General features: G+C 46.7%; 1 protein-coding gene across 1 annotated transcript; it reads left to right on the top strand.

Moving 5' to 3' along the window:
• Positions 1 to 28,864: 28,864 nt before the first annotated feature.
• On the top strand, positions 28,865 to 133,337 carry ASAP3 (ArfGAP with SH3 domain, ankyrin repeat and PH domain 3). The gene is made up of 26 exons (XM_063140235.1): positions 28,865 to 29,085; positions 60,488 to 60,560; positions 64,212 to 64,357; positions 76,727 to 76,801; positions 81,881 to 81,930; positions 83,633 to 83,759; positions 98,382 to 98,467; positions 98,710 to 98,785; positions 100,689 to 100,775; positions 103,417 to 103,526; positions 104,684 to 104,753; positions 107,888 to 107,975; positions 110,346 to 110,394; positions 114,090 to 114,277; positions 115,992 to 116,125; positions 117,076 to 117,170; positions 118,867 to 119,047; positions 120,884 to 120,969; positions 123,558 to 123,673; positions 124,234 to 124,301; positions 126,757 to 126,864; positions 127,611 to 127,839; positions 128,363 to 128,678; positions 131,496 to 131,667; positions 132,360 to 132,482; positions 133,201 to 133,337. The coding sequence occupies exons 1-26, from the start codon at positions 28,876 to 28,878 to the stop codon at positions 133,273 to 133,275; spliced, it is 3,138 nt and encodes a 1,045-aa protein (XP_062996305.1). The 5' UTR covers positions 28,865 to 28,875; the 3' UTR covers positions 133,276 to 133,337.
• Positions 133,338 to 144,179: the final 10,842 nt, after the last annotated feature.

The raw sequence follows: 144,179 nt of genomic DNA, 5'->3' as shown, positions 1-144,179 counted from the left end.
TCGTTGGGAGCCATTTCAGGTCAAACAGCCCCGTTCCTTGCTTCTGACTGGTGCCTGGAGTGGGCAAAACGTCCTTCCCTCCACCAGCGTCCTTCATTCCAAGTTTAGTTGCACCAGCATGTAACCCCTTTTTGTTCACAATTGCCTGATGCAGTGGCTTCCCCCTACAAGGATTTGAAGGAGCATGGTCTTTCTTATATATCTCCTTGAAAGGCTATTACATCAGTCTCCCCTGACCTGGCGCCTTACAAACATGTCGTACTTTTCTCAGACACATCTGAAGGGCACCGGCTTGTGAAAGGGTGCCTTAGAACATGGAATTTCCATTTTTATTCTTCAAATGGTGGATCCCAAATGTTTTCCATCTCCCATTCCAACACTCGTGCCCTCGAGTAAGACGTTTTGTTGATCTTTTAGTTATCACGGTTGTGTAACTGATCGGTTCCTTAATTTGGTACAGTAAGCTAGAGAAGAAGGCCTTTTCCCACTCCTCGGGGTGACCAAGAAATAGGGAAGGGGAAAAGATGTTTTGGTTGGGCCAACATCCGCTGCCGTAGGAACATATGCAGAATTCTTGATGGATTCCATACAACTTGAAAGCTTATAGGTTCTTACTGCTATATTCCTCCTCCTCCTCCTCCTCCAGAAACTGATGCTGCTGTCCTATCTAGGTTTATATAAATATTGATCTGTTTAACATCAATGCAGAGGGAGGATATTCTGGAAGACACGGGCCTGCCGTTGAAAACAGCAACTAGTTCCAGCAGTGTTTTTTTTTAAAGCTTGTCAAGCATAGGTGTGCTGTGAACAGAGCATAGTGGCAGAGGTGGTGATGGTCATGGGATCACTGTGTGATAGCCTTGAGTTTTCCATAGATGGGATGGGAGAGAATAGTGGGGGAAATCTGGACGCAGGGATGCCGTTTTTAGTGGCAGCCCTGCGACTTGTGTAAGTGTGGCACCAGGCGTCTATAGAGGATTTGTACTTTCTCAGGGAACAACAATTTCTCGTATTCTGCTGCTCCTAACCAAATATTGTACTGGGCAATTCTGCCCAGAAGTGCGTGCTCTCTCTCTCTCTCTCTCTCTCTCTTGTGCGTCCACACGGCCCTTGCGCAGTAAATCTCAATCAATTCAGCTCTCGTGCCTTGAATCTAAACTCTCACTTGGATTTTCTTCTAAATAGCCATTCCTGACCCTGGAAATTTGGAGCGCCCTCCATGCAGCCTCATTTCCTGTGGAGTAAGCCTCCCTGGCTTTGCAGCTGTAGTACTCCCATTGCAAGTCTCCTGACAGAGGGGTCATTCATGCTGGGGTGTGAGAGAAGCACAGTTCAGAGGGAACTGGGATGCTCCCATTTCCAGCAGAGAGGGCCTCTCTGTCCATCATCCTGCTGCAAAGATGGGCTTGTAGCCAATGGGTTGTATCCAGTGTTAGTCTAGCTCATCTTTCCCCAACCCGGAGTTCTCCAGATGTTTGGACTACTATTCCCATCAGCCCCAGGCAGCATGGCCAATGGTCTGCAATGCTGGAAGTTGTGGCTCAAAACATCTGGAGAGCACCAGATTGGGGAAAGCTGGTCTAACTTAAGTCCCTTTCATTTCAATGGGTCTATTCTTAGTAGGACTAATTCTTAGTAGGACTAATGTTGGATAGAAGCCATGGCTTTCCCCAATGGCTGGTGCTATCCTGATCTTTAAACCACAAACCCTGCACCGATCTGACTGGATTCTTCATTTCCTTTCCCCACATTGCACATGGCACTGAATTCCATGAGTTAAGTTACGCACATCTTTAAATCTTCAAAGGGTTTGAGCCATAGATCTCATCCCAGAACAGCTTTCCTTCCATAGCTGATTTAGGCTTAGTTCTCATTGCATCTGATCTGTACCACTTCAGGCTGTGGGCGGGACATTCATGATAAAACACACCTCTGTGTTTGCTTGTTTCTTTAAAAAAAAAAAGTTCCTTGCACATGGACAACTAGGTATCAAGCAGAAGGGTTTGAGTGTTCCTTTTCTCTGGGTACACTAGTTTTTCTGCATGCAAGGATATGTTCTTGGGTTGGGATGGCAGGTGCAGGAAGGGGGAACATGCCCAATTGGATGGCTGAAGAAAGGTTTCGTTCAGCCTTTCCTCATCCCCATGCCTTTCCAGATGTTTTAGACCTTGGGACCCATCAGGCTCCAGCCAGGATGGCCAACATTCATGGCCAACATTTGTGAACCGCCCAGAGAGCTTCGGCTATTGGGCGGTATAGAAATGTAATAAATAAATAAATAAATGCTGGAAGTTGTAGCCCAAAGCTTCTAGAAAGACATCAGGATGAGCAAGGCTGATTTACTTGGGTGTGTGTGTGTGCTGCTGCCCGTTTTAACGAAAAACCCCTCGCATTGTGTGATGGTGCTTCTTCTCAGCAATGCTGCAAAAGTGGGGGAGGGCTGTTGTGCACTTGAGTGGCAGGGGAGGGCTGTGCTGATTTGAGAGACGTGTTCTTCTTGCAAGCAGGGCTGGGGAAGTGCAGGGTGAGGCTTTGCCTTCCAGCTGCAAAGGGGGCAGTGAATTCTCCGAATCAAGCTCAATTCACCCTTTGAACATCCTGTCCAGAGCAAACCCTGTCAATAGTCACATGTAATATGAAGATAACAAGTATTTTTTTTAAAAAAAACTTTAATATACTGAGCAAAATAGCTACTCTCTATAGTTCAAGTATATATAAAAACTATATGGTATTAAAATAAAACAATAGAAGCAATAAAGAACAAAGAGACAATGAAAAACCAAATGCGTTTCGACCATGCAAGGTCTTCTTCAGTGGTCTGATAAAACATACATATAGTGTAGAGAGTTATTTTTGAATTGTCATAGCCACTTCACACTCCAGTCTGTCTTTTAAAGGCTCAACATGGCTCTAGCTGTTATCAAGCTTATAGCTTTTGGATAAGCTCTCGTCCCAACTGATGGGGTAGTTTTTAAATGGCAAGGAGCTCTTTTATATAGCGAATCCAGCACAAAATGTTGCAGTATTCCAGCGTGTTCAAGCTGCTAGCAGGAACAAAACAGACTAGAGTGTGAAGTGGCTACGACAATTCAAAAATAACTCTCTACACTTTATGTATATGTATATTTTATTAGACCACTGAAGAAGACCTTGCATGGTCGAAACACGTTTGGTTTTTCATTGTCTCTTCGTTCTTTTTCGCTTCTATTGATGTTTTAGTGTAATACCATATAGTTTTTATATATACTTGAACTATACAGAGTAGCTATTTTGCTCAGTATATTCAAGGTTTTTTTAAATACTTGAGTTATTTTCATATTACAGGTGACTATTGACAGTGATATGGTCACCAGTACATCCACCCCTTTCTCCCATCTCGTCGTCTTAATTGAAAGGGGTCAGGATAAGTTTTTTAAACTTATATGCAGAGCAAACCCTTCCCAGCTGAGGATGCTACGCAGCTGAAAGGCCTTGGGACCATGAGAGGCCAACTTCCATCGTTCGATGGGCAGCTCATAAAAGAGTTTCTCTTTGCCCTGTATTCCAGAGCTCTGGGTTGTACCAAATCTATCCTTCCTTCCCTGCTACAAAGAGATCCAGCTATACCAGCCACCTCCTTCTTCCCTTCCTCCCCGACAAGGTATGGAGTGTGAAGTTGGAGCCCATGCTCGAGGCGCACTCCCACTTTGCACAAAGCTGCACGAGCACCCTGGCTTCTGATGCAGCTGGATGCCTCGTATAATGTTGGCGTGCACAGATTTCTCATACTTCACTCCCTTCGAGGTGCCGCGTGTTTCCCCATTCACGGCACACCGCCGCAGCTCAAAGAGGGAAGTGGCAGCTGTGCATCTTGGCAAGCACTGGAGGGCCAAATGTCACAAAGGGGCTGGAGTGCGCTCCAGGGCAGCCAGTTGCTAACCACACCGCAGAAGTTTGCTGCTCCTTGATTTGTATCCTCTTGATTTTTGTGTGTGGAAAATGAGTAAGTCCTAAGAAAAAATGCCACAATGCTGTGTGTGTGTGTGTTTTTTTTTGCTTGGGAGCATTCCTTCCTTCCTTGCGACAAAGAGATACTTAAGGGCTATGTGTTTTGTACCAGTTTGAAAATAAGCATTTTGAATAGACTTGTCTGAATTGATTTCTTTGTATAGATGAAGTTCCTTACTTTGTACATAGGCGTCATCAGTTGTTTCTTAATATCAAACCTTGGCAGCGTTCTGCCGGTTGTAACTGTTTTGGAACTTGGCTTGTAGAATAATTCGTTGCCCAGGTTCCTGTGTTGCCGATTTTTATGGGTGGGGAGGTTGAGCCAGCTTCCTAAGCTAGATTTTAATACGGGCTGAGCATGCGTTAACAATGAATTGCAGTTCAGCTTTAGTCTTAATTCAGTATGCGCTCACCAAAACCATGCGCGGACGGGGCACTCCTTTGAATAAGCTCAGTGCTTCCTCCTTTTTGTACCAGGTATCTTTCGAATTCCTTCCAAATGTATTTGGCCCGGCCGTACAGCCGTGCCTCTTGTCTTAATATTGTAAAAGTTGTACATAATTCTTGCACTGTATTTATAATAGAAACTATCCTCGACACTGTTCTGCTGTGTAGTTTTTGTTTCGTTTTGTTTTTGAAACTATTTAAAAACCTTTCTAGGGCTTTTCTGTGTCCTTTGGCTTGGCCTTTGGGCTGGAGAGAACGCGCGAGGTTTTTTGTTCGTTTTGTTTTAAACTTGAGGCACTTGATGATGTGTGTTTTTGTGAACAACAACAACAAAAAAGAAATAAATTCTTTGAACCAAAAGGGGGATTATTTTAAGCTCTTGTGCACAGTCATTAGTGGGAGTCGGGTGGGTTGTATTTTTAAAATGTTCATCCATTCATTTCATGCATTTATTATATTTCTATGCTGCCCCATAGGCGAAGCTTTCTGGCCGGTTCACAAAAATTAAAAACCCTGAAACTGCTTTATATGAAGTATAAAAGACATGTACGTAAGGTCATATCACAGATTGCACACACAACAGCAACATATATCTAAAACAATTAAAACCATCGGACAGAGACAATCCAGGACCTGATCAAAAAAGCTCAGTATAGACTGCCAAATGCCTGGCGCTGCAAAGATGATATATTGGCCCCAGGCAGGCCTAGTCAAGGAGATCATTCCATAAATACGGGGGCCACCACTGAGAAGCCCCTCTTTTGAGTGCTTTTTTTTAAAGACGTTAAATGCATGTTTAATGCTCCTGTTGAAACAAATAAGGTTTCATTTTGTTTGGATCGTACCCTGATTTCACTTAAGCTTTTAAGAACGTAAGAGCTATGCTGCGTTAAACAAAATCCCTATCTAGTCCAGCATTTTGGTTCCCCGAAGTAGTCAGTCTGATGTCTTCGAAAAGGTCTGCAGTAGGACATGAGCATATTAGCACTCTCCCGGCCATGTTCCTCAGCAACTGGGAGTACAATTTCCTTTGTTAATTCCTCCCCCGACCCTCAAAACGTCAAGGAAAGGAAAGGAACCTCTCGTGCAAGCATTGAGTCATTACTGACTCTTGGAGGCTTTCGCTGATGTTTTCTTGGCAGGCCTTATAGCGGGGTGGTTTGCCGTTGCCTTCCCCAGCCGTTATTACCTTTCCCCCAGCTAACTGGGTACTCATTTTACCAACCTTGGGAGGATGGAAGGCTGAGTCGACCCGAGCCAGCTGCCTGAAACCAGCTTCTGCTGGGATCGAACTCAGGCCATGGGAAGAGTTTCGGCTGCAGAAACTGCTGCTTTACCACTCTGCACCACACAAGGCTTCTCCAAAACGTCAAAGGTAGCCATAAATGACTTTATTGGGTCAACCAAAAGATCATAACAATTACACAAGCTTTCCAGATCTCTTCATTGGGTGAAATAATACAAAAAGCAGGTGTGGATGGACTGGGGAGAAAAGCTTGCATAATGGGATCTTGGGGTTGACTTAATAAAAAAACCCACCATATACACAGGAAAAAAAATAGAATAAAAAAGACTCATTCCTTGCTAGTTTCAGTTTAGGCTCAGGTCTTAGACCCTAGGGAGGAACCCATTAAATATAGCAAGTTTAAGAAATCAACTTATCCCTTGGTTTTCATCTTTGGTTTAAAGAAAACCCCATACTCAGATGGAAATAAGACTCACTCTTTGCTAGTTTCATTTTAGGCTCAGCAGGGCAAGGAAGCTAGGGCAGTAAACTCTTCCCTTCCGTACTCAGAGTAAGTAAGTTTAAATTAAAACCAACGAACAAAAACTAAACTCTAAATAAACTCCCTACCTTCTCCCAGTAACAGAGTTCTAATAAACAAACCCTGTAACAGCAGTAATAACAACAATAATAATTGAAAAATCCCAATTATGAAGGTAGAATGCCTGCAGGGGCTTGGGGGCTTCCCAGTGTATTGCAATGAGTGCCAAATGTATGATAGTCTCCCTGGTGGACAGAAATCATGGGTGTCTGCTCAGTGTAATGAGCTGGCTCTCAATGTAAGCAAGTGTAAGGTGATGCACGTTGTGGCAAAAATAACCAACTTCAAGTATAACCTAATGGGATCTGAGCTGGCGGTGACCAAACAAGAATGAGATCTTGGGATTGAGGTGTGTGGCCGCTGTAAAGAAGGCAAACTCCATATTAGGCATTATAAGAAAAGGATTTGAGAATAAATCAGCCAGTATCATACTGCCCTTATACAAATTGATGATGCGACCACACTTAGAATACTGCGTACAGTTCTGGTCATCACACCTAAAAAAGGATGTTATAGAGCTGGAAAAAGTGCAGAAAGGGGCAACTAAAATGATGAAGGGGCTGGAGCATCTCCCCTATGAGGGAAGGTTACATCAACTTGGATTGTTTAGCTTGGAAAAAAGGAGGCTAAGGGGAGACATGATAGAGGTGTACAAAATTATGCATGGTGTGGAGAATGTGGATAGGGAGACATTTTCCTTCCTCTCTCAAAATACTAGAACCCGGGGTCATCCCATGAAGCTGATTGGTGGGAGATCCAGGACAAATAAAAGGAAGTACTTCTTCACACAGCGCATAGTTATTTTATGGAATGCACTACCACAAGACGTAGTGATGGCCACCAATTTGGATGGCTTTAAAAGGGGTTTGGATGAATTCCTGGAGGCAAAGGCTATCAATGGCTACCAGCCCTGATGGTTGTGTGCTATCTCCAGTATTCGAGGCAGTAAGCCGGTGTGCACCAGTTGCTGGGGAACATGGGCGGGAGGGTGCTGTTGCACCATGTGCTGCTTGTTCATCCCTGGCCAATGGCTGGTTGGTCACTGTGTGAACAGAGTGCTGGACTTAGATGGACTCAGCGTGGAACTTCTTATGTTCTTAATAAAGGTATTATAGTAATATGGATTCTGGAATTTTTCTAGTGATTAACACAGCTACCTTTGGTATGTCAGTCTTTTTTGGGTGGCAGCGGGGTATTGTGACTTGAAAAATACCAAATTTAGCCATTCTACAATGGTACCTATAATGAAGGAAGAGGATTTTACATCACCCGAAGGGTTCACCCCCTCCAACTACTAAGTCAAGCAACCCAATTTGGCTTCAGTTGACATTTTCTTTTCTTTCATTCATTTTTAACCTAATGCAACATAATAAAACTATCTCCAGCTTGGTTGAATATAAAGACTGCCCCCTTTCTCTCTGTGATCCACTGGTTAAAGGTGCCAGTGTGCTTTGCCCGGAATGGAAACACATATGACTAACGCTGGATTTTATATTTTTAAAGTGGAGATCCAACTTTCTTTTTCCCTTTCTGTTTCCCAGCAAACCTAAGAGTAGGTGCAGGTCCAACCATCGCATGCCGTAGTGAGTGTAGGGTGGGGGGAGGAGGGAGTAAGGAAAGCAGTCTGTAACTGAATGTGAACAATCGCTTGAAATAAACCACTACTGTCGGACCAGCTCAACATGACTAAACAGATAGACAACGTGATTTCAGCATTGTCAGGGTTTCCCCTGCTCCCATCTCCTACTCCCCTTCTTACCTCCTTTTTGGGGGTGGGGGTGGGGGGGGGTAACATTGCATTCAAGAGGCAGCTGGACAGCCATCTGTCAGGTGTGCTTTAAGGTGGGTTCCTGCATTGAGCAGGGGGTTAGACTCGATGGCCTTATAGGCCCCTTCCAACTCTACTATTCTGTGATTCTATTAACTTGTCTGATAGACAGGAGGTCTCGAAAGCTTGCATAATTCTTGTGATCTTTCAGTTGGCTTTATAAAGGAATTATACCACTATGGAATGTGTTAGGTTTATCACATACATTTCCCTCCATCATGGAATCCAAAGTGATTGTCATAGAGTTCTGAAAGAGATTTCCATAGGATTCTCACCCTACATACACATGCACAAGCTTCAGGAAGGATGCTGCATTGCAAATCACTGTTTACACTTGGCGGGAGGGGGTGAGAGAATAAATAAAGTATAGAAGGACTCTTAAAAGAGTACAGTTCCAGAGGACCTATGGAACCATTACCCAAGTAGCGGCTTCACCCTTTCCCAAAATGACCAGTATAGTAAACTGCTTCCTCTTTAGAAGTAGGGTGGGGGAGTGAATGTACAAATATAGTGATACCAGTTAAGGGAAAACAAGTTAGCGCTGCAACAAAATCTTGCAGGATGAAGTGCTCCTGGTCCAGGTATTCCATTTTGTTCCCTCTCTTGCCCAGCTTTCCATCCCACCCAGGAACAATAGCCAGCATTTCATAACCACTGAGCTCTCTCAACTTTCAACAACCTGGGTTTGGGGGCTGTTCCTCCCCTCCACACCACCTACCCTTTCCTAAAGATTTTTTGTACTTCGGAAAATCTCAGGATTTCACCCAAGTCTGCTGCTACTTTCCTCTTGTGCCTGGATGGTGCCATTTTGCCCACATAAGGATCGACACTCAGAGAATAGAGATCAATCTATCTCTGGGGGGGGTATCTTGGGGCTCTCCAGATGTTGTATTACAACTCCCACCATCCCCGACTATTGGCTGGGGCTGCTGCAAGCTGGGGTTCAACAACATCTGGAGGACCACTGGTTCCCCACCCCTGATATATGATGATGCGACACAAGAGATTTCTCTGACTGCCGAACATCTATGTTGTGGGGTGGTTAGGTATGCAAAGCGACACTTGTATTTATATTTTGTACAAAAAGATATATTTATACCCATCACAGTTCTCTTACAAGGGGACTGTAGGTTACAAGGTCCATATTCTTGGCTTGGGACTCAGTTAATTTCAGAAATCTTTAATAAATCCCTCAAATACAAACCTTGGATTTCCTCTCCCACCCAGTTTTCCATCCCCTCCACCCCCAACCATGGCCAACCTTCCATAACCACTGAGCTCTGTCAGCTTTCACTGAGCTGGATTTGAGTGGGTGGGTTGTTCCTCTCCTCTACACCATCTACCTTTAGAGCGTTTCCTAAAGATTTTGTCCACGTTTGAGATGCGTTAACATAGACCGCCACCATGTGGCTATCTGTTAAAATAGAAAGGAAGGAAGGAAGGAAGGATAGATAGATAGATATCCGGCATCAAGGATAGGCATGGTCAGGCACCAGACAAGAACCCACTCCTCAGCAGGGTCCCAGTGACAAGAGTCCCCTTAAGATGATGCTCCTCTCCTCCATGGCAACCTGCTTGTTCACCTACCTCTCACTCTGGCCCAGACAGTGGTGGTGGTAAGAAGGAGGAGCAGGAGATGCCACGGCCTGCTTGCTGACTGGCTCTGCATCTATCAAGCCAGCAAGTGGCAGCAATGATGATGATGATGATGATGATGATGATGATGATGATGATGTTGAGGAGAAGAAGGAGCAATCGCAGCTGGTGACAAGGGTGGTGAGAAGGTGGACTTACCTAGGGAGGAGGGTCATTGAAGGTGTCTTGCCCAAGAGCCTCAAAACCCGGAGCTGGTACTGAAGTGAGGCGACAAGTTTCACAGCTGCCATGCGAAGGCTGTTTCATTTCCTCCGTAAGGCGGCTAAGTTGTTCGGGTGCAGCCGTTCGGCCCCAAATGCAGATCTTTTTTCATGCAAACCACATAGTGCAGCAGGTAGGGTGTTGGGCCTGTCCAAGGGAGCCGCCCAGGAGCTTCGGCGATTGGGTGGTATAAAAATGCAATAACTAAATAAATGGCTTGAACTGCTGATATCCAGGGGATCACCCCGGGATCATCCCTGTGCATTCACATGATGCACAGGGGATCCCAGGAACAGGGAGGGGTGATCCTTCCCTTTCCACAGGATATCGGCATAGCCTTTCCCCCTGCTTTTTCCGTGGTCTCCGTGGAACATGTAAACTTATGTCGTGGGTTGTCCTGGCTCCTCGCGAGTAATCTTTGGGGGTGGGGTGGGGGTAGGGTGAGGTGGGGTTTTTTTTTAGGAAAAAACCAACCTTACAGTTTTCGGACAAGTCCTTTAAAAAAAAAAATCCAAAATGGCGGCCACGATGTCGCACGCTGCATGTAGACGAGGGCAATGATCTCGCAATTATGACCCCTGTCAAATCTGACCCCCTCGTCTAGCCATGGACACAGATTCCAAATTCCTACACAGCCCTGAAGTGTGGTTTGTCCCGCGTGGCCACTTTGGAATTGCCAAAAAAGAGGAAATGCATCATCGAAAACCAGAGGACACAAGAGGGCAGCAATTTGTTCGTGCTCGTGTGAATATGCCCAGGCTTTAGAAATTATAGTTTGAATAGAAATGCAGGATCTCTCCCTGAAGTGTGGAAGACTGTGACCAGGAGACCTGTGTGCCTGCCTATTCAGTCTGTTGTTCATTACTCATGGTAGATTGGCAACCGTTCTTATGGGTCTTTATCTTTAAACCGGACTTGGAGAAGACAGCCTTCAAACAGAGGATGGCCCTCTGGGACTCTTTCAAATAAAGGACCATCCTTTGTAAAATAGGACCCATGGCCACTCTGTGATGTGCTCAGCCTCTCCTACCTCGCAGGGTGGCTGTTGAGCTCAAACTCTGCTCTGAGCTCCTGGTCCTTAAAGAGGTCTAATGCGGATTAGAGACCTTCCTTGTTAAGAAAGAGCAGAGTCACCATCAACTGTGCCTCCAAAAACCACAACCTGAGTGGTGCAGAGGACAGGACTGCTCAGAGGAGCCATTTACCCAGAGCCTCCTCAACACCCCCTGCCCCCAGCCCTGCCTCATGGTTCACCAGATCCCCACTCATGGGTCTTTTATAGGGGGCAGTAGCAGGGCCCCCAACATCACATCTGTCCTTGGCCTGGCAAACCAGGGATGGGAAATGTGATCTTTCAAATGTTATAGGGCCACTACTCCAATCATCCCTCACTGTTGGCTATGCTTGCTAGGGCTGATGGAAACTGTAGTCCAACAACTTCTGGAGGGCCACAAGTTGCACACCTTTGCCATAAACCCTCCTGGCAGCCCTGCCAGAAGAATACTGTGGCTGATCATCTCGAAAGCCACAGAGTAGTCCAGTATCGCCAACAGGGATGTGCTGGTCCTGTCCAGATCCTGGTGTTGGTCGTTCACCGAACCGTGCCCATTTTATAACCACGCCTGAAGCCAGATTGAAATCGATCTAGATCAGCCTTTGTCCACCTGGGGCCCTCCAGATGTTTTGGATTCCAGCTCCCATCAGCCTCAGCCAGCAGGGCCAATGTTCATGGATGATGGGAGGTGGAGTCCAAAACCTTGGAGACCAGGCTGGGGGAAATCTATCTAGCTAACCTGCCCCATCCAGGAGCTGAATTAGGTATTCCATCTAAACCGATGCCACCATCGGCTCGAAAGAGTTTTCAAAGTCAAGATGGCAGAGGAAATTCCCTAATCAGGCCTGAGCCCCTCTGAGAAGTGTCCTTTTCGGAGCTGAAAAAGAGGATTGACAAATGCAGCTTCTGGGCCAAACTGCAGCGAGCAGGGGAAATCCCCACCCCCTGCCCCGAAAACCTGAAGATAAGGAAGGCTTGTCTCACTGCGTTTTTATGCTTCAGGCCAGCAGTTTTACAGCCCTGAGCTTCAGTAGCCATACATGCTGCTTTCAGATAGTACTGGGTTGCTGACTATATTCCAATCTCAAGGTTTCGGGACTGAGCGAACCTGAAAAGCAAGCGAAGTCATCATAACGCTTAAACATTTGTATGGCACTTTCGGACATTCAACGATCTTCACATCTGCAACCACTTGGTTGTAATTCTCACAACAACCATGTGTCGGTATTACCACCCATAATGCAGATGAGGAGACAAAAGCTGAGGGGGGGGAGGGGGAGGGCTTGTTTAAGTATACCACCTGTCAGAGATGCTTTAGGGTGGATTCCTGCATTGAGCCGGGGGTTGGACTCGATGGCCTTGTATAGTCCCCTTCCAACTCTGCTATTCTGAGTCTATGAGTCTATACCTATTGAGTTCATGACCAAGATGTGATTCGAACTGCAGACTTCCTGATTCACAGCTCAGCCTGTTAGCATTATGCTACACTAACTGTCTAAATGCCTGAGCCAATATACTTTTACGTTTTACTCTCTTCTCCTTTCTCCCCCCACCCCCAACCCATATACACTTTCATGATGGTTTGAGGTTTGGTTTTGGAGTGGGGGCGGGGCAAAGCACACACAAATATTATTGATCTATAACACCCTGTCCCAACCTACAGTCCTCCAGATGTGTTGAACTACTGGGAGTTGTAGTGCAACACATCTGGAGGACACCCGGATGAGGAAGGCTGATCTTTAATGATGAAAGAGGATGTCTGTCTGTCTGTCTGTCTGTCTGCACTACAGCCCCAAGTCTATGAAAAACACATAAACTAATGTGTTACAAAACACATGAACTGATTTAAATTAATCTAAATGGCTCCATATATTTGAAGTGTCTAGACCGCTTTATAGTCAATACAGTTTGAAGCCAGAGTATTCTAGACTGAGTTATACAGCTGCCCTCTTCCCCTTGCTGTGGGGCAGCCCCATCTCAGGGGAATGGAGAGGACATAGCCCATCATGGGGCTATAGGACTGCACTAGGGATGTGCTCCGCTTCTAATCGGACCGGCGAATTAGAAGTGGAGCGGGGGGCTTCGCCTGCCCTTAAGGTGGAGGCGAAGAGGATTGGGGGGCCGGCGGAGCGTGGCGAAGAGGATCAAGGTGAAGGTGGATCCTTCGCCTCGATCCGGAGCTCCGCCGGAAAGGTAAGTGGGGTTTACCGGGCCCTGCCGCTGTGGCTGTCGCCCATGCGGCGACAGCGGCAGGGCCCAGTAACCCCCCCGCCCTCCTCTCCCTTACCTGCCTCCGTCCGCGGTCCGTCGGCGTCTTCAATTGAGCCCACGGTTCAACCAGGAAGTCTGGGCCGCTTGCGGCCCAGACTTCCTGGTTGAACTGTGGGCTCAATTGAAGACGCCGACGGACCGCGGACGGAGGCAGGTAAGGCCCCCCCTCCCCCTTGGTCCCTTACCGTGCTCTGCCGCCGTCGCCGCATGGGCGGCGATGTCGGCAGGGCCCGGTAAACCTCCCGCCCTCCTCTCCCGGCCTTACCTGGCACCACTCCCCTCCACTGCGGAGCTCCGATTCGGAGCCGGAGCTCCGCGGCAAAGAGGAGCGGAGTATGGGTGGAGCGGTGCGGAGCGGAGCAGGCCGATCCGAAATTTTCGGATCGGCCCGCGGGGTGGAGCGGGGGGTCCGTGCACACCCCTAGAGTGCACCATAGCAAGAGATGTACTTAAGGGTGCTAGCAGGTGTGACTTCCATAGATGGGGTGGGCACAGTATGTACAGCTCTGACAGCTGCATAACTTTGCTTGAAAGCTTCAGTAACCTGGTTCACATGTAATGGCAGCAAATCAATGATTAATTAACCCACAATTTGCTCTGGCATGTGCTGGACATGTTCTGTGGCCATTTTAAATACCCAATCCCTGATGTCCAAACTCAGATGCTATATGTGACGTCCAAACTCAGATGCTATAATTGATTGTGTGTCTACCTACAACTCACAAATAACTGTGCGTAGTTTAACCCACGATTAACTTATAGTGTCCAGGTTTCGACACCATGTAGTAACCCCCCCAATCAACCCAATCAGGGGTTCAACATTAAAAATGGCTACCTGGCACACTCCACCATTATTATTATTATTATTATTATTATTATTATTATTATTATTATTATTATTTTATATAGCACCATCAATGTACATGGTGCTGTACAGAGTAAAACAGTAAATAGCAAGACCCTGCCGCATAGGCTTACATTCTAATAAAATCATAATAAAACAATAAGGAGAAGAGAATGCACCAAACAGGCACAGGGTAGGGTAATTAAGCCTTGATTTACTGCCGTTACGCGCAAATAGCCCCACTGTATCAAACTAAGGGCTAATCCAATATGTGCAAACTAACAAATAAGAGGTCCTACACATTGGAGCATCTCAACCGTTTCTATGGGGCAGCATCTGATGGAGGTGTCCAGGAGCGAGGAAAGCAAAATTCAGCGCAGAGTGAAATGGGTGCTGGTTCTAGGGTTTTGGGCGACTCTTGGGCAAGATGCATTCAGCAGGCACCCCCTCCCTAAGCACAGCTACCTTCTCCTTGCCAGCTGTTGAGACCTGCAAAGTTTCAAAACTAACTACAGGAACTAGAGAGCAATGATGATGAAAAAAAGTTTAAGGCATCTCTCTCTCTCTTTCTCTTTCTGTAGTGAAGGTGTTGGAAGAAAGGTTGTTTCATGGTCCCATCCTTGCTCTCTCGGAGCACAGTGCTTAATACATTCCAACTACAGAATGTTGTGTTTTATTGTTTTATTTTTTTTGGGGGGGTGTCTTCTACATTAAGGGGAAATCACATTGCTTACCTGGGGTGTTTGTGCTTCATTTTGGTGCGATTGTTATGGGCTGCATTACACAGACGGAGAGGGGCGACCATGTAGTTTGAACTTGGATACTTCTCCTCCAAGCATGCTCCATTCACTTCCATGAAGCACCATTTAGTGGCAGAAGATCCCACTTTTTCTGGGACATTACTTCAAAAGTGGTTCTTTTCATGGCAGTATTTCCAGCAGTTGCCATGAGAGACATCCTAGTTGTCCACAATTAGTGTAAAAGACCTGCAAACTTTCGTGAGTGGCCAATCACAAGCAGGCAATAATTCGCTTGTTTAGAGGTGCCCTTAGGACAGAATCCCAGGTACACAACTGCATTTTGAGTCTGGTTTGAGAATGAGCAGACTCAAGCTGGAGTCATGGGCTGCATTCAAACAACGCATTAGTCAATGGTGTGTGTGGAGTAGTCAACTCATGGTTGGGTTTTTTGTGGGTACTCCCCACATAGCATGGTGCCACTCTCCTGTGGAGCAGTTCAGGCTCACATTGAGTGGATTAATAGTCAATGCAGCATTTGATTGACACAACCTCCATCCCTCTCCCCGCCCTCAATCAGTCCTCCAGGTGCTGTCCCAGCAGCCTCTGCAAGTTGTGCCGGCTGTAGCAGAGCAGCCAGTGTGGTTTTGGCCACTCTGGCCTGGGAACTCTGTAGCCAGCCGAGATAGTCAACTCAACCTGCAAAATAGTTCAGACAACACATTAACCACTGGTTGAGTGACTAGTCAATTCTGCAGCCCGGTGTGTTTTTCCAGTGGTTTTTTGATGAAAAAGCCAACTGTGGGGAGTTTTTTGCCCAACAATTACCAACAGTTGACCACTCCACTGACAGTTGACTACTAAAACCACCAGTGGTTATTATGTTGTCCGAACTGAGCCCATGGTGAACTCAAAGCGAAGTGAACTCCCTTACACTGCCGGGTGGGTGTCAGCAAATTAATATTCCCCCTCAATATAAACGTCTCCATCAAACTCCTAGCATCCCAACAGCTGATCCCACAGGGAATCTATGACCCTCCAGATGTTGTGGATTTCAACTCTCATCAGTCCCAGTCAGCTGAATCAATGGTAAGGATGGAAGCTGTCTCCTAGTAACATCTGGAGGGACATATGTTTTCCTCATCCCTGCTATAGGCTGAGGAGTTAAAACTTAAAATGTTCCCTATAAAAGAGGCACATATGGGACCAGGAGCTTTGAGAGAGAGAGAGAGAGAGAGAGAGAGAGAGAAATCACCACTCCCCCAGTCTCTCCATTTGGAGGGGTTTTCCCCTCCAGCTGTTTTCATTTTTTCCTCCTTCCAGAAAAATGTGATGAATTCGGGGTTTTGTGCTGTAATTGCTGCAAAACCCAGGTTGGCTGCCCTGTCAGTTTCCCATAATTCAGATTTCCCCTCCTCATCTCTCCAAACAGGAATTGCCATCTGCAATAAATTAGTAGCGGTTGGGTTTTCGACAGAGAGCCTTTGCTGGGAAGCAGCAGAGACCAAGGAGAAGAATCTACTCTATAATCTGGGTGCAACCACAGAAAAAGCAAAGACTAATCTGCCCTATTTATCTCTCCCTTCCAACCCCCGAATTGTTGAGCTTTGGGAGGCTGGGGGGAATCCCACCATCTTCTGCAACCTTCAGGACTCTTCTCAAAAACCACACCCTGGTGATTCCTGGCTAGGGAAGGAGGAAAGAACCATTTTCTATTCATACAACATGTCCTCAGCCTAAGAATACCAGGTGATGTCTCTAAGTTGAGGAGAACATTGTGTGTAGAGTATTAAAGGGGTGACTGGTCTTGTGTCCATTCCACAGTTGTTCTCAGTCCAGAATAAGCTCAAATTTAGTAATGGCTTAGCATCCAGAACGTATCAGTTAGTTTGTAAAATAAAAATAAAAACATCAAAGTTCTAGACCTCAAGACCATCTCCAGGGTTGGACAGTCTGACCAATCAAGGAAGTCTCTAATGTAGCTAAGCCCTGGATTCAAAACACATCTCTGAGTTTTCATTCATGGTGCAGTCAACTCCAGAGGATGCTCTTCCTTCAACACTGTCCCCTCCCATTAATTTAGGGTTTCAGCCACTGCCCAGTTAACCACTGCTCACCCTTGTAACTGCAAATGTAGGCTTGTGGAAGTGTTTGGCAGGTGATGTCTCAAATTGGAAGGGTGGGACTTCAATGGCTCACAAAACTCCTTGCCTCTCAGAATGACTGGTTCCAACCACCTAAGGAGAACAGGAGAACTTTTCAGTTTTAAATGTTGTATGCTCCCTTGGGTAGTTTAGAGGGAGGCCATGTTCTCTCTTTGATGGGCTGCAAGAGGACTGTTCTGTATTTTGAAGATTTTTTTTTTCTAATTGAAGGGCTTCCCAGTCCAAGTCCAGATTAAAGATAACCTTCAGAAGGAAGAGTTGGGCTTTGAAGTTGCCCATCAAAAGCACCTTTGTAGCAGACTGAGCAAGGCATACAGACCACCTGCTCATGGTCTTCCACACAATGATGAGATCAAGTGCATCTCTGTTAAATTAAAATAACCGTTTCTAAGTTTGCATCTATACATTCAAATTAGCATGTGCACATTTTATGCAAATCATGGCCTTCTTTTCTGGTGAAGCATATTTTTTTCCTCCTGGATCAGACCAAAGGCCCATTGCATCCACCATCCTGTCGCCCACAGTGGCCAGCCATATGTATCTAGGTAGTCCAGGAATGCAGCAGATCTTTCCCCTCTGCAATTCACCCCCCCGACCACCACCACCCTTGCCGCCATAATCCCAACAGCTAGTATTTGTTCAGCTGCCAGTTTGTCCAGGGGTGCTGTCCAGCTGTTTTGGGCTACAACTCCTGTAATCCCCAATCACTTGCCATGCTGTCCGGAAATTGTAGTCCAAGACCTCCAGAGGGCATCAGATTGCATGGCCTTTCTGATGGATGCATTTTTAAAAGTGTTATGATGCACACTAGATATTTATTTATTTATTGCATTTCTATACTGCCCAATAGCCAAAGCTCTCTGGGCGGTTTACAAAATTAAGACAATTCAAAGTATAAAACAACAGTATAAAACCATAATATAAAATACAATATAAAAGCACAACCAAGATAAAAACAGCAGCAATTCAAAAATACAAATTTAAAATACAAAATACAAATGCAGATTACCTTCCATTAAAAAAATGTATGTGTGGGGGTGGTCTGTTATGAACCCACTCCACTTCAGAAAAGCCAGCACAGAGCAGGCTGAGTAAATCAAGAGTGGGGAACCTGTGGCCCTCCAGATGTTGTTAGACTACAACTCCCATCATCCCCAGCTAATATTTCCAAGAGGTTGATAATGATGGGGAGTTGTCATTCAGCAACAGCTTCCCCCTCCCTGGGGTAAATGAGCACCTAGGGGACTGCAACTCCCATCAATGGCCCTGTGGGCTGGGTATGATGGGGGTTGTAGTCTTGTGACACATCTGGAGGGGCACCAGGTTGGGGAAGGCTGATGGGTACGTGCTCCCAGACCACCACATAAGGAGAGGAGAGCAGTAACAACCCCTCTGTGGAATTCTGGAGACTGCTAAGCCAGGAAGTGAAAGGGGAACTCCTGGCAGACCAGTTTTGCACCCTTAGGAATAGACAGCTGCTGACCAGTAACCACCGACCAATATACAGAGTAAGATGACTCATCTTCTATAGAGGGGGAGGAGGAAGATTGAAAGTAGATAAGCCCGGGCTTGTGGACTAAGACGATGTAGAACCGGAGGGGCGTCTTTGCAATGGATAACAAAAGAGAAAGTGTTCAGGGAGGAAGTCAAGCAGTGGCTAGGACAAGGGGTGGGGAAACTGTGGCCCGCCTGATGGGGTTGGACTCCAACTCCCATCAGCCCCAGTTAGGAACTGACCTCTGTTTGAATGGCTACCCTGTCCAATGCCGGTTTAAAGATAATGAACTATCTGAACTGTCGCCCGCCTACAGTGCGCACCTGGACAGCGGACTGAGCAGGCAGGTACATGGTTTACCTGGTCATGACATCTCCCAGAATTGCTAGGGATAACCACCTGAGAAACACAGCACATGACTCGCATTTCTCTTCACACACCCCACTCCAACTTCCACACTGTGCTTTAAAGCTGATTCTGCATTCCGGATAAGTTAGAACAGCAACAATAAAACTCTTTGCCAAGCTGGATTTTAAAATAATAATAATAATAATAATAATAATAATAATAATAATAATAATAATAATAATAGTAATACACTGAGCACAAGCAGTTCTGCATTTTAAACTCACTGAAATCTTAGCATCAGTTTGACTACAGGAATAAAATGGAGTTTGCTTCTGTACCTGCTGTTCTCTGGGTGGTCATTGGGAACCCACTGAGTGTGGGTTCCTGGATGTTGGAACCAAATCCAGCTCTAGGTACACCACTGGGGGGGGTGTCACCCAATGAAATGGCATAGTAGTAGATGATTTAGGACAGGCAAAAGAGATGACAGGGCCAGCCCTTCCATGAAACAACATGAGCGTCTTGACTCAGGCAGCAGACTGGGATATGTGGGGGAAATCAAACACAAACACCCACCATCCACCGCTGCTCTCAGCTTTCTGAAGGGCCAGCTGCTCCTGCCAGTCTCCCCCCGCCCTAGAGTGACCATATGAAAAGGAGGACAGGGATCCTGTATCTTTAACAGTTGTATAGAAAAGGGAATTTCAGCAGGTGTCATTTCTATGCATGCAGCACCTGGTGAAACTCCTTCATCACAACAGTTAAAGCTGCAGGAGCCCTGTCCTAGAGTGTCCAATACAAAAGACTTTAAAAAAAAATGTCCGTCACTGGGGAAGCCAGTTGTTCTTTTTACTTCATGGACTTATGTGGTGTAAATGCTCAATTTCTGTTTGCGAGCCGAGCTGTGGGCTTTTCCCCAAACTCTGGGAACTTTTTACACTTTTTTTTTTTTTTTGCAGGTTTCACAATTTGCGCAAATTTTTGAGCAATATGCACAAATTTTTGAGCAACTTGAGCGGGAAAAAAAAAGCCAAATTTGCACAAATTGCAGAACTTTCAGGAGGAAATGGGCAAAATGCACAAACTGGACTGACTTGTTACAGATTGAGTCAGGCACTGCCCAAGGAATCAAAATGAAATCCTGGGCGGGGGGCGAACCTAGGGAATATTTATTTATTTATTTATTTATTTATTTATTTATTTAAAATATTTGCATCCCATCCCATATCACTAGGCTCTCAGGATGGCGTACAGAAATAATAATAATAATAATAATAATAATAATAATAATAATAATAATAATAATAATAATAATTTCTTACCTGCCTCTCCATTTTGATCAAGGCGGGGAACAGTAAATATAAAATACATAAAACTGAATTAAGAACATAATATACATTGTTAAAACATCCTAAAAACATTCTAAAAACATCCTAAAATTCCCCTGGATGGGCCTGCCGGAAGATTTTCAATATCATTAAATACACCCCTCAAACAGATTTCTCCTAAACAACGTAAAGTAAGCACATACTATTGGGTAGTATCCAGTGCTACCACTCCACTTATGCCAGCAATGTAGCGCTAATGTAAGCAACCTCTGGCCCAGTGCCAGCAGGGTATACTGGTATGACAGGTTTCCCTGGAAAACCTGTCGCACCAGCATACATCATTGGCATTGCAGCAGAGGTCGCTTAAGCTAGCAGCCTGGCAATGGTGAAAGAGGAGCAGCGGCGTATACTACAGCTCAGACGTAATCACGATTTCTAAATTTGTTTCCAGACGTATAGATTAGCATCTGCAAGCGTTATGCAAAACTGGCTCCTCTTTTGTCCTCCCTTTTGGCCCACGGAATGTATTGCTCTTGAGCCTGTTGGCGGCATTCTCCTCCGGGGAGCCTTTCTGGGAAAGGACTGGGGTGAGGTGGGGGTGAGGGATGCAGGATTGTGCAAGCAGCAGGAGCCAGGAAGCAGTACCAGTAACCCAGGCAGATGTCGCAAGCGATGGGAAGGTTTGGAAAGCATCAATGCAGAGCGGAGCGTGGACTTCACTTTGCAGGTCCGGGCCTCTCCTCTTGTTCCCAGAAACTGAAGCCAGGGAGGAGGAGGAGGAGGAGATGTTTATACAGAAGGAAAGAGAACTGATTGGCATCCATTCTTTGCAGTTTCTTTACTTCAATGGAACGGGTTGCCTTTATTTGGAAAGATTCATTGCTCTCTCCACCCCTCCGGTCTATACTCCCCTGCCTCTTACTTTCTCTCTCCTGTACCAAGATTTCCTGTTAACTCTTCTGCTATCACTTTTGCCTCCCAGCTGCCGTGTTTTCCCCTCGTTTTGCAACACAGCAATGACACGGTACTCTTGCGACAGCATCAGCCAGCCAAGGTCGGCTCCGTGTGACTAAGCAAAAGCACCTGTCACTGTAACAACTGCATACATCCTGCAGCCTTTGCCACCAGGAGGGTTTGGACAAAAGCTCCCATCATCCCCAGGCAGGCCACCCATGGCCTGCTGGTTGGGGATGATGGGAGTTGTTGTCCAGCCTGGGTTGCAGAAGCCAGGCCTAACACTTCCCTGTTTACCATTGCCTCTGTTAAGGTGAGACCCATCCTGCTTAATGCTGGGAAGCCCCATGATGGAGCTGTGTAAACGGGAAATCTTATTCAGCCCAAGAGCTGACTTCAGTTTTGGAGGAGCTCTCGGGGGCCGCATTCCAGTGGTAGGCAGGGCTAATGGCAAAATGGGTGGGGCCAAAAATACCCACAAAATCCCAGCATATTTTAGCTTAAAGCTCTCGCTTCTGGTAACTGAAGCCTTATGAGAGGCATTTCAACTTTTTAGAATGGGGAAAAAATGCAAAAGTAAACAAAACAAAAGAAAAACCCCAACAGTGGGTGTTTGCAAGAAAGAGGGTGGGGCCTGGGTAAGGGGGCATGGTGGTCTAGGGAACAAGGAGGCCAGACTGGGCCCACGAGCCCAAGGTTCCCCACCCTGTTCTACATAAATGTCAACAATCATTCCTTCTGTTTCCGGTCTTCATGCTAGGAGTGTCATTGTTACGTAGCCAAAATAGCACCACAGATGCACAAGAAGTAAGGAGCCAACAATCCCGATGCTGGCTGGAAATGATGGGAGTTGCAGTTCAACACATCTGTTGGGAGTTGCAGTTCAACATGCCTCCGGGCCGGGGAAGGGATCTTTGCCAAGGAAAGGACTACTCGGTGATAAGAGTGCATGCTTTGATACGTGCAAAAGGGCAGTTAAGCCACCTTCAACTGCCTGGTGCCCTGCAGATGTTTTGGCCATCAGCCCCTGCCGGCATGTCTGAGGACTGGAGATTATGGGAGTTGTAATTCAAGACTAAACCACAGTGGTTAAGCATTTTGAGCTAAACATTATGGCTTAGTGTGTCATGTGAACCACTCCTGACCATATAACTATGGTTATATGGCACTGCATTGCAGTGGTTCCGCGCCTACTTAGCAGGACGGCTCCAGGAGGTGGTGCTTGGGGGACATTGCTCGGCCCCGTGGACTCTCCGGTATGGAGTTCCTCAGGGGTCGGTCTTGTCCCCCATGCTGTTTAACATGTACATGAAACCGTTGGGTGCGGTCATCCGGAGTTTTGGACTGCGCTGTCATCAGTACGCTGACGACACACAGCTCTACTGCTCCTTTTCATCCTCATCAGGTGTGGCTGTGGATGTGCTGAACCGGTGCTTGGCTGCGACAATGGACTGGATGAGGGCTAATAAACTGAAGCTCAATCCAGACAAGACTGAGTTGCTGCTGGTGGGTGGTTCCTCTGATCGGATGGGGGGTGTTCAACCGGTTCTGGATGGGGTTGCACTCCCCCTGAAGGAGCAGGTTCATAGCTTGGGGGTTCTCCTAGAACCGTCTTTGTCACTTGAGGCTCAGGTGGCCTCGGTGGCACGGAGTGCTTTCTACCAACTTTGGTTGGTGGCCCAGCTACGCCCCTATCTGGACAGGGATAACCAAGCTTCAGTTGTCCATACTTTGGTAACTTCCAAATTAGATTACTGCAATGCCCTCTACATGGGGCAGCCTTTGAAGACGGTCCGGAAGCTGCAGCTTGTGCAAAATGCGGCGGCCAGATTGATAGCTGGAACAAGGAGGTTTGAGCATATAACACCGATTCTGGCCCGCTTGCATTGGCTGCCTATATGTTTCCGAGCCCAATTCAAGGTGCTGGTCTTAACCTATAAAGCCCTACATGGCTTGGGACCACAATACCTGATGGAACGCCTCTCCCGACATGAACCTACCCGTACACTGCACTCAACATCTAAGGTCCTCCTCCAAGTGCCTCCTCCGAGGGAAGCTTGGAGGATGGCAACAAGGGAGAGAGGGCTTTTTTAGTGGTGGCCCCCCGACTGTGGAATGATCTTCCCGATGAGGCTCGCCTGGCGTCAACGTCGTTATCTTTTCAGAGCCAGGTCAAGACTTTTCTCTTCTCCCAGGCATTTTAACAGCATTTAACAACGTTAAGTTTGTTTTTAACGGACCCCAGAATTGTTGTTTTTAAATGGATACTGTTGTTTTTATACTGTTTTTATTATTTTTTTAATTTTTGTATACTTTTAATGTTTACTATTTTTAATTGTTGTAAATCGCCCAGAGAGCTTCGGCTGTGAGGTGGTATATAAATGTAATTAAATAAATAAATAAATAAATAAACTATGGTTTAAACATGCTCACTAACCATTTGCTGCAAAAGGGTTAGCAGACTAACCATGGCTTAATGTGTTGTCTGAACAGGCCCTTTGGTAGCAAAGCTAATGTACAAAGTCTTAATTCTCAGTTCTGAACACAGGGCCCCTTGCCTCCGACTTATAGGGAAATCACAGGCCTCCCTGTGCCAGTAGGGAATTTCCCTGGCTGGAACATAAAGGTCAAATGGACAATCCAAGTCATCAGTAATATATTTTATCTGGGGAATGGCACAGGGCTATGCCAATCGCTGCCTTGTTGCTATCACGGCTCTTGCTCCAGCTCTTTCCTCTCTTTCCGTTTTGTAATTCTCCCGAGATCTGTGTTTGCCATTAAGAAAACAATCTGGCCCTTCCAACAACTGCACCTCTTAAGTAGTCACTTCCCCCTCCCCTTTTTCGAACATCCTCTCCATCGTTTTACAAAGTGGTCTGAAACGACTTATCTGCTCTGCTCCAGAGATGGGCTGAATATCATTCAGCGATGGGAAAGGGCTTTCCATCATGCTAAACTGCTTTAGGGCAGGAAATGAACTGTGTTTTATGGTAGCTTTTATGGCTGGGTATGATTTCTTGGTAATATTAACTGTGGGGCTGTTTTTAAAGAAGCTGTTGTTCAGATGGGTATGGTCTGCTGCTGGTTTATTAGAAGTAGGATTGCCAAGTTTTCAACTGGGCTTTGCTACTATGCCCTTAACAGCTGCTTGATGGGCAGATGTTAGAGGTGGGACAGTGGCATAATGTTTTTTCAGCTCAGGACTGCGATATCTGATGGAATGCCTCTCCTGACCTGAACATACCTGGACACTATTTTTATTATTTATTTATTACATTTCTATACCGCCCAATAGCCGGAGCTCTCTGGGCGGTTCACAAAAATTAAAAACAATAGACTATGTAATACTATATAATAAACTATATAATAAACTATAGACTATATAATAAACTATGATCAATAGAGCCAGTGTGGTGTAGTGGTTAAAGTGTTGGACTGGGTTCTAGTCCCCACTCGGCCATGGAAACCCACTGGGTGACTTTGGGCCAATCAATGACTCCCAACCCAGCCTACCTCACAGGGATGTTGTTGTGAGGATAAAATGGAGAGGAGGAGGATTCTGTACATCACCTTGGATTCCTTGGAGGAAATAAGGTGGGATATAAATGTAATAAATAAATAAATAAAACATCTGCCCACCCCCACCCCTGTCTGAGTGCCACCTCCCAGAGAAGCTCAGAGGGTGGCAACAAGGGAGAGGGTCTTGTCAGTACTGGCCCCTCGATTATGGAATAAGCTCCCACAGAGGCCCGCTTGGTGCAACATTGTTATCCTTTCTGCACCAGGTTTTCTACTCCAAGGCATTTAATGGCGTCTGATGGGGCATTTATGACAATTGTCTAAACAGGTTTAGTATTTTATTGAAACTGTTTTATGCTGTATTTTTAATGCGGGGTCTTATTGTCTTATGAATTGTTATAAACCGCCCAGACAGCTTCAGCAATTGGGCGATATAGAAATGAAATAAATTAATATTAATATTATTAATAGTCATGTGGTAAAAAGCTTCACCTTGCTGATTTCTGTGTATCAAGCTGTTGCCAAAGAGTAAATGGCTGTGCTGTGCTCCCCCCACAAAAAATCTGGTCAGTTGGCACTCCTAATTTTACACCACCTCAAAGCTTACAAGGTAGGGTGACCATATGAAAAGGAAGACTGGGCTCCTGTATCTTTAACAGTTGCATAGAAAAGGGAATTTCAGCAGGTGTCATTTGTATATATGGAGAACCTGGTGAAATTCCCTCTTCATCGCAACAGTTAAAGCTGCAGGAGCTATACTAGAGTGACCAGATTTAAAAGAGGGCAGGGCACCTGCAGTTTTAACTGTTGTGATGAAGAGGAATTTCACCAGGTTCTCCAGATATACAATGACACCTGCTGAAATTCCTTTTTCTGTGCAACTGTTAAAGATACAGGAGCCCGGTCCTCCTTTTCATATGGCCACCCTAGGTTAAGCCTCATTCGATTCAGTGACAGCCAGCAAATGCATCATCTGGCATTCCAAATGGATGAATCCATCCATTTCAGTTTTCTCTCCTTCCCTCATTTTTCCAGTCTTAACAGTTTGGTTCCTTCCAATCTTTAAGGATCCCCCCTGATCTTAAATCTGGCTCACCCTGAACTTTGAGAAGAAAAGTCCTTATGAACATTTGTGCACACATTTCTGCACCTCTCTCCAAATCCGCACATTTTTTCTAGACAATTTTGCCTAATACATGCATTTGGGGCAGGATTCTGCACCTGACAACCTGGGCTCTGGCTGGAAAACTGAGGACTTTTGTTCCAATAAATATATCATGGTCTTGTTCTAAACTGCTGTTTTTAATCTTGTTGTGTTTATTGTTACTTTTTGAAATTTGCACAGCAAACTACCCAGGAAGTGTATTTTTATATTATACATTGAATAATATAATAATAATTCTTACCCACCTCTCCCTCTGGATCGAGGCGGGGAACAACATTAAATGCAAAAATAAAATAAAATTAAATTAAATGAACTAATTAAATACATTATGAATGATAATTATTGAATTAATTAAATTGATTAAGGGTGAAATCCTATGCATGTTTAGTCAGCAAAAAGTCATATAACGCCCAGCATGCCCTACCGAGCACGGCTGGCTTGGGAATACTGAGAGTTGTAGGACTTTTTGCTGTCTAAACATGGCAGACTAGGGAATGCTGGGAGTTGTAGGACTATTTTTCTGTCTAAGCATGGTTGTTTGGGGATGCTGGAAGCTTTTGCTAGCCAGTCCTCTTCCATGTTACTCCATTCCATTCCCCCTCTCTTGTTTTTACCTTTCCACTCCCACTCTCAAGAGTAAATTGGCATTCTGCAACCACTCAATGTGCTCAGACCACATCAGGGCTAATAATAATAATAGTAATAATAATAATAATAATAATAATAATAATATTTCTTACCCGCCTCTCCATTCTGATTGAGGCGGGGAACAACAATAAATGATAAAATACATAAAACTGAATTAAAACATAATATACATTGTTAAAAACATCCTAAAAACATTATAAAAAAACCTTTAAAATTCCACTGGATAGGCCTGCCGGAAGAGATCAGTCTTTATAGCTAATAATATAGCTCCCCTAATTGTTTTTCCTAAATATTTTTTTGTACTCCTGCAAAGCCTGGGGTTCCCCCAAGCCTGCCAATATAACTTTCCACTTGTGGAGGGACAGTGCCTATATGAAGAGACGTAAGGACCAGGACTCAGAGAACAAGTTAGCACATAGGATATTCATTAAAGATCAGGCTGCAACCAGCACTTAACCGAGAAGAAATTCCACTGAATGCAGGTAGATTTTCTTTGGAGAAAAGAGACACTGCTGCTTGAAGTTAAAAATAGTCTGAGCTTGAACTCCACAGTGCGCTTCTCTGATCTGAGTGTACAAGTGCAGCCTCTGTGATGCGTAACAGTCGTTATAAGTCCATTTAGGGCACAATCCTATGCATCTTCAGAAAGAAAACAACTCATACAACTCCCAGCGTTCCTCAGCCAGCCCTACTGGGTGGGGTATGCTGGGAGTTGTAGTGCTTTTCTCTGTGTGTCTAAACGTGCCTACTTTTGTGCCATTAATGAATCAAGGAAAGTGATTTAAGGCGACATAGATCCCTTTTGGGGGGGTATTGTTTAAATATATTATTATGCCTTGCACTCTGCATGAATAAAAGTTAAACATAAAAAAGGAGAAAGAAAAATATATATAGTACTGTGCTGAGTGGGGTCTATTCCAAAGAAAATATGCAAGAGGGGGAAAGATACCCTTCTCGAGTGTCATGTTGCAGAACTTGAAAAAGTCTCCGTATCACTAAGAGTTAAATTTCATTGCGATAAGAGCTTTGCCAGGTGTATTTATCCCAATCACAATATCGCGGTGCTGGAATAAGCCACGCCCAGCAAGCTTTTCTCCTTGTCTGTACAGTTCTTAAAGGGACAGGAATCCTTCAGGGGATCCTGATCTCGAAAACTCTTAACTTTGTCCTGCGGTCGGGCTTTATCGAACTCTGCAGATTTGAAAGGCTTCCCAAGTATGCACATCTACTTGGGAGTAAGCCTAACCGAAGTGTTGGATTGACTTCTCTGTAAACACGCTCAGGATCAGATCCTTATACTCACGTACCTGGGGAGTAACTCCCACTGAACCCAATGGGACTTATTTCAGAGTAGACACGTACAGGCTCGCGGTTTGAAAGGCGGATCATCCCAAGCACACATACAGCGGCTGAGTTCGGACGACACGCTAATCAACGGGGGGAGGAGGGTAATAGGAACAGACTGGGAAACAACCGTTGATTAGTGTGTCGTCCGAACTCAGCCAGTATGATCCTGTATGTATCTTTACTGTGAAGTAAATCTCACTGTGTTCGGTGTGGAAACTCCCAGGTAATTATGCATTCGATCGTGGTCTTTTTTCACGGAACAGATTTGTCCTGCAAAATCTTCCGGCGCTTTAAAAAAACACACACCACACACAGCCTCTGAAAGGAAGAGTAAAACCACCTCTACGTCCGATAAAAGAAAACAGCAACAACAAGAAATACTTTTAGGATCCTGAACCCATCGGAGAGTAAAATGATCCCTAGGAAAACGAGACTTACTTCTGAGTAAGCATGCTTAAACTGGTGTGGGGAAGGGGTGCTGCTTGCAAAGCTGTGCAAACTTATTTGGGGGTAAGGTGCTCCATTGAACTCAATGGGGCTTGCTCCTGAGTAAAACACGCACTGGATCGGGCAGCGCCGTCTTGCAGACCTCGCTTTAAGGCCGGATTCCACGGCGCCGGGGAGCAGAGAAGGGGTTTGGGTGCGCGTTGCCTTTAACAGGCACCGGGCCAAAAAAAATCCTCGCTCGTAGGCTCCGAGGCAGTGGCGGCGTAACCATATCCCCACGTGACTGCCATGAAAGTCTCTGTTCCAAGCAGCCAGCCGCGGAGGGAAGGAAAGAAACTTACAAGAGGTCGGGTGGGGGGGTGGAGAAAGAGAGGCGCCTCTAGTCAATTACGCACCGGAGAACAGCCAAGCCGCGGCGATGTGATACGAAATTGACCAGCAGAAAGGACAGGGGAAATCAACGGGAGTTTTGCTACGCGCTCTTCCTCGTCTTCACGCCAACTTTATTATTATTATTTTATATGTATTTTTGGTTCGGCGCAATGCGTGCGCGTGCTTTTAAAATTTAAACCGATGCCCTCTTTCCTTCGTCTCCTTCCCACTTTTGGATGACTTTCCTCCCCCATCCCGCCACCTCTTTTCTCTTGCTGCCGCATTTCGCCGATCGCCAACGGAACGACGTCTTCTCCAACATGCCCGAGCAGCTCAGCGTCTCGGAGTTCGTGGCCGTGACTTCGGAGGATCTCAGCTCGCCGACGGCTTCGAGCTTCACTTCCAAAATGCATAAGTGCCGCGGGGCGGTGGTGGCCCTGGAGGAGGTGAGTGGCGGGGCGAGTTTGGGGCTGGTGCCCGGGTGGTGGTGGTGGAGGACGGGAGGTTAAGAAGAGTAGAGGCAGAGAGAGAGAATCCGGCTTGTTTGAACTGGATCGAGACGAGGGAAGCATCAAGAATGCCTTACCTCCACTCCCCGTTTAGAAAACCTTTGCTGTTTTTTGCCTGTGAAAGTGGGCGCGGTTGTCTCTTTGTTTTGCATGGCGGACGGCACCGCACCTGATCGGCGTGTTTGCTCCTAAACGTTTTTATTCAGAGGTAAACCCCGCCTGTGGTCAGTAGGGCTTACTCGAGGGTAAGTGTGCTCAGGATCACAGTCTTCGCTAGTTCCGCGTTCCTAGCCCTTGGCCATCTTTCCCCGTAAATCAAGTTTGATAACTCCAGCCTCACCGGGTCTGCTCAGAAGTAAGGCCCGCTGTATCCAGCAAGAGTTAAGTTCCTAGAAAGAGTTCTCCTTTTTGTGACTTTGTGTGTCTATAATCGTGGTTTCATCTTTTCACGTTTTCTGTCGTATATTTAAAACAAAAACAAACAGACGAGGAAAGCGAGTGAGGTGGATTCTCAGGTTACATCTCAGGCCAACAGGGTCAATTCACACGTGATGCAGAACGAACCCGGGTTCGTGCGTTAGGCGTGCCCTGGAGGGAGAGCTGCAAGCCGCCAGGGCTCCGGGATGGGTGTACCTGCAGGATGATCGTATTAGTCGCGTCGAGGTCTGTAGTGTTCCCTTAGGCACGTGGGAATCCAAAAGGACACGTTATTCAGGAAGAGATGCATGCAGCAGGGGGCGGGGGTAGTGGTGCTTATTCCTAGCACCTGGGCAGTTCTTCCTAGCATCTTAACTTGATTTTTAGATGTATCCCTAGGGGAGGGTGGGGGACCCAGCATGTGAAGAGATGCAAAGTAGAATAGACTCGAAGACTATGTTAAATGTGTGGATGCATCTGATGTGTCTGCGTTTTTTCTCTCTTCCCCTTTATTCCCCCCCCCCCCATTTCTATACCGCCCAATAGCCGGAGCTCCTAAACGTTTTAGGAGACAAAAATTATCTTTATTTCCTTTTTAAAATAGAAGCTGGTGGGGTGTAATTTCCCCTCCCTTTGCTGCTGTTCCACCAACCTACCTGCTGGACAAATAGCAGCGGCAGTAGGGCTTTTATTGGAACCGGGTCTTTGGGGAGCTGGGCAAATACCTCTCCATGCTCTGTCCCACAGCCCTGAAGCTGCTTTTTTAAAAGATAAAACCCAGACCCATGTCTCACTAGGACTGCGGAGACCCAGTTTCAAATCTCTCAGCAGAGCCTACCGCACAGGGTTGTTGTGAGGATAAAATGGGGGGGGGGCAGGGCAGAAGAAACATGTATAGACCCGGGTCAGCTCCTGAGAGGAAAGGTAGGCTAGACATGTAGTAATAAATATATTAAATGCATTTGTTTGTTTTATCATATAGATTGGTTGTCGCTTATTTGTTTTGGCATCTTCTGCATCCATCTCTGTGGCATTTCCCCGCCTTCTCCCCCTAAAAGTAATTGAATACTGGATATCTAGTATGTTTGGGACTGTAATTGCAGTTTAATTGCAATTGCGTTCTTATTTCAAGCTTTTGGTCTTTAAGTTCTGTGCTTCGAGTTCCTATTTTTGAATAAGCTAGTGGCTGATGTTAGAACTGGCTCATTAATTACTGCTGATGCTGGAAAGAATTGCTGTTGTTGTGGCTCTTAGTGGCCCCTGGAGCAGGGATATCTTAGAGTTATGTGCATAGGATCTATTTATTTGTAAAAGTTGTTGGCTTGCACCCCATGGAATAAGGAGGAACGGTACAGTTTTGTCCTGTTCGCACAAAGCAATATAACCCAGCTCTGGATTAGGATTTAAAGCAGCCCTCCAGATGTTTGCAACTACAATTCCCATTCCCCCCAGCCAGCATGGCCCTTAGTTTAGGGGTTGGTGTAAAAAAGAAAAGAAAAGCAGACACACCCCACAGCATATTAGAAACAACAGCAACAACAATTAAGGCCATTTTTTCAAGTCATGCTTTTCTTTGTATTATAACACAAAAGGCAAACCTACTTTGGACAGAAGATCAAAATTGGTTGTCTTTTGTGCTGAGTAATGCATTTCAGATTAAACAGTAGATTTCTTAACCTAATTTGTTTAAAAATGCTTTCCTTTCTCCCCTGTCACCCCCAAATCCCCTAAGAGTTGCAGTTTTGCAGCATAGTGAGAATTGCCTATTGCACATCCTTAACCTACAACTGCAGAGATCTGTTTGCTTTCCAAGTGTTTTGCAGTCCTTTTGAGTGACTCTGGGAATCCTAAATATTAGAGCCAGTATGGTGTGGTGTTTAGCTTTGGCCAAAGAGAACAGGATTCAGCTCTCATTGCACCACTTAGCCATGAAGCTCTTGGGCCACTCCCCATATCTCAGCCTAATGCAGGTCTGTTGTTAAGATAAATTGCGGCAGAGTAAGGGAACCATATATGCAATCCTGAGCTCCTCTGAGCTCAGGATTTATAAAAAGCTAATAAATTGAATAGACACTCATAAATTACACCTATGTGCTACACAGGGACTTTGGTACAATACGTATCTAATGAGTTCTGTGAAAGTGGAAGGCTTGCAAGCTTGCAATATACTTGATCAAGGTTTTTCTCACCTGTAAACACCTGGCTGTATCTGAAGAGACTCTCTACCCACCCTCCACCCACTTTCAAGTTACATTTGTCATGTTGTCCTCTGCCATGTTTGCTGCTCCCTGCACCAGTTGCTGGGGAACATGGGTGGGAGGGTGCTGTTGCACCATGTCCTGCTTGTTCATCCCTGGCCAATGGCTGGTTGGCCACTGTGTGAACAGAGTGCTGGACTAGATGGATCCTTGGTCTGATGCAGCATGGCACTTATGTTCTTGTTAATCCTCTCCAGTCTTCTGGGACTTCCTTTAAAATGTCATCTTGTTTACCAGTATTTTAGCAGTCTCAAGGCATAATCCCGCCAAGACCCTGATCATAAAAGCTAGTGTGAAAACTCCCTGTATGTCAGGGAGAAAGAGATATGTATATTGACCGAGTTGTTGAATTACTATACATGTGAATCCTCAATGTTCTGAACTTATACAAGCTCAGGAGGGTTCTATTGTGGGTATTATGTGTGGATGTACCCTTCAAGAGCACGAATGGAAATTTAAAGTTACAGGATCTGCAGCTCACTTGGGTGGCATGCTGACAAGAGCTGATTCTTGAACAATTAAGGTTGCAGTCCCTGAGCACACTTATGAGGGAGTAAATTCCATGTCATTAAGTGAGCTGTATTCCTGAGAGTGAATGCTTTTCAAAATTGAAAAGCTAGTTTTGTTGTCACTTTACTATTTATTACTATTTCCAATAATAATAATAATAATAATAATAATAAATGCCTTTCAAGGCACAGTGCCCTCTCAAGGTGGCTTTTAATATTATAAAAAAAACACCCATGAACATATAAATTGCTATTAATCACACACACACAACACACACAAAGCAATAACAGTAGCTAATGGTTTTTACGCACCAAATGCAGACCGGCATGATTGTGTCTTCAGGGTTTTTGTTTGTGTGTGTGTTTTTATGCCTGCAATGATAAGGTTGTCCATATCTCCTTGGGAGGGGATTCCACTAAGAAAGCCCTGTCCCCAGTACTCTTGCTGATGGGATGGAGAGTAGATGCTTAACATAATTCTGGAGAAAAGTTTATACAAGTGTAGGTGGTCCATCAAATAATGGTCCATCAATTAACTTTTAGGGCATGGCTTCCCAGGGGCTGGGGCTGGCCCTCTCGGAGTCACAACCCAGTCCTTTGGGGTTCTCCAGAAGGCCATGCCCCTTCAATGGCTCCATCCTCCATCCCAAACACAAGATTATTCTGTGGTTTCCTGCCTTTCGTACAGTTTCCTCCTCATTCTAAACAGTTGAAAACACTCTACTAAACCTCAGCTATTGGCACCCACTTCTAGAATATGGCCCACAGAGCTTGGAATTTGGCCTGTAGGACAAAAGAGTGTCTACACCTGCTGATTTAGGTCTTTCAACGCCCTAAAACTGCACTTTAAATTTGACCCAGTTTACAGTATGATTGTAAACTACTCCACAGGTAAAAAAAATTTTTGGGGGGGAGGGAAGTCTCACCCCATAGAAAACAATGCTGCTGGGTTGTACCCTTGATGGGCACAGACTCCTTCAAGGACAGATTCAGTGCCCATTGGGCTCCAGACTTATTCCACAACCTCCTTCCTTGTTCTCTTCGTTGTGCTGAACACCTGGTGATCAAAGGGCAGGCGGATGTTCTCCTGGCTCTTTTGTATACTTATGCCACTCATTAGCTTGTCAGGTGTAATTGGGTTTGCTATTGCTTCACTTTTTTTTTTTTTTTACGTGGTGTGGAAGAAAGTGTCAAACGTTTAGATAATGCTTTTTTTCTTCTTCCTTGTTTTCTTGGCCCTTAAGGCCTTCATAGCAGCCTGTAATGAGCAGAAAAATGAGAACTCCCCTGGGGGAGACCTCGTCAGCTACGCCATCCAGATTTCAGAGTATCAGAAGCGGAGATGAAATGTGCCACAACTAGATGACAACTTTGCTTTTTTAAAAATGTTAAGAGAGCTGCAAAAAAAAATTGGAAAGAAAAAAAATGTTCTCCGGGAAATGCTTCTACTTTGTGTTTTGCTTGACCAAAATAATAATAATAATACACATGTATATATACCAGCTTGAACTTTTTCTACATCCCTACTTAAGAAATTAGAACATAAGGGCTGGGCAAAGCTAGTAATAGGCCCGGGCCAGATGGGAAATGTAGGCCCCGTTTCAAACTGCTCATTAAGCATTTTTTTAATCAGTTCTAAATACATATGAACTAGAACAATTTATAAAAAAGGTTAATGGCAAGCACTGTATATAAGACATCACTTCTTCACATTCAGAAATGCTTTACGTGCTTTTCTTGGGGCAAATTCATCAACAACAACAGAAAAAAGGCTTGAGATGGGGGGGAGAAGACACCTTATTTATTTATTTATTTATTTATTTATTTAAGCATTTTTATCCCGCCCTTCAGCCAAAAAAGGCTCTCACGGCGGCTTACAAAAGTATTTCTTGACAGTCCCTGCCCACAGGCTTACAATCTAAAAGACATGACATAAAAGGAAAGGGGATTGGGAGGGAGGAGGAGGAGGGGGAAAAGGAAAGCAAATTCAGGCACTATAATCTTAGTTGCAAAGTTCAGCAGTTACAGTTGACAGCAGGAGGAAGGGGGCTCTGAGCTGGACCCAGGCACGATGGAGAGGTGCCTGGCTGCTGCTTCCTCCCTCACTGGTGGCCTCTTCAGAGACAGTAGGTAGCAGGAGGGAGGGGGCTCTCAGCTGGAGCTGGACCCAGGCACGGTGGAGAGGTGCCTGGCTGCGGCTTCCTCCCTCACTGGTGGCCTCTCAAAATGGAGTCCGTACTGCTCAGTCACAGGAGAGCTACTTCGTAACAAATCTTTACCAAAGCGTCCCCCTTTGCTTCTACCAGGGGGACTCGGAGTAGGCCCCCTCAAAACCGTAGGCCCATGTCAACTGGCCCCACTGCCCTCCCCTCTGCCCAGCCCTGCATAAGAACATAAGTGCCATGCTGGATCAGACCAAGGCTCCATCTAGTCCCGCACTCTGTTCACGTGGTGCCCAACCAGCCATCGGCCAGGGATGAGCAAGCAGGACGTGGTGCAACAGCACCCTCCCACCCGTGTTCCCCAGCAACTGGTGCACACAGGCTTACTGCCTCAAATACTGGAGATGCTGTTGGATTTTGAGTTTCTGTGTTGGATCCAGGATCTGCCTTCCATGAACAGATTGAATCCAATCATGAAAGTTTTCACCTCTTGATTTTTAGGGTCTCCCCCTCACTTCACTGACCGCAATGTGGCTCTGATATCAGTGGGGTGTTGAATCCACTCCAGGTTTCAGTCAGAGTCAGTCATAACTCTAAAGCAGCTGTCCAAGGTGCTCCACACCTGACTGAAACCCAGAGCAGATTCACAGCCCCACTGGCATTGGAGCCACCAGCCTCCACTGACTGCAACTCCCCATAACCCACTGTAGAACATTGGGGCAGTGGGGGCTGAAGTGGGGAGGAGGGAGCATGTAAATCCGCTTCAGCTGCATATTTCTAAATCTGGATCCAACCTACTAATTTTTATTTAGTATCTCACTTTCTAAAGCGTTCAGCTGATCACAAGCTGAATATGAGCTCTACAATTCAGCTTGTAGATCGTAAGCTGAATATGAGCCAACAGTGCGATATGGCTGCAAGAAAGGCAAATGCTATTTTGGGCTGCATTAATAGAAGTATAGCTTCAAATCACGTGAGGTACTGGTTCCTCTCTATTCGGCCCTGGTTAGGCCTCATCTAGAGTATCGCGTCCAGTTCTGGGCTCCACAATTCAAGAAGGACGCAGAAAAGCTGGAGCGTGTTTAGAGGAGGGCAACCAGGATGATCAGGGGTCTGGAAACAAAGCCCTATGAAGAGAGACTAAAAGAACTGGGCATGTTTAGCCTGGAGAAGAGAAGATTGAGGGGAGACATGACAGCACTCTTCAAATACTTAAAAGGTTGTCACACAGAGGAGGGCCAGGATCTCTTCTTGATCCTCCCAGAGTGCAGGACACGGAATAACGGGCTCAAGTTAAAGGAAGCCAGATTCCAGCTGGACATCAGGAAAAACTTCCTGACTGTTAGAGCAGTACGACAATGGAATCAGTTACCTAGGGAGGTTGTGGGCTCTCCCACACTAGAGGCCTTCAAGAGGCAGCTGGACAACCATCTGTCAGGGATGCTTTAGGGTGGATTCCTGCATTGAGCAGGGGGTTGGACTCGATGGCCTTGTAGGCCTGTTCCAACTCTGCTATCCCATGATTCTATTATTCTATGAGTTTTTCATCTTCTTAGTGCTTCAACGTCTCTTACTGGGTTGTGTGGCTGGATATATATATATATATATATATATATATATATATATATATATATAGTTTGTCTTTAACTTGGATGTTATTAATAGTTGTATTTTGTGGTACTGAGTTCTTTTTCGGTTGGGCCAGTTGGGGAGATAAGTTGCCTTTAAGGGCTGATGATATGGGGAGAGAGAGAGAGAGAGATCACCAGCAAGCCAATCCTTTGCCAATTGTTTAAACTTCCTTTCATTCATTTATCAAGTCTCTACATATGAAGCTGGCATATACTGAGTTGGACTATTGGTCCATCACCTATTAGTTGGATCCTTGGTTCTTTTATTGGTCCATCTATGGCTAATCAGGCCATCTATTGTCTGGCAGCAGTACTCCAGGTTCCCAAGCAGAAGTCTTTCTTAGCATCTGCTCCGTGATCGTTCTAACGATTTCAAATGATGCAGTCCATCTCACCACAGGTGGAAGATGCTGTCCAGGTGAGGTGTGTGCCTGCCTGTTCAGTCGGCTGTCCAGGTGTTCACTGAAGATGGGCAACTTCAAAGCCCCTGATCTGCTCTCTGTTCTTGTGGTTCCTTATCTTTAAATGGCACTTATTTATTTATTTATTTATTTAGAATATTTTTATCCCGCACCTCATCCCAAAAGGCTCCCGGAGAGGCCTACAATTATCAGTAAAGAAGACAGTCCCTGCCCTCAGGCTTACATTCTAAAAAAGACATGGCACACAAGGAAAAGAGGATGGGGAGGGAAGAGGGAGAAAAGAAAAAAGAAATTAATGAGGCTGTTCAGGCTGGTGGGAAGGCCCTGCTCCGCCCTCTCATCTCCCAATGGAGGGGCAGACCAACAGCTCCTTCTTCCCCACAGGGTCAAGATACTGGTTCCCTCTGGGGGGGTTGGGTTCCAACTGAAGCAGGCTCTGATGGTCTGTGCCTGGACTGTGCCTTTGTAAATTAGGATACATGGCTAACCCGAGCAGGTAGGCACAGGAATGCACACGCACACACATCATGTAGGCACAGCTTTATGGGGAAGGTGTATTTTACACCTTTATGGGGAAGGTGTATTTTATTTCTGTTGTGAACTACCGTAGTCCCCCTCCCCACCCCCAATTGAGCATCTAGAAAAAAAATGCGCACATGTAAATGCTATGCCAAACTGTGTTCCCTTTCCTTTTCGTTTTGGTGGTGCATCATTGGCTACCCTACCCTTAACTGAACAAACCTGAACCATGTCAGGTTGTTCGTTCCTGCAATTCTTGAGCTCTTTTGCAATTCCTCCTTAATTTTTTTTACAAATCATGTTGTAAAAAACAAAACGAGAACCAGTACGGCAAGCCAACCCCAACAACGCGTTTATACAGCACTGCTGTGTTTTTATTTCAGACATCCTTTATCTCAACTCTTCCCTCAAAGGACTTGGAGATGTGTGTGGTTTACCCCTCCTTTTTATCTTCACGACAACCTTGCGAAGTAGATTAGGCCGAGAGGTGGTGGATGGCTCAAGGTCACTGGATGAGCTTCGTGGCTGAGTGGACATTTGAGCTCGTGTCTCCCCAAACTTTCGCCATGGCTTTGTCATGTGATCGGGATGCCACTAGGCTAAATGTCCACAAACTTTCCTAGCTACCAGACTGAAGTTGGTTATGTTAACCTATATGTAGCATCACATGTGCAGTACAGTGTGAGGCTGCTGTGCCACCGCTGATCGTTTCTGCCCTGCGTTGGCTAATGCAACCAAAGTGTCAGTCAGAGAGCTTCATCCCGCATACCTGTTTCCCTTGAATTATCCCCTACAGTGCTAAGCTGTCGGCGTTGATGTTGCTACCGGGCGGTGAGATCCTTTGCATACCAGGAAATGGATTTAAGGGGGGAAATGTAAAACAAAACATAAAAAATCAACGAATGGCCCAATCTGATTCGAATTTGGTATGCTTAAAGCTCTCCTTAGTATCTATTACTGTGCCAATTTTGATGTCTTTATCTTTAAAGCTTACGCAGATGTAAGCATTTGTTTACTTTTTCTTCAAATCCTGCTCCTGTGCCCCAGTGGCCGCTCGGATGATACGCTTGAAAACTAGTATCAAAATACGGAAAGTCTTTTGCTTTTATAGCACAATTAAAGCAGGATGCATGGGAGTACTTCCCAATAAAAGCAGATTATAAACTGGAAAACTTTGGAGTCCTTTGCATGCAATTCGCAGTGATTGCACAGTATAACACTGGTGTGATAAAGCTCTAATGGAACTCCTTGCAGTGGCATTGCATGGAATGAGCACTCTGCTCCAAGTGGCTGTAGAGTAGCGATGCAGAACTTCAGGGCTGGGGGCTGAATCCACCCTTCTGGGGGTCCCAATCCAGCCTCTGAGGTTCCCCAGAAGGCCATGTCTTCTTTTCCCTGGCCCCACCCTTTTCAAACAACCACCAATCATTAGGTGGTTTCCCCACTTTTCTGCAGTTCCTTCCCCCATTCTAAGAGGCCGAAGTGCCTTTCTTAGCTGTAAGAGCTTTGAGTTAAAATGTCCTGGTATCTCTGTCATTTTGGCCACATCTCTTTTTCCTTTAGCCCCACCCAGCCCTATAATGCCCCCAGAATGTCTCCAAAATGGATTTCTGTCCTCCAGCTGAAAAAGGTTCTGCACCCCTGCTGAATATATAAGATACCCCAGCCTCGCCCAACCTGTATGCTCCAACACATCGGGGGGGGGGGGGTCACCAGATTGAGGAAGGCTGGTGCATATACCATCTGGCCCTTTATTATTTATTCATTGCATTTATACCCCATCTTTTTTTTCCCCTCCAGGGAACCCAAGGCAGCATACATAATCCTCCTCCTCTCCATTTTATCCTCACAACAACAACCCTGTGAGGTAGGCTGGGCTGAGAGTCTGTGACTGGCCCAAAGTCACCCAGTGGGCTTCCATGGCCGAGTGGGGACTAGAACCTGGATCTCCCGACTCCCAGTCCAACACTTTAGCCACTACGCCACTCTGGCCCTTGCTGTTGTGTTGCAGCTTTTCCTTAAGCGGATGTGGCTGATGTTTTAATATGTTTGCCAACGTTCTCCGGGCACAGTTTGGAGTGGAAGTGAAGCAATGAGGCCATGCTGGGCAGGCAGATTTCAATGTGTCGGAAGTTCAATTGCCCAGAGGAAGTTGTGGGCCAAAAAACCCTGCATGATGCACAGCGCGGTCCCCAGCTCTGCAAGGAAGTTGTGTGTCATCAGCAAAGCATACATAGAGCCTCCATCTTGCATGGTGTTTGGTACACATTTGATATGGCTCATCAGCATCTCAGCTGTATACTATGCTGTATAACTGTCTGACCTCACGACAGCCTTTTGGAGTAGGCCACTTTGGCCTTTATTTTAGAGAGGAAAAACAGGCTTAAGGGATCGTAGCTGCCCTATGGTTTCATGGCTAGAGTTTTGCTCCCAGGCCATTGTGTTGACCTACTTCTTAGATCACCGCTGGAATTCTCTCTTGGCCTAATGACCTTGTGCAGTTTCCAGGTCAGGGATTGAGAACAAAGGGCTCCACCTTCTCTTGGCTTCACAGTGCTGCTGTGTGGTTGATATTTGTTTCTAGGAACCCGTTTATGGCCACTTACAAATTGCCAAAAAGGAGGTAATGCAACACTAAAAGAAGGGGGCACCAATTTGCACATGCTAATTTATAGGTACAGAGGCAGTTTGAACAGAAGCACAGTACTTCTCACCATAGTGTGGGAAGTTGTGCTCTGTACCTGCTCTCTCAATTTGTGGTCCAGGATGGGCAATTTCAAGTCTCCCTTCTTAGGGCTCTTTATCTTTAAACCAGAATTGAACAGGGCAGCCCTCCAAACAGAGGACCCCTGTGAATAAAAGATGGATCTTTGAAAGCCCTTCAAATAAAGAATTGTCCTCTGTTAAAGGGGACACGTGCCCAATCCTGCTGGCACCCTATCTATGAAATCCATTTGATCTAGAAATCTACATGATTAGAGAATTTCTTCTCTGCTGTTGTGATCTTTGATGTTTCTAAATGTCCAGTGGGTCTGATTTGTAGTAAAAGGTTTCTTTCTGCCTTGCTCTTCTTTTGATAGAAACCAGAGCGACTTAGAGCATCACATAACAGTGATAAAATGAAACTGCAGAAGATGATGATGATAAAAACTGCATTTCGAATTCCTTATAATAAAATTAATGTATCGGCAAAACCTCAGAGGGGAACACATTCCTTTATACCCATTTTACAGATGGGGAAAATGGAGGCACAGTAAGCAGCTTCAAGTCCATGCCTGAAGTTGGAATCACAAGCCCAGACCTAAGTTAAATCCTGAGTTGATTTGTGTCCTGGGCAAGGTGCTGTCTTGGATTTTTGTTGTCTAAAATACATGGGCCCTGAGGCTGTTTGCTGATATTCCAAGACTGAAGAGCATTTATGTCATTTATTGCTTGTTCTTCTGCTCCCAGCTGCAGCATCGGATGACTTTGTGTCCTCCTGGGGCAGTGAGGTTTTACTGGCTATCCCCTGAGTCACCTCCAAACACCCTTGCTTTTTTCTTTAGGCCCGCTACCTCCACCCTTGTTTTCCCAGTGAAGTCGAATGCTAAGACTTTTATTTAGATCCAGTTCCTCTATAAAGACAGAACTTAAAGGACTCTCCACCAGCACCGCTCCTTCCACAACAAAGAGATCCTCAGAAACTGTTCTGACAGGCTCCTGCCAGATGTACTTTTGCTTTTCTGTTTTTGGTTAAGATTTATGGCTAAAGGAACAGAATATGTGAAGGAACAGATTATAACACGGCTTCCTAAAATGGAGGGATTCTCATCTGCATGTGCGGAGAGCCTGCTGTTAAATGTAGTGTATATGTTTACTGCTCAGGGGGTTCCATTTGGTTGGCTGGATGGAAAGCAGGAAAGGAGATAAACAGCAACATATGTCGGGCCTAGGAATGGGAGGGGGGGGGAAAGCAATTCACATTTTAAGGTGAACTCTACCTAATTGTGCACTTTTGAACCAATAAGTGAACTTAGTTACTTACCTGAAATTCGCACATATCCCAGTATTAGGGCAATGCAGTTCTCCAATCACAAAATGCGTACCACAATGTGTACAGTAGGGAAAAGTACACACAAAAGAGCATATACTAGTGAAAATAATCCAAAATGCATCATATTAGGAATTGTACCTGCAAATAAAATAAATGTGTTGATCAGGCAAAATTTGCATGCCACAACACATGTATTAGGAGAAGTGCACACGGAAAATCTGTGCGAATTTTCATGCTGACTTTACATTTTGGGACAAACCAAATGGAAGTCTGGAAACATCCATCTATCATCATCATCATCATTGTTACCTGCCTCTCCCTCTGGATCGAGGTGGGATGCAACACAAATGCAAACACCATAAAATACATATAACTAATTAAAACATTTAAAACTAATACATTATTAAAAGCAGCAAATTATTAAGAAGGCATTAATCATTAGCCATTATTAGTAGGGCTAAATCCATTTAGGGCTTTGGAAAGTAATGATGGATCTAAAGGCTGTAGAACAGTGGTTCTCAACCTTCCTAATGCCGCGACCCTTTAATACAGTTCCTCATGTTGTGGTGACCCCCAATTATAAAATTATTTTCGTTCTTCTCTACACGATCCATTGTCATGGGATGGTTTGCTAATAATGAAAATAATACATAACGATAGCTTTAATAATACAAAAGATGATACATGACATAGTTCAGTCAATACAGTTTCCTAAGGCCATCGGAAATATGTGTTTTCCGATGGTCTTAGGCGACCCCTGTGAAAGGGTCATTCGACCCCCAAAGGGGTCCCGACCCACAGGTTGAGAACTGCTGCTGTAGAAACAAAGCCAATGCAAACCCTGCACCACAGTCCTAGTGATTTCCCTCAGGAGCTGAGACGCTATCAGCAGGGCTGGGTGGGGTCGGGTGGGGGGCCAGTGGGGCCAGTTGGCATGGGCCTATGATTTTGAGGGGGGCTACTCTGAGTCCCCCTGGGCAAAGTTGCTTGATTTTTCTCTTGTTGTTGATGAATTTGCCCAAAGAAAAGCACGTAAAGCATTTCTGAATGTGAAAAAGTGATGTCTTATATACATCTTGAATAAAAGTGCTTGCCATGACCTTTTTAATAAATCGTTCTTGTTCATATGTATTTAGAACTGGTTAAAAATACTTAATGAGCAGTTTGAAATGGGGCCTACATTTCCTATCTGGCCCGGGCCTATTACCAGCTTTGCCCGGCCCTGGCTATCAGTGCAGCAGCTGCCAAGCAATCTCTAAAAGGGTTGTATCCCATAGAACAGAGTAAGCAGAAAGCAAATTGGGGTCTACTACTGGATGATTTGTAGTACACCAGCAAGATGTTCCCAACTCTCCCAATTTGTTTCAATTGCCACAATGGAAAGGAACTCCCCATCCCCGTTTTTAAATTGTGCTGTTGGAATTCAGGTCTCTGCTTCTATTTTGCTGAAAGAGAGGAACTGAACCACCACCCCAGTAAGAGACAAATTTGCGCACACTGATTTAGATGCACATTTAGAAGTAGTTATCGTTTAAATAGGCATACAATGCATCTCGCCATCGTTGCATTGCTGCCAAGTTTTATTTTGGGTTTTACTTTTATTCTGTGGTTTTCAAAACTTTGAATTTAGTATTGTGTTTTATGCTGCATTTTGTGGTTTTCGTTGTTGTGAACCACCCAGAGAGCTTCGGCTATTGGGCGGTATAGAGATGTAATGAATGAATAAGTAAATAATAATGGGGAAATCTGTGGCCAGATAGCTTGAGTGCCTGCCCAATCTGCCCTCCAGGGCAACTTTGAGGTCTCTGCTCCCCCTTCTTAGGATTCTTTAGCTTTAAACCAGACTTGGACTGGGCAGTCCTATAGTACAGAGGATGTCCTTGCTGACTGCCCCATTGTGTAGAGATCAGAAGGTGTGTGTGCACGCTGATGTGCACTGATTCCCCAACCCCCTTCTAAATGTTTGATCCTCACCCTGTTCGGAATGTCTGAATACAGCTACAGAGCAGTGGAGGCTGGTGGCTCCAATGTCAGTGGAGCGGTGAATCTGCTCCAGGTTTCATTCAAAACTCTAAAGGCTGCCCAAGGTAGAATCCATGATCTGTACTTAGATGTAGATTTGTATGTGCAGGTCATGGCAATGGATGCTCATGGGGTGGGGGGGTGGGGCAGTTGGTCATTGGCTCCACCCCCTCAGGCCCAATTCTGGATTTAGCTCCGCCCCCCACAAGTCACTCGTTTGCTCTTGGCTCTCGTGGCCTTAATAACAAGCAAAGTATGACTTGCATGCCTTAATTCAACTCATGCTTGCCATAGGGTATGGAATACTTTGCCTGTGAGGTTGCAAGCTGACTTCGGATGTCCTGCATAGGGGCGAAATCAATGGATGGAGGGGGGGATTAGGATCACAGCAGCAGTGTGTTGCTGTCGTCCACCACCAACCACCCATGTGTCAGATCTACTCTGTATGGGCAATCTAGCACCCTGTTTGTGTAGGGGACATCTGTGCACCTCTGACTTTGCAGTTGTGTGGTCTCAGTGCCCACAGAATATGATCAATGTGTGGAGATCAGAATGTGTTCTGCGCTGATGCCCCAACTCCAATTCCCTTCAAATGTGTAATCTTGCCCCTGTTCGGAATGTCTGAATAGAAGTACAGAGCAGTGGAGGCTGGTGGCTCTGATGTCAGTGGAGCAGTAAATCTGTTCCAGGTTTCAGTCAGATCTCTAAAAGAGCTATCCAAGGTGCTTCCGCACCTTGGATAGCTCATTTAGAGTTTTGACTGGTTCTGGCTGAAACCTGTAGCAGATTTATCACCCCAGTGACATTAGAGCCACAAGCCTTCACTGCTACAGGGGTACACTTTACTGTTGTCCTGTTCAAGTATGATAAGCGGCTTTTCATAAACTCTGAGGCAGCACAGCAACCTGGCATTCTTGGCAGAATGGCGTGTTTGGCAAAAACCCAAGATCATGAGCTTGGCATAATTTAAGGCTGACTGCCAGAGACAAAAAGATGGTTGATCCTGCCAAAGTTCACCACCCACCCCGACCCAGTTCAGTTCCCTGTTTCTCCTGCACTCCATTCCTTCCACCTGGTTTGTCTCTTTTGCTGAGGGGGAAGGATACTTGAGAGAGCACCTTCTCCCCTATCAACCTGCCCGGTCACTGAGGTCATCCGAGGGCAGGCTCCTGGGGGTTCCACATAGACCCCTCCTCCGATTGAAGTCTACCAGGGGAAGAGCCTTCAGTGTGGTGGCCCCCCTCCTATGGAATTCCCTGCTTCCAGAGGTCAGGCAGGCACCAACTTTGTATTCCTTTTGGCGTCTCCTGAAAACATGTTCCAGGAAGCCTCCCCTTAACAACCAGTGGTGGTTTATTTTGCACTTTGTTTCTTTCAAAATGTACTTTTAATGTGTTTTTATTCTATTTTATTTTGTCCACCGCTCCAAAATTCTGAATGGGGAGCGGTATATAAATATTGTAAAGAAAGAAAGAAAGAAGTGGAGAACTGCTGCAAATATTATAAGCTGATTCAGTAACAGTTTGAAATGTGGAACAACTGAAATTTATGTAAAACTGCCGTTCTTGTGGCACAGTGGATCCTAGAAGGGCTGTTGCCCTCGGTTTCAAATCTCTGCTGGTGTTCCCTAGAATGGCTTCCCTACATACAACCAGTCACAAAGCATTTTGATTCCTACTATTCTTATAAGAAAGGAAAGGAAAGGAACCTCTCGTGCAAGCACTGAGTCATTGCTGACTCTTGGAGGGACGCCAGCTTTCGCTGACGTTTTCTTGGCAGGCCTTATAGCGGGGTGGTTTGCCGTTGCCTTCCCAGCTGTTATTACCTTTCCCCCAGCTAGCTGGGTACTCATTTTACCAACCTCGGGAGGATGGAAGGCTGAGTCGACCCGAGCCGGCTGCCTGAAACCAGCTTCCGCTGGGATCGAACTCAGGCCGTGGGGAGAGTTTCAGCTGCAGAAACTGCTGCTTTACCGCTCTGCGCCACATGAGGCTCTATATTCTTATAAGAACAGGCCCGCAGACTTTGTAGAACAGGGGAAGGCAGCTTGGTGCCCTCCAGATGTTTTGGGTGAGAACTCCCATAATCTCTGTGCATTGTCAATCCTGCTAGGACATGGGAGTTGTAATTCCAAACATCTGGAGGGCACTAGGTTGCCTAGCCCATGTAGGACAAGAGTCAAGATGGCCTATGATGACACTCTGGCTGTGTTCATCAGAATGGTTTCCCTACCTGCATCCACTCCCAGAGCCTTTGGTTCCTATTTAGGGAGATAGGAATGCCTCTAAAACATTGGTGGTCATGGTCATTGCATGCAGTTTTTTGAGGCCCTTTGGGCAAGATGCCTTGAACATGACTTCTCACTCAGTGAGTTTGCCTTCTCTTTACCATCGTCACCCACTGTTCATGCTCCTCATCCTCTTTCACATCATTGCTACTACTTGCGTGCTTGGCAGAAGGAAAACCAATAAGCATGTTGTTAGTGGTATCTTCTGCTCCTCCTTCTCACAACCACCATTGTTTGGGGCAGAGTGAGAAGCAGGTGAGCAAGCAGGTTGCAATGGGGAAGAGGAGGATCAAGTCCAGGGAGCTGTTGTTGGTGCCCCCCCCCCCTAAGGTGTGGGGTCTCAGCTGGGGCCCATCCATTTCTGCCCTTCATGCCAGCCATGGTGGATCTAATTGGGAGTTGTGAAATACTTTAAAATGTACTCGATACACACGTGTTTCTTTACACGTCTCCCTAGCTCATTCTACTGGGCCCATAAAGTGTTGAATCTGTGGGTAAGTTATACATAGTTAAGAGTCTCCCAGACTTTAAAAACCCACTGTTATTTCATTGCTTTGGAGTCTTCTAGTTATGTGCTAGACAGGACTCTGCTACTATACATAAATATAATTAGGAGTGTGCATGGACCCCACCCCCCCAATCAGCTTCGTGGCCCAATCTGGAAAATCCGGATCGGGCTGGAACCTCTTCGCGCCACTCCGCCCGTCTCCCGCTTCGCCACCATTGCTACATGGACAGCGGCAGCAGCACAAGGCAAGCCAACACCCCCCCCGTCCCCTTACCTGCATCTGTCATGGGCTTCAATTGAGGCCCAGGTTGAAGCCGGAAGAGGCCTCGGACTTCACTTCCGCCTTCAACCGGGACCTCAATTGAAGCCCACAACAGAGGCAGGTAAGTGTCCCTCCTCCCTGCTCCCTTACCTGGCGCCGCCGCCGCATGGATGGCAGCGCCGGCAGCACCAGATGAGTCCCCCTCTCCCCCACTTACCTGCAGGTGAAGCTCTGGATCGAGGTTATCCTCTTCGCCTCGATCTGCATCCCCCCTGACTCTCTTCGCCTCCGCCTTTCCCGGAGGCGAATTAGGCCGCCTCGCTCCTGCTTCTCTGAACCAAAGAGAAGTGGAGCACATCCCTAAATATAATTGCCTAAGAAGGTCTTTATGCAGGAATCCCGGTTCATTAGGTTCAAAAGGCTGATGAAACCCGGCTGTGGGATTACCACCGTTCTAACCTGTGGAGAGATTCCTGATAGTCATGAGCAACCTTGCTCCAAAGCCCTTGTACTGTTGAACACTCCCACCAGAAATGAAAGTATGAACCAATCTGACCACACTTCCTTTTACAACGTTGGCTATAGTTTGGCTATGTTAGGTGAATCAGCCTTGCCAGGGTAAGGTTATTCTTGACTCCCAGGCATTTGATGGCATATAATGGGGCATTTCTATCAGTTGTTTCTATCAGTTTCTTACTGTAAATGTTTTAGCTGTTTAATTTGTTTTTAATTTTGTATATTAGGAATGTTTTATTATGTTTTTATTACGTTGTATTACGATGTGTATTTTTTTGTGAACAGCTCAGATTGTTCACAAAACAGCTATTGGATGGTATAGAAATGATATCATTGTTAATAATAATGATGATGATGATGAAAACAATAAACTTAATCCATTTATTATTGTTACTATTTGTGCACAGACAAGAGTCCTGTTTGAGCAGCACATGGTTGGATCTGAATGCATCGTGAGAGGACAAGGAATCACATCATTCAGCCTGGCCCTGAATATCTGTGTATTTCATGGAAGGTCTGAACCAGTCATGTCCACCTTCCCCCTGACCTGGATGCCGTTCATATGGGTTGGACTACAACTCCCATCACCCCAGACAGCATGGGCAGGAGCAGGGCTGGTTGGTGATGATGGGGGTTGTAGTCCAACCACCTGGGGAGGTCACCTGAATGGGGAAGGCTGGCATAATTTTTGCCAGTGCAGTCAGCAACCCTGCAAAACACACGATTCTCCACTCATGCCTACGATTGTGTGCATAGAATGATTCTGTTTGGTTCTTCTCCTGAATCGGCTGAGCTCAGGGCAGGACCAACAGGCATGATCCCATCCCCTTCTCAAGCATTTATAACTGCTGATAGGTCACATGGGCAAGAACAAGGCTAGTGTGTGTTTCTTTTTTTGTGGAGAGATCTGGATTCGAATTCCTGTTTGGCTGTAAATTTGGCTAAGTAGCCTCACACCCAGGGCTAACACAAGATATTTTGCTGCTTGAGGCAAAGGGCAAGATGGAAAAGCTGATTGGACTGGTAGTTTAATCTTACTTCAACACTGGCAATGGGACAACTTCCCCTGCCACACCTGAAAGCAGCAGGCAACCTTAAGGGGCTCAGGTTAGGCTGTGTGGCTCACAACTCTCTCCTCCAAGACCTTGCTGATGCCTCCCAGCATTTGCTGCCTGAGGCAACTGCCTCACTCTGCCTTAAAGTAGGGCTGGCCCTACTCAAACCAGCATGGTTTTGCATTGTTTCCGGGAATGGTGGGATGCCATGTGGTTTATTCTGGCCTGTGCATTAGCCTGTGATTAACTGCTAGGTTTCGGGACCGTATTGGCAATCTCAAATGCATTGGAGCTGGCTGCAATGATTGGGGAAGTGGGGGAACATGTGGCATTGGCTCAAAAGCACTCTGTCCTTTCTTACTTCTCATATGGAAGAGCTGAGCATTGAAAAGTGACAAGGATGGTGTGTAGAGAAATGGAGGGAGCTGCCTTAGGCTGAGCCAGACCATTGGTTCATCTTGCTTGATAACACACACTGACCGGCAGGGTCTTTCCAGGGTTCCAGGTAGGATTCTTTCCTAGCCCTACGTAGGGATGCTGGGGATCTTACCTGCGACCTTCTTAAATGCAAAGCATAATGAAAGTTGGCAGCTCTGATGGCAGTGGGGCAGTGAATCTGCTCTGGCTTTCAGTCAGAACCAGTTGGAACTCTAATGGAGCCATCCGAGGTGCAGCGCATCAGAGCCACCAGCCTGCAGTGCAAAGCCTATGCTCTACCACTGAGCTATGGACACTCCCTGCGCATGATTCTTGAAACGCAACTGGCTTGGAAAAGGGGTAGTGCGTGGCTGTGGCATGCCTTGTAAACCCAGGTTGACCTTGTGTCCATAGGGAGATCCTTTGCCCTCTTTGGCAGGGCAGCTGCAGAGATCACCACCACCACCCCGCCGAAATGTGTGCCAGTCTCTGTCTTGCACTCTGAGGACCTCTTTCTCTTTTTAAATTGCTCTCCTCCTAATTTTAGATTTCGTTGCTGTCCTTCTTGCAGTGGGATTGCTTGCCAGTTGGCTGCATTTGCACCGTACCAGCTGGTTCCTACTTCATTGAGCCCCGGAAGGTGGAGAATGGCTCTCATTGACTTACTGATGCCCAGCATGTAATAGAGAAGGAGATTTCCAAAGGAGCCCTCATCTTGACAGCCGGCACGGATTCGATGTGGCTCGCAGGGTGCATTTGGAAGGAATTCAGGGCTAGCTTTGGTGTGCCAAGTGTAACTGAGATCCTTGCACAAAGGGGCTCTGCGTGGACTAACACAGCCACAAATGGGGGCTCTGTGAAGACTCCACCAGCTGCAGGGGCAGAGCTGTCCCCTCTTTCTATTGGGGTGCTGTCTTTCTGGAGGAAAACTAACTTCCCCCTTTTATTTTACATCTCGGCACCTCTGGCTGAGCTGATTGTCCCAGAGGAGGGGTGCGTGCCAGCGATGCTGAACTGCAGCTGGATGTATCTGATGGGGTTTGCACAGCTGCCTGGTTTCACTTCTGCTTCGCCCGGTCCTGAGGCGGAGGAGATCTAAAATGAAATATAAGCCTGTGTCTGAAAGGTTGAGGAATACAGTCCTTAAATGCCTCTTCGCATGCTGGTGAGACTCCTTTTGAGCCAAGGCTTGCCCTAACTTTAGGCAAAGGGAAGTAGTCACCTCAGGCAGTAGATGCTGGGAGGGGGCAGCAAGGTGCTAGAAGAGATTGCTGTGCATCCCACCACCGCCTCGAATCAGCCTGAGGCATTTTGGAACCAATCTGCTTTGCCTTGGGGTGCCTCGAGCCGTTCTGGTACTGCTTCATGTTCAGGCGTTTGGCCCAAGGTGGTGCATAACCCTAGTTAATACTACTAATTAATATCTTTAGGAAATATTAATAATGATATAAATAAAATGTTTTGAACAATTGATGATGATGGATTGTTGGACATTATTATTATTATTATTATTATTATTATTATTATTATTATTATTATTATACTGCCCCATAGCTGAAGCTCTCTAGAAGGTTTACAAAGATTAAAAACAGTGAACATTAAAAACAAATATACAACATTTAAAACCATAAAAAGCATAAAAACAGCTATTCTGGGATCAGTTAAGGAAAAAGAAAAAAAACTAAGCTTATGCTGTTAGATGCCTGGGAGAAGAGAAAAGTCTTGACCTGGTGCTGAAAAAGTAACAATGTTGGTGCCAGGCGAGCCTCGTCGGGGAGATCGTTCCATAATTGGGGGGCCACCGCTGAAAAGGCCCTCTCTCTTGTTGCCATTTACATTTCCCCTACTCTTTAAACATAGATTGTGTGGCTTTTGAAACTTTACAGGAGAAGTTACTGCTGAGGGAGTGAATACAACAGGCAGGTTTCAGCATGGGAGTGCTGAAACAGGGGAGTGCGCCTGACTTGAGAATAAGGGTGATACAAGTGCCTCTCTAGCCGCCCCCCCCCCCCCCGCATCTGTGCAACGTTGGGGAAGGTTTGCAAGCTATTCAGGATTTCTGGAAGTGGAAAGGTGACAGAGGGTATGACACTCCCAAGGCTGGCCACAAAACAAGTGGCGTTGCCTCCGCCTCCTCTCTTCCTCATTCCCATTGCAAGCCCTTGATTTCATGCTGCCGAATTCAGTCACCCACAAACCCTCTGCCTTCCATCTTGCATCTGATTGGAGAGGCGTCCACGTAGTTCCTCCTGCAAGTCTTCCGACAGGTTCAGGCCTGGCGAGGCCTGCGCTTGTGCTGATTCAGAAGGCTTGCCTCCTTGCCCAGGCGAACGAACCCTTGGCAAGCAAGGTTAATGCTGCTTGCAGGGAGAAATCGGAGGGCTGCCTTGGGCAGCGCAGGGACAAAGGGAAGCATCTCTGTGACCTTCGCATGCCCAAAGTCCCAGGTCCGAGTTTGGGTATCTCCAGTTAGAAAAGGATCAGTGATGCGACTAAGGCTGGACCTTGGGGCCAGAGCCTAGCAGTCTAGCTCCCCCGCCTGCCCCGAATTGTCCACCCAGAGGCGAACACATGATGAGGACAGTAGGGCAGCAGAAGCAAACTCCCCTATATGTTTGTAGTCAGGATGATTTAAGTGAGTTTAAAATGGGAAACTGCACATGCTCAGTTTTCCTTTTTAAAAGAAATCTTGGAAGACTGTCTTTTGTGTATGGGGCTAATATAGGAATGTAGAAGCAGTTGTAAATCATGCAATGGTGGATGGGGGCAAAGAGGAATGTTAGTTATGTGGCTCACAACTGAAGTCACACAACATGGCTATCTGAAGGAGCAGGGGGAGGTCCATGGGACCATTAAGTCCAGGGTTTAAAATAACCTAGCTGCATCACTGCTGGTCACAGGTGAGGAGGAAAGACCTGATGCAGAAAAGAACAACTAAAATGATGAAGGGGCTGTCGCAACTCCCCTGTGAGGGAAGGTTACAACAACGGATTGTTTAGCTTGGAGAAAAAGCAAGTAAGTGGGGGGCCGGACACATAAGAGAGGTGTACCTGGTGCGGAGAAAGTGGATAGGGAGACATTTTTCTCTGACGCTTATAATACTAGTCTCTCATCCCTTGAAGGTGATTGGTGGGAGATTCAGGACAGATAAAAGGAAGGACGTCTTCACGCAGCGCATAGTTAAACTCTGGAATTTGCGACCACAAGACATAGTGATGGCCACCCATTTGGATGGCTTCGTGGACAAATTCATGGAGAAGAAGGCTATCAATGGCTACTAATCCTGGTGGTTATATGTTACCTCCAGTATCAGAGGCAGTATCCTTATGTAAACCAGGAGGTTTCCATAGGCAGGAGGGTGCTGTTGCACTCATGACCTGCTTCTGGGTTCTCTGTGGGCAGCTGGTTGGCCACTGTGTGACCAGAATGCTGGACTAGATAGACCCTTGGTCTGGTCCAGTAGGGCTCTTCTTATGGTCTCCATCTGAGAACCTCCTGGAAAGTCACCATCAGAATAGATGATGCTAGGCTTAGAGGGCAAAGAGACTCACCTCCTAGAAGGCTGCTTCTTTAAGTAGGATGCCCACTTATGAATCACCAAAAAAGAAGACAGTGGTTTGCATAAAACCAATGTCTGTTAATTAATATGTGTAGCTGGAAATTTAGAATGAATTAGAATTTAAATAGAAATAAAGTACATTTCTCCATAGTAAGGGGGACAAGGGGACAGGAGCAGGCAGAAGAAACATCATGGCCTGCTCCTGTTGGACTCTTCCCCCACCCCCACAGGGCAAACTGTCATCTTGGCCCTGTGGGGAAGAAGAAAGAACAAGGGGACAGGAGCAGCCAGAAGAAACATCGGGGCCTGCTCCTGTTGGACTCCCCTCCTTCGGGAGCAGGACAATCCCATCAGCCCTTTTCCCAGTCCACTTAATTTCTCTCTCTCTTTACCTCTTCCCTCCTGAACTCCTTTTCCTTGTGTGTCATGTCTTTATTAGACTGTAAACCTGAGGGCAGGGACTGTCTTTTTTGCTAAGTGTAAGCCGCTCTGAGAGCCTTTCTTGGCTGAGGAGCGGGCTATAAATAGGATAAATAAATAAATAAATGTGACCAGGTGTCCTTTGTACCTGCCTGCTCAGTCTGCAGTTCAGGTGCTAATTCTTGAACAGATAACAGTTCTTGCAGTTTTTTAAAATCTTTTGAACCAGATTTGGTCTGGACAACACCTCAAATAGAAGACTGCTCATTGTAAAAAATGGCACAGGGTCACCCTTTTGCCACCTGTTGCCAGTGCTCTGATACCAGCCAGTTTTAACAAAACCAGGTCTAGTAATTTTCTAAGCACTGGAGCAACGGTGGCTGTCATACACAGTCAGGGTGCTCTCTCTCCCCCCCCCCCCCCCCGGTAATCTGAGCACTACTGAAACTCTTCTTCTCAAGCCCCCTTCTCCCAGCCAAGGTCAACCCCCCCCCCAACATTTTCTATGATTTCATCCCATTGTTATACATGCTATCCCTTGTTTGACCCTAAATAATGACTCTCCCCTTCTTGGTGATTACACCCTTGGAGTATTTTCCAGCACTGTTGTTATGGCTGATGCTTAGCCAAGCTATAGTTAACTCTTTGCTAATCTGTCTTTTTCTGCAGCCTTTCTAATCACTTGTTCAGCAACGAGAGTTGGGTGTACGAAACTCGTTCGGTTTGCACTTCAATGTGGATTTACCGAATTCGCAATTCCCAAATCTAAACACAAACAGTAATGCAGTTTGCTGCCGGTATCTGTAGTTTTCTGATGCAATTAACAACAACAATAACAACAAAATGTGTACAAAAGATGTACTCATTGAACTAAATGGATTCCCCCCCCCAAAAAATATTTAGTTCAAACATGTGCATGAGAAATCAAATATTTGCAAAACTGCACAAACGTGTGTTGTTCAGTGGCGGTGGTGGAATGGGATGTCTTCATTTGCAAAAGTGCACACAAATGGGTACATTTGGGGGGGGAAATGCATACAAGAAGGTGAATTTCTTTAAAACCCTGGGTACACAAATGCAAACAACTTTTTTTGTGTAGACTAAAATTGTGTGTGTGGCATGTGTGTGTTTTCAATCCAATGCAGAATCAGGACAGAAATAGCTTCACATTGGAAAAAAAATGAGAATCTGGGTGAAATCGAACTTGAAGGATTCACTTGTCCTTCTTGGCAATGTACTTGGCAAACTGCCATCTTGGCCCTGTGGGGAAGAAGAAGGACCGAGGGGACAGGAGCAGGCAGAAGTAACATCGGGGCCTGCTCCTGCTGGACTCTTCGCCCCCCCCACAGGGCAAACTGCCATCTTGGCCCTGTGGGGAAGAAGAAGGACCGAGGGGACAGGAGCAGGCAGAAGTAACATCGGGGCCTGCTCCTGCTGGACTCTTCCCCCACACACACAGGGCAAACTGCCATCTTGGCCCTGTGGGGAAGAAGAAGGACCGAGGGGACAGGAGCAGGCAGAAGTAACATCGGGGCCTGCTCCTGCTGGACTCTTCCCCCCCCCCCCCAGGGCAAACTGCCATCTTGGCCCTGTGGGGAAGAAGAAGGACCGAGGGGACAGGAGCAGGCAGAAGTAACATCGGGGCCTGCTCCTGCTGGACTCTTCCCCCCCCCCACAGGGCAAACTGCCATCTTGGCCCTGTGGGGAAGAAGAAGGACCGAGGGGACAGAAGCAGGCAGAAGTAACATCGGGGCCTGCTCCTGCTGGACTCTCTCTCTCTCTCTCTTTCTTTCTCTCTCCTCCCTCCCTCCTTGACTCCTTTTCCTTGTGTGTCATGTCTTTATTAGATTGTAAGCCTGAGGGCAGGGACTGTCTTTTTTCCTAAGTGTAAGCCGCTCTGAGAGCCTTTTTTGGCTGAGGAGCGGGGTATAAGTATGATAAATAAATAAATAAATACTTCACCAAACATTGCCTCGCTAGTAAGGGTTCCACACAGCCTTATGATAAAGATGGAAGCTCTGCTATCAGCAGTGGGTGGCTCTACTTGCCCTTTTGTGGCTCATCTGGTTGTGTGCTTTGGTAGGCTTTGCATCTCTACCCATGGGGTGGAGCCAGAGCTGCCTCCAGAGTTTTGAGGGCCTCCAGGCAAGATGCCCTTCATGGGCCCTCATCCTCACTGAGTCTGTCTTCTCACCACCATTGTCGCCAGCTGCCATCATTGCTACCACTTGCTTGCTTGACAGGCGGAGAGCCAGGGAGCAAGTAGGTAGTGGCATCTCTTGCTCCTCCGCCTCCTCACCGCTTCCATTGTCTGGGCCAAAGTGAGATTCTGGAGAACAAGCAGGTTGCAATGGGGAAGAAGAGCAGCACCTCCAGGGAGCTCTTTTCAGTGGGCCCCTGCTGGGGTGAGGGCCCTTCACTGGTGCCCAACTATATCTACCCTTGATGCAGGCCCTGGTTGGAGCAGCTCCTCCAAAAGTTAGGGTAGATCCATAAAGTGAAAGTCTCCCCTGCAAAATAAAATCAAGTATTCTTGATTTTATTTTGCAGGGGGGACTTTCACTTTATGGATCTACCCTAACTTTTGGCCCAGAGCAAATCATAAAGTGGTGGTTTTTTGTTTTTTGTTTTTGTTTTTTGTTTTTGCTTTTTTGGGAGCCCTGACCCTGGAGTCCCTGTCCACTGACTCACACTGAATGTTCCAAGCCAGGAATTCTGAGATTTCATTCCGATTGCATGCTTTAATAGCCCTTCCCATGCCAAAGGCTTGGGGTGGGTAACAGCTAAAATATGTTGAATGCTACAACCCCAGCTTCGATTCATTACAGCTGCGCTGGAAGCAACTCTGTGAAGGCGTTGTTGGATTTTGGGGTCGACGCAGCCATGTGCAATCGCATGAGATCTTTTTATCGGGATACTTGTGCTGTTTGAGTTCTCTTAATCAGGACACAATTGCTGAGTTTGTGCTGCTTATGTGTTTACGTTTTTGTTGTGGCAATGCTGATATATTATAATTGTATTTAAAGGAATATCTCAATGCATTTTAATGTTCTTACATTTCCCCATAAACCACTTAGAGATATTTTTGCAAACGTGTTAAGTGGTATATAGATTTATTAAATGATTGTTTTAAAAATACATTTTGTTAGCTAGGTGGAAGGAAAGGAACCTCTCGTGTAAGCACTGAGTAATTACTGACTCTTGGAGGGCCGCCAGCTTTCGCTGACGTTTTCTTGGCAGGCCTTATAGCGGGGTGGTTTGCCGTTGCCTTCCCCGGCCGTTATTACCTTTCCCCCAGCTAACTGGGTACTCATATTACCGACCTCGGGAGGATGGAAGGCTGAGTCGACCCGAGCCGGCTGCCTGAAACCAGCTTCCGCTGGGATCGAACTCAGGCCGTGGGGAGAGTTTTGGCTGCAGAAATTGCTGCTTTACCGCTCTGCGCCACACGAGGCTCATTAGCTAGGTGGCAGAGGGGCCAATTTCTTGCCATCCTCTGGGTGTGGATAATTCCTCGCTGTTAAAGGCCTATCGTCTAAAAGAAGTAAAATTGAGAGTTCAGCTTAGTCTGTCTTTTACTTTGGCGAAGAAGCACCCTGTTCTGGGGGTATCATTCTGTGATCCCTGAGGGTACTTGTGTACAGAGATGGACTCCGAAGAAATCGCACCCGGGGGTCACCTTTGCAGGGCCACCCAAGAGGGTGAATGGGTCCTGGTGAAGGTGTGATGTTGTGCCCCTCATCTTGGCACCCCCTTCAGCTCAGCTTGGTACCTCAGCTCAACATCCCTGGGCAGCCACCCATCCCGCCCCCCACCCCCAAGGCCAGCCCTGCTTGTGTATAAAGGAAGGCCCATGAAATGGACATGTTCTCACATTTACTGAGGCACCATGGGTTACATTAAGAGCCTCAAGCTTTTCTCAATGGTACCTGTTTAAAACAAATCATGAAAGAGCTCAGTACCTACAAACACATACTTTTGCTTGTTGGAGAACCTCAGTTACAGAACTACACTTCCAAACAATGCCCACAGCATTCTTGGATGGAAGTTATAGACATGTTCCGAGAAATTTACGGGTCTGCATGTGTGGTACGGGAGAGGTAGAGGACATCTAGCATTATTTACTGTACTGTCACCTATATAAAAATCCCAGGGAGAGACTTCAGGGGCAGATTTTAGCATCCTTACAGGGGAAAAGTACCAATGTGAAAATTTGCTGGTTATTGTCAGATTTGCGACCCTTATGTTTCACACAAAACAGCTTTTTTTTTGCAAAATATATTCATGCAATCACTCTGAATGCTATCGCAGTGGACTGGGCAGGTGATTCATTAATTTGATTTCTGATTACATTCCGTTATTGCATGGTGTATTAAGTTATTTTCTTTGTAATGGCTATTAGTTAAATACAATAAAATGTTCTGATCTGATCTTAAGAGCCCAACCTACTCTTGTTGTTTGGCTAGGGCTGTCATTCCCTTGTTTATTTACAATGGTTATTTCTGCCCAATCCCCAGTTTCTGGATATTCAGATACTTTCGGCACAGAGGCTGTTTCTATACCTGCCTTTTCCCCCAGGATCATCCCGGAATCATCCCTGTGCATCCAAATGACACACAGGGGATCCCGGGAGCAGGAAGGGACGATCCTTCCATTTTCCTGGGATAATCCTTAGGTGTAGAAAGGGCCAGAGACAGTGTTCAGACCGTATTGACACTCTTTGAGGAGACCAAGGTTGTAGTCCCTACTCTGTCTTGAAATTCACTGGCTCGGTTTGGGCCGGTCACAGATTCTCGACTTTAACCTATAGGGTTCTTGTGAGGATAAAAGGGAGAGGAGGTTCATATGCCTCCTTGGGCTCTTTGAAGGAAAGGCAGGATATAAATGTAACAAATAAAAATGTAAAAATATTTGATACTAGATATCTTGGCTTAATAACCCTTTGCCTGTGCATGCAGCCCCTGGGTTCTTACCTTCATGGTGTAAGCAAGCAAACCTTGAAGTCTTCAGTTTCACCAGGGTTTCTCTTTTATCCCCAAACCAGATACTCTGGTTATTGGCTTTGGAACAAGCCAGGATATTAAACCATGGTTTGAAGCTGGTTGAATATCCTGGCTTGTTCTGAAGCTAGAAACCAGCGTTTTTGAGGTTCAGAGGAAATGGGAAGCTATGATTAAATTGAAGGCTTCCTGGTTTAAGCACGGTTCATGTGAAGGGAGAAATGAAGGGGCTAGGTGGGCAGGGAGATGGCTCGTTCATACCTCAGCTTATTAAGCCAAGATGTGATTGTCCAAACCGGCTCAGAGTGTCGGTAACCATGCCAGTAGCAGAAAAAGGTTCAGTGGCAATGGTGACAGGCAGGGAGGATCTGCATGTTTAAGATACAGACACTAAGTAACCTGTGAGTAAGAGTGATCTGAAGCAATCAGTGGTGTGGCCAGACAGTGGAGGTGGTGAGGAGCAGGAGCAGTAGATGACACTACGTACTTGCTCATTGCAAGTCTGTCAAGCAAGTAGTAGCAATGGTGAAGAAGAAGATGGGGAGCAAGAAAAGCTCACTAGTTGAGGGGTTCATTGAGGGTACCTTGCCTAAGGACCCTCAAAACCAGGAACTGGCATGGGCACAATCCTGATCCATCCTCCACACATTAAATTCTCCCCCTATCCAACATGTCTGAATAGGGGTATTCATGACAACCCTGCAGTGGGGTTCCACAGGGCTCAATTCTATCCCCCATGCTGTTCAACATCATCATGGAACTGCTGGGGGAGATTATCCAGTAGGTGTCATCAATATGCAGGCGACACCCAGCTCTATCTCTTCTTTTCATCAAATCCCGGTAAGGCAGTGGCTGTTCTGAATCAGTGCCTGAGCACGGAAATGGACTGGATGAGGGCCAATAAACTGAGACTCAATCCATTAAAACATTTCTCTCCTGCTCCCAGATATTTGAAATCACGCCACTGTGCAGGAGAGGCTCTTGTTGTGATTGTGTAGTCATGGTAGTATCTTGGCCCCTGCTATTAAGGGTTATACTTGTCATGAGGGCTATACATTAGTTGCTAAGGTCCAATGGGGATCTTCATGTCCTATTCCCAGGGCCAGCTCAAGACATTTTACTCTCTGGGGCAAAGGACAAAATGGTACAGAAACCAGCTGGACTGGCATTTGAACCTCACTTCAACATTGGCAACAGTCCTTCATTACAGTTGAGGGAAGCAGGCCAGTTTAGGGCATGTAGGACAGGCTGTGGGGCTCACAGAGCTTTGTCCTAAGGCAGTAGAATGGCTGGGGGCCTACCACTGCACTGCCAGAGGGGTTGCCTCATTCTGCCTAATGACAGGGCCGGCCCTGCCTGCTTGTGGGTTTGCCAGAGGCATCTGGTAGGCTGCTGAGGAAATTTGGTCATTGCACTACATAGATAGGCCTAATCCAGCAGGGCTTTCCAGATGTTCTGAAATTGGGGTTATGGTAAGAGCAGTGGCTCAGTGTGATGCCCCATTTTAGCCCCCTTTTAAAATATGGGGTTGGACCCCTATGAAGCTGCGTTCTACTGAATCAGACCATTGTAGGGTTGCTATGTGTCCTATGTTACAGTCCTCTATTTGAAGGGCTGCAAGAGGACCTCCCTCTATTTATAGGCATCCTCTATTTGAGGAACTGTCCTGTCCCATTCCAGTTTAAAGATGAAGGTGCAGAAGAAATGTTGCCTGTCAAAAGTTAGCACATGGACAGCAGACCACATCACCTGGTCACAATCTTCTGCACTATGGTGATATTGACTGCGTTTCTATTTAAATTCTAATAATTATTTCTACATTTGTCTGTACATGTATGTATTAGCATATGGAAATGTTATGCAGAATTGTGTCCTTTTTAGTCTTCCTTCTTTGGTGATGCATTTCCTCTTTTGCGGCCATTCATAAGAACATAAGAAGAGCCCTGCTGGATCAGACCAAGGGTCCATCTAGTCCAACGTTCTATTCACACACTGGTCAACCAGCTGTCAACTGGGATCCCATGAACAAGACATGAGTACAACAGCACCCTCCTGCCCACGATCCCCATTAACTGGTGCACATAGGCATGCTGCCTCTGATACTGGAGGTAGCATATAGCCATCAGGACTAGTAGCCTGATAACCTCTCGTTTGGATTACTGCAATGCGTTATACGTGGGGCTGCCTTTGAAAACGGTCCGGAAGCTTCAGCTGGTACCAAACAGAGCAGCCCGTTTACTAACAGGGACTGGCCGGCGAGATCACATTACGCCAGTCCTTTTACAACTTCATTGACTGCCAGTCCAGGTCCGGGCCCGATTCAGAGTGCTGGTATTGACATTTAAAGCCCCAAACGGTTTGGGGCCAGGTTATTTGAAGGAACGCCTTCTCCTTCTCCCATCTGCCCGGACCTTAAGATCATCCACAGGGGCCCTTCTCCGTGAGCCCCTGTCAAAGGAAATGAAGCAGGTGGCTACTAGGAGGAGGGCTTTCACTGCTGTGGCACCCTGGCTGTGGAATAAGCTCCCCAGAGAGGTCCTCCTGGTGCCTACACTGTACTCCTTTCGTCACCAGCTGAAAACCTTTTTATTCTCTCAGTATTTTAACACTTAATTTTAACTTGAATTTGAACTTTGCTGTTTTAACTCTGTATTTTAATTTTATATCAATTTTGCTGCGTGGTTTTTATCCTGGTTGTGCTTTTTATACTGTATTTTGTATTTGTGCTTTTAACCTGTTGGTTGTTTTATGATGGTTTTAATTTTTGTGAACCGCCTAGAGAGCTTCGGCTATTGGGCGGTATAAAAATGTGATAAATAAATAAATAAATAATAAATAAATAGCCATTGATTCATAATTGGTAAAGCCCTTGATTCATAAGTGGCCACCCTAAATCATTGGTCTATCTAGCTCAGTCTACTTTTGCTTAGCAGTGACTCTTTGGCACCCTGGGCTGAGGATTTCCCATTGCCTGCTACTGGAGTTCCTTTTCTGAACTAAATAATGGCTGGGTGCTTCTGTATGCAAAGTGTGTGCTCTACCACTGAGCTATGGGGTTGCTGAATCAAGGGGAAAACTGGCCTGGAGCCATGCCTCATTTTCTGCCCTTTGCAGTCAAAGCACTTCTCTCTCTCTCTCTCTGAGCCTGGGATCTCTCCACTCTAGATTCGGGCACCATGGCACAGCTGCCTTGCACAGCTGCCAAAGCCAGGATCTTCAAAGGGACCTTGTGTGGCCCGGCAAATCCCTTTTGTTCTCCCTCCCCTCCAGCCCCTGGCACTACCCAGCGACGCTGACGAACCGTCGTATTTATTTATATATTTTTACATATTTGCCTTGCAGAGTCTGGACGGAGACCAAGCCATTCTCCAGCGGATCAGGAAATATGTGAAAGCTATCCATCTTTCTGGGCTCAGTAAGTAAATACTCTCTGCATGCTTGGCATGGAAGGGAAGGTTGTGGGACAGGGTAGACCTGCAGGGAATGAATGGGCAGGTGCCAGCTAGCATCATGGATGGGCAGTGTGCAATACAACCCTGTCTGCAGAGCTTAGGAAAGCCGGCTTGTATGGAGTCCTCAGTGACTGGCAAAGGCTCTCTGGGGTTTTAGACAGGCGTCTTTCCCCCTCCAATTCTGGGGATGGAACTTGGGACCTTTTTGCATGCAAAGGATGTGTTTAGGGGAGGGAGGCCTGTCACTGGGAAAGTAGGTTCTTTGGGGCCTGGCCCAATTTCTGCGGCATCCCCCAACTCAGCTTGCATTTATGAGCCAAGCCACAGGTTTTCCCAGAAATCTGGGGACTTCCCCCTCCTTTTTTTAAATGGCATAAATAGCCATTTGAGCAAATTTCAGCTGCAATTTGTGCAAATTTCAATTTGTGCAAATTACACAAATGCTGGCTGCAATTGGAGCAAAAGGCTATTTATGCAGGGGGTGGGGAAGTAGAAAGAAAAGAAAAGATGGAAAATCCATCTGCTGCAAACCAAGTTGGGCCAACTGGCAGATGTCCTAATGGAGTCTGGGGTGGTCAGAACGAACAGAAGTTCGCTGAGTTCCACCCCACCCCTGCCCCCAACCGGATTCCTCCGACATCCCTAGTTTAGGGCAGCTGCTTATGTATTGCCAAAAAAGAGGCCACCAGTTTGCATAACGTTTTTATTGCTAAATTAGAAATGTGATTTAATTTAAATAAAAGTCCAATACATCTCACCATACTAAGGATGGGCCCTGATGCTCTCTCCCTTCTTATGGCTCTTCAACTTTAAAGCAGACTTGGACCCAACAGCCCTTGAAACACAAGATGCCTTCAGATACAGGACTGTTCTCTGACAGGTCTACAAACAGAGGACTGTCTTCTGTAAAGGAAGGACACCTGGTCACCCTATAAATTTGTTCTATGGCCCTGAGTTTTGGAGAAGGTTGTTTGGCATTAACCAGGGTGGATTTGATTTAAATCAATTTGATTTAAATCACGATTTAAATCACTACTCAGAAAGACTCGATTTAATCATATGACTTCTCCACCCCAAAATAATGCACTCTATTCATTTATTTTTTGCAACTTAGCACTTAAGAGGTATTTAAAAGCACTTAAAACCAAGCATCTGTGATAATATCGTCTAGATAGAAAAACTGCCCAATAATCTTACAGAAACCTCTGGAAGAGCATGACATTGTGAATGGATTAATGGAATTCATTTACCCAAAAATGTAAACCTTGCATGGATATACAGCCTCATGCTACATAATTAAAAACTAATCCTTATTTCATGATGAATAACCTTTGAACTATAATGTATCTTAAATAGAAAACTATCTTTAGATAGATTTTCCCCAAAAAAGCATTTTATTTAAAAAATCTGATTTAAATAAAAAAAATCTCATTTTTTTTTTAAAAAAATCATTGATTTTTATCCACCCTTGCATTAACCCTCTCCTGGATCTGCCACAGATTATCCATTTCTCAGTCTGTTGCCTACGAAGTATGATGACCTGCAAAAATGATTGTCTCAGGGTGGATAGATGATTTTTCTGTCGAGTGCTGCAATTAAATAGATACTTTGCTTGAGATCTTCAGCTAAAGAAAATCCAACCCTCCCTTTGCCTACCTCGCTTAGTTCCCCCCCCACCATGACAAGCTCTGAGCCCTCCTTTTCACTTATAGCAAACAGATCCTCCAGCACTCAAACTCTCTACATCCTTTCACCCTCCCAGCCCCCCACAATTGACCTTTGGCTTTCCCCACAGAAACTGTACTGTTTGTAAACATTCCCTGACAGCCATTTCCTCCTCAACAGTTAAAATGCTTGAATGTTTCGTGATGTTATATTTGAGATTGCTTGTAGGCTGCAGGAGATAACTAGCCCTGGTGTAGGCTTAAGGTGACATCAGTCTTGCGTGATCCCTTTAAAAATGGATAAATTGCCAAGTAAGAGGGCTTACCCAGGATCTGCATTTGTTGTTCATACTTAAAAACATCAGTGGATCCCAGAACTCTTTGCTAGAATCCCAACACCCATTTAGCATGAAGTGGTCCACCAAAATTGGCCACCGATCCACCAGTAACATTGTCTATGCAGTACATTTGAGTTTCATGCTAGAGTTGACATAGTGGCCATGTGTCCTCTTTTACAGAGGATAGTTCTCTCTTTAAAGGACTGTAGTATCCAATTCCAGTTTAAAGAACTATGACAGCTGTTGCCTGCCAACAAATTATAATAATTTCTATATTTCCATTTATACATATACAATAGCATATGGAAATTTTATGCAAATTACCATATGCTTTCATCCTCCTTTTTGGTAATGCATGTAAGGATGTTGCAGAAATCTGCAATGGATTCAAATGCATTTGGATTCCGATGAACCCGACCTGCAGATTCTGCAATGGGCGGGCTTCGTCCAGGTCCACGGACTTGTGGAACGTGTGTTTTTTTGGTCACTTTTGGGGAGGGATTTGCATGAATGCATATTAATTAATGCACAAGCGTGCATTAGTGCTAATATGCAAATGTGCTAATGTGAATTAGTGCCAATGCAAATAAGCGCAAGTAGAATGAAATTCTGGTCAAAATTCCAATTCCATCCATGAGTGGAGGATGGAACTGAAGGTGCTGGACAATCCGCAAAACATGAAAGAGATTTAACCAAATCCATCCATCCCCAGAGGCATGTCTTCTTTTGTTGGTGATTCATAAGTGGCCACCCTACCCAAGGTTCAAGTTGGCCACTATGGCCCCGTTGAGATGACACCGTTAACTATGCTGGTTAAGGGTTTTTGGTTAAGGAGCAGGGTTAATGGTGTTGTCTGACATGCATTTTCCTTAACCAGGTGCCTCCGCTAACCACATTGTTGTCAACTTCACTAACCCTGTTGTGCAGCAGGGTTAACGGCAGTAACTTTGGCTTAAGCTGTCTTTTGCAATGGTTAAGGGGTCGAAATCATAGGGCGGCCTACATCGCACAACTGTTGGCTCTCTTAGCTCAAGGGCTGATGGGATATGGGGCGGAGCATTCAGAAGACTCATCTGCTTTGTGGTTAGCGTGTGGTTAAGGAAACTGGGAACTGGACAGGGTTAACGGTGTTGTGTGTGCGTATATGACTTGTGGTTAGTGCTAACCACAGAGAAGCATGGTTAAGCTAACCACAGAGACCTCAGTGTCATCTGAATGGGCCCTATGGTAAACAAGAAACTGACCTAGATAAGCCTTTGGTCTTGGTTGCCTGAGTCAGAGCAATTTTGGTCCTCATGCATCCACATCAAGGCACATCATATCCACAGCCAAGCAAGTTACATTGGCACATGTGGTAGACTATCCCTCAAGCACCTCTCCCGCATCTCTGGCACTAAAAATTCAATCTGCTGTCTCTCTCTGACTAATGGTAGGGCCGGCCCTGGATTCAACATGTGTGATTTAAGTTCATAATTCACACATGTTTATTGCGACACTGGCGTCTTTAGGAAGCTCAAACCTCCAGAGTCCTTTGCTCCTGATTTCTTTTTTACCCCCCCCCAATTCTGTTGTTGCCTCTCTCTCTCTCTCTCTCTCTCTCTCTCTTTTTTAGCACACGTGGAGAATGAGGAACAGTACAGCGAAACTCTGGAGAATTTTGGCAACAACCACCTTTCTCAGAACAATCACGAGCTTTCCACGGGCTTCCTAAATCTGGCTGTCTTTACCAGGGAGGTGACAGCACTTTTCAAGAACCTGGTAAGTGGCAGAGTTCAGTTCGGTAAAGGTTTCTAAAGGTCTCCACTGCCTTATTCTCCATTCATCATCATCATCATCATCACCACCACCACCACCACCACAACAACAACTGTATGCATTGGGAAAGAATCTTCAGCACCTGCAACAGGGACACAGTTTTCAATACTGGTTTAAATTTAGATCTCCATCTACATATATTTATGCACTAGCTGTACCCGGCCACGCGTTGCTGTGGCTCAGTCTGGTTAAATGGAAAAGAAAGAAAAGACAAAGCGGATGTTTCTAATATGTTTAATTTCACAATGCTTGTGGGTATACAAAAATTTTTGTTGTTCCATTGTCTGTGTAGATATAGAGATTGTCTGGTTTGCCGACTCTAGAACACGCAACATATAATTGTCCACGTGAGAAGCAATCTGTGTCTAGATCTAAACCGCACAATTCTAAAGATTGGCCCTGAGCTTTGTTGATGGTGATTGCAAACGCCAATCGAATTGGGAATTGCAATCTCTTAAATTGAAATGGCATATCTGTTGGAATCATAGGAATGCGAGGAATGAGGACACCTTCACCTTTGAAAGGTCCTGTCAAGATTGATCTCCGACTATAACAATTGCCACTTTGTCTATAGTTGGAGCATTGAATCTTCACACATGTTCTCCAGCAGGCATTTTGTCACCATGAATAACAATCTTGTGTGTATCAGATGGCATCATGTCAATTGCTGTTTTGAACAAATGTACTAAATTGTTTTTTTCATGAAGTAGCTGTTGCAGTTTTGAATCGATGGACCTTTTTATGCTGGTATAAATTCCGCAGCGTGCATTCAATTCATCATTGCCATCACCAATGAAATACATTTGTAGGAATTTATGTTGACTATCTTGAAACGGAAGGAAGGAGCCAGCTTTATGATAAATTTGTCCTTTGACTTTGAAAGTTGGCATAAATGGAGCTGTGATGATTTCTGCGCCAAACGACATCATTTGGAAGCATGAGTTGTATTTCCTGATGTTAGATAGGAAATGCTTTGATTCTGCGGTATATCCGGCAAGCAAAGTTTGTAATGGCTCTGGTGGTTCTCCAAGTTGAGGCAGTTTAATTTTTCCAGCAGCGCAACACATTCCTTTTGTTTCTCCATTAAATTTAAGAGCCTTGCAATAAGGACACACTTCAGTCATAGTGCCGATGAGAACATGCCGCCTCAAACTATAATCATCAGCTGGGTTGTACCGGAATGCAAGGCGATTGTAATCGTGTGATTGTTTACCACGGAGTCGTGTTTGACGCTGATGTGCTGTTTCTCGTTGACGTCTTTCAGCCCCTCTCAGCCTGTCGCGTTCATTCTGTTGAGAACAAAGCAGATCTGAAGCTGTAGAACGCAATTGCCGTGCTCTCAACTGTGCATCCTCAAGTCTGGCTGAACGTTGCTTGGCTGGTTCCTTGGCACGTATTTGAGGCATTCTTTTTCTTTTTTTCTCGTTTGCTGATGCCCGTTCTTCCTCAGTCTGATTTGCAATTTCTCATCGCAGTGCTTCCGCTCTGCGAGTACGACAACTTAAGTGTGATCTTCTGTGAGGCATTATTTGGATGAAGTAAAGCAGATTGTTTGGTTTTTTAAAAAGGATGTTTTTACGGTGAGGAGGTTAGTGGAAACTCCTGGCAGTTACCTTTCTTCAGAACGTGTAACTGTCACAGGTGTGACATCTATATTCACTCAGCCAATTGTGAGAGAATATGCAAATAGGAGAGGAGGCAGAGGCAGTGGATTGGCCTACTGGTTGGTGATATCACAATGACTTATAAGAGCAAATAGGAGAGAACATGCAAATAGGAGAGAAGGCAGAGGCAGTGGATTGGCCTACTGGTTGACGATGTCACAATGACTTATAAGAGCAAACAGGAGAGAACATGCAAATAGGAGAGAAGGCAGAGGCAGTGGATTGGTCTACTGGTTGGCGATGACACAATGACCTATAAGAGCAAATAGGAGAGAACATGCAAATAGGAGAGGAGGCAGAGGCAGTGGATTGGCCTACTGGTTGGTGATGTCACAATGATCAGCAGGACTGGTTTTGAGGAGGCCTATTTCTTCGATTTTAAGACAAACTTTTGACCCCATAGAGAACATAGTTACATAACAACACTCGCGTATTCGAACGCAACGCTGTGTCAAAATTTCAAAGCAATCGTTGAAGAACTTTCGGAGATATAAAAGCATGTTTTTACGGTGAGGAGGTTACTGGAAACTCCTGGCAGTTACCTTTCTTCAGAACGTGTAACCGTCACAGGTGTGACATCTATATTCACTCAGCCAATTGCGAGAGTACATGCAAATAGGAGAGGAGGCAGAGGCAGCGGATTGGCCTACTGGTTGGTGATGTCACAATGATCAGCAGGACTGGTTTTGAGGAGGCCTATTTCTTCGATTTTAAGACAAACCTTTGACCCCATAGAGAACATAGTTACATAACAACGCTCACGTATTCGAACGCAACGCTGTGTCAAAATTTCAAAGCAATCGGTGAAGAACTTTCGGAGATATAACGACAGTAACGAACGGTCTTTTTCATTTTTATTTATATAGATATGCTAGTACTGGGTTGAAATATTCAACCTTGTGATTTTAGTGAGTTTCTGTTGCAAAGTGGGGTGGTGGGATTTTCTCTGAATATTGGATTAATCTTTTTGGGGAAGAAAACTCCTTAGAACTTTAGATCTTGCCTTTTAAAGACAAAATGGCTGAAGCAGAAGCCATTGTCGTCATCCCCCTCCCCATGGGCATTCCTAGGAAAGATGCTATGTGATGTCTTAACATAGTTCTTATTATTGCTGGGCTTCTGAGGTGCTTCTCAAAGAACAAATCTCTCTCTCTCTCTCTCTCTCTCTCTCTCTCGTAAAAAGAAAAACCCTTGGCCCACCTTGTCTTTAAAAGATAAATCCTGCTCCATTCCCCAAATTCTTAGAATTTCCTGCTTTTACTCCCCAAAGGTGTTGAATATAGGGAACAAATGGTCCTGCAAAAGTGTGTGGTTTGTGTATGTGTGTGCAGTTGGCATGGGCAAGCAAACAATTTGCGCAATTTCCCCCTTTCACACAGATTGAGTGGCAATCGCAAACAGGAATCAGGCATGAGACGAACGGCCCTGTTCCTGTTTGCGATCGCCACTTAGTTTGCGTGAATGGGGAAATGGTGCCAAATGAGCAGCGACCCAACGTGAACTATGTCCCACTTTGCCCTGTTCAATTTGGACACATTTCCTAAAATTACGCAAATTTCCTACATTTCCACCATAGAGAACAAAGCGGGGATGAGTCGCCCTGTAGGGGAAATTTGTGCAAATTACAAAATTTACGCAAATTTCAGAAACTTGTGCAAGTCAAACGGGAGCACATTTTTGGCAGTCGCAAGCATTTTCAGTGGCCACATGCTCGCGAACCCTTTTGAAGTTGTGAAGAAGGCATACTTCGATGTTTGGTGAGCAGAGATGAAATTCTCAAACATCCCAGGTGTGCAGAGGTGCCGCTAGGTTCGAGGAATCCCCCCCGGGCAAAGTGCTTTTCCAGGGGCTTCTTCCCACTACGCTGCCTTTCCTTGCTACTCCGCCATCTCTCTCTCTCTCTCTCTTTATCTTGGGGGTGGGGCAGCTCAGGTCCTCTCAGCTTGGTTCCTCTCTCTCCCAGCTTGCTGCTAAAACGAAGTGCTGCAGCAGCCGGCTGGTTGAGGATGCAGCCCCATGGCATGCCATTTTTAAAATTATTATTTCTTTTTCTTTTTTAATTTATGAATTGCTTCACACCGCAAAAAGCAGTGTGAAGAAATGACTTGCCCACACGATAAATCAGTCCGTGATTAATATGACGGGAAAACAGCAATAGCCTCCAAATTAATATAAACTATAATCAGCATAATGCTATGAATAAACAGAACAACCATAAAAATGTGATCTAAAAGCAATATGTTACGAAAAGGGCTCATCCACAAATATACCAAATCTTCCCCTGCTCGCAGCTTAGAATGGACACCACAAAAACAGCCCACAACAATTGGGCCATCGCTAGCGTCCAAATGCCTGGGAAAATAAGCCCAACTTTGCCTGGTGCCCAAAAGATGACTTGTGTCAAAGGCCAGAGGAGCTTCCTCGGAGATAGTGTTCCATAAACACGGGGCTACCACAGAAAAGGACCATTTCTGAACTGAGCACGCCCTGCCCTGAGCTTCTGTTGGAGGAGGCATACATAGAAAGGTCTCTGAAGCTGATCTCAGGGTAGGTTCATAAGGGAAAGGCGGCCCTTGAAGTATTAAGGTCCTAATACATGTAGGGCTTTATAGGTTAAAACCAACACCTTGAATTCTAGGCGGTTGTGGCTGCAGTCCCACACAACACCATTTTAAGCACACAAACACACTCTTCATTGAGTAGCAGCGAGTTGGACTAATCACTAGGGGTGTGCTCCACTCCGTTACGGATCCCTGGATCCGAAGTGGAGCAGGCAGATCCAGACATCTTAAGCCTGGTTCCAGAGCAGATTGGGGGACGTCTGGATTGGCCCGAAGTGGTTCGGAACGGTCCAAAGCTTCAGAGCCAGGTAAGGGGGGAGGGGGGCTTATTCAGCCCCCATTTTGTCTTCCCTTCCCCACTTACCTGTCTCCACCATCTGACGTGGAGGCAAGTAAGTGGGGAAGGCCCCCCCAGAATGGGGGCCGAATATTGATCCAGACCTCCGGATCTCGCTCTGGATCCGGTTCCGGGGCGGATCGGGGGAGGTCTGGATCAACCTGAAGCGGTTCGGGCCCAATCTGGAAGGTCTGGATTGGGATCTGAAGTGGTTCAGGGAGGGGGTGCACAGCTCTACTAATCACATGCTGCCTAACTTGCAGATGAGGTTGCAATATTTCCAACAGAAGTTAGGGTACATGAAAGGAGAGGTGCTAGAAAACGGCATGGAATGTTTGTTAATATTGGCTAGGATGTGTCCTGGGAAATCAGAAGAGTGGTGGAAGGCTCTGTCTTTGGGAGTGCCCTCGTTTTCTCCAGGTACCAAATCTTATCCTTGGGAAACGCAGTGTTCTGCCATGAAATCGTGCCCACAGGTAAAGGTGTGAACACCATGTGTGATGACAGTGCCATGATTGTATAATGGAAGAGAACCTTGAGAACCTTTTTGGCTAAAGGGCGGGTTAAAAATGCTAAAATAAAAATAAAAATAAATGAATTGTGTAAAGCCCATTCCGTCCGCATTTCATGGATTGTCAGGAGCATTCTGTCGTCTGCCCACCTAATGAATTTGGTTTTTAAATTTATTTTCTGGATTTGAACATGTGCAAATTTGTGCACGGTGTGAATTTGCAGGTGCAAAAAATGCATAAATTTCCCCCAGATGCATACATTTCCCCCCAAATGCACATTTGGATGTTTTAGCCTATGTATTTTTCTATGATGAAATTTGTGCAAAATTCCCGAAGGTTAGCAAAAATGGTCCGCATGTCTGCAGAATCCACCGTACTGGTTGGGGGTGGGGGGAGCCGGTGCACTGCGGAATCCGTGGGTTGGAGTAATAAAAACCTAAACTCAATTTGTTCCTTTATGGATTTCTCCAAAATCCCAAATGGAAGATAATTATGTAGTAAGTACCCTGGCCAAGGGAGAGCTATGTCTCTTGATTGGGATGTGCAAGAGTCTGCCTTTGCAGGCCAGGATGATGGACGGACAGTCTTGTTGCAGTTTAAAAGCATTGATTACAGCTGTTGTGGTCTGCACCAGTGGTGTGGCAAAGACAGGGCTTGCAGGGTTGCAGCACAAAGCATTTTTTTTATGCTGCTGGTGGGTGGTTCCTCTGATTGGATGGGGGGTGTTCAACCGGTTCTGGATGGGGTTGCACTCCCCCTGAAGGAGCAGGTTCATAGCTTGGGGGTTCTCCTAGAACCATCTTTGTCACTTGAGGCACAGGTGGCCTCGGTGGCACGGAGTGCCTTCTACCAACTTAGGTTGGTGGCCCAGCTACGCCCCTATCTGGACAGGGATAACCTAGCTTCAGTTGTCCATACTTTGGTAACTTCCAAATTAGGTTACTGCAATGCCCTCTACATGGGGTAGCCTTTGAAGACGGTCCGAAAGCTGCAGCTTGTGCAAAATGCGGCGGCCAGATTGATAGCTGGAACAGGGAGGTTTGAGCATATAACACCGATTCTGGCCCGCTTGCATTGGCTGCCTATATGTTTCCGAGCCCAATTCAAGGTGCTGGTCTTAACCTATAAAGCCCTACATGGCTTGGGACCACAATACCTGATGGAACGCCTCTCCTGCCATGAACCTACCCGTACACTGCGCTCAACATCTAAGGTCCTCCTCCGAGTGCCTCCTCCGAGGGAAGCTTGGAGGATGGCAACAAGGGAGAGAGGGCTTTTTTAGTGGTGGCCCCCCAATTATGGAAATGATCTTCCTGATGAGGCTCGCCTGGCGCCAACATTGTTATCTTTTCGGTGCCAGGTCAAGACTTTTCTCTTCTCCCAGGCATTTTAACAGCATTTAACAATGTTAAGTTTATTTTTAATGGACCCCAGAATTGTTGTTTTTAAATGAATACTGTTGTTTTTATACTGTTTTTATGTTTTTTAAATTTTTGTATACTTTTAATGTTTACTATTTTTAATTGTTGTAAACCGCCCAGAGAGCTTTTATTTTTAATAAAATAAATAAATTTAATTAGCAGGGATGCTGATGATATCTGGCTCTGAATTTCCTGTTCCCTCTGAGCTTAGCTGCAATCCTCGCAGAAGCTGTGGAGGAACTGAATTGAGGGAGGGGCCGTACCTGAATGGTAGAGCACCTGCATGGCATGCAGAAGGTCCCAATTTCAATTCCCAGTATCTCCAGGTAGGGCAGGAAAAACTCCTGCATGAAACACTGGAGAGCCACTGCTTGGGAAGTTTAAGAAATCCATTTTTGGGGTGTGCGTGTGGAGTTTGATGACTTTTCCTAGGCTCAGCCCCCAGATTTCAATTTGGTTCCTGCTGTAGTGCCTGACTCAATTCGCAGCGAGTCAGGCCAGTCTGCACGTTTCCTGGGAATTTTGCGATGGACATCCCTAGGCGCTGCCAGTCAGTGTTGACAGTACTGGGCTAGATGGCTCAAGGGTCTGACTCCGTATAAAGAGGCTTCCTATGTTCCTATGAATTTTCTCAGCAACTCTGTTTTATTATGAGCTATCCCTGCTGCAATGCACAGTATTTTGGGACGACTTGGTCTTCAATGGGCAATGAAGACCCAAAGGCTTTATGAGAGGGCCCCACCCTTCAAGGCAGCTTAAACATAATTTTAAATAAATAAGGAAAATGTAACAAATATAAAAGACCTGCTCTTGGTAGCTATAAACTGGTAGAATTCTTTGGTTGACATGGATCAATACAGCTGCTTGCTGTATTGGCCACATTTGGGGGGTTGAGGCACATTTGGGTGCCTGCACTTTAAAATCTACCACTTCGCCAACTGGTCCACACTCTGCTTTTTCATGCATCCAATGCGGCGACCTCTGGTCTACAGAAGCATCGGTCTTGAAGCCGCTACACCATGTAGCCTGTTGCACTGGCCAAACTGACAAACCTGGAGGCAACCTCGTGGGAAGGCGGTGCGTGATTGTAAAATGCCAAAGTGGCCGAGAACGTGCCAGTTGCATCGCGGGCAACGGCTTCCTATATTTAACCCACTGCTTCTCCGGAAAGCTTGCTTCCTTCCTGGTGTGTAGCCTGTTCTCTGGGCTGAGTCGGTGCCAGATCCCAATCACAAAACGGCCTGCTTCAAGGTGGTCTGTTTGATTTGAGGGAAGGATGTTTGTTAAGATAACGGGCTCTGCAGTAAAACTTCTGAAAGTCCTCTAAATATCAGCTGGTTGGCCAGAGAGCTTCTGTTTAGAGGAAGGAGAATGTGGCCTGCATCTCAGCTTCTTTGCTCACCATTGCTACTGATAACTGGTAAATCCCTGTGTCCGCCCCTATTCAACTTCCCCTTTTAGCATAAATTGGAAACATCCAGGAGGCAACTTTGCTTGTGGAGGAGAACAGAAGAATGATGCAATTAGTTCTGTACACTAGAAGGGACTCTCCCCCCCCCTTTGTATTTTAAACAGAAGCCCCCTGTCCCATATGGCAACCCTCTTTGTGAAATTGGAAGGGCTTCCAAACGCTGTGTGTGGGGAGAAAACCTGGCGCAAATCACATGGAATGTGCAAATCACATGGAGTGTGCATACCTTAGGGCAGGGGTTCACCGCATTAGACATTGCGACCCATATCCAGCCCTTTGGGGTTTCCCAGAAGGCCTCATAGCCCTCCCTGGCTCCACCTCTTCTTCTCCAATCACTCATTGGTGGTTTCCCAACTTTTGTGCAGACCACTGCTCTCCTAAGGCTTAGTTACTGGAAGGAAGCACTTTAAGCCACAATAGGCTGCTATTATTATTATTATTATTTGCCCCTGCTCTCTTTTGCTCCCTACCCTGGTCCCTATTAGGATGCGGCCCCCGAGATCTTCTCTGAAATGAGATTCGGCCCTCGGGCTGAAAGAAGTTCTGCACCCCTGTATTAGGCACTCCTAAACGTAGTTCTTTCAATCTCGGCCATTGTTTCGCAGCTCTCCAGTGTACTGATGCAAAATTGTAACAACATCAGAGTGTTTTTTATACCAGGTAAAGCTCAGCTTCCCAAAGCCAAAGATTAAAGCATTCTAAAGGCGGTGTGAGTTTTGTTGGTCTCCCCCCCCCTTTTTGTTGTTGTTGTTGCTAGTGCTGTTGGTTTTAGCACAAATCATGCATGATAGAGGGTGCTTCCAGAGCACCTGGCATCCCTGTGGGAGCATCCTGCACCACACGAAGCAGCCTGGTTGGTGCTAGGAAGAGTGGAAACTCTTTCCTGCCCTGGCTGAGTCCCCCTGCTGTCCATGTCCCTGGAAATAACTGTGGGGCTTTCCTCGTTCTTCTGATAGGAGGTAACAGTGAGGGTTCTTTCCAGAGGAATTTCCTCCATGTGGCAGGGCTTAGGGATGGGAGTATTTAGTAATGATGCCTCCTGTTAGAAAGACAATTAGGAGAGAAAAAGGCAAAGGCAAAGGCAAAACAGGGTGGCCCCGTTCAGAAGACACCTTAAATGATGTCTTTAACCAATGGTGGTTAAGCCGGAAAGCTGGGCTATGTTCAGAAGACACCTTAAACCACTGCTTTAGCCATGGGCCGGATCTACACTACTGCTTTAAAGCGCTTTATAACAGTTTTATAGCGCTTTAAAGCAGTTAAAGCGCTTTATAACTGTTATAAAGCACTTTAAAGCAATAGTGTAGATCCTGCCATGGTGAATAAAGCAAAAAGCCTTACTTACTGTGGTTAAAGCCATGGTTTAAGGTGACTTCTGAGCACAGCCTGGCTTTCTGGCTTAACCACCGTGGTTAAAACCATGGTTTAAGGTGTTTTCTGAATGGGTGTTTACCAGTCCCACATGCACTCAGATGCTATTTTAGAAGAATGAAAGGAAACCACACCCACCTTTAGTGAAGAAAAGCAGTTTACTTACAAATATCCTTGCATATACAATGCAGGTACAGTGTAGTGTTTCAAAAGAGCTTGTTAGTCAGTTTTGTGTTCCATTATACAGGCAGGAGCAAGACCAGACACATGTGTTCCCAGCAATGCTGGAGGTGAGAGAGAGAGAGAGAAGGGGGGAAGGAATGCGAGGAGCAAAAGGAAGAAATCGCAGGAAACAACGTTAACCCTGTTAAGATGACATGTTAAGTTATGGTAGCTAAGCATTTCGAGCTAAACATTATGGCTTAGTGTGTCGTATGAACCATTCCTAACCATGGTGGCTGCATAACCACGGTTTAAACACGCTCACTATCCATTTGCTGCAAAAGGGTTAGCTGCCTAACCATGGCTTAGCGTGTCTTCTGAACAAGCCCGAAACAGGCTACAGAGTTCCTAAAGTTAGCCGTGATCAAAATTCCCATGAACAAACGAACTGCAGCACTGCTGCTTTGTAGTGTAACTGGTAGACAAGGTTGTGATGTTCCCAGCATGGAGGATCTGCAGGAAGCTCTGGGATCCAGATTGGGGATCCCCAAGGCCAGAGACTCCATCTTTTTGCATCCCTGGGTTATGTTGTGCACAACGGTGCTGGAATTTTAGAGGTGTATAATAGTAACTTTTGCCCTCCCCTGGTGCTGGTCCTGCCATGAAGCTGACAGGGCTTTCTCATCTGCCTCCACCCTGAGCAGCACATCAAACATTTTTTTAAAAAATAAAATTCACCAGGGGTTTCTCCAGTGTGTCCATAGCAGATGAGAGGGGGTGGGGAAATGAGATGGCAAAGGAAATGTTGGGTTGTAGGCAATCCAGTTGAGGTTAGTGGCTCCAATGTCAGTGGGGTGGTGAATCCAGATTTCAGTCAGAAGCAGTCAGAACTCTGAAGGAGCTGTCCCAGGTGCTCTACACCTTACCATACCTGAAGATGCAGGGCATTGATCCTGGGACCCTCCAACTTTCACGGGGTACTTGGGAATCTCCGCTCACCTCACAGGGAAGACAGTTCTAAAGGATTCACTTAAGCGTGCCGAGTACTTGATGGCTGCTTCGACACCCCCCCCCCCCCCCGCCGGGGTCTCCGTAGCCCATCTGTACTTGATCAGAACGTTCCGCTGTGGTTCTCTTCATTTATTTCCAGCCAGTGTGTCAGTGGGTGGCATGGATCTTTTCAAAATACACATGTCGGTTCTTGGGAACAACCTCCAACAGTTGGTTGGTGGGTTTTCTCATTTTTCTCCTCTTACAGCTCCCTCTCCCACCTCGTGGAAGTCTGTCAGAGACTTTGATGCTGGGTTGTGGTTTTGTCTTGTAGGCTCTCAGCTTCCCAGTTGAACTGAACCCCTCTCTGTGCCTCTCCGCAGGTTGTTTTTGGCTTCCACTCTGCCCCACCCCCACCAGGTTTGGGTTGTGGCCTTGGACCGATGAGGAGAAAGGGCTGACCGCCTGTATTTTGTGGCAGCCCTTGCGCAGATGTGGGCTTGTGGCAAGGCATGCTGTTGAACATCTTGCAACCATCTTCGGGTGGCCAGAGCACTTCTGAGCAGGAAAAGGCCTGTCTTGCCGAGAGAGGAATGGAGGAACGTATTGTCCCTGGGCCATTTGCCACAGCTTCCATTTCTGCAGACCATCCTCAAGTTGGCCAGATCAGCAATAATTGTCTTAGCTTGGAGCAGGGTCTGCACTAGGGTATAACTTCAGGGCTGATGTCCAGCACCCACCACCACCAGATGACCACCCAGAGAGTGGGAGCCATGGCAAACCAGTTCAGCATCTAGGCCAGCATAAGTACGCTGAGCCCAATGTATTCTTTCTTCTTCTTAAATACATTTTTCTAATTGGGTGTGGCCAGCCAGGCATGTACATGATGCTTACAGATGCTCATTTTATTTATTTATTTATTTGTTTATTTATTACTTTTAAAATATATCCTCCTTTTCTACAACTAGACATCACTTATTCCCACATAAATGTGTTTAACATCAGTCCAGCTGAAGCAAACTCCATTTCATTGCAGTAGACAGCAACACAATGATCTGGGTCACACATAACGACAACTCAGTATGAGTTGTTGAATGGTGGATTGTCGTTATGTGCAAATCCTGCACTATGGTTTAACTATGGCTTGTTAACTATGAACAACCCAGGAAGAGAACCCATGGTTTGTTGTTGGATTGTGAACTCTAGGTTGTTCATGGTTAACCCACAGTTAAATCATAGTGTAAGGATCACACATAACAACAATCCCTTACTCTGGGTTGTTGTTATGTGCAACAACCCAGGCCAGGCCAGTGTTTATTACTTGCAGCCATAGGACATTGCAAATAGCCTGTAGTTATGATAGTGCTATCATTTGAGCAAGTTTAAAGCATATCATTGCCTTGTTTCTCCCGGGTGTCTGGTTTTATGAATGGATAAGCCCTGTGGCCATGGGTCTTACCTTAGAGAGGACACTCCTTTATTTGAAGAACTGCCCAGTCCAAGTTTAAAGTAGATATCTCTAAGAAGGCTGAGCAGCAGGGGGCTTGAGGTTTCCAACAGGTAACATCTAGACAACAGGCTGAGCAGGCAGATACTCAGGTCACTTGATCAGACTCTTCCTTCCTATGGTGGGATGGATTGTATGTCTATTCAAGTGAAGGTCATTATTTCTCAATTTGCATCTATACATATAAATGAGTGTATGCAAATACTATGTAAACCAGTGCCTTCTTTTATCGTCCTTGTGAGTGTGTCTGGTGATATGCATTGCCAAAAAAAGAGGAAATGTAAGTGTCCACCCTGGTTTTTTTTTACTCTTCCAGGTGCAAAATCTGAACAATATTGTTTCTTTCCCTCTGGACAGCCTGCTGAAAGGGCAGCTTAAAGATGGCCGGATGGTAGGTGTTCTTTAAGCTGGTTGGTATTGTGTATATTTTTGCTGTGGGGAACAGAGTTGGGGATAGGGTGGAGTGCCCGAGGACTGTGGTTGGATGGATCAATGTGCCGCTTCTGTTGCACCAACATCTTGACAGTTGACCTTTGAACCTTGTGTCCATGTGCTCCTTCTTCCATCCCTGCCAGTGTTTGAATCAGTTAGACCTATGGTGGAGGAGAGTTCAAATGGAGCAAGACCAACATGTTCCCTTGACCTGCTGTCTTGCTCCTACAATCAAGGATAGATGTCTCTGGGAAATTCAGTTCTTTTTTTGACTTGATGGACTTCCATGGAGAGTACAACTTGCTTTGCAGGCTGAGCTGTGGGCTTTTCCTGAACTCGAGGAACTTTTTTTTTGCACATTTTTTTAGCAGGTTCTGCAATTTGTGCAAATTTCTGAGCAATTTCCCTAACTCCAAGAACTTATTTTGCACATTTTTTAAAGCAGGTTCTGCAATTTGCGCAAATTTCTGAACAGTTTGCACAAATTTCCGAGCAATTTGCACAAATGATAGCTGAGCTTCCAAGATGATTATAAATAGGTAGACTGGGCCCACCTGGACTTTTGCCCTCTGGCTTCAAGGGGGCGATGGAGGAATCTGAGGACATGAGAATCAAGAAGAGTTGGAGGCTGTGTTTTAGAAAGGCTTTAGGAAGCTGCCTTGTACTGCATCAGATCACTGGTCCATCTTGCCCAATATCCATCTTGCCCAATAGGCAGCAGTTTCCAGGGTTTCAGACAGGAATCCTGCTTAGCTGTGAACCCTTTTCTCACCCACTACCCTGTTCTGAGATTTCTCCAGGCTGTGCCTATATAAATGGCCATGTGTTCTGTTTGGAGGCATTCTCTCCTTGAAGGTCTGTCCAGTCCAAATTTGATTTAAGGAGACGGAACCAACGGCAGTCAGAAAAGGAGGGGCCTTCAAGTCACCCATCAAGAGTTAGCACCTGGACAGTTAACTGAGCAAGGCACACAGATGCTCTGGTAAGTGTCTTCTCCACTCAGGTGAGATGTATTGCATTTCTGTTTAAATTATAGTAAGGGTTTTTCAATTCGCATCTGTATGTGTAAATGTAAATGAATACCTGTACATTTTGTGTAAACTTGTGTCCTCTTTGGTCCTCTTTTTGGTGATTGTAAAAAAAAAAAAAAAGGAACTCTCAAATTGGATTTGGGGAGAGGTGGGCTGAATCGGACCACTTCGACTTGGATTTGGGGTTCAGGGCCGAGGTGGTGCACACCCCTAGTGCATGCTAAAAGACTGAGTAGGAATCCTCCTGTTTTGGTCCGTCCCTTCTCGCCTTGTTTCCTTTTGTTTTCTCCCCAGATGTCTGGTCCAAAGGAAACTGGCTAGACTGGAATATCAGCTTTATGACACAGGACAGGCTTGCTCAACTTTCTGTTCTGTTTAGGGGACTTCTATAGTGTCAGTTTTCTGCTGGGGAGGATTTATTTCCCCACCCCCACCCGCCTGGCTCTGCCAACCACTGGCACCTAACTGCTCAGTGTGTTTCGTTACTGGGCACTAATGCTGCTTGCAACATGGTGCTTGTCCTATTGGGCTGCCAACCTTCAGGACCCAGTTGCTGTACGTGGTGATAAATGTTCCATGTGCGTGTCAGGGATGGGAGATAGGCAAGTCATCTTTCAAAGGGTGCAATCTTTGCTCTGCTCATTGTCAAGCAGGCGTGCAAGTTGAAGCTTGTTCCATGAGAATCTAGTTTCCTTTCCCTTTGCTGTGTTGTGCGTGCACGTATGTGTGTCTGCACAATTATACAGACAGACGATAAATAGATGGTTGAGAGGTGGATGGATGACTGATGGATGCATGATTGATAGTTGACAGATTATAAATCCAATTATAAATAAATCATACGCGCACACACAGCTAGAAATTATTTAATGCGGTATTGCACTGTATTAAAATGGTTCCCCTTACTCTTACCTTGTTGAAGCAGAAATCTGTTTAGATTTTCCATTATTTCTTCTGCTAGTTGTGGGAAGATACAAAGGCTGAAGCCCTTGCCCTCTGAGTGGCACCCTTACCTAGGGCTGGTTCTTGCAGCTGTCCTGGCTGATACCTACCCGGCTTCTGCGCTACCCCCTTCATGCCCTGGGATCCCACTGAACAGCCTTTTCCTTTTGACACCTGAGCTCAAGGCAAAGTGACATCACGGTCTTGGAAATCTGGTCTGTGATGCAGCCCTGACTATAAGGTGCTAGCAGGCCTGTTTGGGTACATGCCAAACTAGAGGCTGAAAGCACCGGCATCTCTTTGACAAGTGAATCATAGAATAGCAGAGTTGGAAGGGGCCTATAAAGCCATCGAGTCCAACCCCCCTGCTCAATGCAGGAATCCACGTTAAAGCAAACCTGACAGATGGTTGTCCAGCTGCCTCTTGAATGCCTCTAGTGTGGGAGAGACCTCCCTAGGTCATTGGGTGATTGTCATACTGCTCTAACAGTCAGGAAGTTTTTCCTGATGTCCAGCTGGAATCTGGCTTCCTGTAGGTCACAAGCTGAATATGAGCCAACAGTGTGATGTGGCTGCAAAAAAAGCAAATGCTATTTTGGGCTGCATTAAAAGAAGTATACCTTCCAAATCGCATAAGGTACTAGTTCCCCTCTATTCAGCCCTGTTTAGGTCTCATCTTGAGTATTGCATCCCGTTCTGGGGACCACACTTCAAGAAGGACGCAGACAAGCTGGAGCATGTTCAGAGGAGGGCAACCAGGATGATCAGGGTCTGGAAACAAAGCCCTATGAAGAGAGACTGAAAGAACTGGGCATGTTTAGCCTGGAGAGGAGAAGATTGAGGGGAGTCATGATAGCACTCTTCAAATACTTAAGAGATTGTCACACAGAGGAGGGCCAGGATCTCTTCTCGATAATCCCAGAGTGCAGGACATGGAATAATGGGATCAAGTTACAGGAAGCCAGATTCCAGCTGGACATCAGGAAAAACTGACTGTTAGAGCCTGCTGCTTTCTGTGCCTTGCAGAATCCTTCCGCTTTTCCTTAACGGAGCCTACCCCAACATCGTGCCCTCCAGTTGTTTTGGACTCCTCCTCCTCCTCCTCCTCAAATTCCTGATTATTGGCTATGCTGGCTGGGGCTCATGGGAGTTGCAGTCCAAAACATCTGTAGGGCACATCCATTTGAGGAAGACTGCCCCATGCCCCCATGTATCTTCCCCATTGGATGTGTTTGCTTTTCATCCACACTAGCAGCCTTTCAGTCACGGTTGCTGTGCGTTGCTACCCTGCCTTAATATCTTAGTATACTAAGTGTTTAGTTCAGTGGGTTGGGTTCCTGGTCTCGGAGGCATGGTTCTATCTGCACCTCCGACTGGACTGTTTCTTCAATACTGGCGATGGCAGACTGTCCTGCACGGCACTTGACTGGAGCAGGCTGGCTGCCAACATCACTTGCTTCCCTCCAATTATCTGTTGCCTGAGGCTACTGCCTCACTCTGCCTCATGGTAGGGCCAGCCCTGCCTCTGAAGTTGAAGCGCTGTGTCCAACCTAGGATGGGAGAATCCAAACTATCCTATAGCCCCTCAGACGCTGTCTAGGAACCCTAGGGTTGTTCCTTTAGATACCTCAGTGTCTTCTGTTGCTTTGGAAGCAAGGAGGGCGGCTCTCTCTTTTCCACTCCCTGCCTCTCATTTCATTAGAGCTGGCTTTTGGCTGCTACTACTGTGCAAATTCCAGAGGAGCAGCCATGGAAGGCAGTTGTAGATTGTGTGTGTGTGTGTGTGTGTATGCATGTGTGCACAGCAGGGTTAAAAATCTTGCATTTCATGGTTTTTTGATCCCACTGCTTTTAGTGACTGTGTCGTGTTTTTCAACATTAGGAGATGTCCTGGTTTCATCTTGGGTCCTTCTTCCCCCAAAGCGTGTGCCTTACTACTGAGCTAAGGTCCCTCTGCTTGACTCTACCCCTGGGCCCAATCGGTACCCACCCATCCCAAAAGAGAGGTCAAAATGTGTGGAGGTTACTCCTTCTTCTCCTTACTCCTCTCACTGTTCAATTGTTTGGAGGAGGAACGGGTGCCTGCAGCACAGATAGAAAAGTCATTTGAGTATCACCCTAAAAAAAGAGGATGCAGAGCTGCATACATTTTGCACATGCTGATTTATCTGTATAGATGCAAATGTGAAAAATATTTGTTAAAATGGAAATGGAAATGCAATACATCTCACCATGGTGGGGGAAACTGTAGCCAGGTAACCTGTGTGCCTTGTTCAGTCTGCTGCCCATGTGCTAATTGTGGGTGGGCAACTTCAAGGCCCCTTCTTTATATACGGTTTATTTATTTATGTATCATAATTAATAACCTTTCAACCATACCTTGATCGGGACAACCCTTCAAATAGAGGACATCTTCAAATAGAGCAGGGTTGGGCAAAGGGCAGATGTCCAGATGTTTTGGGATGGGGAGAAGACACATCTCCAGATGGATGGGAATGGGCAGAAGGCTGAACTCCAGATGTTTTGGATTTCAACTCCCGACATGTCCGATGATCAGGAATGCTGGAACATCAGCAGATCCACTTTCTGCCCATCTCTAGAGGCATGTCCATCAACAACCTTTCAATTAGAAGCCTGTCTTTTGTAAAGTAGGGCACATGGTCACCCCTAAGCACAGAGGAGGAGGAGGAGGAGGAGGAGGAGGAGGAGGAGGACCAGGACCAAGATTACCCAAAGATTGACCCTTTGTGTCCAATGGCCAAGTGGGCTTATGTTCCAGAAATGATTTAGGTGAAGAGAAATGAAGATTCAGATTTCCAGCCTCTGGCATTCTGTGCCGAAGAATGCTCCTGTCAAGATGAGTTGAACAGTTAAGGACTTCTTCTTGCTCCAGTCGAGATATTCTGTGTGCACGGCCTTGGCAGGAGAAAATATGCTGGTGGCGTGGTAGGGGGGCTGCTGCCCCCTTTCCCCAGCAATACTGGCCCCTTGTTTTTCCTTCAGTGATTCCCCTGTTAATTTGCTTTTATTTTCTCTCTCTCCCCCCTTTCCCTTTTGCTCGGCAGGATTCCAAGAAGCAGATTGAAAAGGCTTGGAAGGATTACGAGAACAAAGTGTAAGTAACCCCCTGACTGCCTCTGGCCGGAGCCGACTGGTTCTCCCCTCTTCTCCCCCACAGAGGTGGGGTGTTCTTGTGTGTGCAGAGACAGCAACATAGGAGGTGTCGGAGCTCGGGTCAAACTGGCCAGTGAGACTTGACCTTTATAAATGGACAGCTGTGCCATCCAGTAGGGTCCTGGCCTCCGTTGGTAGAGCACTTGTATGGATGGCTGCTTATGCATGGGTAAAAGAGAGGAAATGCATCCCCAAGACAGGGGACAGTGGTTTGCATCAATTAGCAAAATTCAGATTTTGAAATAATGACTAGAAATTAAATAGAAATATAGTGCATCTTGCTATCGTGTGGAAGACTGACTGAATCACCTGTTCAGTCTGCTGTTGGGCAACAGCTCAATATCTTTAACCTGGATTTGGACTGACAGATTGAATAGAGGATGGTCCTCTGACAGCCCCTCAAATAGAGGACTGTCTGCTACAAAAGAGGACAGATTGTCACCCTAACACATGGCTCACAAGCAGAAAGTCCACAGGTTAAATGTCCGGCATCTCCAGGCATGGCTGGGAGAAAAAAAATCCTGCCTAAAAACCCTGGAGTGCCAGTCAGTGTAGGCTAGCCATCTCCCATGTATATTGCCCTCCAGAAGTGTTGGACTACAACCTCCATCATCACTAGCCACACTGGCTGAGGATGATGGGGATTGTAGTCCAACACTTATGGAGGACTCCAGGTCAGGCAAGTTTGGGATAGGCATTCCTGATGAACATCAGAAGAGCCCTGCTGGATCAGACCAAGGGTCCACCTAGTCCAGCACGCTGTTCACGCAGTGGCCAACCAGCCCTCAGCCAGGGACCAACAAGGCAGGACATGGTGCAACAGCACCCTAGAAATCCCAGCATGCCCCATGGCAGGATGGGGCAGGCTGGTAGTTGTAGTCCAGCACATCTGGGATACACCAGGCCCAATGCCAGTTGTGGGGAGAGCCAAAGGCTCTCAGCAGAGGCTATGTTCTGCTCTTTAGCCACAGGTTTGATTCTGGTTTGTTTTAATTATAACTGTAGTTAGAACAAACCATGGTTCCCCAGGTTTGAATGTAACAAGGAACTGTGGCTTTTTCTGGAGGGAAAGGGGAAGCTCTCTTTCTCCTCCTCTTGTCCGGGGGAGGACACAGGAGCCTGAGGTTTGCACAGGCTCACTCATTGATCATGATCATTATTTCTAAACTGTGGAATAGGTCAGGGGCAAGGAACCCCATTCAAAGGCAAAAAGGGGGCATGGCAAAGGGCAAAAATGGTAGGGCCAAAATCACCAGAAAATAACAGTTTGTTTGTTTTTAGCTTAAAGATCTTCCTGGCAGTAATTAAGCCTTAGGAGAAGCATTTCAACTTTTTAAAAGTTGGGGAAGATTGTGCAAATGCCAGGAAACTACCGAAACAACTGGCAATTGGGTGAAAGGGTGGAGGCCAAGAGAAGGGAGTGTTGCCTTCTCAGGAACTTCAGAGGGCTGAATCCGGCCCTCAAGTGGGCCAGATTTAGCCCAAAGGCCTGAAGTTCCCCACCTCTGGATTAGATTATTGTCTGCTGGGCCTAATTCTCCTAGGAGGGGGCTCTGGTGGCCCTAGGGGGAAAGTTGGTGGCATAGTGCCAATGAGCCTAAACCTGTCTGCCCTGCTGTCTTTGGCATTCTCCGCTTGCCTAGCGCAAAGCTGGAAAAGGAGAAGGAGCGATCCAAGTTGTCTGGAGTCATCCAGGCTGACCCGTCGGCAGCAGAAATCGCCGAGGAACTGCAGAAGGAGCGCCGCTTTTTCCAGCTTCAGATGTGCGAGGTAGGAACTCTCCGACAATTTCAACACTCCTTCTGTCTGGGACTGACAGTCAGCTTTTAGTCAGTCCCTGTATGGGCATATTTGGGAAGGATCCCACCGTGCACGAGCAAAACCTTATGCTAGCGCTGTGTCGATAATGCATGCTAGCGTGACAGAGGCAGGATCTACACTACTGCTTTATTACAGTTTATAACACTATTGGCAACTGTTGGGGACCAGGACACATTTCCATATACCGTTTTCAAAGTGTCCTATCCTGCCTGGTGTAGATCTGGCCGGGTTTCCTGGGAGCCCCATCGCACTTACAAGCGGTATTGAAGTTGCACTAGCATTGGTTTATACTAGAGCAATGTCAAGAGTACTGGCGCCATGCTACTGTTGGATTCCTTCCTTTGTCTGCATGCTTGGAGTCAGTTGGCCCTCAACATCTCTTAAAGCCCTTTGACTCCACCTTGAGCACACTTGCTAAAAACTCAGTGGGACTTCAGCCTAGTCCTCACAGATGGCAGCCGAGCACTTTGGGAGTCTGGGCATGAAGAGAGACTGAAAGAACTGGGCATGTTTAGCCTGGAGAAGAGAAGATTGAGGGGAGACATGATAGCACTCTTCAAATATTTAAAAGGTTGTCACACAGAGGAGGGACAGGATCTCTTCTTGATCCTCGCAGAGTGCAGGACACGGAATAACGGGCTCAAGTTAAAGGAAGCCAGATTCCAGCTGGACATCAGGAAAAACTTCCTGACTGTTAGAGCAGTACGACAATGGAATCAGCTACCTAGGGAGGTTGTGGGCTCTCCCACACTAGAGGCCTTCAAGAGGCAGCTGGACAACCATCTGTCAGGGATGCTTTAGGGTGGATTCCGGCATTGAGCATGGGGTTGGACTCGATGGCCTTATAGCCCCCTTCCAACTCTGCTATTCTATGATTCTATGATTCTATGTTCTTGGATCCATCATAGTCACTAGAGGCACAGGTGGCCTCGGTGGCTCAGAGCATCTTTTTTCAGAAGATGATGATGATGATTTATTACATTTATTTACCGCCCCATAGCCAAAGCTCTCTGGGTGGTTTACAAAGATTAAAAGACAGCATTAAAAATCAATATACAAAAATTTAAACCGTAAAAACAGCTTAGGCTGATATAGCACTCATCACCCTACCTGGACACAAATAGCCTTCTGACAGTTGCCTTTGAAAGCAGTCCAGAAACTTCATAATCCAGGAGTGGGCATGTTGTGGCCCTCCAGATGTTTTGGCCTATGATTTTCATGATCCCTCCCCCTAGGCTATACAGGCTAGGGCTGATGGGAGTTGTAGTCCAAACCATCTGTAGGGCCATCGGTTGCCAAGCCCTGCTGCCAGGTCTCTAAAATTTAGTATAACAGGTGTTACCAAAATAATCCAATGTGTGAATTGGAAGAAATGAGAACTAGGTCTCAGGCTCCCCTCCTTCCATAGTCCAAAATGGTGGGGGGGGGGGTAGATTGTTAATTGGGACTGCCCAAAATCATTGTATTATGCCATTTGTATTGGCTGCCAGTCCATTTCCAGGCCCAATTCAAAGCGCTAGTTTTAACCTTTAAACCCCTAAATGGCTTTGGGCCAGGTTACCTGAAGATGTTCTCTTCCCATATCAACCCAGACTCTAAGATCTTCATCAAACGCTCTCTTCCAGGTGTTTCTGCCAGAAGAGGTGAGGCAGGTGGCTACGAGAGAGAGGTCTTTTTCAATGGTGGCCCCTTCTTTGTGGTGTGCAACCCCAGAGAGCCTCCTCAGTGCCTAATTTATTATATATTTTTGTCACCAGGTGAAGATTATATTATTCTCCCAAGAACTCTTTTTAGTGCTTTTAGATCTTTGCTGCTGGTTTTAGGTTGCTTTTATGTGTGTGCTTTTTCATCATAGTTCATTGTTTGCATTTTTAAAATTTACCTGTGTGCTGCCCAGAGGACTTTGGTTATTGAACTATCTGGATGTGCCGTAAATAATTATTCGCAATGGGGGAAAAGTTTTTTTCTCCCATTACAAATGAGAAGCATGTGAAGCAGAGATTTCAATTGGCACTCTGATGGGGGCAAACAATCAAATCCCTTTTCCCTCTATAGCACGGGTCCTGTTCTAGCTCTGGCATGGCCATTTACACATCACCAAAACAGAGTCCACGAGAATCAACAAATGTACATAAGATTTGCAAATGCTGCTGTATATGCATAGCCCACATCTTCTTTTTTGTCCACAAGCTGTGATTTGTGCGAATTTATATAAAGGATCACAAACTCATGCAATTTTGTGGAAATTGCACTATTTATGGCTGTGAGTTTAAGCTGTTGATGTTGTTCCCTGCCTCGATCCAATCGGAGAGGCGGGTAAGAAAATTATTATTATTATTATTATTATTATTATTATTATTATTATTATTATTATTATTATATTGTGATTTCCGTAAATGAATCCAGGTGACCTTGGTGATTCAGGGATCCACGAACTGGCATCCGGGGGTGGGGCAGGCTGGCTGGCAAACCCCCACCAAGCTCCACTCCCAAAGTAGATTGCTGTGACATCCTTAGGTCTACATAGTTGAGTAGGCTATTCTTTCCTATTGTCACCTCATTTCTTCCCATCTGCCCTTTTCTGGGCTGTTCATCTAGGCCAGTTGTCTTCTTTCAGTTACGTTTGGCTTCAGCCTCCATCATCTCCAGCCAGCCTTGGCCTTTGGCTTAGCATCCAGGCTTAGAATCTCTCTTAGATGGCAGGCCTTAAATTTCCCCGGTGCATTTCTCGTTTTCCAGCTAAAAAGGATGATTGGAAGAGGCCAAACTTTCAGAAAAGGTTGGCGGAGTGGTGGTGGTTATGGGAAGGGACAGGGCATGGGGGAATAAATGAATGAAGGCTAATGATAATCTGGCCTTCCATGTAGGAAAGAATCTAAGCAGCTGGAAATGTTTTTGAATCACTAGCAACCCTCTGCCCCCCCCCCCCACTGCAAGTGTGTTCTTCCAGCCAGTCATATGGAGCCTGATTATCCCAAAGGTGTATTAACACCTTTTTGGGGGATAGCGGAATCCATATGTTTTTGCAAACCGCATACCTCCCCTAGTGTTAGCAGCCTGCCTGCAGTATTGCTTGGTTCCCCCTCTCTCTCTCTCTCTCTCCCCCCCCCTTTCTCCGAAGATCATTTTTCCATTGCATTCCACGAGTTTCTCTCTGGTTGTGCATACAGGGACTTGTTTGCCCGTCACTTAAAAGCTGGCCACCTGAGCCCCGCCGCTGCCAAAGCATGACTTTGGCTTGGCAAAAAGAAGCCCGCCTTGGTGTGTTGCAATAGGCTGGGGAGCTTTGTGTAGCCATCCAGGTGCGAGGCAAGGCTGCACATTTCCTGGTTGCTTGCAAAGCCCGCACCTCTGGATGCGTCGAGACTTGCTTGCACCAGCTGCCGACAGCGGTCGCGTGAGACTGGCGTTGGTTAAGAAAAATCTGTGCCGACATCGTGAAAATTAGATTTTGCAGCAGGGGTGGGGGACCTGAGCTTCCAACTCCCATCAGCCACAGCCAACATGGCCAGTCATCAGGGATGATGGGAGTTAGAGTGCGCTCTCTCTCTCTCTCTCTCTCTCTCTCATAGAACAGAGGTTAAATCAGGGGTGGGCAACTTGTGGCCTTCCAGATGTTTTGGCCTACAACTCCCATCCACCCTAGGCTAGCCAACATAGCCAATGGTGGGTATTGTAGGAGTTGTGGGCCCAAATATCTGGAGCGCCACAAGTTGCCTACCCCTGGGTTAAATGGATGACATGCCTGGGAAAGTGGGACGTGTGCCTGCTTTTGCATGTACGGCCACCAGGAACTTGTCTTGTAAGCAGAGGTCTATGAAGCTTGTCTGGCCGTGCTACTCAAGTCACAATCTGTGATCATCAAGACCTTGTTTCTCTCCTTCAGCGCCACCCTATGCCTATTTACACAGTCCAGTTGTGTTTAGCGGGGTTGCTCCCAGGTAAGTGTGCAGAGGATTGTAGCCTTAGCCCCTGACTTCTGCAGCAGGGAGGGCAGGCATAAGCCCCTGTTCTCTTCTGCAGCTAGCAATGTTTGGAATTACAGGAGGGTAGCAGAGGCTCCTTTTGGGGTGGGGGTGGGGTGGGGTGGGGTGGCCAAGGCATTCTTGTGTGCTTGGCTTGTCTGTTGCTTGCAGCAGCAGCTGGCCCCAATCTGGGGAACAGGGGAAGTCTGGGGCTCGTTATGATGGCAGGTCTCCCAAAACACCCAACCACAACCCTCTTCTCTAGCTTGGCTTTGGGGAGGAGGTGGGGTTCTTCCCCACCATTGCTCTAAACTAGGGATAGGCAGGAAGTAGATCTCCAGAAGTTTTGGATTTCAACCCCTGACATTTTTTTGCAATTGGCTGTTCTGGGAGTTGCAGTCCCAAATATCTGGAGATGTACCTTCTGCCCACCCCTTACTCTAAACCAGGGATACTGGATCTCTTTCAGCCTGAGGGGAGGGACCATAGCTCAGTGTGATAGAACACCTGCTTTGCATACAGAAGGTCGCAGGTTCGATCCCCAGGTTCTCCAGGTAGGGTTAGGAAGGAATCCTGCCTGTAATCCTGAAGAGTTGCTGCCGGTCAGTGTTGACAATACTGGGCTAGATGGACCCATGGCTTGACTCAGTATAAGGGCAGCTTTCTATGTTCCTATGAATTCCATTTTGGAGAAGTTCTCAGGGCTGCATTCTAGTGGTGGGCGGGGCCAAGGGCCAATGGGGCAGGGCCAAAACACCAGTCTGTTTTAGCTTCAGGCTCTTTCTGCTAGTAATTTAACCTTAGGAGAGGCAGTTCAAGCTTTTAGAATGGGGACGAAATTGTGCAAAAGTGGGAAATCACTAAATGATCGGTGGTCAGGGGAGAAGGGATGAAGCCAGTGGAATAGGATGTGGCCATTTGGAGAACACAGAATGATGGGCTCAAGTGACAGGAAGCCAGATTCCAGCTGGACATCAGGAAAAACGTTCTGACTGTTAGAGCAGCACGACAATGGAACCAATAACCTAGGTAGGTTGTGGGCTCTCCCATACTAGAGGCCTTCAAGAGGCAGCTGAGACAGCCATCTGTCAGGTATGCTTTACGGTGGATTCCTGCACTGAGCAAGGGGTTGGATTTGATGGCCTTATAGGCCCCTTCCAACTCTACTATTCTGTGATTCTATGGACTCCTGATGGCCATATTGGGGCCAAGGCAGGCCAGATCTGGCCCCCAGGCCTGAGTTTTGCACCCCTGCTGCAAAGCAAATGAATACAGTGCACAAAAGTAGAGTGGAGCAATCAGCCAGGCTCAGGTTGTCAACAACTGGCATATCTTCATGCTGCTTTTCCCCTGTGGTGCAGATGCCTGCCTTGGTCCCAGGGCAGGAGTGGGAAAGGGTCAGGAATAGGGATGTCCATCACTGGGAAATCTGACTTTCTTGACTTGATGCAGTTTTGTGGCGTGTACGACTCGATTTGTGTTTGCGAGCCGAGCTGCGAGCTTTCGTCCAAACTTGGGGAACTTTCTTTGTGCATTTGTTTGCAGATTCTTCGATTGGGGCCAATTTCTGAACAATTGGGGCCAATTTATGAACGATTGGGGCCAAGTTGGACATAATTGGCCCAGTTTGCCCAAGATGCGAAAACAAAAATGTGCAAAACCCTTCGCAAACTGGCCCAACTCCCTGCAGACGGAGTCAGGTGCCGGAACTGGAACGAAGTCCGATGGGCTGAACCTATGAAAACCCATCAAACGTCACCCCCAAAACGGATCCCCCCAACTTCCCTAGTCACAAGGGGCACTTTTCTGAGGTCCCCTTCTTCAAACCTGGAGCTGCCCCAGCCTTCAGCAGTGTTTCCTTTGTGCGGGTGGGAAGCTTGGATATAAGAAGAGGGTGTTAACCCGAAAATAGGCACATGCTTGCATGAAATCTTGGAAGGGTCCGCAGTAGTTTTGAGTCACTTTGTATATGGGACCCCAGATGGTATATGTCTTTCGCAGCTGTTAAGGGGGCTGGGATGAAAGCATGAACAGCAGCTCTCCCGGCAATAGCCTTTGCATGTCGGTGAACCAGGTCCATGTGAGTTTTGGCTCCCGAGAGGCGTTCAGCCATTTTATGTATGTGATCTTCTGGTTGCACGAGGAACTGAAAGAGGAGACCAACTGTTGGCTCCTTGTGAACTGTGACGGGGCTGGGTTTGACAGCAGGGTGAAAGAGCTCTGCGGGGCTGGGCGGCTGGCGGCTTTCCTTCCTTTGTGTGGTTTTTCTCGGTTCTGTGGAATGATTGGGGCTGGGCCAGCGAGTGAGTCACCCCTTTGAATGGCTTCACTGTTAAATAAATAACAGCACATGGAAGCACTCAGGATTAGCTTGCAGCTCCGTGCTGGAGGAGCAGTAGTGGGGGGAAAGACATAAGGCATGGATGGTACGTCGAGTGTGCTGGGCAGTGATCTGATTTTGAGTCTAATGTTTTGTCCCGACTCAAGCCGGTGACCTTCAGGTGTGTTGGAGTACCACTCCCATCATCTCCAGCCAGCCAATAACCAGGGCTGGGGCAGATGGGAACTGTAGTCCAATGCATCCAGAGGGCACCAGGTTGGGGAAGGTTGCCCTAAAAGCTCATGATTGCTAACGCCACGTATGCCACACCTGAAGCCTCTTGGGAGGGAGGAATGTAACAAATTGGCCCTATAAATCTCCGAACTTGAATCAGTTCATTGGTATAATAGATTAACTTCGGCTTTAAGGGCATAAGAACCTAAGAAGAGCCCTACTGGATCAGACCAAGGGTCCATCTAGCCCAGTGTTCTGTTCACACAGTGGCCAGCCCCCTATTGACCAGGAACCCCACAACAAGACACAGGTGCAACAGCACCCTCCCAACCATGTTCCCCAGCAACTGGGGTACATAGGCTACTGCCTCTGATACTGGAGATAGCACAGAGCGATCAGGGTTAGTAGCCATTGAGAGCCTTCTCCTTCGTGATTTTTTCATCCAATCTCCTTTTAAAGCCATCCAAACTGGTGGCCATCACTACATTTTGAGCTTTTACAGATTCGCTGACAAGAGCAGATCTTAGCTGGGGGAATCCCAAGAGGACTGTCACTATGCAGTCCATACTGATGCAATAACCCATAATAACCATGGGTTGAGCAGGAAGCCAGTTTATACCAGGGCTCACTATTTGTCCATCTAATCCAGTATGCCAACCTTCCTGATCCCTGGTGCCTGTTGTGTGCCCACGACAGTGCCCTCCAGCTATTTTGTATTACAAGTCCCATCAGCCCCAGCTACCATGGCCCATAGTGAAGGTTGATTCGTGGGCACCAGGTTGGGAAAGGCTGGTCTACATTTTCTGGTAGCGGCTCTCCTCGGTTTCAGATAGAGAATTTTAGGATGTTTTTAGAATGCTTTTAGGATGCTTTAACAATGTATATTATGTTCTTAATTCAGTTTTATGTATTTTATATTTACTGTTGTTCCCCGCCTCGATCAAAATGGAGAGGCGGGTAAGAAAGAATTATTATTATTATTATTATTATTATTATTATTATTATTATTATTGTTATCCACCCATTCAACCTCGAGATGCCAGGAACTGAACCTTTTCCATACCAAGTGTGTGCATTATTGCTGAGTAACAGCCCTTCCCTGTCTCCCTGGCTTGAGTTTTATGATAAGATAAATTTCAAAGGCATCTTCTTTGTGGTTTCGCAACATGTAAACTAATTTTAATTGGTGATCCCATCTAATTAATTACTTGCAAGCCAGAGAGTTGATAATAGCAATTTAATCAGATGGCTGTTAGTTACCAACCAGTGAGACCAGCAAAATAATAAAAAATTTAAAAAATGCTGCAAAGTATTTTCACCTGTTAATAGGAGTACTCCTTTTCTGGCTTTCAGCCAGCCAGCCAGCAATGCCCTCCTCTGGTAGACCATTCCATTCCTCCCCCAACCCCAGTATTCTGCATTCTTTTCCAACTTGTCAATCAATGTTCAGCGAGTACATCATTATCTTATGTTTTGTCCCCTTTGGAGCTTTTTTTTAAAAATCTAGGCATGTTCCTCTGGTCAGGCTGCAAACCTGTTGCCACTCACTGCATGAATTTTCTAATAAAGTGACTGACATTTCCAACAGCCCAATATTCTGCTATTTACATCCAGCTTATTCTTAAAACGGACTGGGATTTCTGGGCAGGGACTGGATCCATACAAGCATTTAGCCATTGTTTTTTTAATCACATTTTAATCCCATCTTCCCTCCTCAGGACATCTCTCTCTGCTTTTTTTCAAAATGCTCATAATAACCTGGGAAGATGCTTAGGCTGAGAGGCACTGAATGGGTTCAGATGTAACAGGAAACCATGTTTTCTCATTGTGATAATGGCCTGGTTCAGACATCATGCTAAACCATGCTGCTTAACCACAAAATGGTTAATGGAATGTATTAAGCTTAATGCATTCCCTTAACCATTTTGTGGTTAAGCAGCATGGTTTAGCGTGTTGTCTGAACCGGGCCAATGAATTGCATCATTTTCCAATTGTGTCCTTTCCTTTCCTCCTCTTTTGCACACTGCAGGAGCAGATCAGAAGCACCTGCTTTTGATTTTAAAATAGCCACAGTTCCCTTTGGATATTCGGACTTAGGGAATAGTAGTTTGTTTATACTACAGTTAGTGAGAACAGGCCAGGATCTGAAGTCACAGTTATATCCTGTCTTATTCTCACTAACCAGAGTTTAAACAAACCACAGTTTCTTGGGTTTGGACATCCAAAGGAAACTATGGTTAATTTAAAATCAAAAGTGGGTGATTTTGATCTCATGGACATGAAAGATGAGGACAAGGGAAGGGAGATCAAAAGAGCCCAAGGCTCATCATGGCTTCTTCTCACAATGGGAACATGCTTTTCCACTACAACTAGCACAGCCAGTAACTTGCCCCACGTTGACCTGCCAAGCATTGTGGCTGAGTGGAGATTTGAACCCAGGTCTCTGTGCTCCAAATACAGCATCCTGACCACCAAGCCACCACTGTTTCTCACCATCTGTGCAGCCTCCAGTGGGAAGCTCACATTCCAGCCAGCTTTTAGGTTTAAGTCAGTGGAGGCTGGTGGCTCCAATTTTGGTGGGTTAATAATACACCTTGGATAGCTCCTTTAAAGTTCTGCATGGTTCTGACCGAAATCCGAAACAGATTCACCATCCTGCTGGCCTCAGAGCCACCAGCCTCCAATGCTCAGTACTATATTTTTATTTATCGATTTACATTTCTATACCAACCAATAGCCAAAGCTCTCCGAGGGGGTCAGGACAACGAAAACCATGAAACACAACATGATAAGGTACAATATAAAAGCTTAAAAGCTTAAGCTACAGTATGAAATTAAGAGAAAAACTGAAATAAAACCTGGCAGCAATGCAAAGATTTAAAATGCAGTAACAAATGCAAAGACTAAAATGCCTATGTAGAATCACGACTTCACCTCGTGCTGAAAAGAGCACAAGGGAGGCACCAGTCTGGCCTCTTTAGGAAGCTATTTCTACAACTGGGGTGCCACAGCAGAAAAGGCCCTCTTCTTAGTTGCCACGCAGCTCACTTCCTTTGGCGGATGCTCTTGAGAAGGACCGCTGAAGCTGCTCTTAGTGTCTGGGCAAGTGTGTATAGGAGGAGGTCTACAGCATATAATAATAATAATAATAATAATAATAATAATAATAATAATAATAATAATTTGTTACCTGCCTCGTGTGGTGCAGAGTGGTAAGCGGCCGACTCAGGTCAACTCAACCTTCCGTCCTTCCGAGGTCGGTAAAATGAGTACCCAGCTAGCTGGGGGAAAGGTAACTCTGACTGGGGAAGGCAATGGCAAACCACCCTGCTACAAAACGTCAGTGAAAGCAGGGGTCCCTCTAGGAGTCCGCAATGACTCAAGTGCTTGCACGAGAGGTTCCTTTCCTTTACTCGCCTCTCCCTCTGGATTGAGGCGGGATACAACACAAATAAAAACACCATAAAACACATAAAACTAATTCAAACATTTAAAACCAGTGCATCATTAAAAGCAGCACACCATTAAAAAAGGCATCTTAAAATTCACCTGGTAGGCCTGCCGGAAGAAATCAGTCTTTATGGCTTTCTTAAATTCTGGAAGACTGTTAAGTTGACGAATCTCTCCAGGCAAGCCATTTCACAAACTGGGAGCGGCAGAAGAAAAGGTCCTCTGGGTAATAGTTGTCAGCCTTGATTTTGTTGGCTGGAGTAGACTCTTCCCAGAGGACCTGAGTGCGCAGGGCGGATTGTACGGGAGAAGGCGATCCCGCGAGTCGCCTGGACCCAAACCATGTAGGGCTTTAAAAGTGATAACCAACACTTTATACTTTGCCCGGAAACTAACTGGCAGCCAGTGAAGAGATTTTAAGACTGGTGTGATGTGGTCACCCCTAGGTGTACCGGTGACCAACTTGGCTGCCATATTTTGAACTAGTTGAAGTTTCCGGACTAGGCACAAAGGTAGCCCTATGTAGAGCACATTGCAGAAGTCGAGCCTCAAAGTTACCAGCGCGTGTAGACTCAATGTAGACTCTACATTGATTTGCAGCAGCTGGAGATGCCAGGTATTGGACCTGGGATCTTCAACACGCAAATCTTATGCTATGGCCTTTGCTCAAACATAATGGCAGATGGTTGTTCATTTGAAATCAGGAGTCAGGGAGGGAATTGGACATGGTCTGAAGGTATAGGAGGCAGTCCCCTTGCTGAAGCTAAGCAGGTCTGGGTCTGGTCAGTGCTTGGAGGGGAGACCACTTGGGAACCACATGTAGCTATGGAGGAAAGGTGGGTTATAAACATATGAGAGAAGGGCAGAAGCCCAAGGTTAACTCCTGCAATGCTAAGCCATAGTTCTGCAACACAGGTAGACTGGGCTGTTCATTATAGAATCATAGAATAGCAGAGTTGGAAGGGGCCTACAAGGCCATCGAGCCCAACCCCCTGCTCTATGCAGGAATCCACCCTAAAGCATCCCCGACAGATGCTTGTCCAGCTGCCTCTTGAAGGCCTCTAGTGTGGGAGAGCCCACAACCTCCCTAGGTAACTGATTCCATTGTCGCACTGCTCTAACATTCAGGAAGTTTTTCCTGATGTCCAGCTGGAATCTGGCTTCCTTTAACTTGAGCCCGTTATTCTGTATCCTGCACTCTGGGAGGATCGAGAAGAGATCCTGGCCCTCCTCTGTGTGACAACCTTTTAAGTATTTGAAGAGTGCTCTCATGTCTCCCCTCCATCTTCTCTTCTCCGGGCTAAACATGCCCAGTTCTTTCAGTCTCTCTTCATAGCGCTTTGTTTCCAGACCCCTGATCATCCTAGTTGCCCTCTTCTGAACACGCTCCAGCTTGTCTGCATCCTTCTTGAATTGTGGAGCCCAGAACTGGAAACACCCCCTCCCCTTTTAAGTGCCAAGAATAAGGGACAGTTTTGTAGCTGGAAGTACTCCAGGTCCATCTTACTTTCATCTACCTCTAGGTACAATGTTCTAGCAAAATGCAGATGTAGGCTGTTTTGCAGTGCTCACTCTGGTAAGGCTGTTACATGGGGCTTCTCTCTCTTGTCAAAGGTGTTCTCTAGCTCAGCCTGGCACTGAGCGCTCTGAATCCTCCGTTCTCTGGCCTCTTGACACATTGCTCCAGCTGCAGTATTGGCAAGGAAGGCAAAACACTTAAATACTGTTGCCCTCTTCTGATTATAAAGCTGTGCTGTGCGACTAATCTGGAACAGAGAATAAATGTAGGGTACTGGAAACAAAACACAATGCCTCCGCTCCCCCACCCATGGAACATATAGTGTGCTCTTTGCCAGATTTCTCTTAGCTGCCCAATTGCTACAATTTGGCATTCAGCCACAGGCGCCGTTGGTTGCTCTTACACTGTTTCCTTACGAAACCTCATCCCGTCTTAGAATTCCAAAGAGGATCTGGCAGGCCAAGTGGTGGACTGAATTTTAGCAGTATTAGGGCACAATCCTATGCATGTTTATAGTAGGGCTGTTCAGCGCCTCAGGCCAAGACCCTAAACCTTAGCCGAGGTGGACTGATTCGGCCCAGTTCCGAGGCCATTCGGGCAAAGTCCGATTGGCTCTGAAGTTTCGTGGTGCCTCAGTGCTTTGGAGTGGCCCTCACCTGCTGCCACTGTCCACCGCCTCCATCTGGCTCCGCCTCTGTCCTTGCGTCTGGCAGCTGCCACCAACGCATATGACCGGAAGTAGGCCGTAGCAGCCTACTTCCGGTCATATGTGTCAGTAGCAGCAGAAGCTACTAGACGCAAGGATGGAGGTAGCGGCAGCAGCAACGGATGGCGGCAGCAGGTTAGTGGGGGAAGGGAGCATTTTCTGGGTGCCGGCTACGCAGCCAGCACCCAGAAAAGTCCGAATCGCCTCAGAGGGCCCAAATCTTGCTTCGGCACCGAGGCGAATTGGCCAACCCCCAAAGCACCCCTGAGCCAAACCAGGGCTGCTTCGGGGGGTCCGAGCCGGCCTCTGAAGCAGATCAGGGGTGGGTACACAGCCCTAGTTTATACAGAGAAAAGGGCTACTACTCCCAGGATGAGCCAGCCAGCCATGCAAAACTTGACGTAACCATTTACTACTTTAAATGTTCATTTTGATGAAGAAAGGGGTTTTCCGCTAAACAAAATTGTGAAATCTTCCCTTTTCTTTTCTTTTTTTAAGAATTAAGTTTGCAACTTGCTCTGTGAACTTTCTACCAATTGTTCTACAGCGCTGTCTTGAAATCTAGCAATTCCCATATGTCCTCCTTCTGGGCTCTTCAGAGGCATCTGGTTGGTCCCTGTAGGAAACAGGTTGCAGAACGGGATAGGCCTTTGATCTGATCTGGCAGGGCTCTTATGTTCTTATTTGGGGGAAAGAAAGAAGCCAAAGCTTCTAATTTCTCATTAGTAAAGGGGAAAGGGAAAAAGAGCCTAAGGCTGCGATTCACCGTTAGGATCGCTGCCCCTTGTCTAACAAGCCATGGTCTGCCACAACAGTCTCTAAATCGAGTCTGTTCTCTTTCACCATTGCTGCCCACCCCAGACCTCCTTTTCTTTTCCTGGTCATTTCAGTTCTGTCAAAAAGATTTCCAACTCTCTGAGAACACAAATTCTGCATTTCGAAACAGGTACGGCAACGCATCTTATGCAAAATAACAGCATAGGCACAGGGTCTTATCTGGTGTGGCACCAAGGTTGTAGAAAGCTCTCCCAAGAAATCTGCCTGCCTCAGGCTCTGCTAGTAAACAACACGTCTGTTCATTGAGGAAGAGACACAGCTCAGTGGCAGAGCATGTATCTTGCATGCAGAAGTTCCCAGATTTAGTCCCTGGCATCTCCAGGTAGGGCTGGGAATCACCCCTGTCTGAGACCTCGGAGAGCCCCTGCCAGTCAGTGTAGACCAGGGGTGCAGAACTCTTGGCTTTCCAATCTGACCTGCGGAGCCATGGGTTCCTCCAGGGGCAGGGTTTGACCTCAACGCTGATACTTGTTCCCATATTTCTGCTGAGTTCCTGCACCGCCTGAACGGCTTCTATCTTGCACAATGCAAGTAAGTGTTATCGGTTGCCCACATCACTTCCTGCAATGGGTTTACATTATACGCTACAATAGATATAAAGTAATCCCTTGCATCTCAACTTGCACATGAATACTGTCATGTTCAAATGACTTACACAAAGATCTTTATCCAGAGTCATATCCAGAAGCTCTAATCTTGGACTTCTCATCTGACCACGGGTCCAATTGGTGGTGGTGAGTGTCATGTCCAGCCCTGCTCCCTCTGGGTTGGAAGCAGGTGATTCAGGTGATCAATCAGAATCAGACTCTGAAGTAGAGGAGTCGGCGTCAGAAACAGGCCAGCCTGTACCAGTGGGGGAGAAAGCTCTCATGGGCTCTTCACCAGCTGGGAGTGAACCTTCTCCAGAGCTTATCTTCTCAAGGGCAAACAATACACAGTCAGTGGGAAGCCAATATTCTTCCGAGGGGGAGAGCACAGAGAGGTTAGCCAATCCTAGAGCACACCGCAGACTAAAACGGGCGGAGCTAAAGGAAGGCAAGAGAAAGTCGGCCTGGCTGGCGTCCCCGTCAGAAGCTGCATCACAACTACTTTCTCTGAAGTTAACGCGTCTTGGGAAAGGGCTTTCCATTCTTCTTGAAAGGACAATTGTCTCGCTTAGTTTGCATAGTTTTGCCTAGGGGAAAGTTCCTAGGGATTAGACTCTCTTCAGGTGGGAAGAGATGTTTATTGCTTAAATAAAGCGTTGTGGATTACTTAGCAGGGCCTGGTTATTGTCTCCCAGGAAGGCAGGAGGTTTTTGAGAAACACAACAGTGAGCTAGATGGGCCAATGCAAGCTGAGGTGCTACGTTGGTGTTTGCCTTTTTTTCGGCATTACTAGATCAGTCCCTTATCCTTGTGGTGAGTAAAGCGTGAGCAAGATAATTACACAGTAGCCAGTTTACCGACAACTCAGGCTCTGTTTTGGCCATTTCGAAGAACCTGCATGAGATTATAACCTGGCATTTTTGTCTCCTCCCACCCCACACCCCCAAATCTAGTACCTCCTGAAAGCCAATGAAAGCCAAACAAAACATGGTCCGGATTTCCTGCAGAGCCTTATCAAGTTCTATCATGCACAACACAAGTAAGTCCACCGTGAAGTCCAGGTTGGCATTTCCTATCTGTTGCCCACATCGCTCCTCGGAATGGGTTTCTAAATGACACCTCTTCACTTACGTCTGCTGTCGCTGCTTCAAATGTGGTGAGATTTGGCTGTATACGGGACACTGCAAACCAACGTCACAATGATCTCTTCTCTCTTTCTCCTTACTTTTAAACGTTTCTTTGCTGTTTTTTTTTTTTTTTTTAAAAAAAAAACATTTCCAGTTTCTTCCAAGATGGCTGGAAGGCATCTCAGAACCTGCACCCATTCATCGAGAAGCTGGCCGCATCATTACATGCAGTAAGTTATTAATGGGCTTCTCTCATAATGCACTTCCAAGTGACTATTAACTGCACCGTCAACTCTTGACTAAACCATTGGTTTACTAGGCAAGGGTCAGGTTGCAAGACTCTCACTGAGCATCTGTTACGCGGTGCATAACCTGTCCTGACTTATGCCATGCTTTAACCCGTCCTGCTTTAGGCCGTGCTTAACCCATCCCGCCTTACGCCGTGCTTAACCCATCCCGCCTTACGCCGTGCTTAACCCATCCCGCCTTACGCCGTGCTTAACCCATCCCGCCTTACGCCGTGCTTAACCCATCCCGCCTTACGCCGTGCTTAACCCATCCCGCCTTACGCCGTGCTTAACCCATCCCGCCTTACGCCGTGCTTAACCCATCCCGCCTTACGCCGTGCTTAACCCATCCCGCCTTACGCCGTGCTTAACCCATCCCGCCTTACGCCGTGCTTAACCCATCCCGCCTTACGCCGTGCTTAACCCATCCCGCCTTACGCCGTGCTTAACCCATCCCGTCTTACGCCGTGCTTAACCCATCCCGCCTTACGCCGTGCTTAACCCATCCCGCCTTACGCCGTGCTTAACCCATCCCGCCTTACGCCGTGCTTAACCCATCCCGCCTTACGCCGTGCTTAACCCATCCCGCCTTACGCCGTGCTTAACCCATCCCGCCTTACGCCGTGCTTAACCCATCCCGCCTTACGCCGTGCTTAACCCATCCCGCCTTACGCCGTGCTTAACCCATCCCGCCTTACGCCGTGCTTAACCCATCCCGCCTTACGCCGTGCTTAACCCATCCCGCCTTACGCCGTGCTTAACCCATCCCGCCTTACGCCGTGCTTAACCCATCCCGCCTTACGCCGTGCTTAATCCGCTCTGCCTTACACCAATACCCCTTTCATTCATCTCCACTGAATTCCTCTCCCCTTATTTTCCATTGTTGCCTCCTTCAAATCTTGCGTCAGGCCCTTTTTCATGGCCTTTCTCATATCCCGTAGTCTTCATTGCAAACTATAACCAAGCTTTTAAGTATGTGCAACTGCTTTGGCCCGGGTTGTTTCCTCCCTCTCTCCCTCTGTTGTTTCCCCTGAAAATAGCTTGCAAATAGGGCAGTGGAAAAAAGGGGAGCATTTTGGTTCAACCTATGCATGCATACTGATATTTCTGTACAATTAAATATCAATTTCCTTGACGCTCCATATTAGGCAAGCTAATAGGAAGCCCTACCTCTTCTGCTTCCATGCTGCCTATTTTTTAAATTATTATTTATTTATTGCATTTTTATATTGCCCAATAGCCGAAGCTCCCTAGCAGTGGGTTCTCAACCTTCCTAATGCCGCGACCCTTTAATACAGTCCCTCATGTTGTGGTGACCCCCAACCATAAAATTATTTTCGTTCTTCTCTACACGATCCATTGTCATGGCATGGTTTGCTAATGAAAATAATACATAACAATAGCTTTAATAATACAAAAGATGATACATGACATAGTTCAGTCAATACAGTTTCCTAAGACCATCGGAAATATGTGTTTTCCGATGGTCTTAGGCGACCCCTGTGAAAGGGTCATTCGACCCCCAAAGGGGTCCCGACCCACAGGTTGAGAACCGCTGCCTAGTGGAAGTGTTCTGTGTTACTCCCAAAGTTTGCATCCTATAACAATATAAGTTGGTTCAATGTCAGAGAGGGGTGTTTAACCTCTTCCAGCCCAAGGACCAAATTCCATTTCAGAGAAGCTCTTGGTGGCCCCAGTTCAGTGGTGGGTGGGGCCAAAGGCAAAATGGGCAGGGCTCAAAGTACCAGATATACCTGCCCATTTTAACTTAAAGCTGTCTCTTATTCTGCCGGTTTATTTTGGCGTTGTACCTGGGCCTGCCCTTAGTGGCTTCCTCTCTTTCTAGCTTCATCAAGCCAAGGAAGAAGAGGTGAAGCAGCTCACTCGGATCCGCGATTCCCTCCGAGGCATCCTGCAGCTGGAGAACAAAGGGGTGAGGTTTCCGCAGACACTTGCAGGAAGAGTGCCAGAGGCTGGCATGGGGAGGCGGGGCAGCGAGGGGCAGCTTCAACGTCCCATGCAGGGGAGTTTTTAATTCGGGGCTGTAGTTGATGGATTGTAGAAGTTAGGATGAACAAATTCTGCTTGCAGTTTTGTGTGAAATTGTGCATCATGTTTTGATCACGCTGCGTTGATTTTAAATATGTTTCAGTTTAATTGAATTTGTTAAAGGCTGTATGACTAGCATTTCATTGCAATACGACCACAGTTTACAGTTTTGCCTTCCACGTGTGTGTGTGTATAGAAGATAGATTTAACAACAGAGTCTTTTATATATATTGAGATAAATGTTTCAGCTTTAATAGCAGAGCTACAGACAAGGGTGGAAGCTGAAAAGTTTAGCTCAAAATATTTAAGATACTGTTGTTAGTCTTTCTATCTTTCTTATATATTATTTATTTATTTATTTATTTATTTATTACATTTCTATACCGCCCAATAGCCAGAGCTCTCTGGGCGGTTCACAAAAATTAAAAATATTCAAAGTATAAAATAACAGTATAAAACCATAATGTAAAATACAATATAAAAGCTCAACCAGATAAAAACAGCAGCAATGCAAAATTACAAATTTAAAACACCAAGTTAAAATTTATTTATAGACTGTTAAAATGCTGGGAGAATAAAAAGGTCTTCACCTGGCGTCTAAAAGCATATAATATAGGTGCCAAACGAACCTCCATAGGGAGCTCATTCCACAGCTGGGGTGCCACAGCAGAGAAGGCTCTCCTCCTGGTAGCCACCTGTCTCACTTCCTTTGGCAGGGGCTCGCGGAGAAGGACCCCCTGAGGATGACCTTAGGGTCCGGGCAGGTACATACGGGAGGAGGCATTCCTTCAGATAGCCTGGCCCCAAGCCGTTTAGGGCTTTAAATGTTAATACCAGCACTTTGAATCAGGCCCGGACCTGGACTGGCAGCCAATGAAGCTGGAAAAGGACTGGTGTAATGTGGTCTCGTCGGCCAGTCCCTGTTAGTAACCGTGCTGCCCTGTTTTGTACCAGTTGAAGTTTCCGGACCGTTTTCAAAGGCAGCCCCACGTATAACGCATTGCAGTAATCCAAATGAGAGGTTATCAGAGCATGGATCACTGTAGCTAGGCTATCTCTGTCCAGATAAGGGTGCAGTTGGTATATCAGCCTAAGCTGATAAAAGGTGCTCTTTGCCACTGAGTTCACCTGTGCCTCAAGTGACAGTTCTGGATCCAAGAGCACCCCCAAACTACGGACCCGATCCTTTAGGGGGAGTGCAACCTCGTCCAGGACAGGGCAAACATCATCTCGCCGGACAGATGAACTATCCACTAACAGTACCTCTGTCTTGTCTGGATTGTTAGCCCTCATCCTGTCCATTACCGTGCCCAGGCACTGGTTCAGAACAGCCACTGCCTCACCTGGGTTTGATGAAAAGGAAAGGTAGAGCTGGGTATCATCCGCATATTGATGACACCTCAGTCCACATCTCCGGATAACCTCCCCCAGCGGCTTCATATATATGTTAAACAGCATAGAGGATAAAATAGAGCCCTGTGGAACCCCATGGCTTAGGAGCCACGGCACAGAGCAATAATCCCCCAGCACCACCTTCTGGAATTGGCCATCCAAGTAGGAGCGGAACCACTGCAACGCAGTACCTCTAACTCCCAGCTCAGACAACCTATCCAGAAGGATACCATGGTCGATGGTATCGAATTTTACTTTAAGCCTGCATCCACAGTGGATACATAATCTCTGTATTGCTTTACTGTTCTGCTGCCTTACACCTCTGTGTGTGTGTGTGTGTGTGTGTGTGTGTGTGTGTGTGTGTGTGTGAACTAAGGATAACCATGGTTTCTGGTTCACAAAATCTATGCCATAATAAATTTGTTAATCTTTAAGTTACACAAGACTCTCTGCTGTTTTTCTGCAACTGACTAGCATAGCTAGTCAGTGGAAAAGAGCACCCTGCTTGGAATAAATGTTCTCTGTAAATGAAATGATAGTTCATGTCCCTTCCTGGTGTGGTCTTTACAAGGAGCCCATTGGGCGAGGAAGGCTCCCAGAGCAACTTCCTCCAGCAAAGTCTGAAAGTGAAATGAAGAGCTTTCTCTCCCAAGCTCCACCCCTTCCTTAAAGGGGCAGGTCTTTGATTCAAAACTTAGTGTTCCTCTGTCCTGCCCGGTCCCTCCAGACACAGACTTTTGGTGCGGGGAGGGCTGGTTCTCTCATGGATCCTGGGAGTCCTGGCTCAGGAGCCCCTGATCGAGTGAGCTTGCACTGTGGCTCAGGTTCATTCATGATGCTGGGGCCTGCAGTGATGCTGGACTAATCGATCCAATGGACCCCAACTACTTTAATCAATTAGTTGACCGAGTCCTACAGACCGAATGTTAATTAATAGTTCGTTTCAGCAGCCAACACGCTTGAGAGGCCCACCTCTTGCATCAGGTGCCTGCCGAAAGCACTTTGACCAGTGGCCGTGTGTTAATTGTTGTGCGACATTTTAACTGTTGTGCGCTGCCCAGAGAGCTTCGATTATTGGGCAGTATTGAAATGCAATAAATAAATCAAGATGATGGGACCTCTTGTGCGTGCAGGAAAACCTCAACAGGAAGAACTCCGGCAGTGGATACAGTATCCATCAGCACCAAGGCAACAAGCAATATGGGACGGAGAAGTCGGGCTTTTTGCACAAGAAAAGTGATGGGTAAGTAGGACTAGTGGGCATTTGTCTTCTTGCAACGTCTCTGGAGTGTGGTGGCCAAAGGGAAGGGCCATTCCTCTCTGGAACAGTTCTTGCATCTTAACCTCTGGTTTGTGCAAACTGTTCTGGTGGCACCGTCAGATCAGCTGCTCCAAGGCGGTGCTACTGCGTAACCTTCATGGCAGAGGGTCAAACTACATGTTAAACTCATAGCTAGCAGCTATAACTTTGTTTCTTTATTTTTTTCATAGTGGGTGGGTGGGTGTTTGGTTTTTATTGGGATTCCCTGCTCCTGTGTGGGGAAATGAGGTTCAGTCCTTCCCTCCACCAGCTGTGATTTTACTGACAATCCCAATACCAACACCAGTGTACATGTACACGTGGAGAGGGGGTGTTATCAGTACAATCATAGCTGGGGAGGAAAGGATTAAATTTCCCCTCCCCATATGGTAGTGGTTGGGGTCCCAACTGTATAATTTTTTAAAAAAATCAAGACAAAATAAAGACTTAGCTGCTAAGTTAAAAGAATGTGTAGTTTGCTCCTGATTAATTACATAGTGTGTTGCTGAGGTTTATCTTTCTCTAGAGTAGGTCCCGTGGCCCTGATTTGGATTGGGATGACTGAGAGGCAAGGATTAAATCCCCACCCCACTGTTTAATTCCTGAAATCCTCCCTTCCCCACTTGTGGGGCTTAAAAATGGGGGGAAAGCTTCCATTGATGCCAGTGGACACTCCCACCCCCCACCTGGCACATGCAGGAGGGTGGAATTTGGAAAGTAAATGTTTGGATGGGAAACGATGTGGCTGTCCTCCTTTTACACATGTTAATACATCCGTTGGGGTGTCATGCCTGCACAGGGCTTTCAACTAGCTCGCTTTCACTTCTTGCATCCAATGAAATAGGCCTGGCGAAGTTTTGCCGGCAGAAGTCCCCACTCCAAGAAAGCTGCCCGGCTTTTATGGAGCCAAAGTGCTCTGCCCCGTTCGTGCACGCGAAGTGGTGTTACCTGAGAGAGAGAACGTCTCCCAAAGGATAGCACAGACCGGATCTCTATGCTGATAGGCGAGACGGAGCTTTTGCAATTTGTGGCTTCCAGGATGGAGGCCACCCCTGATAACCGAGTGCATTCATCATATGGCCTCTCTCTTACCATCGCAGGATCCGGAAAGTGTGGCAGAAGAGGAAGTGTGGCGTGAAGTACGGATGCCTCACCATCTCACACAGCACAGTAAGTGGGGTTGGGTGAATTTAGCCGCCAGAGTGATGCTGGCTTTACCTGATAGTTGCAGTTTCAAGTCCATTAACACCGAGATGCTGTTAAGGGAGTTTGAATGCATCCCTCTGCATGTTCAGTGAATGTGTAAGGGGGTAGCAGAAAAGTGCCCCTTTCATTCTGACACACCCAACAACCATGCCCCTTGCATGCTGACACACCCACTGGCCACACCCCTTGCATGCTGACACACGCAACGACCATGCCCCTTTCATTCTGACACACTCAACAACCATGCCCCTTTCATTCTGACACACCCAACGACCATGCCCCTTTCATTCTGACACACCCACTGGCCACACCCCTTGCATGCTGACACACCCAACGACCATGCCCCTTGCATGCTGACACACCCAATGACCATGCCCCTTTCATTCTGACACACCCAACGACCATGCCCCTTTCATTCTGACACACCCAATGGCCACACCCCTTGCATGCTGACACACCCAACGACCATGCCCCTTGCATGCTGACACACCCACTGGCCATGCCCCTTTCATTCTGACACACCCAATAGCCACACCCCTTGCATGCTGACACACCCAACGACCATGCCCCTTGCATGCTGACACACCCACTGGCCATGCCCCTTTCTCAGTAATGCCCAAGCTCTACCTGGGAGATTCGTGGCTAGAGGGTATGTTGGCATGTTGGGAGCAACAGACGGTTTCCTGCTACCCTGTCACTCATTGAATGTGTGAGGGGATGTTCTTTGAACACCCTATTGGCTCTTTCTGGTGGGGGGTTTGGAGGCTTTCATTTCCCGATGAATGGTTTGATAACAGGACACCATCACCTGTTTGATAACCACGGCTGCCTTTATACTACTCTAGGAGTAGGTAGGGCTGTTGGACCCTAATAGTAAACATTTTCAGTCTCAAATACCTGCCCCCACATGACGGGAAATCATTTTACCTATCTCAACTTGCTCTGATAATCTTTTGCTGCTCCCTTAATGGTGGTTTCTCATGGCCAGCCCTATCATTAGGCAGATTGAAGCAACTGCCTCAGGCGGCACATGCTGAAGGGCAGCAGTGGCAAACACCAGGCCATTCCTCTAGACACCCCTAACCATTCCCCTCGGTTGGAGGCCAGAGCTGAGTGTGCCACGCAACCTGTCCTGAATCCTCTAAACTAACCTTCTGCCCTCAAGTGTGATGGAGAGCCAGCTCCCATTGCCAGCACTGAAGTAAGATTCAGCTACCGACCCATGGAATGGATGGGGCGCCATCTTGTCCTTTGCCTCAGACTGCAAAATGTCTTGGGTGGCCCGGTGGTTTCTAACTGGGCCGATTCTTGGTAGGGATTTGTGGCCTTGTTCTGCTTCCTATCTTCATTTTACCTCCCAGAATCCTTTTCTGAATGTGCCACAGGCAGCTCCTTTGTCTTCATTCTCTCACACCCTGCTCTCTCATAGGTACATGTTCTGCTTCTTCCCTCATCCCTAACCCTAGTCTTTGTTTCCTGTGTGGTCCTAAACACTTCTTGATGGAGTTTGTAACTTGTAATCACTGTTTTCCTGGTTATTTTGGATTCCTGGTTGTGTCTCAAGCTGGGACCAATTTACAAGCTGCATTTTGATGTGGTCAAAACCCACAAGGTGATTTTGACTAGTTATGTCTGTCTGGAGTTTTGGTTGAATGTGCCCTCATGTGGTGAGAGCTGGTATTTTCTATGCCCGAGTAAATCCTGTCCTACCTTGGCTTAGCCCAGTATGGCTCACATCAGGACATCATGATTCAAGCATCTTTGCACCATCTGGAACCAGCCTTTAGGCTTCAACCTGTGAACTGGATGGTGGCCATACTGTCTGGGAATGCTGGGCATTGGTAGGGATATTGGAAGAATTCATTTTGGGGCTGGAGCTCAGCAAGTTTTTGCTAGCTCGGCCCCTCCAGACACCAGCTTTTTTATTTGTGCTAATCCCAATTTGTACAAATTGGAATTTGCACAAATTTGCAGCCGGGAGCATTTACGGAAATTGCAATTTGCGCAGAATGACAGCCATAGAGAGCACAATTTGCACAAAATTGCAGGCGTAAGCTGTCTTTTACAGTTGTATTTTTATGAAATTTGTGCTATTTATGGCCACGGTTTTGCAGAAATAGCAAATTCCGTGAATATTTCCTGTTGTGAATTAGCGCAAATTGTGGCTTGACCAAACAAGAACAAAGCGAACTCTCTCCAGGTGCCTGCAGATTATCTGGCAACTTGCCTGCATGCATGCCAGGTTCAGCTGCCCAGTGAGAGTCCGGCGCGTAGAGCGCAATCAGGACATGTGGGAGTTCACCCATCCCTAGCATTGAAAGTCCAACCCATCTCAAGGATACCAGTTTGGGGAAGGCTGGGCTGTTGCAAACTGCCCTGGAAAGAAAAATTAATGTAAGAGCAGTGCCAAAATGATTTAAATAAAAGCATTCTTGTCAGGTGTGAAAGATCAGAATGAGCCAAGGGTGGCAGGTTGGGTAAAGAGGGCCAAAGGCTGCGGTGGCCATTGGGGCCTTCCTAACAGTCCAAGGCAGTGGTTCCCAACGTTGGGACTCCACATGCTGTTGGACTGCAACTCCTATCACTCCTGTCCATTGGGCATGCTGCTTGGGGATGATGGGAGTTGTAGTCTAACAACATCTAGGGACCCAAGGTTGGGAACTGTTGGACTAAGATTTCCATGTTCCAGCATAGAAGTTTGCATAGGAGAGTTTGAGATCCAGAGAGGTATAGAAACTCTTTGTAGAAATGTCTGGCTGCCTACTTCTGCTTTTGCTTCTTTGCTACTACTACTGCAAGATGATATTCTGTGGAGGCTGGTGGCTTTGATTTCAGCAAAGGCCGTGTGAATCAAACCTGCCAGAACTCTACAGGAGCTATCCAACGTGCTGGAGCTACTTTAGGGATAGGGTTCAGCACCTAGGATAGCTCCTTTAGAATTCCAGCTGGTTCTAACTGAAATCCAGAATGGCTTTACAGCCTCACTGAAAGTGCATCAATCAGCCTCTACTGATCATATTGAACTATGAGTGTGATTCTGAACAGAAAACGAACGGAGCAAAATTTGTTCCCATCCCCCCTACTCATTGCCTTCACAGATAAACCGGCCTCCTGTAAAGTTAAATCTATTGACCTGCCAAGTGAGGCCTCATCCAGAGGATAAAAAGTCCTTCGATCTTGTGACACGTAAGTATCTAACTTATTACAACCTCTGTCCTCTCTCAGTGCCTTCTGTGACATCACAGCAGCTTGCGGTACAGTGTCACTTCTGTTTCATGTAAAACTGATTTTAAAGCAGTAGCTATTTGCCAAATAATGATTTTAGCCTTGTGTTGTGTTTTTTCTAAAAGTTCTGTGGTAGTTAGCACAGGAATGGATTTGAGAAGGAATTAAACAGCTCAGTCATTCTACCTGTGGCACGCATGCTTCTCGTCCATGAAGTGGCTATTTTTTTTTTTTTTGCCAAGTTGTCAACCCTTTCCAGTTTCTCTACATCCTTCTTTACGTGCAGCACCCACAATTGGACACAGTACTCTAGGTGAATTATGACTGGTACAGAATAAAATGGAGCTTTTACTTCTTGTGACATGGAAATTATGGATCTATTAATGCAGCCTAAAATCTAGGGATGTGCTCCGCTTCTAATCAGACCGGCGAATTAGAAGCGGAGCGGGCGGCTTCGCCTGCCCTTAAGGCAGAGGCAAAGAGGATTGGGGGGCCGGCGGAGCGTGGCAAAGAGGATCGAGGTGAAGGCGGATCCTTCGCCTCGATCCGGAGCTCTGCCGGAAAGGTAAGTGAGGTTTACCGGGCCCTGCCGCTGTCGCTGTCGCCCATGAGGCGACAGCAGCAGGGCCCGGTAACCCCCCCCCCCGCCCTCCTCTCCCTTACCTGCCTCCGTCCGCGGTCCGTCGGCGTCTTCAATTGAGCCCGCGGTTCAACCAGGAAGTCTAGGCCGCTTGCGGCCCAGACTTCCTGGTTGAACCGCGGGCTTAATTGAAGACGCCGACGGACCGCGGACGGAGGCAGGTAAGGCCCCCCTCCCCCTTGGTCCCTTACCGGGCTCTGCCGCCATCGCCGTACGGGCGGCGATGGCAGCAGGGCCCGGTAAACCTCCCGCCCTCCTCTCCCGGCCTTACCTGGCGCCACTCCCCTCCACTGCGGAGCTCCGATTTGGAGCCGGAGCTCCGCGGCGAAGAGGAGCGGAGTATGGGCGGAGCGGCGCGGAGCGGGGGGTCCGTGCACACCCCTACTAAAATCACCTGAGCCTTTTTTGCAGCCACAGCACATCGCTGGTTGATGCTCAGGTTGGGCTTGACTACAATCCCAAAATCCTTTTTACATTTACTCCTGACAAGCCAGGTATCCCTTATGTTATCCCCATTGTGTCTGGTTGTTGTTGTTTATTTGTTTGTTGCCTAAATGCAGAACTTCACATTTGTCTTTCTTGAATTCCATTCTGGTAGTTTCAGTCCAGTTTTTCATTCCATCAAGGTTACTTTGAATATTATTCCCCTTTTCTGAAGTGTAGGCTGTCCCACACAGTTTTGTGTAATCTGCAAATTTGATAACGATTCCTTCCACTGTTCCATCTTACCTCTCGTGCCAGCACTGAGTCATTACTTTCGCTGACGTTTTCTTGGCAGGCCTTATAGCGTGGTGGTTTGCCATTGCCTTCCCCGGCCGTTATTACCTTTCCCCCAGCTACCTGGGTACTCATTTTACCGACCTCAGGAGGATGGAAGGCTGAGTTGACCCGAGCTGGCTGCCTGAAACCAGCTTCCGCTGGGATCGAACTCAGGCCGTGGGGAGAGTTTCAGCTGCAGAAACTGCTGCTTTACCGCTCTGCGCCACACGAGGCTCGTTCCATCTTAAGTCATTGATAAAAATGTTGAAGGGCACTGAGTCCAAGCAGAGCCTTGGGGAACCCAACCCCTAAACATCCCTCCAATTCAGTAACAAACCATTGATGAGTACTCTTTGAGTACGGTATTCCAATCAGCTGTGAATTCACTTGACTGCTTTATCATCTAGCTCCCATCCCATGTGTTTGCTAGCCAAAATATCATGGGGTACTTGACCAAACGTTCACTGTGGCTTAAGACAATCCAAATTCTAGAGCAATGAAAGCTAAAAATCCATGACCAATATACGATAGATGTGCTTTGCATGTTATTTGCTTAATTACTCTGCTTTTGCTCTTGATGACTAGAGACTAGAAGCTATGCAGGTCGGTGGAAGCCTGCCCCAGCATTAGACTGGGGCAAAGGGTAGCCTCTAAGGGTGCACACTCTTAGGGGGCATTAACAAGAGCCAGTGTGGTTAAAGTGTTGGACTGGGAGTCAGGAGATCCAGGTTCTAGTCTTCACTAGGCAATGCTTCGCTAGGCATTGCCTGTCCATTTTCTAGCCTCCCTCTGTGAGCTTAAGGACTAGAAATCTCTTTTAAAAAGAATAAAAATAAAAAAATGAAACTGCAGATTCTCAGTTGTTGTCGTTTTAAGAGCTAGGTTTATTGTTCCTGTACTCTTTCATCTCTCTGAATTTCCTCTCCTTGCAGACAATAGGACTTATCACTTCCAAGCAGAGGATGAGCAAGACTGCATCGTGTAAGTTCCTCGCTGCCTGTTCTCAGCCTGAGGCCTCTTGCCTTTCTGATTGGGAAAAAGAGCTAGTTTGGTCCTGTCTGGCACCAATCGCAAGGGGCATGAACTGTTGTCTTTTCTTTTTCAAAGTGTGTGTGTGTTGGGGGTGGGAGATAAAGGATCCTCTCACTCCTGTTTAACACTCCTACTTAGCCCAAAACAGCCCCCTAAGCTTCAAAAATGCCTTTATCCAGTGAAAGTGAACAACAGTGAAAGCGAGAGACTCTCTAAATTAGTCTGTGTGTGTGTGTGTGTGTGTGTGTGTGTGTGTGTGTGTGTGTATGTGGGGATAATCAGAAGCAGCCAGGGTGGTTTGTAATCTACCCACAGGCATTGCAGAACGCCTAACATCTCTCGATGGGTGTTGTAGGGTGGTGGTGGGTGCTGATAGACCTCCAGATGTTGTTGAACTCCAGCTCCCATCATCCCCAGCCAGCATGGCTGATGGTTGGGGATGATGGGAGTTGTAGTCCAACAGTGTGATAAAAGGCCACAGGGAGCCCCACTCCTGTATGTAGAGCGTGGCGCGGCAGATGCATTACTGCGCTTGCGTCCTGCCTTTCCTTGAAGCCCCATCCCGTTTCATCTTCCCTGTAACCCAGTGAGGTGTGTAAGACTGGAGATGCCGGGGGGTCGGACCTGGGACCTTCTGCGTGCCAAACAGCTGCTCTGCCGCAAAGCTTCAACCTTTCTCCTGCCAGTCACCAGCTCTCAGACTATGCTACCTCGCAGGGTTGTTGTGGGAATAAAAAATGGGGGTGGGAAGAAGCCTGTATGTTTGCCTCGAGCTCCTGGAAGGAGTGCTGTGATATGCATCGTTTTAAGAATACACAAAACAAATTAGCATATTGTATGGATGGGGAAGCTGTCCAGGCTCATGGTGACAATTGTGACAGTTGGGACCAATGAGAGCCTGCCTGGGGGGCCGCGCCTTCATGCAATGTGTTGCTTGCAGGGCAGCTTTTGAGAAGCATTTAGCAAAGAGAGGCGCAATCCTATCCTGATGCGCGGACCTCTCTGAACTCAGAACGGGCATCCGGTGTAGAGCAGGAGGAACAGCAGAGGCGTTCTTTGCCTCCATGCTCCTCCTGCTCTGTGTTTTCGCTAGACTAGGGTGACCCTATGGAAAGGAGGACAGGGCTCCTGGATTTTTAACAGTTGCATAGAAAAGGGAATTCCATGAGGTGTCATTTGTATGCATGCAACACCTGGTGAAATTCCCTCTTCATCGCAACAGTTTAAACTGCAGGAGCCCTGCGGTCTTGACAAGATACCAAAGAGTAGGGGTGTGCATGGACCCCCCGCTCCGCCCCGTGGGCCAATCCAAAAATTTTGGATCGGCCCGCTCCACTCCGCTTCGCCGCGGAGCTCCGGCTCCGAATCGGAGCTCCGCAGTGGAGGGGAGTGGTGCCAGGTAAGGCCGGGAGAGGGGGGCGGGGGGGGTTACCGGGCCCTACCGCCGTCGCCGCCCGTGCGGCAATGGCGACAGAGCCCGATAAGGGACCAAGGGGGAGGGGGGCCTTACCTGCCTCTGTCCGCGGTCCGTCAGCTTCTTCAATTGAGCCCAAGGTTCAGCCAGGAAGTCTGGGCCGCAAGTGCGGCCTAGACTTCCTGGTTGAACCGCGGGCTCAATTGAAGAAGCCGAGGGACCGTGGACGGAGGCAGGTAAGGGAGAGGAGGGGGGGTTTACCGGGCCCTGCCGCCGTCGCCGCATGGGCGACAGCGGCAGGGCCCGGTAAACCCCACTTACCCTTCCTGCGGAGCTCCGGATCGAGGTGAAGGATCCGCCTTCACCTCGATCCTCTTCTCCACACTCCGCCGGCCCCCCAATCCTCTTCGCCTCCGCCTTAAGGGCAGGCGAAGCACCCCGCTCTGCTTCTAATTCGCCGGTCCGATTAGAAGCGGAGCACATCCCTACCAAAGAGGGCAAGTTTCCTGCAGCTTTAACTCTTGTGATGAAGAGGGAATTTCACCAAGTGCTGCATGCATACAAATGACTCCTGCTGAACTATACAATAGTTCTATACAACTGTTAAAGATACAGAAGCCTGGTCCTCCTCTCCATATGGTCACCCTAGCTAGATGGACTTTTTCTCCCGTGTAGCTGGGGCACTGCGGAGGGGGAGGGTAGGACCCTGGAGAGGCCTTCGTAAGTCAACCTCTCCCATCCTTTCCCCTTTCTGCCCGCAGAAAAGCCTGCTTTACCTCCTCCCTGAGGTAAGTTTTGCAACCTCAGAGAGGCAGCCGGCGCAGCGGAGAGGGGACGGGAAACAGGGATTCCTGGATCCGAGGTCAGAGCACTTTCTCTAACTTTGGATCCCGGAATCTGAAATATCCTATGCCCTCTCAGGGGGCCATAGAAGTGTTCCCTGTATGTTCCATTGAGACCTGTGTTTTTGCGGCAAAGACGTGGCTTTCCTTTTATAACAGCTTCACCTGCAGCGGGTCTGTTTCTGGGCTCATTTCAAAACACTGGTTGTTACTTTTCAAGCTGTAAATGGCCTGCAGCCAGGATAATTAAAGGAGTGTCTGCATCTACAGGAGTCTGCTTATCTGCTTGAATCATATGGTGAGGCCTTCCTGGGCATCCCACCCCCATTTAAGACGTGCTTGGCAGGAATGTACAAAAGGGTCTTCTCTGCTACTGAGGCTTGTATGTAGAACTCCTTTCCCCTAGCATGAGTGGGGCAGGGGTAAATTTTGAAGTGTTCACCCAATTTCTCTACCCAGAAATGGTGGGGGGATTTCAAGAGGTCATTTGAGTACGTCTGTGCCTTATTTTGCACGTTTGACAAACTCCAAGTTGGTAGTTGATTACATCCTGGAATAAGTAAGAGAAACAATTCAAAAGCCCCAGGGCTTGTCAGGGTGGTCCATGACTGGCATGTTCCTTTTAGTCTCTGATTCACCCTTTTGAAAATTCGTACAGGGCTTGATTTTCTCAGGCAGCCTTCCCCAACCTGGTGCAATTCAGATATTTGGGACTTTAGCTCCCATCAGCCTGATCAAGCAAGACCAGTGATCAAAAATGCTAGGAGTTTTTGTCCAAAACTGGTAATTGTTGTTTTCTGGGAGTTGTTGTGGAATAAGTGAAATGAGGCACGCTCATGGGTGGCCACTCAAGGAAGTTTGCGGGTCCTTTTAACAATGGTGTCAACCTCCTGTATGTCTCCAGCGCCTCCCCCTGGTTATTCCATTCTTTAAAAAGCCCTTGGATATCCCAAATCTTCTGTAATATCCCCAGATTTTCTGCCATGTGCAGCCAAAGTGGTGCTACAAAGTACATACTAGAGGGCGCTGTCCTATTCAAGGCAGTGAGCACTGAGAGGAGGTGAAGCTTTCAATTATAGACCACATGGCCATGCCTCTCTGCCCGTGTAATGCAGCCCATTACAATTGTGCAAGAGAAGCAGGAAGCAAAGCCCCGGTAAGGCAGTGCAATTTCCACTTAATCTAAAGAAGATGGGGATTATTGTTTTCTGGGAGTGATTGTCCAAAATATCTGGTGGGCACCTGATGATACAAAAATCCCCTTTTTTGTGACTGCAGTCACATGGCCATGCATTCTGATTGTGACATTTGCCTTCCCATCCCTGCACTGTGGTTCCCCATCCGCTCCACCACTGCTGCTTGATCAGCATTCTCTTCCATTCACCCAGGTGGGTGTCGGTACTCCAGAACAGCAAGGACGAAGCGCTCAGCAATGCTTTCAAGGGCGATCCGGGTGGCTGCATGTCTTCAGCCGGCAGCATGGCTGACAGTGGACTGCAAGAACTCACCAAGCTGATCATTGGTGAGGTGAAGAACATGCCGGGCAACAGGCAGTGCTGCGATTGTGGAGCCCCAGGTAGGTCCAACAAGATCGAGCGTGAATTAGCCGGGAACTGTCGTCACAACATGGCTCCAGACTGGATGAGAATGTTTCCAATCAAGTTCTGTTGAAATGAATGATAGCCTGGAAGAGAAGCCTATCAATGGCTACTGGTCCTGATAGCGATGTGCTTATCTCCAGTATCAAAGACAGTAAGCCCATGTACACCAGTTCCTTGGGAACATGGGTGGGAGGGTGCCATTGCACTCTTGTCCTGCTTGTGGGCCCCTGGTGAACAGAGTGCTGGACTAGATGGACCAAGTCCCCACTGCAGCAGGGCTGATCCAGCAGGGCTCTTCTGATGTTCTTTGGTCCTTCTGACAAGAGCTCCCTGGACTTCCTCCTCCTCCTCCTCTTCACCCTTGCAACCTGCTGGTCCTCCTGCCTCTCACACTGGCCAAGGTGATGGTGATGGTGAGAAGGAGAAGCAAGGGAATGCGCACTGCCTTTTGCCTGCCAAGCAATCCAGTGGTGACAATGATGAGAAGGGGGATGAGGACCAAGAGCTGCTGATGACAATGGACTCTTGGTGAGATCCAACAGGGCTCTTACGTTTCTTTGTCATAGCCTTTGTTTCCACGGGGCTCCTAGAGGAGATCTTTCCAAGAGATGGTACCCCAGTGGCATTTTGTAATCTCTGCCTCACCTCTTGGTGCCCAGTTACCAAACTTCACTTCAAGCACCAATTTCAGCCAGGTTTTTGCTCATCCAAGAAGAGACTGCGTTTGCTTGGTTTCTCCTCTGGCTATGGCACTGGTTCACTGCTCTCTAGTCTTGTGGGCTTTTCAGGTCAGTAAGACTCTGGACGTAATGGTCTTGTGAACCCTGAGCCAAAATAATAGCAATGTCGTCACCAATTGAGTTTCAACAGGAAGGCCATTCCAAAGATAATGGATAATTTTTGTGAACCGCCCAGAGAGCTCCGGCTATTGGGCGGTATAGAAATGTAATAAATAAATAAATAAAATAAGATAAGGTGCCATCACAGAGAAGGCTGAAATGGGGTCGCCAAGGAAAGAATAGGAAGGTGTCAGCATCCTTGGAGAAACATCAAGTTTTGCAGAAGTTTTTTTTAAAAAAAATCCTAGAGAGGCACTCTCTACCCCTTCCCCAAAACAACTGAATGAAGACTGACCATAGTCAGGGGCTACAAAATGCTAAATGTCTGATGTGTAAGATAGGGAAAACATGGAGGAGCAAGAATGGAATGGAATATCGTAGGGGAGGGTATTGCTTGGTGGCTGGCGGGAACCCTGAAGACAGGCACTGCACACTGCAAAATTTTGTTGTTAAACATTGTTACTTGTGTTTTCATTCTTTCATTAGGTAATAAGTCTATTTTATTGTAGATGGCCCACATATTGGTGATAAACCAAGAATTATAATCAGGGTATTTCTTTGTTTCTTTAACAATCTTGTTCTATTATTATGTATGTTCTTTTTGCCTTCATGTTTTTTAACTTCATTTCAAAATAAAATACAATTTCATGCTAAAAAAAAAAGCAGGCACAAATTTAAAAATGCCTTTGGCCCGTTGAGACCCTATATCCCATCTGCAGTGGGGACTTGATAATGACTTATGCTTTGGTCCAGATGTGAAGAAAATGTTAGTGGTCAGGGAAAATCAGAAATGGGGAAGAAATGTCATCATTTCTGTGCAGCGCTTCTGTACTCGGACACTCTCTTGCAGATCCCACGTGGCTGTCCACCAACCTTGGCATCCTGACGTGCATTGAGTGCTCAGGGATCCACCGTGAGTTGGGCGTGCACTACTCGCGCATCCAGTCGCTGACGCTTGACGTGCTCAGCACTTCTGAACTGCTGGTAAAACACACCTTTTCCATTTTCCTTTTGCCTCCCTCTTGCTGGCTTTTATGCTGCATCAAGTTTTTCAGCATCCCGAACTCATGGACACAACACTAGAAAGCTAAATGGGGTACTTTTGTGGATAGAAGCAGATTCTAAAGCTAGCAGAAGTGGAAGGATGCCTGGAGAGAGAGAGAGAGAGATCTTTTTTTGTGCAGCTGCTGCTGTATCTTGAGAGAAGTAGTTTCATAGAGTTTCCATGTGACCATATGCCAATGGCTAACTCTCCTCTAGTTAACAAAGGCAGATGGACAAAGTGTGGCATTGCAAGCCTGTTTTTTTCCCCAGTCTCTCACCTTTGATTTGCCCTGCTAGCTAGTAATCAAATGGGCCCTAATGGGAAACCCCGCTGCCATGGATTCTTTATATCAGGAGTGGGCAACCTCTTTGCCCCAGAGGGCTGGGCTAGGGCAATGGGAGGTGGTTTGTGGGCTGCACCTGAGCATGCATTCCCCCCCCCATGCATGCTCATTTCACACCCATGTGCACACTCATGTGCCTGTACACGCACACCCCAGTGTTGTCACACTTAGATAATTTCATGTCTTTCTGCTTCCAATCAGCTGGGTGAACATGATTTACATTGCACACCTGATAGCCTGTAAATAGCTCTTCAGAGTGTGACTGTGGTGCAGAAGAGGGCGCATGGGCCTGACTCCATGGGCACCATCTTTCCCAGCACAATGGGGCTCCCAACATACAACTGTTGGGAGCGCAGTTGTTCTGGGAAAGGAGGTGCTCTCTGTGTGTGGAATTTGAGGGTATTTGGAAGCTTGGGCACCTGTGGCAAGCCACATCGGAGGCCTCCAACAGCCTCATGCAGACCCCGGACTGCAGGTTGCCTGAATGCCTTTTATGTGGCGGTTAGCCTCCCCTCCAGTGACACCCAGTCCCTTTCTTGCTCATAGCTGGCAGTCAGCATTGGAAATGCCAAGTTTAATGACGTCATGGAGGCCACCTTACCAGCACAAGGCAGCCCGAAACCGTCCTCAAGCAGCGATATGTGAGTAGAAACTGACGTTGGCACAAGAAAAGAGCACCGAGGGGGGTTAAATGGGGTGGGGGGCTCAGGGTGGTAGTGGTACAGAGCAGATATGAAGCCCCATCTTGTTGTTGCTGTTGAGGCAGACATGAAACTCCATCTTGCTGTTGAGGCAGACATGAAACTCCATCTTGCTGTTGAGGCACATATGAAGCCCCATCTTGTTGTTGAAGCAGATATGAAGCTCTATCTTGTTGAGGCAGATATAAAGCTCCATCTTGCTGTTGAGGCAGACATGAAACTCCACCTTGCTGTTGAGACACATATGAAGCTCAATCTTGTCGTTGAGGCACATTTGAAGCTCCATCTTGTTGTTGAGGCACATATGAAGCTCCATCTTGTTGTTGAGGCACATTTGAAGCTCCATCTTGTTGTTGAGGCACATTTGAAGCTCCATCTTGTTGTTGAGGCACATATGAAGCTCCATCTTGCTGTTGAGGCAGATATGAAGCTCCATCTTGCTGTTGAGGCACATATGAAGCTCCATCTTGTTGTTGAGGCACATATGAAGCTCCATCTTGTTGTTGAGGCACATATGAAGCTCCATCTTGCTGTTGAGGCACATATGAAGCTCCATCTTGCTGTTGAGGCAGATATGAAGCTCCACCTTGCTGTTGAGGCACATTTGAAGCTCCATCTTGTTGTTGAGGCACATATGAAGCTCCATCTTGCTGTTGAGGCAGATATGAAGCTCCACCTTGCTGTTGAGGCAGATATGAAGCTCCATCTTTTTGTTGAGACACATATGAAGCTCCGTCTTGTTGTTGAGACATATATGAAGCTCCATCTTGCTGTTGAGGCAGATATGAAGCTCCACCTTGCTGTTGAGGCAGATATGAAGCTCCATCTTTTTGTTGAGACACATATGAAGCTCCGTCTTGTTGTTGAGACATATATGAAGCTCCATCTTGTTATTGAGGCACATATGAAGCTCCATCTTGCTGTTGAGGCAGATATGAAGCTCCACCTTGCTGTTGAGGCAGACATGAAGCTCCACCTTACTGTTGAGGCACATTTGAAGCTCCATCTTATTGTTGAGGTACATATGAAGCTCAATCTATTTAGCATGCAAGCAAGAAAAGGGATGGATTGGTATGCTCAAGACTTAGCATGTGGTGGGAACAGCCTTGTCCTGTGGAAAGTAAACCTTGAGGGAAATTGAGCTGGCTGTCTTGGCAGGGTTTTGCTATTTTATTGTTTTACTCTGTACAGCACCATGTACACTGATGGTGCTATATAAATAAATAAATAAATAAATAAATAAATAAATAACAACAGCAGAAAAGCTTTGTGTGGTTCTCTGGCATGTCCATGGGAATATATATCCTCTGCATTAAAGCAAAATCAAAATTCTGTGCTAGGAAAAGCTGGAGTCTGTAATCTCAACTATGCCTGATTCTGGTTCTGAAAGAGAGGATGCTGAAGGCCTTCCCTACATCGATTAGAAACCCAACTCATCCAGCCTGCTCAATGCTTCCCCAGATATTGTCCAAATACTTTCAGGACTATCATAGCAGCCATAGAGGCTAGAAGATGCTTCCCCAACTAGATGGATCTTTTGATCTGACCCAACCGGACTCTTCTTTATATGCTTATGACTGCCCTTGAGGTCAACAAGCACACTGATTTCCAAACTCTTCCTTTTTCTCTCGTGCAGGAACGCCCGGAAGGAATTCATCATGGCCAAGTACATGGAGCGCAAGTACGTTCACAAAGCCGCCAGGGACGAGCCTTTCCGTCTCTGGGAAGCTATCCGGAGCAGGGATCTCTTGGCGCTGCTTCAGGCCTTTGCAGAGGGTCATGATCTCTCCAAACCTCTAGCCAGCCCTGAAGGGCAGGTAAGTGAAATGGAATGCAGACCTAGCAGGACAGGTGTGTATAAAAACACTGCTGCTTTCTAAACAGAGCGTTTGGCACTAACCAGCATCCAACGACACCAATTTCCTTTTAGAGCCACGTGATTGCCTTTAAACCACTGGGTTAGTCAGCCCCCACCCCTGATCTGATCCCCTGAATTGTGCACACTACCTGTTCCTTTAGCTGCTGCTGCCCAGTCTCAGCTGCCAGCATAGCATATGATGGTTGGGTGTCAAAAAGCATACCCTGAAGCTACCACGGCTGATGTTTAACCACCTTGGGTCTTTGATGAGTTTTGTATCTTGTAACTAAGTTACAAGTCCCACATACACCTCCCCGCTCTTCAAGATCTAGCACAGGAAACCTTTCTGTGGTCTCTTTTTTTATTATTATTACATTTTTACACTGTCCAACAGCTGAGGCTCTCTGGGCAGTACACCATTTAAAACCATAAAATGCAACAGATCAAAAACATATGAAGCTTTAAAAGTTTAAAAACATCACGGACAACCATAATAAAGCTGGCAGCAGTTCCAGCCCAGGGAAAGCTTGTGTGAAAAGATGCATTTAAAGGATGTTACGTTTTGTGCCTCCTGAACTTCTCAAGGGAGGGTTTTCCAGATGGTGGCTGCCACTACAGAGAAGATATACATACAGAGATAGATAGATAGATAGATAGATAGATAGATAGATAGATAGATATGATAGATGATAGATAGATAGATAGATAGATAGATAGATAGATAGATAGATAGATAGACAGACAGATAGATAGATAGAGGCCACTGTGGAGCGGGTATTCTCAGTGGTGGCCTCCAAATTATGGTTTGGATCCAGGCGTAACTATACCTAGAGTAGTCCCATTGGTATCAGGGTGGCTTATGTTAGTCATAACTGATTTAACTCTCTACACTAAGTATGGATCCATCACCATGGAATCAGTTGCCTCTGCAGGCCCTGCGTAGACAGACCTTTGCACATTTCTAGTTATCCTTTCTAAAACAAACTTCTGCTTGTTTTATTAATGTTTTGTGGGTTTCATTGTTGTTCCCCCACCTTAACAATCACTCTATTGAAAGACGAGTTATATGTTGTCTAGGGCCATGGCTAGACCTAGCAGGTCTAGCGACAGAGGGGGGACGATCTCGTGATTTGGTTATCACGAGATCTCCCCCTCTGTCTACACATGGCACGCGACGTCCCAGGAGGAAGAGGACGTCGTGCCCGCCATTTTGTTTTTTGTTTTTAAAGGAGACGGAGCGCACGAACGCTCGAGCGAAGGACAGTAAGGTTTGTTTTTTTAAAAAAAAAAAAAAAAAATCTCCACTCCCCCACCCGATCCCTGATGGGCGCAGAGCTCCTGAGGAGCTCTGTGCCCCGTGCTCAGGTCCCGGCTCCTCATGGTTACTTGCAAGGAGCTGGGACAACCCACAATGTCCAGCAACATGTTCTGCATTCTCGGGATCATCCTGAGACCGCAGAAAAAGCGGGCTAAAAGGGTAGGGTGATATGCCAGGCCAAGGGAGGGATCATCCCTCCCTGTTCCCGGGATCCCCTGTGCATCATGTGAATGCACTGGGACGATCCTGGGGGGATCCCTGGGATATCGCCCCGTCTAGCTATGTCCTAAGCAAGTGATGGGAAAGCCCCTCCCTTCAGCATCACAGCTATGCAGATTACGTTGGATTTCTTGGGCTGTGATTGGTTGGCTTGTTTCCCCCCCCCCTTGCTCTGACTTGAATGTATCTAAGCTGAACTTTAGCATGGAAAGGTCTGCAAAGTGCTGCTTCTCTTCTCTCCCCCTCTGCTCCCAATAGGAACAAGGTGAACGAGCTCTGCATCTAGCTGTGCACTATGCCAACAAAACCTCGCTCCCGCTGGTGGATTTCATTATTCAGAATGGGTAAGCTTTCGTTTGGAGGACTCTCTGCTAGCTATAGACAGGGATGTGTGTCTTTTTGCATTTTTTCTCTCTCTCTCTCTCTCTCTCTCTCACACACACACACACACACCCTTGTACCAGAATTATTCATTCATTAATTTATTTATTTAAACATTTGTATCCCACCCTATTAGCACTGGGATCTTAGGGCGGCGTACAGATAAAATCAGAACGATATAAACATAAATAATTCACAAACATGTATGAAATCATTAACACATTAAAAACCAGTAGAGTTTTTTTTAAAAAGCAATAAAGCATTTAAAATCAATTAAAACCATGGAGAATTTAGCCCTCAAAGGATTTGATAAAAAGCCATGTTTTAAATTTAGCACTGAAATGAAGCCAGTGTCGGTGCCAGTCGGGCCTCCGAGGGGAGGGCATTCCACAGGCAGGGTGCCACAACAGAGGAAGCCCTCTCCCATGTCCCACCATAGTGTATGTCTTGTGTTGGTGGGACACAGAGAAGGGCTCCTCCAACAGGTCTCAAATCTCGGGTAGGCATATATAGGGAGAGACACTCCCTCAAGTACTGAAGTCCCAAGCCATTTAGGGCTTTGAACGGCATTGACAACAACTTGAATTCTGACCAGTGCAATTCTTTTAAGTCCGGTGTTATACTGTATGGTCTTTATAATATGTTCCAGTGAGCAGTCTAGCTGCTGCATTTTGCACCAGCTGCAACTTCTGAGTCGTCTTCAAGGGCAGCCCCACATACAGTGCATTGCAGTAGTCTAATTGGGGAGTATTCTCCCAGTATTTTAACAGTTTATAAATTAATTTGAACTTGCTCTTTTAAATTTGTATTTTAAATTTGAATTTTTGCACTGCTGCTGTTTTTATCCTGGTTGTGCTTTTATATTGTATTTTATATTATGGTTTTATACTGTTGTTTTATACTTGAATTGTCTTAATTTTGTCAACCGCCCAGAGAGCTTCGGCTATTGGGTGGTATAGAAATGCAATAAATAAATAACCAGCACATGGACTACTGTGGCTAGGTTGTCCCTGTCCAGGAAAGGACATAGCTGGCGGATCAGCCAAAGCTGACCCCAAGTACTCCAGGCCATGGAGTCCACCTGGGCCTCCAGTCACAAGGAAGGATCTAGGAGTACTCCAAAGCTACACACCTGCTTCTTCAGAGGGAGTGCAACCCCATCCAGAACAGGTCGTTTACCTAATCCCCGGATTTGGGAACCAGCAATCCACAGAGCTTCAATCTTATCAGGATTCAGCTCCAGTTTATTAGCCCTCATCCAGCCCATTACAACCCCCAGGCACTAGTCCAGCACCTTCACCGAACCCCCAAACCCCTGATGAACTCTCCCAGCGGCTCCAAAATTCTGCTTATAGAAGTGTGCAATCAAATTCAGTTTGGTCAAATATCACTCCCTGTAATAGCAAACTCAGGTGGTCCGTGCAGATAGAAACTGAGTGAAGTGGGGTCACTGAGAAACAAAAATGGCAGAATAGACATGTTTCAGGGAATCCCGAGGTTTGCAGAAGTACAAAACATCTTTAAAAGCAAGCACCTAAGGGGGCAGCTCTACCCCCTGCCAAGAAAACCAACCAGTGAGGCCTGAGCATGCTCAGTAGCCACAGAAACTAAACTGGGAGTGGCAGAAAGTGGGGAGAGAGGAACACCCTGCTTGGAGGAAATGGCTCTCTGGAACCCTGAACAAGAGCCTGTAAGGAGGCAATGATACTGTCGTGTTTCTCAGAAAACTCCTGCTTTCGATAGGAGGCAAATGCCTGCTAAGTAATCTACAAAGCTTTTTTTAAGCAATAAACATCTCTCCCACCTGAAGAGAGTTTAATCCCTTAGAAACTTCCCCCTAGGCAAAATTATGCAAACTAAGCAAGAATAGGAAGCCTCTTCCCAAACTCCTGTAAGTTCAGAGAGCCTGGTGTGGAGGCAGGTTCTGGCACAATCCTAGTTGGACCGACTTTCTCACACCTTCCTTCCGCTGCGTGTTTTAGCTTCCATCGGACCCTAGCATCAGCCAGCTTGTTGAGGCGCTCTCCTCCGGAAGAAAGCTCACTTCCCACTGAGTGTGTAGGATTTGGCCTTGAGGAGATAAGCTCTGGAGAAGGCTGACTCCCAGCTGGGGAATCGCCCGTGAGAGCTTCCTCCCACACTGGTACAGGCTGGCTGGTGTCTGGCGCCGCCTCTTCTAATTCTGAATCTGATTCTGATTGATTACCTGAAACACCTTCTCCCCAAACAGGGGCAGTAGGGTTAGACGTGACAGATACGGTGCAACATTTTTGTTGCAGGGCTGACTTATGTATAATGTATTACTAATTCCAAGTTTTGAAATAGTCTGCTAATTTGGCCTTTTAAAAAAAGATTATTAAGTAAAGGGGTGCATGATAATGATGATGATGATGATGATGATGAAGAAGAAGGAGGAGGAGGAGGAAGGAAGGAAGGAAACAGATAGGTATGGTGAGGTTTATAATTTTCCCCTTGCCACCATGTGAACCTAGAAACCATTTTTTAAAATGGAAGCTGGATATTGGTTTCATTGTTGTCTATCTGCCTGCAGGGGCAATCTAGACAGGCCAACTCCAGATGGGAACACTGCCCTGCATTATGGAGCCCAGTACAATCAGCCCAACTGTATCAAACTGCTGCTGAAAGGCAAAGCCTCAACAAGTGCAGGTAAGTTACCCTTGTGGCTGGGAGTCGAGGAAGGTAGTGCAGGGCCTTTTTTGCAGTGGCCCTGGAACTCTTAAATGTGCTCCCATCCTACAGGAGGCAGTGATACAAATGGGAAAATGTTTTTTCCCCATGGAAATGTTTTCCATCATTTAAAAAACGCATTGTTTCATGAAGTTAGTAACGTAATTTATGAATACATTTTAAGTCAGTTTTGGCAGTTGGAATAAATACAATCAAATGTGTCAGTAACCTGATGTATTAATTTGTATTATTTAAAACTGTTTTTAGGCTCCCTTTAAGGGTAAAACACTCTCAAAAAATTATTTTTAAGGAATCTATCCAGATGTTTTGGACTTCAGCCCCAGCCAGGATGGCCAATGGTCAGAAATGCTGGGAGTTGTAGTCCAAAGCAACTGGAGGGCACAAGGTTGGGGAAAGCTGCCTTAGATGTTAATAGTTCTACGTACTGTTTCAGAGCCCACATCGGAAAAACTCAAGCATTTCCCCTCCATGTCTGGGCCTTCCTTCAGGCTTGTTCTGTTTCTCTGTTCTCTGTCCAGTAAATGGAGCTGGCGAAACACCTCTGGATGTGGCAAGAAGGTACAAGCATGTGGAGTGTGAAGACCTGGTAGGTGGGAACGAAAGGGTGATCATCATTGACCTGGGTTCAAATCCCCACTCAGCCATGAAGCTCACAGGGAGACCTTGGGCCAATCAGTGCCTCTCAGTCTAACCTACCTTATAAGGTTGTTGTCATAGACGTGCGCGAGGTGTGTGCTGGGTGTGCCCAGGCACACCTGAGTAACTCCAGCAATAAGCACCAAATGGATGGCGCCATTGAGTAGGCATCCAGAGGGGGATCCAGACATAGTGGGCATGGTCCTCCAGCTGCTCCACTGCCATTGCTCCTGGCAGCAGGAGCGAAAAGGAATCACTCTGCTGGAACCCTCTTTGCTGGGAGCCACGTTTCGAAGAGGCCAGTGCTGGGGCATCTATCTCCTCATTTCCACCCCCCTCACCTGCAACGGCCCTCCCATGGCCAGGCAACCCGAACGCGGAGTGTCTGCAGTGTTTAATAAACAAATGAATTAAACATGTCCTCTATGATTGAGTAAATGATCGCCTTTAAAAAATAACTAATTAATTAATTAAAATTCCCTGGGTGCACACCCTAATAAAATGTGCTGCGCACGCCTGTGGTTGTTGTGAGTTACGATGGAGATGGAGAGAGAACCACATAGGCTGCTTGGAGTTCTTTGGAGGAAAGAGGAGACAGAAATGTAATTAAATAAAAAAATAGGAAACGTTAGGTTGGATTGAGGACGAGGAAGAAATTCATTCTGTTTGCATTTTAATGTGAACTTACCGAATTTCACACTGTCGACCCACTATGTGAACCAGAACCCAATTATCTTTTAAAATTCGCACTTCTCTGAATTTTGTTCTCCAATTATTGCGATGTGCACAAAATTGGACGTATTAGTGGAAATAGTAGTCAAAAATTCATTATATTAAGAAAATTGTTTGCAAAGATGTGTATTTTTGGCAAAACAACAACAACCCACCAGCATACAATTGGGGGAAATATGTACAAAAATAGTTACGAATTTTCATGTGATTCCTCAAAATTTGGGATGATCTGAATTTAAGATTGGAATCATGAGAAATGGAGAGACACCAGTATTGAAATATTTGCCCATCTCTAACCCAGATTTAGTCATACTTCGAGAATACCCATTGAAATCAATGGGAGTTAAATTAGTCATGACTAAATTAAGTCCCATTGATTTCAAAAGGTCTGTTCCATATTTATGACTAAATGCAACTTTGTATATAGAAGTCACTAGCTTGGGGGCAAAAATCCTCCTAGCCTGTTGGGAGCTGTCAGGGGAGGGATAGAGAACTCCATCACTCCTCCAGCAGGTGACTGCTTACTCGCCTTCATGCAGTTCCTTGTCGTCTCTGGCGATCAGGCAAGTGCTTCAATAGAAGGTTGGTTTTATGATCGATTGTGCTGGTACTTGATGGCAGAGATACAGTTTATATATTTTGAAAAAAATATATTAAATAGACGGTAACCCAGAAATTGGGGGGCAGATCCCAGCTCAGTCTTGAAACTCACTGCCATGTGAGAAATGGCAAGCTTATCCTGCTGGCAGTGGCTGAATCTACTGTAAAACTAGCCTCCTATTTAAGCACTCACCTGGTCGCCAGAGACAACAAGGGACTGCATGTAGGTGAGTAAGCAAGCAGGTGGAGGAAGGATAGAGCACCCCGTTCCCAGTAGGCCTGTGCTCCACCACGGACCGAGGCCCTGAATCTGAGCTGAGGCGGGCTGATTTGGCCAGCCTCGGCTCAGTTCTGAGGCAGTTGTGGCAAAGCCCGAGGCAGCCCAAAGCCAATTGGCACCGAAGCTTCGGGCCGCCTTGGTGCTTCGGAGCCGGCCCTTGGTGGGTCCCTTACCTGCTGTCGTCCACCATTGCCGCCTTGATTCTGGCGGCTTCCGGTGCTGCCAACACAAATGACAAGAAGTAGGCCACATGATTTTAAGATATCGTGGGGCCTCTGAGTGGTTAGTAGCTCTATGGCCGCTGTATTTTGTGGCCACAGAGGTACTAAACAGAAGCAAGAATGTGGCGGTGACAGTGGAGGCAGCAGGTAAGGAGACTGCACAGCCGGCACCCAGAAAAGTCTGAGTCGCCTCGGAGGGCCCAAATCTTGCTTCGGCCCCGAGGCGGGCCGGGCAACCCCCAAAGCATCCCCGAGCCGAACCGAGGTTGCTTCGTGGGCTCCGAGTCGGCCTCTGAGGCGGATCGGGGGTGGGTGCACAGCCCGAATTCCTAGGGATGGGTGAGAATTTCATTTAGTTCATTTTTCATACAACGGCCAATGTCTTCCTAGCTGGGATGGAAAGAAAGAATTTGAGATTACATAGAGGCAATTCCCCTTGTGTTCAGTGGAGGATTCTTAGCTGATCTGTTCAGGGCTGCAGCCCTGGCCTTTGAAAGATGGCGGAAGTGGGGGATCCTTCATGGTGAACTGAAGATGGGGGGGGGATTTTTCTCCTGTCCTCCTTATTACAGCTGGAGCAAGCACAAGCAGGCAGGCTGGCTCCCCAGATGCACGTGGATTACGACTGGGAAGCACCTCAGGAGTTCTCGTACGACAGTGAAGATGAGCTGGATGAAAAGGTGCTGTTTTGGGAGCTCTTCCTCTCTGTCTCTGCAGATGTAGTAAACAAAAAAAGATGTTCTTCCAGCAGTTTTATGGGAGGCTGGTGGCTCCAATGTCAGTGGGGCAGTGAATCAGCTCTGGGTTTCAAGTCAAAACCAGCCAGAATTCGAAAAGAGCTATCCAAGATGTTTCCACACCTTGGATAGCTCCTTTAGAGTTTGGACTGGTTCTGGCTGAAACCCGGAATGCTTCCACCACCCCACTGACATCAGAGCCACCAGCCTCCACTGGGTGGCTTCCCTGGCAAACAAGCTCCTGTGGTTGGGCAACCAACTGGTCTCTGAGAGGGATGGGCCTGTGTGGTCAACCTTAGGCCGTACACTAGGGGGGTTGAACCTCAGGCCCATGGGCCAAACCCGGCCCTACTGGGATCTAAACTAGACCCTGCGGAATTCCCCAAGTAGCTACCCTGCCTTCCCCTACCCACCAATTGTTGGGGGGTTTCCCAGATTGCATGCAGTTATTCCCCTATTCTGGAAGGTTGGAACGCCTCTCCTGAGGCTTAGTTGCTGGCGGGATGAGCTTGAAGCTCAAATACGCTGGCATTCTGGCTCTGCCCCTTCCGCCCCTCCCGCCACTGGAATGCGGCCTTTGAGAGTTTCTCTGAAATGGAATTCGGCGATCAGGCTGGAAGAAGCTGCGATGTAGCAGTGGGGGAGATCTCTGGTTGCTGGGAAACCCACTTTGTTGCTTCCTCTGATAGGTGAGCCCGCTGCAGCGATCCTTTGGGTCCTCGCCGTCTCCAACCACGGGCCAGCCGGCCCTCTTCCCTCCAAACAGGTGGAGCTGCACAGGCATGGACATCAGCAACAAGACCTATGAGACCATCCTGGTCCCCTCGCGGCCTGGCCTGCGGAGCTCCAACAGCGAGGAGGGCCCCCCGCCATTACCAGTCAAAAAACCCACCAGAGGGAGCGCCAAGACAAAACCAGGTCAGCAAGGATGGCTGTGGGCCAGCCATGGCGGGGGAAACCTGTGGCCCTCCAGATGTTGTTGGAGGGGCATGAGTTTCCCCCTGACCATTGGATGGGGGTGATGGGAGTTGGCGTCCGATGACATCTGGAGAGCCTAAAAGTGCTCCAGCTGCTAGGGTAAGCAAAGCCCAGCAATTACAGGGCTAACAACACTTTGTGTAGTATCTAATGTTAGTCCTACTTAGAAGTAGACCCAATGATATGAACGAGACTAACTGAAGTCCTATTCATTTCAGTGGATCCACTCCAAGTAGGACTAACATTGGATATTACCCTTTTTGTGGAAATTCATGTGCCAGAGCCCCATCAATCCAAGTAGAATTATCTTAAGACCCACTGGGATATTATATCCCATAATATGTCCAGTACTGCTAAAATGTTTGCCCGATCCCTTCTAGCTACTTGCTCTTGACATCACCAGTGTGGTTTAGATAACTGGACCTTCTGCTTGAGTGAGAACTCATTTTCCCTTTCTTTCTAGACTCCTCCGAGTCCTCGTCCCAGTCGTCAGACGTCCCTGATGGTCAGCACTCATCCACTTCCAATGTATCTGGCACGGTGGACAGTCGGCACTTGTCCACTTCCAGCGCTCCTGGTACGCTAGACAGTGGCACCTCTCGGCAGCCATCGAGCTTCCGAAACTCCGTGGAGGTCAAAGGCACAGCCTACTGGGAAACCTGCTCTGAGACGGACACTGGGTCCCAACGGAGAAGATCAGAGTCTAATCAGATGGCAGTGTTGCATCCTTCTCCCGGGACTTCTCCTGAACAAGGGCAAGCAAACCCAGTAAAGTTCAGGTGAGTCCATGAGGTGTCAGTTGACCAAAGGATTGCTGTTGCACCGTGTCCTGCCTTGTTGGTCCCTGGCCGAGGGCTGGTTGGCCACTGGACAGAGTGCTGGACTAGATGGACCCTTGGTCTGATCCAGCAGGGCTCTTCTTGTGTAAGTCGAGCATCCTTTGTCCATCCCGTGGCAGCTTCCAGGAGGTATGGTGTCCATATTGTGTTTGAGCAGCAAAGCTGGCTTGATCTCCTTCTGTGTCCTCTGAGCCAAATTGTCCAGAATATGGCCCTATATGGTTATTTCAGGCTTGCTCAATTGTTAAGCCATCAAGCCAGGTCCTTTTGAAGGCTCTGCGAGGCCTGGCAGCTGAATGTTCATTAGAGCCCTCTATCCGCTTCCTTCTCATGACACCCTGTGTCAATAGCAGTCAATAGTAACTTGGCTGGTAATTTCCATTAGAGAAAAGGAACAAGTAGAGAAGTTAAACGCCCTCTTCCGTGGCACTACTGCACTTTTGTTTTTTGTTTTCTTATCCTTCTCTTCCCACCTCCTTCCCACAGGGTGCCCTACGGGAATAATAATTCGCGCAACAGCCCTATGATGTACGTTAAGAATATTCCCATTTTACAGAGCAGCATCCAGGTAGCTCCAGGCTTGCTGGCTGGTCTCTTGCCTCCATTGTTCCAAACTGATTTGGCTTTCCAGTAGGGCTGTGCAGGGATCCCTGACTCACTTCGGAGGCCAATTTGGCCCTTCGGCCCTTCGGATCCAGATCTGGAGCAAGATTCGAATATCCAAAGCGGGTCGGATGTTTCAGGTTCCCAGGTGTGATGCCGACAGCGAGTCCATTGGACTTCCTGCTCACCCCCCCTCCCTGCTTTCCCCTGAACCCAGCAAGCTGCTGCCCCTGCCTGCAGGACTTACTTAACCCATTTGGCAGGCACTCATCCTCAATGAACGCTGCCATTTTTAAGGTTCCTTATTATTATTATTTATTTATTTATATAGCACCATCAGTGTACATGGTGCTGTACAGAGTAAAACAATAAAATAGCAAAACCCTGCCGCATAGGCTTACATTCTAATAAAATCATAATAAAACAATAAGGGGAAGAGAATGCACCAAACAGGCACAGGGTAGAGTAAAACTAACAGTATACAAGTAAGATTGGATTACTGCAACACGCTCTATGTGGAGCTGCCCTTGAAGCTGCTCCGGAAGCTGGAGCTAGTGCAGAATGCTGCAGCTCGGCTGTTGTCTGGAGCTGCCCCTTTCCAGCATGTAACTCCTCTGCTGAGGGAACGGCACTGGCTGCCTATTCGCTACCGGGCCAGGTTGAAGGTTCTTGTACTTGTGTACAAAGCCCTAAACAACTTGGGACCAGGATAACAGAGAGAGCGCCTTCTCCCTTACCAACCTGCCCGGTCACTGAGGTCATCCGAGGGCCTTCTCCTGGTGGTTCCACCTAGATCCATCCTCCGATTGGAATCCACCAGGGGAAGGGCCTTCAGCGTGGTGGCGCCCCTCCTGTGGAATTCCCTTCCTCTGGAGGCCAGGCAGGCGCCAACCTTGTACTCCTTTCGGCGCCTCCTGAAAACATCTTTATTCCAAGAAGCCTTTCTTTAACATGCAGCCTTGGATTTCTGTTTTTGCTTCTTTTAAATTTTGTTTTAACTGTATTATTCTGTTTTTATTTTCATTTTCAATGGGGAGTGGTATATAAATATTCTAAATAAATAAATAAATAAATAAATAAATAAGATCAAAATCAAGTTTTAAAAGCTTTAGAAAAAAGCTTTAGCTGAGCTCTAAAAGCTGCGATTGAACTTGTAGTTCTCAAATGTTCTGGAAGAGCGTTCCAGGCGTAAGGGGCAGCCGAAGAAAATGGACGAAGCTGAGCAAGGGAAGTAGAGACCCTTGGGCAGGTGAGAAACATGGCATTAGAGGAGCGAAGAGCACGAGTGGGGCAATAGTGTGAGATGAGAGAGGAAAGATAGGAAGGAGCTAGACTGTGAAAAGCTTTGTAGGTGAACAGGAGAAGTTTATATTGGATTCTGAGGTGAATTGGAAGCCAATGAAGAGATTTCAGAAGTGGAGTAACATGGTCAGAGCGGCGAGCCAAGAAGATGATCTTAGCAGCAGAGTGGTGAACAGAAACCAATGAACTGATGTGAGAAGAAGGAAGGCCAGTCAGAAGAAGTTTACAGTAGTCCAAAGGAGAAATAACCAATGCATGAACAAGAGTCTTGGCAGAAGAGACAGACAAAAATGATTGAATCCTGGCAATATTATACAGGAAAAATCTAATGTTCAAACTAGATCTAATCTAATGTTCAACTAGATCTAATGTTCAAACTGTGGCATCGGTAAAGGCTGCTGGGTGAATCAGGTCAGTCCCGTGGGCGCGGGGGGGGGGGGCAGCAGCTCACCATCGCACCGAATCAGGCTGAAGTGGCCCAATGCACTTCGGGCCCACTCCACTCCATACCACTTTGGTTCAGGATCTGGACTCGAAGTGGTGCACAGCTCTACCTTCCAGGTCACGGCAGTGGAACTCCCACACTCTGGCAGGCTCTCGGCCAAGTATGCATGTCGCTCACCGTGTTATCCATCCCTCGTTCCACTGGTTGCACACCCGTCTCTGACGTTGCCATCAAATATACTATGCATTAGCTGAGCAAACATCAAAAGTTGTATGGAGAAAACGGCACAGGCTGTTCACTTTGAAAGCCCCGTCCTTGTGCAGAAGAGGAGTTCCTTTTGACAGCAGCCAGGGCAGGAATTCCTCACCGCCATGATGTTTTACAAGCGGCTTTCTCTTCCCCTACAGCTCAGAGAGCACCCGATCCTACCGGCGGATCAGTAGCGGCTCAGTGGGAAAATCTTCCGGCACTCCCCTTTCCCCGCAGGGATCTGTTTTCCCAGAAGAACTGCCTTCCAGCAAGGCTCCGATGCTGCCGCAAAACCCTCCCCCTGTGCCCATGCCAAGAAGATTTGCTCCGGTGAGTTTGCGGGGGAAGGCCTTGCCGCATTTTGAACAGGCTTATGCACAATTTGGGATCTCCTTTCCCCCTAAGCGTTAGTGAGCATGGCATTTATTTTTGTTTGTTTCTTAGATTTGTATGCCACCCAACCGGCAAATGCCCTCGGAGTGGTTTATAATCATAAAAACAACAACCAAATAACCAAATAAAAAGGACAATGATGAAAGGTTTTTGTGAACCACCCAGAGAGCTTTGGCTATTGGGTGGTGTAAAAAAGTAATAAATAAAATAAACAAAAGTATCAAAGTAATAAAATCTTAATGTCACATGCTCCTACCACGTAAGTTTTCCCCATGCTGAAGCCAGTTAAGGGTCAGCCCTACCATGTAGCAGAGTGAGGCAGTTGCTTCAGGTGGCAGGTGCTGGGAGGTGGCAGGAAAGTGTTGTAAGAGAGAGCTGTGGGACACCTCCTAAGTTAGTCAGCTGCCTTCAGATCCAGCAGAGGAAGATGTTCCATCCCCAATACTGAAGTAAGATTCTTCTGCTAGTAAAGTTGGCCTTTGTACATGGAGTGAGAGTGGGCGCCATCTTGTTCTTTGCTTCAAGCAGCAACATGTCTTGGGCCAGCCCTGAGCCAGCTCAGCTAGCCATGGAAGAGGTTTGGGGAAAGAAAGGAACTGTGGAACTGATGATTGTTTTGGTTTATGCAGGCTAAGGGACGGCCAAAGAGAGTAATGGCTTTGGCTGACTGCAGAGGAGACAAGGCCCGGGAGCTGACTTTTTCCAAGGGTGAGGTGATTGTGGTGACACGGGAAGAGGACGAGCAAAGTTGGGTGAGTGTTGCTCCTTCCTAGCAGGATAAGTGGGGAAAGCACTTTTCATTTCAGCTTAGGAACCGGCCCTACCATTTGGCAAAGTGAAGTGCCTGCGTCGGTTGGTAGGTGCTTAGGTGTGGGAATGGTGAAGAGGTGAGTACTGTGTATGGGGACACCATCTTGCCATCTGTCTCAGGTAGCAAAATGTCTTGAGCCAGCCCTGGGAGGGGAGGGGAGGGGAGGAAGGAAAGAAGGAAGGAAGGAAGGAAGGAAGGAAGGAAGGAAGGAAGGAAGAGCAGAACTAGAATCTAAGATCCTGCTGGTTGTTGTGTTGTTGGGCTTTTGATGCCATCCTGCTTTTCTTCCGTTTTTTCTCTTTTCTCACAACATAGGCAAGATACTAAACAGGTGGAGCAGAGGTCCTATGCAGATGCAGGACAGGGTGGTTTCTGCTCCACCTCTCACCTTTTCCCATGAGAAGAACAGGGATTAGGACCGGATTTTGTCAGCCTCCTTCCATGCATGCAGGGTGCCTTTCACCTATCCTTGTGGTAGGCTGAGAGGCAATCTGGTGTCCTCCAGATTTTTTGGACTGCAACTCCCATCCGCCCCAGCCAGTGGTCAGAGATCATAGGCGTTGGACTCCAGAATATCTGCAGGGCACCCTGTGGCCTACTCCCGGTCTACCAGTTTCCTCTGCTTTTGGCCTTTCTCACTCTCTTCTTTCTTCTTCCAGGTTGGTTTCATTGAAGGCGATGGCACGAGGACAGGCGTCTTCCCTTCCAGCTTCGTCCACCCTTTGCAGGACTGATAGGACCCTTTGTGTACATCCTTTGGCTGGGGAGATGAACCAGCTGGAGCTGCTTTGTGGACACACGCCGAGGCGTAGGCTTGTTGGGTCTTCTTAAACCCACCGTTCTCCATAGGATGCCATCCACATGGTCAGTTCCATGCTGATGTCACTGTAAGAAGACATTGGGATCTGGTTATGGCCGTTCTTTTGAGCTGGAGCCAGAAGGATGGAAGCCCTCAAGGTGGGACTGAGCATCTCTATTGGGCTTTGTTTGGTTCCTTTTCTTTTAAGCAAAGCCAGCTGAGGGATAGTAGAGCACAGTCTTCTCATTTGATGAAGAGGTTCCATCACCACTAAGTCATCCTGTCCTGTCCACTGTTTGATTTCTTGCTCGAGAGAAGGCATCATTTTGAAAATTCTACCCCACGTGAAGAAACAGGGATTGGGACCTGACTTTTGGACTGCAACTCCCATCAGCCCCAGCCAGTATGCCCTTGTGCAGCTGTAGATTGGACCCAGGTACCTAGCTGAACAATTTGATTTCAGAGCAACCTCTGTGTCCATTGCAACCACAGCCACAAGGGACGGGGACATGATTTAGATGGGGGGGGGGATGAAAATGCATGGGAAAGCTATCCTAAAAGTGTGGAAAACCAAGTCTGGCAGGGCTTCAGAAAGGGGCAGAGCTGCTGTACTTCCTGCCCCGGTCCTGTGGATCCATCTCCCTCTTCCCCTATCCCCAGTGGAGGTCCAACGTCCAGACCTCAGGGAACTCTCTTTCTGTACCTCTTCATCCCACTGCAAAGCCTTTGCACATCTGTTGTGCAGTGCCTCTATGTTGCAGAGGATTCAGGACTCTCGGTTGGTCCCATGAGGCCTAGCCCCGAGTTCAAGCCAACTGAAAGTGCCCTCTAGACACCAGCCTTCAGCTGTGCATTGCTGGAGAGAAGTGATAAGCGTGGACAAGCGGCAGGGCCGGCCCTGCTATGCAACAAGGTGAAGCGGGCTGCTTCAGGCAGCACAGTTGGGGGCACCTTTCAGAGGCAGCATTCTCTCAGGATAGCCATGACTTTTAAAGCCCCATCCCATGGAAACCACTGCCCTCCAAATGAAGAAGATGGAGAGGGGAATTGACTTCTGAATGGTTCAATGAGAATTTTTGACATGTATACCCTGGTGGGAAGCTGGGGCAAGCATCGTTCAGGCCACCAAATGTCTTGGGCTGGCACTGCCAAGCTCGTCCACCATCATCAATCTTCCAGTTTTGGACCTTTGGAGACATTTCTATGGAATCTCAGGGTTTTGTGGTGTAAAAAACGAACCAAAACCACTGCTACCCATACTGTCACATTTGTTGTGCAGACAGAAGGGCTCATACACAAAGTTAGTTGAACTTCGGTCCCATTGAAATCAATGGGACAAGTTGATCCAGGACTTCATTCACCTTGAAATCAATGGGATCTAAGTGCAGCCAACTAAGTCTGGATCCATCCCAATATTTTTAGAGCGGTGCAGCCAGTTTGGAACGTGCCCCTTGGAAGAGTACAAATGCACTTCTTCTTCTCTGGCGTGTCCTGCTCTTTGAAACCAATCCTGCATGGTTAAGTGTGAGCCAGAAATTGTGGAAGATGCCAACTGGCTAGTGACCATGCCGCACCAACACACATCTTCTCTGTCCATTTACCAGAGTAGGATTGTAACTCTTTTTGAAAATGTTTGTGTTTGCTTCTTAAAAAAACACACAACCCATGATGAACTTATACATGAATCCAAGTGCATACCCCACTTTAAACATTTTAAAAGGTGGATAGCTCATCCAAAGCACAAGTAGATGGCTGAGCCAGCACTCGGCTTGCTGGTATGTGTGTTTGTCATGCCGTTTGTAAACCCAGGCTCTCGCTGTGAGCGAAGGACCCACTGTTGCTGTTCCTTTAAATGCCCTGTCCGTCTTCCTCCTCAGATAAGCCAATCCGGTTTTACTTGTTCTGAAGAGAAGCAATTTCAACATGCATATTTCCTTCCCTTCCCCGGTGTGTGGCAAGTTTAGGGCAACCTTTTTCAAGAGTTGGTTCGTTTTAAAAGTGAAGCGCATTGCAGATTGGTTTGAAATTTGCAAAGTCAGAATGCTCGGGCACCTGCTGCGGCCACACTCCCCAGCATAGGCGTGCACAACACATTTCATTAGGGTGTGCATCCAGGGATATATTCTTTTAAAGGCAAACATTTATTGAATGCATACTCAACCATAAAGGACATTGGTTTTATTCATTTATTTATCAAACATTGTAGACACTGATGCTCTACTGTGCATTTGGCTTGCCTGTCCGTGGGAGGGCCCTTGCAGGTGATGGGTGAGGGAATGAGGAGATGTTCCTCAAGCCCCAGCACTGGTGGGTCTTTGTAGTGACACTGGCCAGAGGAGGAGCTTACAAGGTGATAGTAGCCTTCAGGGCCCCTCCTCCTGGCCTCTTTGAAGTGTGGCTCCCAGCAGAGAGGTTCCTAGCAGAACGTTTCCTTTTCGCTGTTGCTGCTGGGAGCAACAGCAGCCAGAGGACCATTCTTGCTGCATCTGGATCCCCCTCTGGATCTCTACTCAATAGACCCCTTAATTTGGCACTTACTGCTTGAGACATTACAGTGTGCATGGGCACACCTGGCACACCCCTTGCGCATGCCTATGCTTCCCAGCAGGGGCCCACTGTCAAGAGCCTCTTGAACAGTGGTGAAGAGGAGGAGCAGGAGACGCCATGGCCTGCTGGCTCCCTGCTTCTCCGCCTGTCAGGCAGGCAAGCGGTAGCAGTGATGAGAAAGAAGATGGGAAGACAGAGCAGCTGGTCGAACCAAAAGAGAAAACCTGTCTTTTAGAAATGTGGCAACAAATCAGCTGGGTTGGGTTTACCGGTGATAATAAATATGATTAAAACAAAATCTGAGAATACAATTATCTATGCAGTTAAACACACACACACACACACACACACACACACACTAAGAAACAAGTGTCACCACCCTACTGATGTTGGAGCCACCAGCCTCCACTGACTGGTATAGGTAGTAACTAGAAGGGATGATTGGGGAACATGGGCATGACACAACCTCACATCTGGCACTAAAGATGGCGTCCTCCATATCTCAACTCTCTCTTTCTTTATAAAAAGGGTTTCTAGTCCTCTTGAGGATTGAAGAAACAGGAATATATGAAGGCAGTGGGAACTGTGGGCAAGTTTTCTAGACAATTGGAGAATGTTCTTGTTTATCATTCCACTTCCAGGTCAAATATTGTGAATGAGGTGAGATCTCCCTAGTCACATCACTGGAGTTCTGTGAGTGAGATAGGGGCTTTTGTCTTTCTTTTCCCAGCCTCAAATGCCACAAATTATTCTGGTTGCAGAACTGGGGTATCTTCCTTGAAAGAATATTGGTTATTCCTGCCTTTTATAGGCAGTGCTGTGTGCTAATAGCTTTAAAATTCTGTATTGAGAAAATCCAAGCTCCACCTTGTTTAAACAACAACAACAAAAACCCAAATAGATTTTGCGTACACTGCTGCATTTTGGCTAAGCCGCCTTGAGGGCAAAGAGCACGGCCTTGTCTCACTCACCGGTAATCTCGTACAGAACCTCCACTTCAGCTTCTGAGATCTTTCCAGGCCCTGCCCCGCACATTTCCAAGCCTATCTTCGCTGTCTTAAGGACTAGACACTTGATGTATTTGTTTGTTCGTTTTTGCAAGTTTGAGATTTTCAGGATGTTGAATTTCTGTTACCAGCACCAAATTTGATGCTTGAATGTTTTGTAGACTTGATATTATTTGGTCTTAAATCAACAGAAGCTGGCAGCTGAGTGACAGGGAAAGGAATACTCCCTGGTGGTTAAACACACACAAAGGGCCTAGTGGCACCTTTAAAGAACAACAGATTTATTGCAACAGGAACGATATGCTCTAGAGCAGCCTTCCTCAACCTGGGGTGCTCCAGATGTGTTGTACTACAACTCCCAGAATGCCCCAGCCTGCTGGGGCATTCTGGGAGGTGCAGTCCAACACATCTGGAGCACCCCAGGTTGAGGAAGGCTGCTCTAGAGCTTCCTGTAATTAAATGGATGAATGTGTTATCTTTAGCTGGGCTGTATGTATAAATTCACATACATAGACCTGTTTGACCTGCAACACTTACAGTGCAATCTTTTTAATGTTTACTTAGAAATAAGCCCATGGCATTCAATGGGGACAGGGCCCCAGCCTCATTTGGGCGGAGGGTAGTAAAAATTTGTAATGAAGGCCCCGCTCTCACCTATCCAACAATCCCATCCCATATATACAATCTTGTGAGTTGCGACAGAAAAATTTCGATTTTAATTCTGAAATTATGTTTTCTACGTGTCTTAAATTACATACTGGGAAATTTCTAACATACCCTGCAGGCCCCCTCACCTTTTGTAATTTTAATATAACAACTAGCTTAAAGGCAAGTCCTACAAAGCTTGCTGATGATTTTGTGACTTTTTTAGTTGGTCTTCGTCAGGGTATTTCTTGAGCCAGATTGCAGCAAGGCCTTGTCCGGTCTGGCAAAAATATATATGGAGAATTGTTTGGCGTCCTTTTGCTCTGGTTTAAACTCATTATGTTTCAGGCTGCTTGATTTGGATTTATAGCCAGACCTGTGAGTGTGTGAGAGAATGAACACTAGACATTTACTCGTATATATTTGGGGCCAGTAGATCAGCAGCACTGGCTCTCACTGTCCCTGGGATCAATGTTGTTAATTATTATGGTGATTTCTTCTTTCCAACAGCTGCCCCTCCTTTTTGTCTCTGCCTGTGGAACTCGGAGGCGGGTAGTTTTTGAGAGAGCAAGTCACACACAGGGAAACAAAAATCTCTCTGCCCCTCAAACTACAAGTCCTAGTTTAACTGTGGAAGCAAACTCTCTCTGCAGGCCCGGTGCTGCCATAGAGGCAACTCAGGCAGCCGCCTAGAGCGCCAAGCAAACGAGGGCGCTGAACAGCGTACCCAGAAGCTGCTCTCCTAGAGCGGCTTCCGGGTGTGCTGTTCCAAAGCCGCTGCCCCAGCCTCTGCCCAACTCCAGCATCCTGGCACCTTCGAAGCCAGGATGCTGGGGTTGGAGGCGGAGGCTTCAGTATGGCATGCCAGGAAGCCACTTCCAGGTGCGCCGCTTCAGAGCCTCTGCCCCGCCTCCAACCCCAGCATCCTGGCTTCAAAGCCGGGAGCGGGTGGTGAGTGGGCGAGCAAGGGGGGAGCCGTAGCGGTGAGCGAGCGAGCGATGGGGGGAGCCGGAGCTGGCGGGCGAACGGATGGGGGGGGGAACAGTGAGTGAGCGAGCGAGCAGGTGGGCGGTGAGTGAGCGAGCGGCTTCAGAACGTGCCTGACTAGGGCACAATATAGTCTGGCGCCGGCCTCGTCTCTCTGTTCTAGAGACACACTTGGGTCAGCATCTCACCATTGAGAATGTTGCCTGTTCGGCACTAGGCACCGTTTCTGATTTGGCTCCACCAAATCTCACAAGACCTGGACAAAAGGCCCATAGATAGTTGCAGGGGAATCAATTTTTATAAATATTCTCAAGAAAGAACTCAATGTTTTTTCCTCATGGTGATGGGTTTGCACTTTGCAGCCTGTTTCCCCGCTTTTCCTCGGATCTCCAGGCCCCTGTAACATGTATCCCTCCCTCCCCCTGCTTACTCCCAGGTAGGTGTGCATAGGATCACCCTTTGTAACAGTGCAATCCTGTTCATGCTTACTGGGATGTAAGTCCCACTCTTCGGCGTGGTTGATCCCTGGCTTAGTGTGCATAGGATTGCGACCTTACTGGATTAATTGCAGTGGTGTAGCGGTAATTTTGAATTGACGGCATTCATTGTGGTATCCCCACAGCCCCAAGGTGAGTCTAAAAATAAAGACAGCTGTGTTGATCTGTATCAACAAACCAGTTCAGGGAGTTTTCATCTCCACTAAGAGCAGGTTGTTGGGAAAGCTAAGGAGTCTTCATTGCCCAATCAAGACCAAGCCACCCCCCACCCCAAATATTTTGCATTACTACAGGGAACTATATATTGTTGCTGGGAAAATGCATTCTCCTTCTCCCACCCCATGCCTGTGAGGATTGCAACTAAGCATAGAGGGTGCAAGGATGCCTGTGATGTGTGTGTGGTGATGGTGGGGGGCATATGATGGCAATGTTCCTGCAAATGAAAAAAAATCCTAGTGCTTCATCCCTGTGAGCCCTGGTTTCACTACACCTAATTAATTGATCAGACCAGTTGCTTAAAACATTTTGATCAGATTTTTATTTAAATGTGCAAATGAAAAAAAAAAGAGAGAGAATAAGTGAGCGAAACCCAAACAACGTAGATTGAAAGGAAAAGCGTGTCTTTCTCCTCCACTTTAGAAAGCAGTTTTAATGCCATGTGTGGACAGCTGACCAGGGCTACTGCTGATGCTTCTCGTGCCCTGCATTTTCAGCCCCATCCACCAGAACCTAGATGCCTTTTTGTGTTCCCAACCTAGCATGGTCCTGGGATATTGTGGAGAATCTGAAGGATGTTCAGGCCCAGGTGTGCAGTGCACAGTTGCAGCCAGAAAATGCCACCAGTAGCAGAGCCCCCAACCCGGGGAACCCATTGCCCAGGGGCCCACAATACAGTGGCACCTTATTCCAATTCCAAGTCTTTATTTGCAGGCAGGCACCTCTTAAGGCCATTCTTTAAGTAGTGGTGCTGTAGTGACTTTAGAAGTTCAGGCACTCATCGTGGCAGCCCCCATAGCCACGCCCCTAAGGTATGAAAAGGAGGACAGGGCTCCTGTATCTTTAACAGTTGCATAGAAAAGGGAATTTCAGCAGGTGTCATTTGTATATATGGAGAACCTGGTGAAATTCCCTCTTCATCACAACAGTTAAAGCTGCAGGAGCTATGCTAGAGTGACCAGATTTAAAAGAGGGCAGGGCACCTGCAGCTTTAACTGTGGTGATGAAGAGGGAATTTCACCAGGTTCTCCATAAATACAAATGACACCTGCTCAAATTCCCTTTTCTATGCAACTGTTAAAGATATAGAAGCCCTGTCCTCCTTTTCATAGGGTCACCCTACCTAAGGGCAGTCACCAAATTAAGGCAGCTGTGTTGATCATAGCAACCAACCACACCTAGCAGTTTTCATCTCCATCATTCAAGACCAAGCCACTCCAAAATACTTTGCGTTAACAATAGGGAACAATTTATTGTTACTGGAAAAAATCATTCCCTCCCCCAGCTGCTGTTGGGATTGCAGTTCCACTCAGCAAGAACAGGAAATTCTGGTTGGGGGGATGTTTGATTGGGGCATGTGTGTCTGTGGCAGACGAGGCTGCCTGATGCAAAGGACAAGATGGTGGCCTCCATTCCATCTACAGCAGCCAACTGGACTGGACTCACAGTTGAACCTTACTTCCCCACTACCAATCAACAGCATCCTTCATCGCACCTGAGAGCAGCAAGCTAACTTAGAGGGCGCAGGTCATTCTGAGCGACTCTGCCCTCCAATACCTCACTGCTGTTCTCTGCCCCTAAGACAGCATCAACACATGGAGGAAAATCATGTTTGTTTACCGTCGCTTCTCCACCCATGCATTTGTCCCTCATTACTTCCTCTTTTGAAAGAGGAAGTAAACAATCTGTGTGTGGCCCCATTCAGTGGGCCGTTTTGAGCCTGCTGCTTCTCCTGCACTCAGCAGGAGATAGCCGCAATTTCCATCTTTATTTTAAGTCGGACTTACCGGGGTGTTTTTTTGTCCCACGAAGAAGGCTAGAAGGAGCAGGAGGTAGACTGCGTCGTGAGAGGGACCCGCAAAAATCCATGAGTGCCCAGTAATGAGCATGCAATAAAATGTTTGTCTGATGGAGAACAGAGTCTGCTGCCTCAGGTGAGTGCCTCACCCTGCCTGGTGGTAGGGCTGGCCCTTGTGGCAGATGACAGCACCATCCCTGCTAATAAAATAGTATCTGGGGCACTGCATCCCACTACACCACTAGATTTAAGTGTTTCCTCCTTGTTTGTAAAAGTTTCTATGTTAGCATTTTGATGACGATACCCCATTTCCCCCCTCAAACCTGGTCCAGCATTGAGGACTCTGCATCCGTTTTTCTATTGCATATGAATAAAAATGTGTCCCTCTACCACCACCACCCATTGCCATACACACCATATACAGGACTTACTCAGTTGCAAGAACTTTGATTCTCTTGAATGAGAAGCTTTGTGTGTTTTTTAAAGTGGGGGGGGGGAAGGGATTTGGTTCCATGATTGCTTCCCTGGATCAACATATGTCTCATCAATTATGGGCCAAATCCACAAGTTTGCTGCTCTCTGTAATAATATTACTCTATTTTTTTCCTTTTCTTTTTTTAAGGAAAAATAGTTGGGAGATATTTTATGTTGAATACTTCCTCCAAAAATGCCTCTCTTTTTTTGTCCTCCTGTATCTCAGTTTCTAATAAAGATTTTGTTTGTTTTTCATATAAAGCGGAAAAGCTATGTGGTTGATGTTCTACTTTCCTTCATTCTCATAGATGTACTTATTTTAAAGATTTTAATCTTGCTTTATCTTCAGCTATGTCCTGGAGGAGAAGGCTATCAATGGCTACTAGTCATGATGGCTATGTGCTACCTCCAGTATCAGAGACAGAAAGGCTATACACACTAGTTGCCGGGGAACATGGGGGTGTGCAGAGAAGAGCAGAAGGCAGGGTAGTTATGGAGACCAGGTGCTGACTGCTTCGTGCTGTCAGACCAGGAAAGGGGGCATTCTATGCAGCTAGAAAAGACAGCTCCAGGCCTTTTCCAGTATCAGAGGCTGTAAGCCTATGTATACCAGTTGTTGGGGAATATGGGCGACAGGGTGCTATTGTACCCATGTCCTGCTTGTGGGTTCTTGGTCAACAGCCAGTTGGCCATTACGGGAACAGAATGCTGGACTAGATGGACCCTGGTCTGATCCAGCAGGGCTCTTCTTATGGCCACACCCCCTGAGAGAAATGCAAGCAAGCAACAGCCAACCTCCTGGTCCTCATGACAGTTGCATCAGAGGAAGCGAGGGTTTGCTGGGTAATTGGTGGAAGGTTCGTTTAATGAGGTGCACTTGGCTTACCTGGGATTTGAAAAATACCCTGGATTCTGATGTCGTGCTTCTATCTCAGCTGCTTTCTTCTTTCTTTTTTAAAGCCTTCCTCAAATCTGGATGCCCGTCAGCCCACAGAAACGCCACCTTTCCCCTCTCCTCCAAGGTCGGGTTTGCAGGCTTGGAGAGGCAGCTGGTGAGCTCCGACTCCTAGGTCCGAGGCTGGAGCATTGTCTCTGTCTTTGGATTCAGGAATCCAAACTATCCTATCTCCCCCCGCACACACATACTGTGTAGGGAACATAGGATTGCAGTCTAAAATAATGAAATAATCCCCATGCCTAAATTGTACCTGGAGAAGGTGGGTGAACTGTGAGACAGATCCTTGGAATTTTTAAGGAGAAAATGAAAGCGCTTGGTCAGCCTGGACAAGGACTCAAATGCTTCCATGGGTTTTTCAGTTGATATCATTGGTTGTGATGCCGCTCAGTTTTGTACTTGGTCTGCTCATTGGTTGGAACTTGTCCATTTTATGCCCACTTGTGTAACGAGCCAGAATCAATATAATGATTGCAAGCCTCAAAGGTGGACTTTATGAACAGACAAGATTGTTTCTCCCTACATTTTCAGTTGTCCTACCACCTAGACCCCCTCCTAAAAAGCCCACATCCTTGAAGCAGTTTCTTAGCTGTTTCTATCACTGCTGCCACTGCTGTTCCCACAGCTCGTAATGTTCCAAAGAGAAGGAGGAGGAGGCCAAGGACAATGACAACAACTCTGTAGGGTCCATCTTCATACTGACAATTGGTGACAGCAAGTAAACATTACAGGACATGATCATGAAGGCAGGCCATGTGAAAAACAACCAACCAGAAAAAGGCCATAGTGTGGTGATGCGTGACATTCTGCAATTCCGTACTGCATCTCCCAAGATGCACCTTGCTAATACACATGCTCCCAAACTCGTATATATTAAAGGAGAACGCCCATAATCCCCAGAAAACCACCTAACAATTGGTGGTTGGGGAAAGGGACAGGGGCTGGATTTGGTCAACAGGCCTGAGGATCAATACCCCAGCTATAATCACTGAACTCAGTGATGCTGATCTCATAGGTTCAACACATCCAGCTTTACAGAAGATTTTCAGCCAGCCAAAATGCAACCTTCCATTTGAATTTGAAATGCAAACAAACTTGCAAAGAAGTGCTACCAATTTACACTGCTGGCATGGAGTAGGACCATCACACACCTGCACTCCATCAAAAGACGGCAAAGAAGAATTCAGCTTCTATTTATTTTCCTTCTTCCTGGCCTTCTTGTCACAAACAATGACAATAACGTTTGAAAGCCTCGTTATCCCTTCACTTGCCAGAGTGAGGGTCGACACTTAATTACCTTGCTCCTCCAGCAAATGACATCACTGCTGCTTCTGCTCTGAAAAGTCCTTGAGCTGCGGTTCCCAGCATTCCTCTTCCACCATATTACAGGGTGCAGCTTAGTAATTTTAGACTCCTGGACTTAATGGTCTTGTGGCAGAGGTAGGCAACCTAAGGTCTGGGAATGGCCCCACTCCTTTCACCTCAACCATTGGTCATTTGGTAGTTTCCCATGTTCTTCTCCCATTCTAAGTTTGAAATGCCTCTCATGAGAACTTAAGAACCTAAGAAGAGCTATGCTGGATCAGACCAAGGGTCCATCTAATCCAGCATTATGTTCACTCAGTGGCCAACCAGCTGCCCCTTAGAAACCCACAAACAGGACATGAGCAAAACAGCCCCTCCCACCCATGTTCCCAAGCAACTGGTGCACAC

This window comes from Elgaria multicarinata, chromosome 13 (genome assembly GCF_023053635.1).
Source record: "Elgaria multicarinata webbii isolate HBS135686 ecotype San Diego chromosome 13, rElgMul1.1.pri, whole genome shotgun sequence".
Lineage (NCBI taxonomy): Eukaryota > Metazoa > Chordata > Lepidosauria > Squamata > Anguidae > Elgaria > Elgaria multicarinata.
This window is presented reverse-complemented; position numbering and strand designations above follow the sequence as displayed.

Bases quoted from the DNA above. Each gene is read 5' to 3' on its own strand.
- ASAP3 (XM_063140235.1), top strand. From the start codon at position 28,876: ATGACTTTCCTCCCCCATCCCGCCACCTCTTTTCTCTTGCTGCCGCAT. The intron at 29,086-60,487 runs GTGAGTGGCGGG...TTTGCCTTGCAG, and splicing joins CGGTGGTGGCCCTGGAGGAG to AGTCTGGACGGAGACCAAGC. The intron at 103,527-104,683 runs GTAAGTAGGACT...TTACCATCGCAG, and splicing joins TTGCACAAGAAAAGTGATGG to GATCCGGAAAGTGTGGCAGA.